The 133,356-nt window shown below is 53.8% G+C and overlaps 9 protein-coding genes across 17 annotated transcripts in view; 5 read left to right on the top strand and 4 right to left on the bottom strand.

Annotated features, from left to right (window-relative positions):
- Positions 1-12,825: 12,825 nt before the first annotated feature.
- Positions 12,826-15,712, bottom strand: LOC136563756 (signal-regulatory protein gamma-like). Its single transcript, XM_066561346.1, has 5 exons — positions 15,647-15,712; positions 14,404-14,763; positions 14,077-14,278; positions 13,660-13,699; positions 12,826-13,328 (listed from the first exon to the last, which is right to left on the bottom strand). The coding sequence occupies exons 1-5, from the start codon at positions 15,708-15,710 to the stop codon at positions 13,200-13,202; spliced, it is 795 nt and encodes a 264-aa protein (XP_066417443.1). The 5' UTR covers positions 15,711-15,712; the 3' UTR covers positions 12,826-13,199.
- A 17,702-nt stretch (positions 15,713-33,414) lies between these two features.
- On the top strand, positions 33,415-35,531 carry LOC136563754 (signal-regulatory protein beta-1-like). Its single transcript, XM_066561343.1, has 5 exons — positions 33,415-33,518; positions 33,841-34,200; positions 34,410-34,721; positions 34,847-35,182; positions 35,332-35,531. The coding sequence occupies exons 1-5, from the start codon at positions 33,452-33,454 to the stop codon at positions 35,529-35,531; spliced, it is 1,275 nt and encodes a 424-aa protein (XP_066417440.1). The 5' UTR covers positions 33,415-33,451.
- A 524-nt stretch (positions 35,532-36,055) lies between these two features.
- Positions 36,056-43,805, top strand: NSFL1C (NSFL1 cofactor). The gene is made up of 9 exons (XM_066561344.1): positions 36,056-36,181; positions 36,900-36,997; positions 37,373-37,447; positions 38,547-38,712; positions 39,039-39,131; positions 39,794-39,903; positions 40,330-40,467; positions 40,950-41,114; positions 42,038-43,805. Exons 1-9 carry the CDS (start codon positions 36,080-36,082, stop codon positions 42,198-42,200), a joined length of 1,110 nt encoding a protein of 369 aa, XP_066417441.1. The 5' UTR covers positions 36,056-36,079; the 3' UTR covers positions 42,201-43,805.
- A 14,616-nt stretch (positions 43,806-58,421) lies between these two features.
- On the top strand, positions 58,422-67,464 carry FKBP1A (FKBP prolyl isomerase 1A). The gene is made up of 5 exons (XM_066561339.1): positions 58,422-58,541; positions 58,648-58,695; positions 64,490-64,602; positions 65,305-65,457; positions 66,441-67,464. Exons 1-4 carry the CDS (start codon positions 58,505-58,507, stop codon positions 65,431-65,433), a joined length of 327 nt encoding a protein of 108 aa, XP_066417436.1. The 5' UTR covers positions 58,422-58,504; the 3' UTR covers positions 65,434-65,457; positions 66,441-67,464.
- A 2,907-nt stretch (positions 67,465-70,371) lies between these two features.
- Positions 70,372-72,354, top strand: SDCBP2 (syndecan binding protein 2). 4 transcript variants are annotated; one of them, XM_066561372.1, is made up of 8 exons: positions 70,372-70,425; positions 70,547-70,622; positions 70,858-70,961; positions 71,130-71,291; positions 71,546-71,721; positions 71,790-71,961; positions 72,071-72,162; positions 72,246-72,354. In XM_066561372.1, exons 1-8 carry the CDS (start codon positions 70,372-70,374, stop codon positions 72,298-72,300), a joined length of 891 nt encoding a protein of 296 aa, XP_066417469.1. In that variant the 3' UTR covers positions 72,301-72,354. The 4 variants fall into 4 exon arrangements, with proteins under 4 accessions (XP_066417469.1, XP_066417468.1, XP_066417467.1 ...); XM_066561371.1 differs by having other exon boundaries at positions 70,547-70,627; positions 70,827-70,961; XM_066561370.1 differs by having other exon boundaries at positions 70,529-70,622.
- A 195-nt stretch (positions 72,355-72,549) lies between these two features.
- On the bottom strand, positions 72,550-85,484 carry SNPH (syntaphilin). Of its 6 annotated transcripts, none has more exons than XM_066561366.1 (6): positions 85,353-85,484; positions 85,162-85,220; positions 78,307-78,694; positions 77,667-77,867; positions 75,987-76,136; positions 72,550-75,142 (listed from the first exon to the last, which is right to left on the bottom strand). In XM_066561366.1, exons 3-6 carry the CDS (start codon positions 78,609-78,611, stop codon positions 74,005-74,007), a joined length of 1,794 nt encoding a protein of 597 aa, XP_066417463.1. In that variant the 5' UTR covers positions 78,612-78,694; positions 85,162-85,220; positions 85,353-85,484; the 3' UTR covers positions 72,550-74,004. The 6 variants fall into 6 exon arrangements, with proteins under 6 accessions (XP_066417463.1, XP_066417462.1, XP_066417464.1 ...); XM_066561365.1 differs by having other exon boundaries at positions 78,618-78,694; positions 85,353-85,407; XM_066561367.1 differs by having other exon boundaries at positions 77,667-77,768; positions 78,618-78,694; positions 85,353-85,407.
- A 2,031-nt stretch (positions 85,485-87,515) lies between these two features.
- On the bottom strand, positions 87,516-104,749 carry RAD21L1 (RAD21 cohesin complex component like 1; the record flags this gene model as incomplete). Its single annotated transcript, XM_066561867.1, has 13 exons — positions 87,516-88,590; positions 89,367-89,444; positions 90,006-90,086; positions 90,785-90,924; positions 91,640-91,742; positions 92,585-92,814; positions 93,826-93,936; positions 94,923-95,024; positions 95,638-95,823; positions 96,187-96,293; positions 97,249-97,348; positions 98,818-98,947; positions 104,633-104,749. Coding segments are annotated over 13 exons (1,677 nt in total), but the record flags the coding sequence as incomplete, so codon positions are not given.
- Positions 104,750-109,263: 4,514 nt separating this feature from the next.
- PSMF1 (proteasome inhibitor subunit 1) lies at positions 109,264-115,998 on the bottom strand. Its single transcript, XM_066561396.1, has 7 exons — positions 115,843-115,998; positions 114,643-114,795; positions 114,023-114,105; positions 113,268-113,444; positions 112,438-112,491; positions 110,450-110,608; positions 109,264-110,331 (listed from the first exon to the last, which is right to left on the bottom strand). Exons 1-7 carry the CDS (start codon positions 115,969-115,971, stop codon positions 110,280-110,282), a joined length of 807 nt encoding a protein of 268 aa, XP_066417493.1. The 5' UTR covers positions 115,972-115,998; the 3' UTR covers positions 109,264-110,279.
- Positions 115,999-132,724: 16,726 nt separating this feature from the next.
- Positions 132,725-133,356, top strand: part of RSPO4 (R-spondin 4) — an 8,197-nt gene continuing 7,565 nt past the window's right edge. Inside the window, exon 1 of the mRNA XM_066561661.1 lies at positions 132,725-133,079. Within this exon, the coding sequence (XP_066417758.1) occupies positions 133,001-133,079 (79 nt within the window). The 5' untranslated portion in view covers positions 132,725-133,000. The remainder of the gene's footprint in view (positions 133,080-133,356) is intronic.

Here is a 133,356-nt window from a genome sequence, read left to right as displayed (position 1 = left end):
GGAGAAGTGAGAGCCTGAGGACAAGGCAGCTGTAGTGGTAGGCAGGGCTGAGGAAGAGGGTGTCGGGGTGTCATCATCCATGGGATTCGTGTCCCATGGATGCTGACACAAAGTCCTTCCCAGGGGAGTCACAAGGACACATTCTCCACTGCCTGCACCTGTCACACCTTCTCACACTGCCCAGGAGTGCTTCGGCCAGGCCAGGTACCTGGGATGCCAGGTGCAATGCTGGCAGCTCCCAGCACCACCCCACTGTCCCCTCTGCCCTGGCAGAGATGGGGCAGGCCCTGCAGAGCAGGAGCTCCCAGCCTAGCCAGCATCACCCCCAGCAGCACGGCTCACATCATCACTCTCCCACACTGGGCTGGGTCCCTGAGGACAGCACCGGGTGCCATCCTGGAGGACCCGCTGCCGGCTCCCCCTCCTCCCCTCCCTCTGCAGGCAGCCGCCAGGGCTGTCGGTTTTATTTAGAGCCTCGCACAAACACAGCCGAGATATCTGAAGTGACTTGGCACCGTCAATCTGCGCACGGCGTCCGCCCGCGCATCCCCGGCCCCGCCAGCCTCCCCCTCAGCCCCAGCTACGCCCATGGGGCACATCCAGCCTTAGTTTAGCACTGCTGGGACCGGGAACCACTCCCCAGGATTCTGCACCCACCTCCCTCTGCCATCCCCTGGCAGCTGGAGGCTGCACTCAAATGTTGTGGCCAGTTCTGCTCCCACTGGAAAAACTTCTGTGGCCAGCAGCACTGGTCCTGGAAAGCCCAGTGCAGCCATCATTTCCCTTCACAGAGCTGGCCAGAGTGGCCAACGAGGAGCAGGGGTCCAGGGGAGCCCTTGCATTTGGCCTTTTGTGCATAGCAATGATTTCTTTGTACAGGGATGGGACACAGGGACACATCACTACAAGAGGGACACAACACTTCCAGAGGAAGCAGAGGTGCTGAGCTCTGCTCTTTGGTGACCAATGATAAGACTCCAGGGAAGCTCTGCATGAAGCTCTGTCAGGGAAGTTTGAAGTTGGTATTAGGAAAAGGTTCTTCTACCACAGGGTGTTTGGGTACTGGAAGAGGGCACCAGTCACAGCCCCAAGCCTGCCAGAGCTCAAAAAGCATTTGAACAATGCTCTCAGGCACAGGGTGGTGTTCTTGGGGTGTCCTGTGCCAGGACAGGAGTTGGACTTGCTGATCCTTGTAGGTCACTTTCAGCTCTCGATATTCCATGGGATTAGCAGTGGTTTGTGGAAACCCTGCAGCTACACCACCGTGGGCAGTGCATCCCACCCAGCCCAAGTCCAGAAGCAGAGACCCTCAGGGCAAGTGGGTGCCCAGCAGGAGGGCAAATGCCAGGGGCACACTGCAGCCATTCACAGCCACCTTTCCTGGTTATTTTTACATGGAAGCACAGATCCTGGAGGCCTGGTTGGCTTCAGCCTGCCTTGGATGTTCTGCTCGGTGTGGAAGGTTCAGACAACCTGTTCTGAGGTGGTTTCAGAGCAGAGCCAGCCTGCACACAAGCAGCAGCCACCGCAGAGTGCTTGGGAAGGGAAGTTAGAGCTTAAAAAAAGCTCTGCAAGAGAAGGTACTGCACAGAGCAGATGGTGCGGCGCGAGCTTCCCGGGAAGAGCTGCTATTGCTCCCCATTAGGAAGCATATGGGCAGGCTCAGCTGCCTCCCCTCCTACCCATGGCCATTCCACTCTGCATCACAGGGGCCCTGCTCCAACACGAGAGGTTTGGAGGATTCACCCTGGCAGGGCAGCCCTCGCCCTGCACTGGGAACCAGGGGGAAGAGGAGCATTTGGCTCCTTGTGCGCCTGAGACAGAGGGACAAAGCAAAATTTTGGGACTGCAACTCTGCCATCATCATCATCCTTCTGTACAGAACACCCACGGTGAGCAGGAGGCTGCAGCACTGCTTGGCAGGGCGGGCAGCACTGCCAGGCTCTCTGTGCTGCCAGCGGGCACCCAGGCTGTGCTCGCTCTGCAGCATCTCCCTGCTTCAGCTCAAAACTCCTGCTCCGGCAGGGAGGATTCCAGAGACCCCAGAGGATTCCAGGATTCCAGCCAGGAATTCAGCTCTCCCTGGCTCCAGGAGCTGGGCAGCAGCCAGCATGGGGACAGGGCAGTGTTTCAGGAGAGCTTTTCAAGAATAAGTTGATTTTCACAGCTTTGAGGCACAGTGAGGAACTCACATCACGCTGCTATAGCACCTGTTTGGGGAAGGCACGAGCTCCGTGTGGCAGGGCTGGGCCAGGCTCAGCCAACCCTGTATGTTTGGGTGCTGGGCAGGCAAGGGTCTGCTCCCCTTCCTATTCCCAGTGAGAACCACAGGCTCAATGTCCTTTTTGCATTCCCAGCTGGGCAGCTCTGCAGGATCTGCTCCCTCCCCAGGAGAAGGTGGGGACCCATCCATACACAGGGACCCCCAGCCAGAGCAGCAGCACCCCATTTCTTGTCAGAGCCTAGCAACATGCAGTGGGAACAATTACAGCCTTGCCTGAGCCATCCCAGTGGAAAGTCCTGCAGCACTGGTTTTGCCCAGACTGTTCTTTCATGCCTTAATCAGCTCCCTGTCTGATCCTCTCCCAGCTCCCACTGCCCCCGGGAACAGCGGTGCCTCCCTCGGCTGGAGGGGATTCACAGGGGATGGAGCTGGGAGAGGTTCCAGTCCCTGCCCTGCAGGGCCAAACCTGGGCCTGCTAATGAATCACATTTCACTGATGGAGGTGGCTGCAGTCTTTCTCTGCCTGGGACTTTGTCCCTCCTGATCTCCACACCAGCAGTGGGATGGCACAGTGGGCAAAGTACCAAGAGCCTGAGTGGCCACGTCACACCTGGACACAGGACTTGTCCCAAAATGCTCAGTCCACCCTTCAAAAATCCAAACCAGCTTAGGGATACAGGAAAAAAAGCACCCATACTTTAGACATCAGCCTGGAAAATACCCCAAATTCAGCATCCAGTGGTGCTGCTTTGGGGCTGTGGGCACAGAGCCATGCCCAAGCACCAGCAAGCAGCCAGCACTTATGGGAGCCCTCCACAATAATGACTCAATGATCTTAGAGGTCTTGTCCAACCTCAAAGATTCCTTGATAAACCAAAAAACCCAGCGCCACAGGGACTCACCACCCTGGGGAAACTCAGAGCCAGCCTGGCCCAGTCCCAGCCACCAACCCCTCCCAGCCCAGCCCCTGAGAGGTGCTACTTTCACAGTTCACCACAACAAAACACCCTGTGGGACCACATCAGAGCACCAGGCCCACACAAGGTCTGTTCTGGCACCCACAAGACAGCGCAGCCTTCATACAGCTTCATGTTCCCCCCGTTCATCCTCCAGCTTCAAAAACAAATTCCAAGACCCCTCCAGCTTCAGATCCAGGTGGACACATCCTACATCCTGCCCCCACCCACACCTCTCAGGCTTCAGTCAGCACTCAGAGAGGGCTTTCAGCTGGGAGAGAAGCACAAATATCTCTTGAAGCGGGGAGCACCAATTACACTGCTGATATTTAGGGCTTCCAGCACAACAAATGGAGCTGCAGCTTCATTAGGTACCTTGCCAATTTAATCCAAGACATGCAGTACAGGGGAAGCTTAAATTAGTTTATCTCATGTTAACTTATAACAAGCAATATGTTAATGTGGGCATGGTTTTCATGGACTGTGACCGAGGGAAGGGGCACCCACAGCCCTCTAAAAGGGGATTTTAGAAGCAGGGGTATGTATCCTACCTGTCTCCTCATGCTCCTGTTATAACATCCACCACCATAAGCACCTGCAGCTGGGGAAGGGGTGCACCACATCACCCCCTTATATATGGGAGAGACCCTGGAGAGGGTGATGAGCAGCAGGGGCCTCGTTAAGGCTGTGATTGCCAGGAGAAGGGAGGGGTAGGCTGTGGAGGATGCGCTGTGAGCAGCCTGTGCATGGGTTTGCTCCTCACCTCTTGAGGGGGCTCATGAGAACTACCTGTAATTGTTTTAGTCAAGCTTTTATTGGGTGATTTAGGAGTTACAGCTGAGTTATTTCAGCTCTCTCAGGTCTTTGTTAGGGCCCTGCGGCACAGTTGGTGTGGGGGGATGTGTGGGGTGGAGGTGAGGTGCTCCCTGGCATGGGGCATTTTCTGAGGAGGCCCCTCTGTGCACATTGCCCAGACCCCCTGTTTCTGCCCCCTCCTTAGGGCTTCAAATCACAGCCCACTTAATTTTAGTGTCCCTCTGCCACTGAATTAATCCCCAGCACTGCCAGGATCAGCTGGTTCCCTCCAAGCCCCTGAAATGACTTTCAGGGAGGATGAGGGAGGGATAGAGCTCTGCCTGCCCAGCTGGGCTTTGCTGGGTTGGGGTGATGCTCCACGTGAGTGCCCCCATGGCACTCACACACTGTCACCCTGGGCTTCAGCAGTGGCAGCAGAACCCAGTGTCAGCCCACCCACCACCCTCAGAATGTCCACCATCTACCAAGCAAGCAGGAAAACCCACAGGCTCCAGCAGGGACCCTATCCACAGGGCAGCTGAGCCATCCTGGGGCTGGGCTGTGCTCCCAGGCTGCTGCTGGCAGGGGTGGCCCGTGGGATGCTGCAGAGCAGTGAATTGCCCGGGCTTCCTTAATGCGGCCCAGCACAATCACACTGCTCACACTCTGGGGGAATTCCTCACGGCTGTGTCAGAGCAGGAAAGGTGGTTTATATCCTGTGCCTGGCCTGGAAACGGCCCTGGCTGACCTGAAGTGAGGGGTTTTAGGGTAAAACTGCTGACAGGCTGGGAAAACACAGCGGCAGTGTGGGCTGGGAAGGACAGGGCTGGCAGTGCTGGCGCCTGTGCCCGCTGAGGTGCTGCGAGTCCTGGCAGGGCTGTGCTGACCTTTGCTGGCAAACAGGATCCTGCCCCTTGCCCCAGAGAAGGGTTTGCTCTCTGTGTGGGTCTCCAACACGTGCACAGCCCCGGGACTAAGCTGCACAGGAAGTGCTGCAGTGACCATCCCTGGAAGTGTTCCAAAAACATGTGGATGTGGCACCTGGGGACATGGTGGGCTTGGCAGTGCTGGGGGAATGGTTGGACTCCGTGATCTGAGGGGACTGTTCCAACCTTAACTGATGACAGGGACGGGCACAAGAGAGACCCCACTCAGGGCAGCTCAGCAGGGACACAGGGTGGCCCCAATCCTGCACCCTTAGTGCAATGGTTGCAAAACTGGGAGAGGTCTGTGCTGTCTGTACGGAGCATGACTGGGCTCACCCCAGCTCTGATGGGCTCTAGAGCCACAGGGAGCCTTGGTGCCCACCCTGGGACCCTGCCCCAACCCCAGGAGCAGAAATGCTGTGGAGGAGGAAGTGGAAGGGACAGGGGGGAGGGCAGGCAGGGTGCAGGCAGAGAGCTTCAGCCATGCAGGGACATTTCAGGGCTGGGTGTTAATCATTGATTGACTCCTGGGAGCTGTTTGGACTAAAGCCTCCCTCCCTGCTCTGGAGGGGGAAGTTCTGCACTGTGCTGGCTCCTGGGGATGTGGGGGCAGTGCCAGCACCCAGATGCCCCAGCACACAGCCAGCCCCACGGAGCGATGCTGGAGAAGACCTTGATCTCCCCTTGGTGGTACCAGCAGGACTGTGGTGGAGCCTGGCCGAGGGAAGAGAGATATCATCTCAGTTTCCAATGCCAGTTGTTGGGGTTTTTTTCTGCATCCTCTCCAAGTTCTTTGTTGATTGCAAATCGTTATCATGAAAGCGCATCCGAGGCTGCAGCAGCAGATAACGCTGGAGCTCAGAGAGGCTGCACTGCCTCAGAGTCCTGCGGCAGCTGCGGATGGAAATAAAACTGCTAACGTGGGGGATTGATCATGTTCAGCCAGCTCAGCCCATTGCTTCCTGCTTGGCAGAGCCCTTGCTGTGAAGTGCTAAAATCCAGGCTCAGAGGTGGGATTTGAGCCGTGGAACCTGGCGTGTGGGCATCACCCCAGGGATGCCCATGGAGGGCTGAGACACAGCACATTGGGGTAGGAGACCTGGTATGAACCTGTGCCACTCTTTACTGCAAAGGAAGGTGGTGTGTCCAGCAGTGGGGACTTTGTAGGGTCATTTGCTGGATCCGATGCCTCACAGTGGGAATGGCACGACTGCTGGGATGCAGGGGGGCTGCACCCCCTGAAACAGCCAGCGCTTGGGAGAGGATGCTGACCAGCCCTCAATGCCATCCCCAGCCCTCCTCCCAGGCTGTCCCTGTCTCACTGTCCCCATGTCATCCCCAAAGCAGCCCCAAGGCTCAGGAGCCACATTCCAGACCTGTTGGCTCTTTATTTTGGCCCCATTGAGACTCAGTGCTCTCAGCTCTGTGGGGCTTGGGTTATTCTGGCCCTGCTGCTGGAGGCTGGATGGAGAAAAATGCTTCTCCGTGGGGTTTCTTTTGGTCTGTCCTTTTTTTTTTAAGTTGAAAGCAACAAAAATCTGGGGGATTATTTCTGGTCATCAGGATCCACCACGCTCCCAGTGACTGCATCGCTCCAAGGGGCTGGCCCTGATAAGAAACTGCAAATCCGAGCTGCCAAGTGCTGCCATCCTGCTGGAGCCTTGGAGGGGGATCAGGGATTTAGAGGGTCTGTGTGATGTCTAACAGGTTTAGAAAATATTGCCTGGGATTATCCACTCGCGGCAGTGACCAGAGACCTCTGAGCCGCGGCGGACGCCGGCACCGGCTGATGTTTGCTGAGGGGGGTCCGGCGTGCTGAAATCTGATCTGAGTGTGCCCGTTCGCGTTCGTGGGCGCGCTCCCTCGTGTGCACACGCGTGGATGTGCAGGAGCAGCGGCTCTGGGGCGGGATGGAGCTGTGAAAGGGGCTGGTGCCCCCTGACACCGCGGGGCTGAGCCGTGTCCGAGCCCCGTGGCTGCCAGCCCCGTGCGGGGTCTGGGGTGCCAGAGGGGTGCTCCAGCCTTCGCCGTGCTGCAATCCTGTGAGGGCAGATCCTGACCGCCAGCGTTAATGATATCCACCCAATTAGCCCAGCCTAGCCCCAAGGATTAGCGGATGGAGCCATCATCCCAAGGCGTAAGCAGTTAACGCTGCTAATTAACAATCGCGTGAATCTCAGCCCAGCCACAAAGCGCAGCGGCCGCGGTAGCCGCGGGCAAGGGGCGATGCCCACCCAGCCGGGCTCCGGGAGACGGGAGCTGTTTACGGAGAATTTGCCGGGCTCGGGGATCCGTTATTTTTACGCGTTGCCATAGCTACTGATGCCATTATAAAATTAAGCCTGAACCATGTGGAAGAAATGGATCTGTCAGAAGGAATTATTTTCGGGAGCGCGCTGTGGGTCCGAGCCCAGCCGAGGGGTGATGGGGGTCCCCGCTGGAGGCAGCTGCCTCCTGCCCACGGGCACGTCCCTGGAACGAGGCGCCGGGCAGGCTGCGGAGCTCCGGGATCGCCGGGAGCCACCGGCGCCAGCACAGCCCCTCCGGGCTGGCAGCATCGCTGGGCACGTCCAGGGCGAACAAAAGCCCGCTGAGAGGGAGCTTTCAGGCCGTGCTGTGCTCCCTCCCGCAGCGCCTGCTTTCCCCCTTCTCCTGCCTCTCTCAATATTTTTCCCTTTCCCTGCACTTCTCTGCAGAGGGACACTCGTGCGGGCTCGGGGCAGCCAGCGCTGGGGACACGGCCAAGCACAGCCACGCTTTAACCTCGCTCAGTGCCGGGAGGGACTGGGAGCTCCAGGGACCCCACAGCATCCTGCCCTCGGCACAGGGAGCTCCAGGGACCCCACAGCATCCTGCCCTCGGCACAGGGAGCACCAGGGACCCCGCAGCATCCTGCCCTCGGCACAGGGAGCTCTACAAGGAGTTTCCCTACCCTGAGCTCTTCTCACTGGACAAAACCCCCTGGAGCATTCCCAGGAGAGTGCATGGCTCACTTCGGGTACAATCTGCATGGGGATGTTGGGAGGACCAGGACCCCACCAAGAGCTGATCCAGCATGAAGAGCACCAGGAACTCCAGCGCAGGCAGAGCCCCTCTCCCACCCACTCTGGGACCCTCCCTCGGGCACTGTTAGGACCCAGCCCTGCAGCTTGATCTGCCCCTCCCGTGCCGCCTCCAGAGGGTGATTGTCTTTGAGCAATGTCCCGTCCAACACTGAAAGCACAATGTGAGTCTTTCTGAAGCACTGGATGTTTCTGTTTGCCCCATGGCCCTGGAAACCCCTCTTTGATCACTGCCAGAGCCTTGGCCTCACGGTGTCCTGCAGTGCAGGACCACACGGGCCAAAGGAGCGTTGGGCACAAAGGATGTGCCTGACACTTTTCAATTTCATTGCCTATCCCCTCCTCTTGCAATTGAAGAGATGAGGAATGGTCCTAGGGCAGCCCCCCATCCACTCCACACCCCTTCACTCCAGGGATTTAATGAAAATTATTTCAGGTTGGCCAGAGAGGTTCCCAGTAGCAATAACTGCAATAGCACAACCTCCTACTGGGCACCAGAGAACCCACAGGGAAAAGCAGCATCCTCCAAACAACTTCAGCTCTTCTCAGCTAAAAGCCCTGGTCTGCCTGGGGGTCCCAGTTTGCTTCGTGGGCCTGGCTGGGCAGTGCCTGGGAGTCCATCTCCTCCCTGAACATCCCGAGTGTCCCAGTGCCACGGGGGGGCTGCCCTGTACCCCACCTGTCACTGGGGCTGTGCCTGGGGGCTGGAGATATCCCTGCTGTGCTGGCCAGAGCCCTCACTCTGTCAGGAGGGGACGAGGCTGGCAGTGAGGCTGTGGCACAGAAACTGTTCCTATGACAACCCCAAATCCCAGACCTGTTTATCCCCTTTGGTGAAAATCCACAACAACTGTGAAAACAGGGAATAAGACTCAATAGTAAGACCTGAAATAAATCAGAACCAGTGTAAAGCATGTCACCATTTTACTCTGGCTTTGTTCCTTTCCAAGGAAAAGCCTGAGAAACAGGGAGCTGCAAAGGGGTGAGCTAACAGATTTGGAATTGGAGGGAGGAGGTTCCAACTGTGCAGCGTCCCAGGACTTCTCCCTCCTGTTGTCTCTTCTGGCAGGGATCCGCCCAGGCCAGCCAGCAGGCACAAACAAGACCCATGAGGCATTTTTGGGGGACAATCAAAGTGTCTCTGACACTCTCTCACTCTCTCCAACCACCTCAAAGCACCCAGCTGCTCCTCCAGCTTCTGCTGGCACGCTGGCACAATGTCCCCATGGCTTTGCCTGGTCCTCTTGGTATCATGGGGTCCCTATGGCATCAGGAGGTCCCCAAACAATCACTGGATGCCTGTGGCACTGTGGGGGCACTGTGGAGTCCCTGTGGCATCAGATGCTCTTAGACCTGTGGCTGTTTGGGTGATGCTGACGTGCAAAGGGACTGGCCTGTCTCTCCCTGGTGGCTGGTGGGCACCACAGTCTCACAGTGGCAGGGACAGGGATGGGGGCAGGGATGGGGACAGAGCAGAGGGCACAAGGGTGTCTTGGGCAGAGACAGCCACAGACCAGGGCCTTGGCTGGAGCTGCTGCCCTGTCAGACACTGGAGGAGACCAGCTGGAGCGATGCCTGCTCCTGGAGACACAATATCCCCTGGGCACCCATCCCTGTGACACACAGTGCCTCTGTGGAGTGCCTCTGCTTCTCATCGCTGGGCCAGAGCACCTCAGGACAGGGCACAGGGCATTTATCCCCGTCTGTCCCTTTGTCCCCTTGCCCAGCCCTGGCACCAGCACAGCTCAGCATTGTCCCATTCCCCGTGGGTACAGCCAGCCCTCTCCTGTCCCCAAGACACAAAGGAGACACCTGCAGCCCCCATTTCAGCCAGCCCACGCACTGACACCATGCTCCTCCTCGGCGTGAGTTGGTCACTGCTCCCCTCCCCTGCGGCCCGGACCAGCCCCTCCCAGCAGCCGCTCCCCAGGCCAATTCCTCCCTGGCACTCTGCGCTGCCTGGTGGAGGCTCAGGCTCCCCTTGGCTCCGCACACAGCCCACGCTCCCCACTCTGGCTCCCTGGCACAGCGTGGAGCACCACGGCACACAGCATGGCACACAGCATGGTACAAACCGTGGCACACAGCATGGCACACAGCATGGCACACAGCATAGTACACACCACGGCACACATCATAGCACACACCATAGCACACAGCATGGCACACAGCATGGCACACAGCATGGCACACACAGTGGCACACAGCATGGCACACAGCATGGCACACACCATGGCACACACAGTGGCACACAGCATGGCACACAGCATGGCACACAGCATAGTACACACCATGGCACACATCATAGCACACACCATAGCACACAGCATGGCACACAGCATGGCACACAGCGTGACACAAACCGTGGCACACAGCATGGCACACACCATAGCACACAGCATGGCACACAGCATGGCACACATCATGGCACACAGCATGGCACACACAGTGGCACACAGCATGGCACACAGCATGGCACACACAGTGGCACACACCATGGCACACAGCATGGCACACACCATAGCACACATCACAGCACACAGCATGGCACACAGCATGTCACACAGCATGGCACAAACCGTGGCACACAGCATGGCACACACCATAGCACACACTGTGGCACACACCATGGCACACAGCATGGCACACACCATGGTACACACTACAACCTGGCAAGCCCTGCCAGCTCTCTCAGCTTGGCACCTGAAGGGGATGTTTCCTACCTCCCGGCATCAGGAGTGGGTCAGATGCAAGAGCAGCCCCTGAGCATCCCCTGGCTGCCCAGAAAGCCACCAGAGTGCAGCCCAGATCAGCCTCCCCAGCCTTTTTCCTTGGCCTTGCCATTGCACAAGGTCCTGGCACCGGGCTCACACACCATGATGAGGAACAGCCAAGGTAAACCTGGCATGGCACTGCCCCAGAGTATCCATGCACAGGGACACAGCCCAAAACCTGCTTGAAGCCAGCATGTCCTCTCCCCCTGGGACACCAACGCTGTCCCAGTACCCATCCAGGCACCACCTCTGCTCTGCCCCAAAGTCCCCAGCTGTGGCAGCAGGAGCCTGGTGGGTGCCAGCCTCTGCCCAGCACTGCCCTGTGCCTCCCCCAGCAATGGCAGCTCCCGGCCTCCCACACACACCCTTGCACCAAGCAGGTCACTTAGTGGGATGTGACAAACCAGCAGCACCAGGAAAGCAGCCTGGATGAGCAGTGAATCCATGACCGCAGCATTGCTTAGTGCTGCCCCCCGATCCAGGGTCTGCCCCCCTGATCCAGGCTCTGCTCCCCAGCACGCTCCTACCTTGTGTCCGTGCCCAGGGCTTGTTTGTGCTTTCACTGCCGGCACACCCCAGGCTGAAGGCTTAAAGGATTTTCCTTTAATAACCACTAAATCCCTCCCCTGGGCAGTAAGCTGCAGACCTGGGCCCATTCCTAGGTGCAGAGCATTCTGCCAGTGCTCTGCTCACTCCCTGCTTTGCATATGCTCCTATAGAACTGGATTTCCCCCCTGTCCTGATTCAGCCCTGTGCTTAAAAAGCCCTAAATCCCCTCGAATTTCATTTCCTCTGGTCCTCGAGGTCTATCCCCGGTTTCGGTCTCACCCACGTATTTTACATACTCGTGTTCACAGCCTTGACGTGAGATTTCTGCCAGTTTTGGTGCTGTCCCTCCTCAGAGCAACGCAAGCCCTGCTCAGAGCAGCCACTGCCTCAGCTGGGAAATGATCCAGGGCCTGGTCATGGCTCCACTGGGGAAATGATGCTGGGAGAGGCTTCATCCCAACACCCCAGCCCTCCCACTGAGGGAGCCAGTGCTGGATCCCTGACCTGGCAAACTCATCACCACCACCCTGCCTACAGGGTGCTGAGTGTCCCCTGAGAAAGGACTGACTCCAAACTGTCCCCACTTCACATCCCCAGAGCAGGTGACTCACATTCAGTCGTGCAAATCAGTTTCCGTAGTGGCTTTTCTCCCCACTGTGACAATTTTGTCCCCTCAAGGATCTCCCTGCCAGCCCTGTTCCCCTGGGTCACACTGTCTTGTTTCACTTCTCTTTTCTCATTTCACAGAAAAAAAGTAGATAAAGCTGAAAACTGGTGATTGTAACAGCTTTCAAGGTCACAGGCAGCGGTACTGGCAGCAGGTTCCTCTGCCTGGAAAGTCTGTTTTGGCCTCAGTTCCTCCTGCCAAGGAGGTGCATGCTGGGGCCACACGTGGTGGGAGCTCAGCTGCCACAGCTGGGACATCGTGGCTGTGGGGCTGTATGTGGTGACTGGTGTTGCTGGGGGCTGCAGCAGTGCCCAGTGTGGAGTGTGACCTGCAGCCTCCTGCCATGGCCACCTCGCCCCTCTGGCTTCCTGCCCCTGGCCTGCTTCCCCTGGAGGTGGGCACTGAACACGTGGGCACCAAGCAGGGAATGTGCACGGGGCAGATGTGCACTGGGCAGGTTCTGCATGGAGCAGATGTGCAGGAGCAGAGGATGTGCATGAAGCAGATGTGCACGGACTGCCTGGGACTGGAGCTGAAGATGTGCACGGACCAGGGGAAGGGGCAGAAGGGCCAACTGGTACCAGCTGCCCTGGCTTTAACAGCATCATGAGCCCCTTGAGGAGGGCAGAGGAAGGTGGGTGAAGGCTGGGCCTCAGCCTGGAGCAGCAGCACCAGGGGCTGTTCCTGAGAGCCTCCTGCTGCCTTGCCAGGAGATGCAGGTTTTGTGGGACTGGGCAGGTTCCTTGCCTGGGGCAGGTGGGAGTTGGGAGCTGACCAGGGGCTTGGCAGTAGCACAGGGGTGGCACACATCCCCCCCAGGACCCTGCAGGCACTACTGCTCTTGCTCTGAGCACAGCAGGACTGGACAGAAGGCTGTTTGGTGGCTTTAATGAGGCTGGTGAAAAGACAATACAAAGTATGGACCTGTGGGCCGGGAAAGGGCTGGTGGAGGCCCATGCTGGTGGACACAGGTGTATGTGAGGTCCTCCTGGTGTTATCAGCACAAAACATCTTGCACAAGGCAGAGGTGCTTGGCCTCGTGGTCTGATCCTGTGGTAGAGAAAGCCTCCAGGTGCTGGAAGAGCTCCCCTGAGATGCAAACATGGTGAGCATGAGCATGATCTCAGCCGAGCTGAGATCTGGGTGCGCCATGCAAACAGCTCCACTTCTTCTTTCTGGTGTCCTGCAGAAACGTCCCTTCTCCCACCCTGACACGTCCTGGCCGTGCAGGCAGCGGTGCCAGGTGTCACTTGGCAGCTACCCTGAGGCTGGCATAGTCGGTGGGGGCTGTGCCCGGGCTCCTGCCACGCCGTGGCGCCGGGGGCAGGGGCTGCAGGTCGGCGTAGTGGATGTTGTTCTCCTCCTTGCTGCTCTGCTGCAAAAGTGCACACAAATGGGGAATGCTGCCACAAGGAAAGTCTCGCAAAAATAACCCTAAATCAGAATGCTGAGAGTTGGAAGTGACCCACAAGGATCACCAAGACCACCGTGTGGCCCTGCACAGGACAACAGCAAGAACCAGGTACAAGCCAGGCTGGGGTTGCCACAGCTGCAGAGGTGGTGCCATGGTGTAGAGGGTGCAGGGACCACATTCAGGCAGCTGTTGCCCACCCGATGTCCCCCCTGCCCCCAGAGTCTTGCAGGACTCCTGCAAGCCAGGACACCAGCATGGGATGTGCTTCCCCATACTCACAGCTCACTCCTACCTGGCTGGGCAGGTGGGAGCTCTCTGCATCTAGGACTTCACTGTAAGAGGAAGGATAAGGATGGGCATCAGAACTAAAGGAAGCTGTGTCCTTTCCCCACCCAGCACAGCCCTCAATTCCCCTCCTGAATTTCAGTAGGATGTCCCTGTTGCAGGCAAACAGGGACAAAATGCTGACTGCATGTCTGGGCTGTGCTCAGACACACGGTGAGGGGCTGCAGGAGCTCCCTGGTACCGGGTGCTCCCTCCCATGAAGCTTTTGTGAAATAGAGAGAGACCCAACAGAACAGTGCACCTGTAAGCAAAGGACCTTTTCTGGGGTGAGTCACAGCTCCAGACAAGAAAGGAAGCCAAGATAAAGCAGGTGGATAAGGCAGTTTGCTCATTTAAGCGTGTAGAAGAGGTGCTGAGTACAAACCTGGGGGTGCCAGGGGTCCCTGCACAGCACTGCAGAGAGACAGATGAGAAGCTGCCCATGGCCACTGTCCTGGCTGGGCAGGGGCTGCCCACTCCACCTTGGCGCTTCCTCCTGTACATGCAAAGGGCCACGAAGAGGCTGAGGAGGAGGAGGAAGCAGAGTACTACAGCTGCAGCCACCATTCCAGGAACCAGGGCTGCCTCTGTGGAGACAGAGGCAGAGCAGGAGAGGGTGGTGGGTGTGGGGCAGAGCAGGACCTGGCCGTGGGCAGGGTGGGGGCTGTGGGACGGGCTCCCTGGGAGAAGTGTCCCGCTGGGCTGCACTCACCTTGCACAGACACCTCGGTGCCACTGCCACGCTTAAACAGCTCATCAACACCAGTGGTCCCCTTGACAAACTTCACACAGTAATAGGTGTCAACATCATCAGGCTGAACGTTCCTGATGCGGATGGTGAAGTCTGTGTCAGACTCATTCACTGCTCTCGTCACACGGGAGGAGGGATCCACATTACTCTGGTCATAGACAGTCTTGTTCCCACTGCCCCAGCCCTTCAGCCACATCACAGGACCTGGTCCAGCAATTCCAGACGTGATGCAGTTCAGGGTGAGCGTCTCCCCCACTGCCACTGACACCTTGGGCTGGGGCTGCTGCAGAGTGAAGCCCTGACCCGCCTGGGCATCCATACCTGGGCACAGAAACAGGAGGGTTCAGGGATGAGCGATGGGGCGAGGCAAGGGCACCCTCACAGGCAGAGAAGTCCCAGTATCCCCCAATTTGCAGCTGAGAGATATCCTGGGCTGTGGCAGAGACAACATGCAGGCACTGGGAGGGAGGAAACCCTTGAAAAACCGGTTCAAAATTAACAAGGGGCAAATCTGAAAAAAGAGCAGGCTGCCCAGGGCAGTGGTGCAGTCACCACCCCTGGAGGGATTTAAATGACATGTAGATGTGGCACTTGGTGACCTTGGCAGAGCTGGGTTAACGGTTGGACACGAGGATTTCAGAGGGCTTTTGCAACCCAAACAGTTCTGCGATTCCATGATTTGATAAACCTGCATCCTGTTCTGTCATTTGCAGGGAGCGCTGCAGCTGCCTGGGGGCCAGAGAGGTGCAGAGGGAGCCAAGGGGAACTCCTGGCAGGAAAAATTCCTGAGTGCTGTTAAACATTAACACCCTGGCTCTGCTCCACACCAGCCAGGATCACTCTGCGAGGAACTGGGGTTCACAGCCAGGAACCAGTGTTCCAGGAAGGGATGTGCAGCCCTGGAGCCCGGAACAGCCCCCCGACCCCCTCTTGTCCCAAAATCCCTCCTGCTCCCCAAAACCCCATCCGATCCCCAAACCTCTCCTGCCCACAGTCCCCACATGTGTGGCAGCGGCTCGGCAGGGCTCAACCCAGCTGTGCCCATCCCCGGGGCTGGGGGTGCTCTGCCAGCACGGTTTGGGCACGGTTTGACCCCAAAAGTGCTGGGGAAGGACCACCCTCCGCCCCGCCCGCTGTTTATCTTTGCCGCCCACTCGTGTTTATGGGGCAGGGGAGCTCCGGGGGGGCCCCACTTCCAACTCACCCTGGAGCCGCCGCTGGACGGGGCTTCGCTGCCCGGACAGGAGCGGAGCTGCTGCCGCGGCCATGGGTTCTGCCCAAACTTTGGGAAGGAAAAGGGGAAGCGGGACAGGAAATTGAGGCGAGCGGGTGGTTAACGCTTTGGTGTCTGCCCGGGGCGGGCGACAGCAGGCAGAGCAGCCGAGCATCACCCCCGGCGGGCATCACCCTGCCGGGACCCTCCAGACATCGCCCCCGGGCCACCCGGCACCGAGCGGCTGCTCCGGGCTCGGGACAGGGGGTGGCTTTGCATCCTCCCCGGTTCAGTGAGGGGCAGGAGCAGCGGGGCTTCGGGGTGTGGGACACTCGGTGTATCCCGGACACTGCTGTGCACCACCGACCCATGGGAGAGCCCATCCCGCACCCCGATCCTGCTGGGAAGGGCTGGGTGTCCCCTTGGCACCCCAGGCTGGCCGTGTGTGGGGGAGCCTGCTGGATTCGGGCTCCCTCTTGCTGCCTGTGCCCATGGCTGTGGCTGTGGCACACATCCGAGTGGAAAATGGGGTGGACATTGCCATTATGGACCAGCGTTGTGACAGGAGATGATGTAGGCCTTGAGAAGCAAATGGGACGTGATTGCATGGAGGAACTGGGCTGATGGTGGCTCTTTTCCTTCCCCTTTGCTGGGTAAGAGACCAGCACCCTGCTAAGATAAGCCCAGCCCAGCTGAGTCAGCTGAGCCCAGTGCAGCAGAGTCCAAGGGAGTCGAATCCAGCTGAGCAAAGCCTGGCAAGGTGTGGAATACCCATGGTTCTGGTGGCACAGGAACTGCCTCTCATGTGCCTGATGCTGCTCCAGCTCTGCAGAGAGCCGGGTAAGTGGGCCCTGCACAGCCCCATCACATTTCCACCTTTCCCACCCTGCAGGCCTGGCAGTGCTTCCCTGTGCCCATGGGTACCCAGGGATCTCCTCTCACTGCCTCCCTTCCAGCTTGCTTCTATCTCCAGATGAAATTCAGTTTACCCAGCAAGAGTCTGGGCTCTCCTCATCCTGCAGTCCCCAGCAGCCTGCGGGACAAGGGATGGGACTCTCTAAAGGAATCACCTTATTGAAACACTAAAAGTTCAGGTAAAAGAAAGCCCTCTCCTGATTCTTCCTAAAAATACGGGAGAAAAGCTATAGAAGATAATAATCCAAAAAGCTGGGATAAAGGGATTGGTCTATTTCCATTAAAAGAGGTTCCCATAGGAGGGGGTGGATCAGGGTTTGTAAATGCTCCTTTCACTTCATCTGAGGTCTGAAATTTTAAGAAATAAATAAAAGGGATATTTGGAGGATCCCATAGGCATAGCTGAACAATTAGACCAATTTTTAGGTCCAAACATTTATATTTGAGAAGAGATGCTGTCTGTAATGAAAATAATATTTTTCTCAGGAAGAAAGGCAATTAATCAGAGCAGCTGAAATAAAAGCTTAGGAAAAAAGATAATCCGTGGGGACCCCCAGAGAAGACAAAATGCCAACTGTACCTCCTGAGTGGGGTAAAAACAATGAGGAGGGGAGTAAACACATGAATAATTATCGTAATTACATACTCAAAGGAATAAATGAGACAGCATATCAAAGGCAAAATGCAAAAAAAAAAAAAAGGTTTTTAAGGGACAGCTTTTAGAGGGGAAAGAAGAAACTTCAATTAAATAGATAAACAAACTTAAGAGAAATAGGAAAATGGTCCTAAGTGGAAGATCTGAAAATCTTTAAAGAGATGGGCACAGAGGAGGAATAGAGAGGTCATAACCTGTAATTTTTTGGGGGGGACAAATACCATCTGGAGCCTGTGATAACTTTAAAAGCGGCTCCCCAAGAAGAAGAATTGGAATTTGTAATAGACACAGGGGCAGAGAGAACCTGCCTGTTATATGTTCCAAAAAGTTATAGTGTGAGCAAACATATAGTGAAAGTAACAGGGGCAAAAAGAGAAAGTTTTACATTTCTAGTCATTAAAGATGTAGTAATTGAGGGAAGAAACTAAAATTTGGATGGGAGATGTCTTATTGGTCCCAGGGGCAGGTAGCAATTTATTGAGAAGAGTCTTACAAGTGCAATTAAGAATAGGAGTTATATCAGAAAATGGGAAAATGAGAGCTAGAGTTTTAAAATTAGGCCAAGAGGATGAAGAAAAAAAAAACCAAAACAACAACAAAGAAGTTTGGGCTGGAGAAGGAAATAGGAGAGGATTAAATATCAACCCCATAAGAGTTACAATTGAGAGAGAAGATTGTCCCATGCATGTACGTCAGTATCCTGTATCTTTAGAAGGACAGGAAGGTTTGAAGCCAGTAATAGAAGGACTAATAAAGGATGGGGCATTAGAACCTTGTACGTGTCCTCATAATATCCCTATTCCCCCAGTAAAGTCTGATGGGAGTTATAGACTAGTACAAGATTTAAGGGAGGTTAATAAAAGAACTCAGACTCACTACCCAGTGGTAAAATATCTTAGACACTTAATAAATAAAAGTAGCTAGAAAACCAACCATGAGAAAATTTATTAATTCTCCCTCCCTCTTCCAAGAGAGAGATCAGAAAATTACCTAGATTATTGAAATATTATAGATTGAGGGGTATGCACAACTAGCAAAATTCATGTATGAAAAAAATTGACAGAAGGAGATGATATAAAACAGACCAAAGAAGATATTGTTAAATTAAAAGAGTTAGGTTAAAACTAGCCTAAGTACCAGCTTTAAGCTTACCTTTGTTAGAAAAATCCTTTATCATTTATACATAAATACAGAAAATGGAGTAGCTCATAAAATTTTAATTCAAGAGTAAGGAAGACTAAAAAAAATATCTAGTAGCTTATATATCAAAGATGTTAGACTCAGTAAGCCACAGCTAGCCAGTAGGTATTTAAGTTATAACAGCTACTGCAATCCTAGTAAAAGAAAGTTGTAAGCTTACTTTTGGAAGTAAATTACTTAGGTTCACCTCATACCGTCTGAGGTGTGTTGAATCAAAAAAAAAAAAAAAAAGACCAAAAAAACCAGGTAAGAAGAGAAGAAAGAGAGAAGTTGAAGTAGGGAGGTGGTTAGCAAACTCTGAGATGTTAGAATGTGAAGTGATGACATCTTGGTGCTAGAAGAGAGCAGAAGTGTGAATGCGGGTTTTTTGCATGTAAGGCTAAAACAATTAAATTCTGCCCAAAAAGTAAAAAGCAATAGATGTGATACATCTCGTGTTAAAATTGGTCTAGCTTTTCTTATTTAACTAACTGTAACTCACAAAAGGAAGAATTTGCCTCTGCAGCTATTAGCACAGCTGGATAGAAGAAGAAGAGGCTGCTGTGGAAAAAGCTTTTAGCTAAACCCAGAAAGTTTGGAAGAAAAGTGAATGGTAAAAGTTAATGCAGTATTATCTTTCTTTTATTACTATGCTATTATGAAGTCCTATCCAGGTACTACTGAAGCAACAATCAGAACCACGGAAAGAGGATGAATTCATGCCAGCAGAATCAAAGGACTTGTGAAGAAACCTGAGGAATGGGCTATCACATTTTAACCAGGTGATACCAAACTGACTTTCCAATGGGGACTGAGTGGTAATAGTTTGGAAAAAGCCAAATGATCCAAGAAATGTACAAAGAATAACACTGAATTAAGAAGTAAGACAACGCTTATACCACTGGTTTCGAGCACTGCCTGAATAAAACATCTCCTTAGGGGAGGAATACTCCAGATAGAAGGATCAAGACTGTTGTTGTGTTCTGATCTTAGCCTGAGAATTGTACAGGGGAGAAGGGGAATTACCATTTCCATCAGTAAACTTTATTTGATTCATTCCAATAGTGGACATGCTAGCTGGGTTATGAGTAAATGCTTAAATTGTGAGAATAATTAGTATTGTAGTTCACAAAATTTATGCTCTTATTGGAAAAAAGTGTTAAAGTAATAACTTAGCTTTGTGGATGGGAATTATTAGTGCCTGTTGAATGAGAGATACCTGAAGAACGGTAAGAGACCACAGTTAAAGGGTGTCAAAACCAATTTTTCTGGAAATTAGTTAAGAGAAAGTGACAAGGAAATAGAAATAGAAGACAATCTGCAAGACCAGATTTGCCTCTGTATTTTGCCACCAAGAAGATCAAACACACCTGATGTGAGTTGCAACCTCACAGGCCTGGGAGGTGGGAGTATGAGCCATACTGGACCTCTGTTATTCCTGTTTCTGGCACTCATTTGTTGTCTTTTCCCTTTCGGGATACCAGCAAGATCATGTCACAAATGCTACAGAAAGCATCACATGGAAAGAAACCAAAGTTCCTCTTTTATTACACACACCTATGTCAACAGCCACTGTTATAACCCATCCAAATTAAGAACCTGTAGGCAAAACGGAGTAAATTATTGGATTACAAGAAACTTAGGGAAAAGTGGTAATAGATTGGGAATTGAATGTCCAAAAAGAGAGAGATGGATTTGTTTTAAATTTAATCTTGAAGATACAGTTCAAGATTTGGTAAAAAAAATCAAATAGTAAACAAAAAGGTAAAACCAGCACAGCAATTTAACTCTGTATTGACCCCAAATTATCGATTGAGTCGTATTAGAAGACTCCAAGCAGTTATAGAAATGATAGCAAATGGAGCTGCCCAGGCATTAGAGTTAATATCAAGTCAGCTAAGCCAAACAAAACCTGTAGTGTATCAGAATAGGTTGGCTTTAGACTATTTATTGGCCAAATAAGGGGGTGTTTGTGGAAAGTTTAATATATCAGATTGTTGAAAATTGATGACCACAGAAAAGACATTCTAGGAAAAAACAAAAGAAATCAAAGAAGAAAAAAAAAATATATGCATATAATAACCCAGGTACCAGTCCAAAAATTCGAAAACAATGTTAAAACCTAGCTGGTAGGGTAATGTGTTAGAAGAAATTAAGATCTTTCATTTTATGTGCGACAGTCGCGCTTTACGGCACCTTTTACGACATTTTACGACAGTCGCGCTTTACGGCACCTTTTACGACAGTCGCGCTTTACGGCACCTTTTACGACAGTCGCGCTTTACGGCACCTTTTACGACACTTTACGACAGTCGCGCTTTACGGCAGTTTTGCGACAGTCGCGCTTTACGGCACCTTTTACGACAGTCGCGCTTTACGGCACATTTTACGACACTTTACGACAGTCGCGCTTTACGGCACCTTTTACGACAGTCGCGCTTTACGGCAGTTTTACGACAGTCGCGCTTTACGGCGCCTTTTACGACACTTTGCGACAGTCGCGCTTTACGGCACCTTTTACGACAGTCGCGCTTTACGGTAGTTTTACGACAGTCGCGCTTTACGGCACCTTTTACGACACTTTACGACAGTCGCGCTTTACGGCACCTTTTACGACAGTCGCGCTTTACGGCACCTTTTACGACACTTTACGACAGTCGCGCTTTACGGCACCTTTTACGACAGTCGCGCTTTACGGCAGCTTTTACGACACTTTACGACAGTCGCGCTTTACGGCACCTTTTACGACACTTTACGACAGTCGCGCTTTACGGCACCTTTTACGACAGTCGCGCTTTACGGCACCTTTTACGACACTTTACGACAGTCGCGCTTTACGGCAGTTTTACGACAGTCGCGCTTTACGGCAGTTTTACGACAGTCGCGCTTTACGGCACCTTTTACGACAGTCGCGCTTTACGGCACCTTTTACGACACTTTACGACAGTCGCGCTTTACGGCACCTTTTACGACAGTCGCGCTTTACGGCACCTTTTACGACACTTTACGACAGTCGCGCTTTACGGCACCTTTTACGACAGTCGCGCTTTACGGCAGCTTTTACGACACTTTACGACAGTCGCGCTTTACGGCACCTTTTACGACACTTTACGACAGTCGCGCTTTACGGCACCTTTTACGACAGTCGCGCTTTACGGCACCTTTTACGACACTTTACGACAGTCGCGCTTTACGGCACCTTTTACGACAGTCGCGCTTTACGGCAGTTTTACGACAGTCGCGCTTTACGGCACCTTTTACGACAGTCGCGCTTTACGGCAGTTTTACGACAGTCGCGCTTTACGGCACCTTTTACGACAGTCGCGCTTTACGGCACCTTTTACGACACTTTACGACAGTCGCGCTTTACGGCACCTTTTACGACAGTCGCGCTTTACGGCAGTTTTACGACAGTCGCGCTTTACGGCAGTTTTACGACAGTCGCGCTTTACGGCACCTTTTACGACAGTCGCGCTTTACGGCACCTTTTACGACACTTTACGACAGTCGCGCTTTACGGCACCTTTTACGACAGTCGCGCTTTACGGCACCTTTTACGACACTTTACGACAGTCGCGCTTTACGGCACCTTTTACGACAGTCGCGCTTTACGGCAGCTTTTACGACACTTTACGACAGTCGCGCTTTACGGCACCTTTTACGACACTTTACGACAGTCGCGCTTTACGGCACCTTTTACGACAGTCGCGCTTTACGGCACCTTTTACGACACTTTACGACAGTCGCGCTTTACGGCACCTTTTACGACAGTCGCGCTTTACGGCACCTTTTACGACACTTTACGACAGTCGCGCTTTACGGCACCTTTTACGACAGTCGCGCTTTATGGCAGTTTTACGACAGTCGCGCTTTACGGCGCATTTTACGACAGTCGCGCCTTACGGCAGTTTTACGACAGTCGCGCTTTACGGCACCTTTTACGACACTTTACGACAGTCGTGATTTACGGCACTAACTTTAATGGAACATTTATGGGTTTTATTTTGTTTTTTATTTATTTTTAATTAATTTTATTTTTTAAATTTTATTTTTATTTTAATTTTTATTTTTAATTTTTCTATTTTTAAAGCTTTTTATTTTATTTTTTAATTTTATTTTTTATTCTTTATTTTTAATTTTTCTATTTTTAAAGCTTTTGTTTTATTTTTTTTATTTTATTTTTTATTCTTTATTTTTAATTTTTCTATTTTTAAAGCTTTTATTTTATTTTTTTTATTTTATTTTTCATTCTTTATTTTTAATTTTTCTATTTTTAAAGCTTTTGTTTTATTTTTTTATTTTATTTTTTATTCTTTATTTTTAATTTTTCTATTTTTAAAGCTTTTATTTTATTTTTTTTATTTTTTATTCTTTATTTTTAATTTTTCTATTTTTAAAGCTTTTATTTTATTTTTTTTTTTATTTTTTATTTCATTTTTATTTTTAATTTTTCTATTTTTATAGCTTTTATTTTATTTTTTTATGTTTTATTTTTAATTTTTCTATTTTTAAACCTTTTTATTTTATTTTTTTAATTTTTTTAAAATTTTTCTTTTTAAAGCTTTTTTAAATTTTTTTAATTTTTCTATTTTTAAAGCTTTTATTTTATTTTTTTATGTTTTATTTTTAATTTTTCTATTTTTAAACCTTTTTATTTTTTTTTAATTTTTTTAAAATTTTTCTATTTTTAAATTTTTTTAAATTTTTTTAATTTTTCTATTTTTAAAGCTTTTATTTTATTTTTTATGTTTTATTTTTAATTTTTCTATTTTTAAACCTTTTTATTTTATTTTTTTAATTTTTTTAAAATTTTTCTATTTTTAAAGCTTTTTTAAATTTTTTTAATTTTTCTATTTTTAAAGCTTTTTATTTTATTTTTCTAAATTTTTTTTTACTTTTATTTTTAATTTTTCTATTTTTAAAGCTTTTTATTATATTTTTTCTAATTTTATTTGTTTTTTACTTTTTGTTTTTAATTTTTCTGTTTTTAAAGCATTTACTTTATTTTTTAATTTTATTTTTTATTTAATCTTTATTTTTAATTTTTCTTTTTTTAAAGCTTTTTAAAAATTTTTTTAATTTTATTTTTTATTTCATCTTTATTTTTAATTTTTCTATTTTTAAAGCTTTTATTTTATTTTTTTAATTTTATTTGTTTTTTAATTTTTATTTTTATTTTTCTATTTTTAAAGCATTTATTTTATTTTTTGATTTTATTTTTTATTTAGTTTTTAGTTTTTATTTTTCTATTTTTAAAGCTTTTTAAAATTTTTTAAATTTTATTTCATATTTAATTTTTAATTTTTCTATTTTTAAAGCTTTTTATTTTATTTTTTAATTTTATTTCTTCTTTAATTTTTAATTTTTCTATTTTTAAAGCTTTTTTTTATTTTATGTTTTATTTTTAATTTTTCTATTTTTCCATTTTAAAGCTTTTATTTTATTTTTAATTTTTTTTTAATTTAATTTTTATTTTTAATTTTTCTATTTTTAAAGCTTTTTATTTTATTTTTAAAATTTTATTTCTTATTTAATTATTAATTTTTTCTATTTTTAAAGCTTTTATTTTATTTTTTGATTTTATGGGTTTTTTAAAAATTTTTGTATTTTTAAAGTTTTTTTAAATTTTTTAAATTTTATTTTATTTCTTTCATTTTATTATTTTTAAAGCTTTTTATTTTATTTGGTGTTGCCCAGACCAACTCAAGCTGGTGATTGTGGTGGTGTTTGAGGGTCTTGCATTACGGCACTACCTTTTATGGAACTTTTACGGCACTTTACAATTTTTATTTTGTTTTTAATTTATTTTAAATTAATTTTCTTATTTTAATTTTATTTAATGTTTATTTTTAATTTTTCTATTTTTAAAGCATTTTATTACATTTTATTTGGTGCTGCCCAAACCTGCTGTAGTGCATTTTTATACTTTGTAATACTTTGAAGTAATTTTGTTTTGTATCCCCATATTTTTCCCAAGTTTATCCCAAACTATACTCGCCTCCTTTTACATGTGTTATCCCTCTCCTGGGATGAGATCATCCCCAAACCCCCACCCTGGCTCTCTGTCAATCACTCAGCCTCCCATCCCTCCATCCAGAAGTTTTGGTCCGAGTTGTCGAGTGATCAGCCAGAGGCCAGGAGTCAGCCCCCCAAGCCTTGCCCCATACGCTGTCCTATATGTCTATCCCCCAGCATCCATCCCTTAGGGTCACTTATTGGTTGGTAAGATGTTATCTACTTTCGGTTTCCACCTCCCTTTAAATGTGACCTTGGCACATCTCCCTGGGGCTCTCGGCAGGAGGCCCCTGAGGTGCAGGAGCTCCTTTGGGACTCCTAATAAAACCTTGGATTAACCCCTGCTAAGAGTCGGCCCTTTATCTTCTACCGCTGTCTCTGGTGTCTCTTTTGCTGCAAAGGTGCCCAGCCCAGGTGCCCTCAGTACCCTCGGGGCACAGAGAGTGTCTCCTGCCAGCCCAGGTGCCCTCAGTACCCTCGGGGCACACACAGAGAGTGTCTCCTGCCAGCCCAGGTGCCCTCAGTACCCTCGGGGCACACACAGAGAGTGTCTCCCTGCTGTCAGCCCAGGTGCCCTCAGCACCCTCGGGGCACACACAGAGAGTGTCTCCCCCCAGCCCAGGTGCTCTCAGTACCCTCGGGGCAGAGGGTGTCTCCCAGCCAGCCCAGGTGCCCTCAGCACCCTCGGGGCACACACAGAGAGTGTCTCCCCCCAGCCCAGGTGCCCTCAGCACCCTTGGGGCACAGAGAGTGTCTCCCCCCAGCCCAGGTGCCCTCAGCACCCTCGGGGCACACACAGAGAGTGTCTCCCCCCAGCCCAGGTGCCCTCAGCACCCTCGGGGCACAGAGAGTGTCTCCCCCCAGCACCCTCGGGGCACAGAGAGTGTCTCCCCGCTCTCGGCCGTGTCGGGGCTGCCCCCCGGTGTCTGCCGACTCGGGACCGGCCGAGGGTTCCTGAGAGGCTCGCACAAACCCGCTCGGCTGGTGATTGTGGTGGTGTTTGAGGGTCCCCAGGACAAAGGAAGAGACGAGAATCTTGACTCCACCTTTCAGAAGGCTGAAATATTATTTTATGATCTCTATTATATTAAAAGAAAATGAGATATTAGAACTATACTAAAAGATCAAGGAGACATCAGAAAGCTGGAAAGGAATGAATAATAAAAACCTGGGACTGCTCACAGCCCTGACACAGCTGGACCATGATTGGTCATCAAGTAGAAACAATGCACAGGAGACTAATCCAAGATGCCCCTGTTGCTAAACCATCTCCAGCCCACACTCCACAGCCAGCAGATTGTTATTGGTTCCATTTCTGTTCTGAGGCTTCTCAGGAGAAAAATCCCAGCAAAAGGATTTTCATCAAACACATCAGTGCCAGGTGATGGCACAGGCAGCATCGGCTGGCCGAGGTCACTGTGTCATCCCTGCCAGCCCATGTGTCACAGCAAGGAGGAGAGAGTTCACCCTGTGCTCACACAGCCCTGCCAAGGGACTGGCTGCCAAAACAGAGCTGTGCCATGCATGCCAGTGTCTGCATGGCAGAGAGAGGACATGAAAAGCCACTGAGGAAGTTGCCACCTCCTCCCTGAGCTCTGCCCTGCAGGCCGGGTCATGGGCAGCCACTTTGGGAAGGCTGCATTTGCTGCCCATCAGCTGCTCTGTGTCTGACAGGAATTGAAATAGCCCAGGTTTGGGTTGGTGCTGAGCAGTGAAGAGAAAGGGAGAAGGCTGTGCTGCAGGGCAGGTGGATCCAGGCAGAGCCAATTTGGGGAGCAGCCTTGTCTAACAGCATTTCATTTTCCAGTTCTACTACATTACATTTCATTTTGCACTTCTGCTAGAACTGCATGTCAACAGGTTTCAAATATCCTCAATCCCAGCAGCCTGCTTGAAAGTGCTGTGTCTTTATCAGACCATTGATGGTCCTTCTGAAATGTGAGTCTCACTGGCTGCATCCAAACCTTGTGCTTGAAGAGCATTCCTAATTAAAAAAGATTGGGCCTTTGGGGAAGAAGGGGCTGCAAAGCATTTCCTAAAGCATTTTCTACTCCAATTTCATTGTGAGGAAATGCACCTGAAGGATGATGCAGGGATTAGGATTGAGACAAAGATGAGCTTGGTGGGTCAATTTTACTTTGAGAGCTTGAGAAGCACAGGAAGCCCAAGTGATGATCCCAGAGGGTTGAAACACAGAGTTTTCACCCTCCCAGATATACAAGGGCCTTAACCTTAAAACCACTGCTCTCAGCACGGAGCTGTCTCAACGCTGCATTAATGTTTTCTCCTCTTTTTGCATGTGTAGAATTGAAATCCCTCTTGGGGAGGAAGCTTATTCCAAGTAAATTCCTAAACAATCAGCTGAAAAAAAAACTGAAATGTTCTTTCACTTGATTTGCTACTCCCTGCCAAATGCATGCGCATGCCAGGTCTTAAGCCCGGTACTGGAGCTGAGCCTTGAAGGAGGAATTGTCTATGCAAGGCTTCTCCTTCAGTTTTGGGATCCGGTGCTGATTGCAACCAGGTCTGGAGAGAGAAGTGATCATAAATACACCACTTTTCTGTGTGGCTCATGAAAAATGAAGAGCAGGTTTGGCCCAAGGCAGGTGTCGTGGTCAGTTCCTGTGTGATCTGCACAGAGTTTTTGGTCTCTGGGAACCTCTTGTGTGGGGCAGGAGTTCACGTTGCAGCATCTCCTGCTGGGCTTCACTCCCAGATCCTCCGGTAATGATATCTGAGGGTTATCTGGCTGCACTGGCCAAAGATGCTCTACTAAGACACCTTCTCCAATTCTTTCAGGTCCCATCAGTTTTCATAGCCTTGTATATTTTTAAATTCTTTGACATTTGAAACACTGTTCCCCTGCAAGGCTGTCTCCTAAATCCCAGCTTCTCAGAAGGCCCAAGGGGACAGGGTTGGCCAAGAGTGGAGCTGTTCTGGGTTTGTTGGTGGTGCCTTGTAGTGAACAGTGTGTTCAGAGCTGCTCTGCTGGTTCTGCCTATCACTTTGACAGGGAAGGAGTGTGCTGGGGTATGATAAATCACTAAATTGTCACTTCTAAAAGCTGCTTGCAATGAAAACATTGTGTATAAACCCTCCTAAATGGTGTTAAATTTGTCTGCTATATTTCTTCCCTCCCACCCCACCACTGCTGCTCTAAGTATGATCCCTTAGTAGCTCAGTCCTTCTTTGTGTTGTGTTTGACATATCCAAACACACAGAATGCACAATAGACAAATGACACAATACACACCAGGACTGCACAGCCCTGTGCACCTCAGCTCTGTCATCAAAAGTGAGGCTTTCCTTTCATGTGGCCTAAGGGGCCACTTCATGTACACCCCCATCCCCAAAGCGGACTCAAAAATCCCTCCCGGTGGGTCCCTACCCTGTGCCCCCTTTCATCCCCTCTGTGGGTTGTAGCCCTCTACTTGCCTCTCAGACATCTGGGGGTGCCGGTCCATGTCAGGTGCGAAAGAAAGCAGCCTCGACATCTGGGAAGTTCCTGCTGGCACTGCTCCTAAAAAAAACAAAACAAAACAAAACCAGAAATTGCAAATATGCTTTACCACCCCTAAACACAAAACCCAAAACCATGAACTTAAATACTCCCTGTATTCCTTGCTGCTTTCTTCACAGTGTCTTCAAGGCCTCTGTTGCTTGAGATGCCCAAAAACACCTGCTGAAAACAAGCTGAGATAAGCTGAAAGAGCCTCTTCACTGAAAGGAGAGCTCTTATCCCAGAGAGGAAATGAAGCCCCTCAGCAAAAGCTGGGGTTGATATACCCCTGATGGTGCCTGCCTCTCATTCCCATGATGCCCAGGAAAAAGGGGGGGGGGGGGGGGGGCAAATCCCACCGGGCATAAAAGCCCTCAGAGCAGCTGCAGCTGTTTGGCTCCTCTGACTCAAATTCAAGGGGAGTAAAGGGCTCGTTATAGAAGAAAACTCTTCAGAAAAATAACAGCGCTTTCTTTTTTGCCACAACTACTTGGATCAGAAGAACAGAAAACTGGTTAGACATAAAGCTTTGTGTTTAGGTAGCATAGCTAGATAAAATGGGTAATTTGCTGTTAACTTACATAATTATTCCTTGGTGATTACTAAGTAGTATAGCAGTAGTACATGCTGCCTGGCCTGCTCAGGTGCTGCCCCTAGGCAAGAGGGTTCTTCCCTTGGCATTTTCTCAAAGTCATGCTCCGTGCCCAGGTTGGCCTGGCTGCTCCCTAGTCCCTGCTGGATGCTCCAACCATAGCTCCTGGAGGGATACCTGGGATACCCCCGTTAGCCCTTCTGGACTAGCAGCTCCCTGTGCGTGTGTACCCAGGTAACCCTCTGAAAGCAGCTGGTCACACAGGGGGCTGCTAGACCTTGGAGTGGGGGATGAGGTGAAAAAAGGTCCTGTGGGGAGTTCCCTTCCCTACAGAGCCCTTCGGCTGCCCCTTAAACAATGGGGTGCCAGACTTGCCTTTCCTTCTACCCCAAAACTCATTAAAATTCTAAAAAATCTACCCCAAAAATACCTTAGAATTCCCTCAAAAGCCCTAAAGATACCCTACTCATAAAAAGTCCTAAAATTACCCTTAATAGTCCTTAAAAAGAAATCCCTAAAAATCCCTCATCTCCTGTCGAATGAGACATGGGGTTAGGAATTAACTTGGGTTAGAAATCAACTACAGATTTAGGTGGAATGTGCTGTTTTGAATTGTTTAACTTGTTTAGTCTGTTAAATTTGCTGTGTTCAAAAAAGCCTGTAGCTCTCAAAATTGACTCAAACGAGGTGAAAGGAATGTGAGCTTCCAAGCTAGAGGAAGATAAGAGGGGCCCCTTGGACCTCGAAAAAAGAAGCAAGCCAAAACTGAGGCTGCAGGAGACAACGGACAAACAGCGAGCTCTCTGCTCAAGGACTGATATGAACTAATTGTAATGCGATGAATATGCATGAGCCTATTGGGAAACTTAATGCATATGCAATAGGCAGGGGGACAAAGGGGAGTTTGGACTCTTGGATTGCACGAATGTTCTTTAAGGAGCTATCCTGCATGCGTCCGACGCTGAATAAAGATACATACCCTCTTCACGACTTTTACTAGCTGTGGAGTTTTTTCCGCAAATCACGCAGACCCTGTGGGAAACCTGAGTTATGTCACCGGGGCGGGGGGGAGCGCGGGGGCTGTGGGGATGATGGAGCGGGAGCTGCGGGCAGCACCCGCGGGCCGGGGGGCCCCGGGACAGGTGCGGCACCCTGCAGACTCTTCCCTTAAGGATCCAATGTTTATTTTGAACATTTATCCTGCAGCTGGATAGTTCAGGTAACAACCCCTCCGTTGCCTTGCACTGCCCTACCTGGCCTACCCCTCCATTTCATTTCCTTTCATTATCTTGGCTTCCACTGCCTCCCCTTGCCCTGCCTGGACCCCTTGCCTGCCCCTCCTTTTCCTCGTGTTGCCTTTACCAACCCTCCCTTCCGTCATCTTGCCTTGTTTAACCCTCCCTTGCATAGCGTTTCGTACCCTTCCTTTCTTTGCCTTACCTACCCCACGCTTGCCTTGCATTGTATTGCTGCCCTCTTGAATTGCCTCTCCCTCCTTTGCCTTTCCGCACCGACCAGCCCTTCCGTTCCCTTGCCTTGCCTACCCCTCCCTTGCCGTTGCCCCCATTTCGACACATGACTCGGGGGGCGCGGGCATTCTCGTCCCCTCCCTGTCCCTCCTCACTGTTCTCTCCCTCGTGTTTTTGCGTCGGGGGAGCGCTCCTGGCCTCCCGCTCCCTCGCTATGTTCGGAGTGGGCACCCCACCCTACAGCGCCCGCTCCTCCAGTCCCTCGCTCTGCGGACGGCGCTCTACTCCCCTCCCGCCCCCAACAGCTCTAAGCCAATCGGTTGCCAGGCACGCCAGGCCTCGGCCAATCAGAGCGCTTCATGCTTCGAGTCGCCTGTTGCCAGGCAGATCAGCAGAACGCAGCGCCCCGCACAGACCCGCTGTGTCTCGCAGGGCGGCGAGCCCAGCCCGGACCGCAGCCTCTCCGGGGAGGGCTCTGCGGAGCGGGGAAGTGCAAATCGGCCAGACCGCTATCTTCGGATGCTGTCCGAGGGCTGCGGCTGTGGCGGGTGCCGAGAGTGGCCGGTCAGGGTGGGGGCAAGGCTGGGCTTCGGGCGTCCAGAGGTTTAGGGGGTCCCAGGAAGAGTCGGGACTTGCGGGGTCAAAAGTACAAATTTTATTAGGAGGAGGTAAATGGGGCCCTCCCACAGTGCATTGACCCTGGCATCCGGGGGAGACCCAGGCATCTGGGGTGTTGAATGGGAGCACCCAGGGATCAGGTGGTCAGGTGTCAGGTGAGTTGGGATGGAGTCACGCAGGGTTCATGCAGAGTCAGATGGGGTTAGGTAGGGTCACAGGTGGGGTCATAGCCGGTGTCAAAGTGAGGCCGGGTTGGCAGGGGTGAGGCCGAGGTCAGGTGGGGTCAGTCAGGGGGTCACAGTCAGCCAGGTTCAGGCAGTGTCACACAGGGTCAGGTGAAGTCAGGTGTATTCAAGAAGGGTCAAGAAAACCTCAGCTGAGTCACAGTGTGTTCAGAAAAGTAATAAAGTGGTCAAGTGGAGTCAGGCCAGGGTCAGGGTAAGGCCGGGGGCTGGCAGGGCACCATACGCAGGCAAAAGGAGGGGCAGCGCAGCACCGTGCCCGGCGAGCCCTCAGCCCCGGCAGTCCCTCCGGGCCCGGCTCCAGACGGAATTCCCGCAGGATCAGCTCCAGGAACACGAAGAGCTCGGCCCGCGCCAGCCCCTCCCCCGGGCACGATCGCGCCCCGCAGCCGAACGGCAGCAGGGACAGCGAGGGGGCGCCCGGCGCCAGGAACCGCTCTGGGGGGCAGCGGGTCAGCTCCGAGGGGTGCGGGGGGACCCGCCGGCTTGGGGGGCTTGGGGGGTTCGGGGGGGACCCACAGGCTTGGGGGGAGCGGGCGCGATGGGGGGACCCAAGACTAAGGGGCGGACCTCCACAAGTTTGGACGGAGCCTGGGAGTTCCCCAGGTTGGACCTCGGGGTTCAGAATGGAGACATGGGGGTTTGGGGTGACCCAGGGGCTCAGAGGGAGCCTAAGACTCGGGGGAGACCCCAGGACAACAAAGGGGATTCACATGTTTGGAGAGAGTTCAGACACCTGAGGGGGGTCTCAGGGGTTTGGGGGGGGTAGAGGGGAGGAACAGGTTTTGGGGGGTACACAGGGGATGGGGGGGATGCAGTTCAGGGTGAGCGTCTCCCCCACTGCCACTGACACCTTGGGCTGGGGCTGCTGCAGAGTGAAGCCCTGACCTACCTGGGCATCCACACCTGGGCACAGAAACAGGAGGGTTCAGGGATGAGCGATGGGGCGAGGCAAGGGCACCCTCACAGGCAGAGAAGTCCCAGTATCCCCCAATTTGCAGCTGAGAGATATCCTGGGCTGTGGCAGAGACAACATGCAGGCACTGGGAGGGAGGAAACCCTTGAAAAACCGGTTTAAAATTAACAAGGGGCAAATCTGAAAAAAGAGCAGGCTGCCCAGGGCAGTGGTGCAGTCACCACCCCTGGAGGGATTTAAATGACATGTAGATGTGGCACTTGATGACCTTGGCAGAGCTGGGTTAACGGTTGGACACGAGGATTTCAGAGGGCTTTTGCAACCCAAACAGTTCTGCGATTCCATGATTTGATAAACCTGCATCCTGTTCTGTCATTTGCAGGGAGCGCTGCAGCTGCCTGGGGGCCAGAGAGGTGCAGAGGGAGCCAAGGGGAACTCCTGGCAGGAAAAATTCCTGAGTGCTGTTAAACATTAACACCCTGGCTCTGCTCCACACCAGCCAGGATCACTCTGCGAGGAACTGGGGTTCACAGCCAGGAACCAGTGTTCCAGGAAGGGATGTGCAGCCCTGGAGCCCGGAACAGCCCCCCGACCCCCTCTTGTCCCAAAATCCCTCCTGCTCCCCAAAACCCCATCCGATCCCCAAACCTCTCCTGCCCACAGTCCCCACATGTGTGGCAGCGGCTCGGCAGGGCTCAACCCAGCTGTGCCCATCCCCGGGGCTGGGGGTGCTCTGCCAGCACGGTTTGGGCACGGTTTGACCCCAAAAGTGCTGGGGAAGGACCACCCTCCGCCCCGCCCGCTGTTTATCTTTGCCGCCCACTCGTGTTTATGGGGCAGGGGAACTCCGGGGGGGCCCCACTTCCAACTCACCCTGGAGCCGCCGCTGGACGGGGCTTCGCTGCCCGGACAGGAGCGGAGCTGCTGCCGCGGCCATGGGTTCTGCCCAAACTTTGGGAAGGAAAAGGGGAAGCGGGACAGGAAATTGAGGCGAGCGGGTGGTTAACGCTTTGGTGTCTGCCCGGGGCGGGCGACAGCAGGCAGAGCAGCCGAGCATCACCCCCGGCGGGCATCACCCTGCCAGGATCCTCCGGGCATCACCCCCGGCGGGCATCACCCTGCCGGGACCGTCCGGACATCGCCCCCGGGCCACCCGGCACCGAGCGGCTGCTCCGGGCTCGGGACAGGGGGTGGCTTTGCGTCCTCCCCGGTTCAGTGAGGGGCAGGAGCAGCGGGGCTTCGGGATGTGGGACACTCGGTGTATCCCGGACACTGCTGTGCACCACCGACCCATGGGAGAGCCCATCCCGCACCCCGATCCTGCTGGGAAGGGCTGGGTGTCCCCTTGGCACCCCAGGCTGGCCGTGTGTGGGGGAGCCTACTGGATTCGGGCTCCCTCTTGCTGCCTGTGCCCATGGCTGTGGCTGTGGCACACATCCGAGTGGAAAATGGGGTGGACATTGCCATTATGGACCAGCGTTGTGACAGGAGATGATGTAGGCCTTGAGAAGCAAATGGGACGTGATTGCATGGAGGAACTGGGCTGATGGTGGCTCTTTTCCTTCCCCTTTGCTGGGTAAGAGACCAGCACCCTGCTAAGATAAGCCCAGCCCAGCTGAGTCAGCTGAGCCCAGTGCAGCAGAGTCCAAGGGAGCCGAATCCAGCTGAGCAAAGCCTGGCAAGGTGTGGAATACCCATGGTTCTGGTGGCACAGGAACTGCCTCTCATGTGCCTGATGCTGCTCCAGCTCTGCAGAGAGCCGGGTAAGTGGGCCCTGCACAGCCCCATCACATTTCCACCTTTCCCACCCTGCAGGCCTGGCAGTGCTTCCCTGTGCCCATGGGTACCCAGGGATCTCCTCTCACTGCCTCCCTTCCAGCTTGCTTCTATCTCCAGATGAAATTCAGTTTACCCAGCAAGAGTCTGGGCTCTCCTCATCCTGCAGTCCCCAGCAGCCTGCGGGACAAGGGACAGGAATGTCTCTCTGTCCCCTGCTCCAGGCTCAGGGGATCTGATGATGCCTTTTGCTGTTCCACGGCCCTGGGGCCCTTTGTCAATTCCAGAACTTTCTGTTTCTGTGACCAGGTGTGAGTGCCCAGGCAGGTCAGGGCTTCACTCTGCAGCAGCCCCAGCCCAAGGTGACGGTGACAGCGGGGGAGACGCTCACCCTGAACTGCATCACGTCTGGAATTGCTGGACCAGGTCCTGTGATGTGGCTGAAGGGCTGGGGCAGTGGGAACAAGACTGTCTATGACCCCTATAACAGGGATCCCTCCTCCCGTGTGACGGTGGCAGTGCCTGGGTCTGACACAGACTTCACCATCCGCATCAGCAATGTCCAGCCTGAGGACATGGGCACCTACTACTGTGTGAAGTTTGTCAAGGGGATGACTGGTGTTGATGAGCTGTTTAAGCGTGGCAGTGGCACTGAGGTGTCTGTGCAAGGTGAGTGGGGCTCCTGGAGCAGCTCCTGATGGGAACCACCCAGTGGGCTCTGCTCAGGTGGAGCAGGGATGGGGAAGGGGCTCAGGCTGGTCCAGGAGAGGATCCCATGGGCCATCCCCATGCCCTTGTGTGAGACTCTGCTCCAGGCAGGCCCAGGGCTGGGCAGGGGGCAGAGCCTGGGTCTGATGGCCCCGCGCTTGTCCCCACAGCCAAACCCAGCCCCCCGCTCGTGTCTGGGCCTGAGCAGAGAGCGAGGCCGGAGGAGTCGGTGCCTTTCACCTGCACGACTGGAGGGTTCCTTCCTGATAAGATTGAGGTGAAATGGTTCAAGAACAACAACCCCATGGCGGCTCAGCCACCCCAGGTCACTGAGTGGAAGATGAAAACCTACAACATGTCCAGCACAGTGAGGGTGACCCTGCAGAAGGACGATGTCCGCTCGCAGCTCACCTGTGAGGTGGCGCACTCCACGCTGCCGGTCCCGCTGCGAGGGAGCTTCCAGCTCAGCAGGGTCCTGCGAGGTGAGGGCTGGGGGCTCGCATGGGGGTCCTGCTCTGTGGGGCTGGGGTCCCTGGGAGGAGGACAGGGCGCCCTGTGGGCAGCAGAGCCAGGCACAGCAAACACCGAGCTCTGCCTCTCTTCCCAGTTCCCCCCAGCATCAAAGTGCACGCTGAGCCGGGCCCCGTTGAGGTGAACAAGACCGTGGCCTTCATCTGCCTCGTGAAGGAGTTTTACCCAGCTCAAGTGTCTGTTTCCTGGCTGGAGAATGGGATTGAGATAAAGGGGCAGAACCTCTCACGGCCACTGGAGCTGCCCCAGGGCTTGTTTGAGCTGAGAAGCCGAGTGGAGGTGCAAGCAACGGAGGAGAAAAACAGGTCCACGATCACCTGCGCGGTGGTGCACGATGCCCAGGCCCCTGCCAACTATTCAGCCATCCTGTGGATCTCCAACCCGGCCCAGGGTGGGTTCCAGATGGATAAAGGTGCGTCAGAGCTGCTGGGATGGGGTGCCTGACAGTCTGTTTGGTGTCACCCCCTGAGGAAGCTCGCAGTCCCAGGAAAGGCTCCCTGCAGGGGGTTGGGATGCCCCTCCCCGAGCCCTGGTCGCTCACATCCCCTCTCCCCTCTGCAGGTGCGAACTTTCTGTCCAGCCTTCTCCTCCTGTGGATGGGTGTCCTGCTGGAGAAGGGGATCCTCGGGGGGCTCCTCTTCTTCCTCTTCAAGCGCATGAAGAGAAAAGCATCGCAGATGTTGCCCTACCCTGCTCCACCTCAGTCCCCGGCTCCTGCAGCTGGGTCCAAGGGCTTGGCCACTGCCAGCAGTGATTTGTGAACCTGGAAATAAACGAGCCAGCATGCACAGGCTGCCGTGGGCTGCTCCGCGCCGCCAGTCCCGGCCCCGCCTGTGGCCATAAACCCGCCCTGCTCCGGGGCTTGGCACTGCCCATCCCGGGGCTCTGTGCTGCACACCGGGGCTCGCGGCTGCCCGTCCCAGAGCTCAGTGCTGCACACACGGTGCCCGGTGCTCGGTGCTGCCCGCTCTAGTGCTCAGTGCTGCCCATCCCAGAGCCAAGTGCTCGGGTCCCCCTGCCCGGTGCTCTGTACCCCATCTCCAGTGCCCGGTGCTCGGTACCCCATGTCCGGTGCCCTGTACCCTGTGCCCCGTGCCCGGTGCCCTGTGCCCTGTGCCCCGTGCCCGGTGCCCGGTGCTCGCTCCGGGGCCGGTTGCGGTGCAGTGCCACCTCCTGACCGGCAGGGGCCGCTGTTTGCGGGCCGGGCGCCTCGCGTCGCCCCGGGTGTTTCCGGCCGGGCGGGTTTGGCGGCGCACGCGGGGGCGGTGCGGGGCGGCCCGGCGGGGTTTGGGCGCTGCACCACGGCAAGATGGCCGACAGGGAGGAGGCGTTGAGGGAGTTCGTGGCCGTGACCGGCGCCGAGGAGGAGCGAGCGCGGTTCTTCCTCGAGTCCGCCGGCTGGGACCTCCAGGTACCTTTGCCGCTGCCCTCCGCCCTCCTCGGCCCGGCGCGGGGATCGGCGGGGCCGCGGCTCAGGAGGCCGTGGCGCTGACGGGGGGCAGCGCTGGGCCGGAGGTCGGTGTCCCGCAGGCTCAGGCCTCGCCCCCGTCCGTCGCCGTGCTCAGCCCTGGCGGCGGTGCCGTGGGCTGGCTGAGACTGAGGCCCCTCCTGGTTCTGTCGTTCACTTTGTAGCGCGAGGTGAGGGATGGTGGGCCCGGGGTTTGACGGGGTTCTGTAGGTTTTCGTGGAATGCGGGTGAGGCTGTCAGTGCTGAGCTGTTGGTGCTGTCAGCAAACAATCTGAAGGGGAGTCAGCCACCATTCTGACCTGCTCCTGTCCCTGCTCCTCCTCAAACTGGCTGTGTTAAATTCTGAGTCTGCTCATGATGGCACAAAAGCTGCTGTTTCACAGCACTAATTTTGGCATAACTCCCGTGTAAGTGCTGCAGAAGAAGGGCCCTGATATTCCCTGACAGGGAGGGTGACATCCCTGCAGCACTGAGTGTCCTGCCATGACACAGCCAAATAGCAAACCTGCTGAGGCCTCGTCTCTGCCAGGACCTGCAACAGGGGGAATGACATGAAGTGTCTTTAGTGTCATGTCTCTCAGGAGGTCCAGCGTGACAGATGCTTCAGCTGGGCTGTTTGTATGTGTTTTTCCTGAGGAGCTTTGGTGGTTTTCCTTTCCAGATTGCGCTTGCCAGTTTCTATGAGGATGGGGGTGACGAGGACATCCTGACCCTTCCCCAGCCCACGCCCAGCTCCATATCCAGAGGCACTGGAGCCAGGTGAGGAGGCAGCTTCAGCTCCATACTGGAAAGCTGCCAAAGCACACACACTCTCTAAAGCACTGTGTTAATTTTCAGGAGGAGTAGCTCTGTGTTTAGGTAGAATATTTTCTCATTTTGTGTGACACCTGAGCTGATCAAGCTGAGCATTTTACAAAACAAAAAAATGAATTTTACCTTACCAAATCCCTTTGCAGTAAAGGAATGCTGTCCAGTCCCAAAGAGGAGCTGCTGTCTTTGTCACTAAGGGAAAGTTCTCTCGGGTCAGGTGCTGGTGAACAGAGCCCACCTTGCAGAAGGAGCCTGTTGCAGTGTGGAATGTTCCAGCTGGGAATGTGTCTGGAGGCTGACATCCTTCTTGCTGGATTTTTGCAGTGACCACCGAGTAACCTCATTCAGAGACCTTGTGCATGCTCAGGAGGAGGACGATGAAGAGGAGGAGGGACAGCGGTGAGTTTGCAGCTGAAGACTCCAATGCTGGGTGTTTATCCCTTCTGGGAGGACTTGCTGCTTGTGTACAGCTTCTTTGAAAAAAACAGGTTTACATGGATATGAAGTTCCTGTTATGAAACATTTGAGGTTTGACAGGGCAGGTTTGTTGTCAGTGCAAAGCCTGGTGCTCAGCTGTGTAAGCACCAGCTCTCAGCACTCAGAGAAAGCCTAAAGTGGGATGTGGAAGGCCTGGTTTGAGAATGGAAAACAGCCCAGATCTTCATTTGTGTCCACAGGAAATGTGGGAATTATGCAGGGATTGGTTTTCTTACTGCTTGGGGTTTTGGGGGTTTATTTTGGTGGGGGTTTTGGTTTTGTGTTCTTTTTTTTAAGTGTTGCTTAAGGGTAAAGTAATGGAGTATGGAGTCAGAAATAAAAAAGTAGGGACCCTTTCCAGGGGGAACATGGAATATTAGTAGGAGAGTCTCCTACATTGTCAGCTCTAAGTAGTTAAATACCCTTAAGGTTGACAGGCAAGGTAAATGGAATGGAACTGATGTATCTGAAGGGGTGGCTCAGCCTGGATGGGCCATGGTCTGTAGGCAGCTGGGAGCTCACTCTGTGTGTTACAAGCCATCTGGAAGCTAATAAACCCAATCTTCCAGAAGTGCTTAATTGCACTTCACTGACTGTGCATCCATTGCTTCCAGTTGAGATCCATCCTTTGTGTGGCATCAACGTGTGCCTTCCCTCAGAATTCCAGCTGGATGTTGCTCTGGCAGGTCAGAGATTTGCTGGAAGCTTTGCTCAGCTGGGTAATCGAGCTGGTACTGGTGTTTAAAACTGGGCTTGTCCCTCTGGGCTGTTCCTCCTCCCAGCTCTGAGCATTGTTACCACTTTATTGCTATTGATCCATGGGTGATTTACAGGAATTGACATAAAAAGGAAGTCTTTGCAGCACAGGAGCTAGCTGAGCAAGCACATGGCTGGTGGTAGGCAGTGTTTGCAGATCCAGGGGGTTTCCCTGAGATGCACCAACAAGTGAGCCCTGATCCAGCCCGAGGCTCCTGCTGAGGCAGCAGGCAGGGCTGACCAGGAGCTGGGTGCTTTCTGTCAGGTTTTATGCCGGTGGCTCAGAGAGGAGTGGGCAGCAGATCGTGGGTCCTCCGAGGAAGAAGAGTCCCAACGAGCTGGTGGAGGATCTGTTCAAGGGAGCCAAGGAGCACGGCGCTGTGGCCGTCGATCGGACGGCCAAGAGTGGTGGCGAGACAAGCAAGCCAAAGGTGAGGAGGGAGGAGTTCTTCCTTCTGTTCCCTGGTTCAGTTAAGGTTCCACCTTGCCAGCTCTTTGGTACTGAGGAGTCCTGGAATTACCTCAGCAGCTAAGTCTGGACTCCTCTCTTAGTGCAGCTCCATTTTGTGTGTCACAGCAAGAAAAGCCGTTCTGTTGTGCCACATTTATTGACTTGCTGAAGCTGTCACTGCCTGCAGGGCAGGAGATGTTGCTGATGCCATGAAGTCCCTGTTCACCCACAGGGGTGGTGGGAACAGGGAAGCAGCTCTTTGGGTCTGTGTGGTTCTGTAACCCTGTGCCTGCTTCTCTCTCACAGCCTTTTGCAGGGGGAGGGTATCGCCTTGGGGCTACTCCAGAGGAGGAGTCAGCTTATGTGGCAGGAGAGAGGAGACCGAGCTCTTCTCAGGATGTGAGTATCTCTGCTTGGGTTTGTAGCTGTCACTCCAGGGATTTCTCTGCTCCAGCTACTGAGCTTGCCAGCCCCGAGAGATACAAAGCTTGATAGAAATTCACAAGGACAGAAATATGGTAAATCCTGCTTCCTGTGGGATTTCCAAGTAGAGAATAATAGATGATTAGGTCTTGGGTAAGCAGTTTTCTGGTGATCTTTTAATTAAGAATCTGAGCTTTTTTTAGAAGTGCAGATCAGGAAAAATAGTGTGCAAAGAGCATTGGGAAATCAACTCTGCTTTATCCATTATTATATACATCCAATATATATCCATAGATGGGAGCTGACAGCATCAGTTCAAGATTCCCTTGTGCTTGGTTTGTGACCAGACAAGGTCGTGGCTGTGGTGGGAGTCTGGTTTAGGCTCCTCACCCAGCACATTCCTACCTCTTCAGCCATATTGATCCAAAAGGGGACCATGGTGCCACCTTCTAGGAATTGACACCTGAGCATTACATAAAAGCCAGTGCTTTGGGTTTTTCCCTTAGCTCACAGAAACCTGCTGGAATGTTTTTGCACCTTGGAGCTCCTCTGCCCATCTGAAACTTTTCACTTTGCTTCAGTTTTTGTTGTCACCAAGAAGCTCAGTGAGGCTGATTGTTCTTTTGGGGCTGCTGCAGGTGCATGTTGTACTGAAGCTCTGGAAGAGTGGATTTAGTCTGGATAGTGGAGAGCTGAGGAGCTACCAGGATCCGTCCAATGCCCAGTTCCTCGATGATATTCGCAGAGGGTACGTAGTGAGAGGGGAGAAAAGGGACAGCTGTTCCCTGAAACACGAGTGTTTGTGGAATCCAGGCTTCTGAATCCATGGCACATTTCACCTGAGCTTTCTTGCAAGAAATTAGTTACTCTTAATATGGAACATTTGGTTCAGGTAAACAGGGAGTGGATTTGGTTTATGTGGGGCCTTGAGAGTTGAAGTAAACAAACATGTTGATATTTGTGTTGAGAATTTCTGATACATTGTGTCACGGCAGGTGAGGGCCTGGGATAAGTAAAATTTAATTTGTGTCTGTCAGTGGGGAGATGTGCATCTGCCCTGTCAGTTAAGAAAAGGCTCTCTGTGATTCCTGAAATTCCACAGATCTTGGGCTTTTTGTCCACACAGTCCTGCCTTGCTGCCTCAGGCAGCTGCCTTAGAACACTCTCTTTGCAGGGAAGTCCCAGCTGAGCTGCGCAGGTTAGCACGGGGCGGACAGGTGAACCTGGACATGGAAGATCACCGTGATGAGGAGTATGTGAAACCTAAAAGTGTCTTCAGAGCTTTTACTGGAGAAGGACAGAAGCTGGGCAGGTGAGAAAATGGTGACACTGGTCTACTACATGTAATGTGAGAGTCACTCAAGCCTTGCAAGGTGGAGCCTTCTGATTCATCCTTCTGAAATAAAGGCACTGGGTGCCTATGGGATGGGAGGTGTTCCTCTAAGGAAACAAGGCTCACTGACGTGTACTGTGAGGTGGCCCAGCCTCTCCCTGCCAGGAGCCAGATCCCTGGTTTGCAACCTGCATGGTGTGTTGCATTGGAGCAGTGTTTCCAATTCACACTTCCCCTGTTAGCTTGTGGATGTGAGGACGTGTGGCACCAAAGGGGATGGTAGAGTTGAACTTCTAGACAAGTTCCTGCTTGGCTGACTCCAGAATTCTGACTTGCAGCTTGCTTGTGGAGGAGCCCTGGTAGTTGGGCCTGGCAGACAGTGAACTTGCTGCCTGATCTGGTACCCTGTGGCCAGGTGAGTTTGGTTTCTAACAGCTCACCTTGCGTCTCCCTGTTGGCAGCACCGCGCCCCAGGTGATGGGCACCAGCTCTCCAGCCCAGCAGGCAGAGAACGAGGCCAAAGCCAGTTCTGCCATCGTGATCGATGAGTCAGAGCCCATCACCAACATCCAGATCCGGCTCGCGGACGGCGGGCGCCTGGTCCAGAAGTTCAACCACAGTCACAGGTACGAGCACAACAGGGAACACAAGCCAGGCGTAGATGGCCCTGCAAGGCAGGGAGCAAGTGCTAAAATCCTGGACAGCCTGCCAGAAGGAGCTCTGGGCATCCTTCTATACAAGTGAAAGGGAATAAAGTTGTGGTGTTTTTAAGACAGTTGCTAACTGTTGGGTAGGATTTACTTCCCAAATTGGGATAGATTATAGCCAGTGACATGAGACCTGGGAGCATAAGTGTTACCAGCAGAACTTTCCTTGATGTCACCTGTAAAAAACTGATTCTCTTCTAAAGGCTTTGGAAACTGGCAGATAATTAGGAACCTGGTTCAGTTACTCTGACTCAATTTAGTCTTTTCTATGAGGCTGTTCCCTGTGCTGAATGGAGCACCAAGGGATGCTCTTACCACAATTCTGTTCTTTAGACAAGCAAAGTTGACTTAGGTATGCCTCTGCTTCACTCAAAATCTCTAAATCCTTCTCACCTTCCTGATCTTGTAATTTATACTCATTCCTCCAGTTTCTATCAGGGTCAAGCTCAGGGCAAAATGTTACAAAAACCTCTGCCTGTGACTGAGTTCTGGAAATGGATCCTGTGTCACTGTGTGGCTGCTCACAGGAGCTGAAATCCTCTGGGTTCTGCTGTGTGTGACAAGCTCAGAAAGTGTCAGTTTGTTAATTGTTCATAGCAAAGGGTCTGGAGGCTTTCAGTTTCAGATAAACCCCTGACAACATAGAGATCACTGAGCTGAACCTGTAGCCCAGAAAGCAGCTGCTGCTATTTCACTAAACGGGAGCAGGTTGAATCAGAATAGCCTGGTGTGGCCTGTGGTGAGAGCCCTACAGATGCAGAGCTGCACACTGTGGGCAGAGCAGTCCCTTGTCCTGGCTGTGCAGTAACAGCATCACCCTTGTGTTTGATCCCTTTGCCCAGGATCCGTGACATCCGGCTCTTCATAGTGGATGCTCGGCCAGCCATGGCGGCCACCAGTTTCGTCCTCATGACCACCTTCCCCAATAAAGAGCTGACTGATGAGAACCAGACCCTGAAGGAAGCCAACCTGCTCAACGCTGTCATTGTCCAGAGGTTGACATAAAGGACCCCAGCTCTGGCCACACAACTGCGGCGTGCGGGGTCGTCTCCTCCCGTGCGTGCGCCGGCGCCGTGCCACGCAGGCCCACATCTGCTCCTAGCTCTGGGTTCTTAGGTCTTGGTTGGACTTTTTCTCTTTAGTTGCATTTCCCATGGGGTTTTTTTGTGATGATGATGATGATGATGATGATGATGATCAGTGGACTTTAAAATAAAGAAATGAAACTAATTTGTTTGGAAAGGAGCTGCAGCCTCTTGTGCCCCAGATTCCCCCAGGAGAGTTCAGTTATCTTGTGGATTGAGTTACTGTACTCAGAGAGGGGAGGAAGGCAAGGGGGAAGGGAACTTCAGGGAGCAGTTTCTGTCAGTGGACTGCTCACCACAGTCCTTTCTCTTCTCTCCAGGGACTGCTGTGAAGTACTCCCTTTATTTTCACACATTAAATATAAGTTATCTGAGAATGGGTGATCTGATTGTCATGATAATGGTTCCACTCCTGTAAAAGCATTGTGGGGGACGTCTTTGTGAAAGAGCTCAGTTTGGGGAAAACTCGACATATGTGAGGTGCAAGGTTTAACACTTCCCATGCTTTTCTGGAGAGAAATCCCTGACTTTCCTTCCTTCAGCAGAACTCTTGGGGCATTCATTGCAGTCCCCACCTGCTCTGCCTTCACTTTTTCTGACAGGCCAGACTGGCTGCAGGTTTAAATTGCTGTATTGCATTTCTCTGAGAAACTGCTGCTGACTTCTTCTTTCCAAGAAGGCACAAAGCTGAATCAGCTTGAAGTAACTGGAAGTAAAAGGCAAACCGAGTCTCTTACTGGAAAGCAAGTTCTCTCCTGAGGTGAATTATTGAGATGATTGCAACAGCTTGGGTGGGAAAACTCAAGGCTGTAGTACCCTTTGATGTATTTCCTCTCCTCTGCTGAGGACTAACATAGCTGAACTCTTGGAATTCTCCAGCGTTGATCTGTTCTGTTTGTGTTTTGGGCTCAGGTCTCCATCTCTTTCCCTCCTTTGAACAGTATCCAGTGGGTGAATTCCTGATGCCCAGACAGGAGGCACTGGTAAGGCTGGCATAGCTGTATGGAGTGTTGTGCCAGGGCACTTTGCACTGCCCCTCAGCTACTTCTGTCTTTGTTCTGGGCTTCTGAGCAGAGCCCAGGGCTGTGCTGAGTCGTGGGCTGCAGCCGCCGGCTCCTTGGGAGGGGGATCCTTGGGAAAGGCTGCACGGCTGCCCTGCTGAGGGCTGGGATGCTCCCTCCCCATCCTGCCTTAGGCACACCTGAGCCCCGCGGCCGTTGAGCTGTCACTCCCCCCCCTCAGCGCTTGGAAACTTCCAGGTCCTCCCCTTGGTGCGAGCAGAGGGAGCTCGGGAGCAGCCTGGGGAGGGCGGGCAGGTTGGGCAGGTTGGGCATGAGGAACTCGCTTGGCTGCCTGTAGAACACAAACCAGAGAGCAGCCCTCAGCAAGGGCATTTTTACAGCAGTTTCTCAACTGAGAGCTGAATTAACTCACAGTTTTCATTACTAAATGGACATAAGTGTGCGTAACAACCAATTTGTAAATTATTGTGAAAATTGTCATTAAAAGCCCACAAACAGGAAAACAGTGTTTGACCCTTTCTAATAACAGCTGCCATCTGTCTCAGATTTTGGATCATGCTCATTGAGGGTGTCTCTTCTTTGGGTTGCTCTGTGAGCAGACTTCCTTTGCTGAGCTGTCTTCTACTAAATGAGATTCAACCTCTCAGCAGCATTTTTAAAGATTATTTTTTGTGACAGGAGAGCCTGGGGTTCACCTGCCTGTGCATCACTTACTGGTGATGTGTGATAACCAGCAGGGAGAATTAAGAAAGGGAATTTCACTTGGAGTTAAATAGAGTCACAAGTGCCTTGTGGAGTTCTTGAATCCTGATCTTCACATGTGCCATTCTGGGGACTTGGGACAGCATCTTCCAGAGTGCTGGACAGGATGCACCCCTAGACCCAGAAATAAAGTTTATCTAACAGAAAGGGTGCAAGTTACTTGTCTCCTGCTTCTGCATTTGTTAGCCAGGGGCATTGGAGCACTGAGGTGCTGCCCAGCTGCTCTCTGGGGTCTTTGGATGAGCTGGCCACGTTGGTGCCCCCAAATTCAGGGAGTGTTGGCAGCCAAACATCAACTCCTCCAAGCTGCTGATCCCAAGGGTTTGCTGTGCAGACTCTGCTTACCGATGGGAACTTTCCCTTCCAGCTTTGCTGCCAGCTCTCTCTTTGCCGGTGGGAGGGAAAGGGGATAAACCCAGGGGCTCAGGGATTTTTCTCTGCCGGGAAGAGAGAATTTTCCCTGGAGCCGGAGGGTGGCAGTGCTGCAGAAAAGCCACTCCTCCTCGAAGGCTTCTTTGAGGAGCTCTGCCGACTCCTGCTGGGAGCTGCACCTTGTGCTGCGCTGTGTCCGTGAGCACCTCTGGGACACCGCTGCCAGCTCCTCCTGCCTCTGATTCTCTCCTTGGTTTTTGTAAGTAATAAACAGTGCTTGTCTCCTGGTGAGCAGGTCAGCTCTGCCCCACTGCCCGAGGGAGTGCTGAGGTGGGATCAGTGACCAATTTAGACCTGTCTTCTTCCAAACCTGACAAAAGAGCCTGTGGAACCAACTGGAAGTGACATACATGCAATGTCCTATATTAAACTGTTTCCTTCTGTGAGCTGGTGAAGTGTTTCACTATAAAAATAAAATAAGCTATAAAGCAAAAATGATAAGCTAATTAATGAGAAGGGTTAATACACCAGAACAGGAAAAAAAGAGAGAAGGAAAGAGACACCACACAGTCACATCCCTGGAAGATTTCAAGGTCAGGTTGGACAGGGCTTGAAGCAACCTGACCTAGTGGAAAGTGTCCCTGCCTGTGGCAGGGGGTTGGAACAAGATGAGCTTTAACATCCCTTCCAACCCAAACCACTCCTTGATTCCATTATTCTATTTGGTGGTGTGCCACTGCAATAGACAAATTCTTATTTCTGACACTCGTGTAACTTTCGATTATTAGTGAGTTTGACTTCCTCTCTAGTAAAATCTCTTGCCTTTGTCATTACATTTCTGTGTTCTAACAAAGTCATAGGCCAAGACTAGGCTTTTCCAAAACTGATATTTATGGTCACAAAAAAAGTCTTTTTTTTCTCCTTCTTTGCCTGAGAAGTGTTTCCCTGCAAAATTTTCCTTTTTTTTCTTCATTGATCATTCTCCCACAAGGAGGTTGTGCCTGTATTCCTGGCCTTTCACACCCCAGTGTTAAGCAGTGCTCCACATCTGACATGAAAACTCAACTTCTTTTCAACTTCTGGGTTAGATACAGCTCAATTTCAGGACTGTGTTGTTCCATCTGGAGCTGATGTCTTTTGCTGTATCCAACTGTTTTCTCCAAATGCTGCATTTTAACAGTTTTCCTCACTTGGGTAATTGTAGAACTTCCTGGGATTTTTTTTCCTTTGTATGCAGTTCTTTGTTTCCTCTTCTTTCCTTTCACATCCTCGTTGCTAAGGTTTAGATCCTGTGTTTTCTGATAGCATTTCACACCATTTCCTGGGAACTTTGCCTCCCCCTCTGTGCTGCTGCTTTTGCTGTAGGATGTTTCCTGGTCTGTGTTTCTTACATGCTCAGGGCCACGTAGTTTTTCAGTGATCCTCCTGTAGGAGTACCCATTTCTAGCTGTACCTTCAGCTGCCTTTTCAGGTAAAACAAAATTAATAACATGAAGCAACAAGTTTTGATTGGCTTGTTTTGGCCCCATACTTGATTAGTTCAGCTGGCAGATAAGTAGAAACAGCATAAAAGATATGGAGGAAAAGTCCCAGTGGGCACAGCAGCACTGCTAGAGGATGACTGGGAATTTAGGCCTTTTTTTTGTCTTGTTGCTTTTTGTTATAATCAGGTATATTCAATTTAGTCTTTGCTTCTCATTGTTGGACAACCCTCCATCCTTCCAGAAAGAAAAAGTGACCTTCTGCTTCTTGAACAGGTCTTCAGCTCCCTGTGTCTTGACTTAGAGGAGTGATTAAAAAGATGTCAGTTTGCTCCTGGGATGTTATCTAGAAGTTCAGTCAGGAGGTTTTCTTTTGAAAACAACTCTGCTTTACAGATCCTTTGTTACCAAGATAAAGGACCTTGAATTGAGATTTCTTCCAATCCTGTAGTTAGACTGGAAAATGTGCTCAGGGGATTGATGTCAGAGTCACATAAAACAAGATGCTGTGGGGTTCTTCAAAGCCCAGCACCACGAGGGGAGGAGCTGTGACACCTGTGTTAATCCTTGGGCAGGAGCTGCTGTCTGTGCAGGAGTTTGCTGTTCAAGGTACTTGCATGAAGGATTGCTGGGTTGTGAAAGGAAGAGGGCCAGCCCCTTACTGCTTGTGAATGGCTTTGTGGGTGAACCAGATAGAGACTGGTACTCTTAAATGAGAGATTTAATTAAGAATGAAGTTGCTTTACTTACAGAGTTGTGAGTTTCCATTGGTGCTTGTGTGGTAAATGTGGCATCCTCTAAGGCAGGGTGTCTGACAGCCACTCCAGGCAGGGCTGGGAGCTGGAGCCCACAGTTCTCAGCTCTGCCTGCTGCCAGGAGGGCTTTCCTGGCATCCCAGCTGCATCCCCATGAAAGAAAAGCCTGACAGCTCCTCTCATGCTGTCAGGAAATGGGAGCATGAGAGGAGCTGTCCCATGGAGACTCAGAGCAGACCTCTCCAAGCTGTGTGTTTCTGTGCCTGCAGGCACAGGTACACAAACACATCACTGCTCTGCCTGCTGTGAGGAGAATCACCCATGGCACACAGGCACCTGCAGAGCTGGGTCTCCTCACCCACATCCTTGTGAACGAGGTCCCACTGCCCTGCCACATTTATGGTGTGCTTTAGGCACTTTGATTTTACCTCAGGAAGGAAAAAAGACTAAAATTATTTGGTGTCTGCTGAGAGTTCAGCTGCAAGTCTGCTCCTCGCTCAGGTAAGTGGTGCAGGTGCTGTGCCACATGCCATGACCACACATGGCTGGCACAATGGCCCTGGGAGCTGGTGCAGTGTCACTGCAGGTCACCTGGGGACTTCCATGGCTTCCAGAGTGCTCAGTGGGCTCCTGGGGCAGCACTGATGGGCAGCTAAACAAACACACATCAGGGGAGCAGCTCACTGCAGGTGCAGGCCAGGTGATGGGGCTGCCAGAATCCTGCAGGATTCCACAGAAATGGGAGGTGAAATCCTTTCTAGTTACCTGAGAGCAGTTTTTCCCAACGAGTCCCATGTTTCCCAATTACACAGGTGTACAGAGAACAGTACAATACTAATGATGCCACGGGCCCCCATCTTTGGCAGTTGAACAGCTCCAGTGTCAAGCACCTCTCAATTTACTAATTTATCATTTTGTGACTTATTTACAACATTCCTAAACACTTATCTTATTTACTGTTCTGTGTTATCTGTCCTGAACCCATCAATCCCAGCCCTGGGAGTTCCTAAATAGATTCCAGATGTTCTTATTTACTCAGGTACATTTCATGACTCCTCCTTAAGTTGACTCTTTAATGGCTTATGGGGCCTATGGTGGCAGCAAGTTCTCTCCTGCCTCATCCATCTTGGTGGCTTTTAAGTCCTGGCTCCTGTTCCACCACGAGAAGGCAGCTGTGCTAAGGGGAACCCAAGAGCCACTGCTCTACAGCAGTGAAGGAGAGGTAAACCTTTGGAGGACTGGTTGGTGGAACACATCCAAATGCTGCCACTTGCTGCTGTGCCACAAAAAAAAAAAATCCCCATTTTCTGGCTTTAGGCTGTGTTTTACTTTATTTGTTTTCAGTGGGGCTTCCTTGCCTGAGCAGCCCATCTCTAGGTCACAGTGCCCTGAGAAAGCCTTGTTCAGCCAGTGTGGCTCGGGTGGAAGCTGTTGGTATCACACATTCCTGGGGCCTGGGCTGACTGGACAGGGATCTGATGGCTCTGCAGTGGAAAAGGGGGTTCTGGGGAAGTTCCTTTGCAGTCAGTAAATCTAACAGGGCTTTGTGTCTCAAGCTGCAGAGCTTCAGGTTTCTCTGAGCATTTTGCTGAATATCTGCCACAGAACATGAGGTGTAGCTGCTGTGTTCATGTGTATTTCCATTTTCTTTCAAAATATATTTTTAAGCAACTGATAGAAAAAGATCAGTTAGTGATGGAAGAGGCATCATCCTTTCATTCCAGCCCCTTGGTGAGGTTCCAGGCCTTGGCACAGAGTGTTACTGGAGAGCTCACTGCTTGCAGTGTCACCCAGTGTACAGCAGCAATCAACACCGGGACTGGTGCTTTTCACCAAAATCTGCCTTTTCAGCACCAAGCTGAGCCCTGCTGTCTCACAGAGGCGGGCTGAGAGCTCCCCATGCTGCTCTAGCAATCGTGACATCCTGTCGAGCTCCAGTGGGTGACGCTGCCTCCTGTGAGGCACTGAGGGCACGACAGAGGCTTTGGGAGGAGCTGAGCAGGGCAGGAATAAAGGTTCCCTGTGTTTGGGGATAATTGTGCACTGACTTAGCCAGGAAGCAAGAGCTACTCAGCTACTTGGAGAGGTAACTGCTGGTCAGCTCTTTGCTTTGTAGTCTGTGAGCAGCAAATGCAGCTCTGTGCACCTGGGGAGTAAATGAGTGCCAAAGAGGGAGAGGATTAAGTGCTGAGTACAATTTCCAAAGTACCTTGTGTCTGTCCAAATGTAATTGTGTGGTGTGTGGGTAGAAAATGGCCTTGGAAAAAAAATAAATCAAGAATTAATATTTCCTTTTGAGTTTCCCCTTTCCTCTTGAATGGGGAGAGATGTATTTTGCTTTCTTACAGAGATGTATGCCAAGATACACTGGTGGGAGATGGGGATTTGGATCCCACCGCACTGGCTGCGGTCCAGCGTGAGTGATATTTGTTATCTGGGATGTCAGTAAAACAGCAGTGAGGAGAGATGCCACTGACTCACTTGTACTGTGCCTTATTAACCAAGTTCTGAGTCAGCCTGTGAAATTCAGGTGGTTTAGATTAACCCTCACTGGACAAGGCAAGGCTGAGCTGAAGATGGCACATTGCAATGAACCTTGCAGGGAGGGTGCTCATTTCCCCCTGGATACAGGATGTGGTACAGAGACACTAACACAAATTTAATGCTTCCACTGGGAGCAAGGAGAGGGTTTTGCCCCTGTTCTTCTGCCTTGGCTGCTGCAGATAAGTCCAGTCTCAGGGTCTGAGTCAGGATCTGCTTTTAAAGAGCAGCCTGATGGGACAAGATGTGCCAAACAGACAATTAGCAGGCAGAGTGGTGGTGCCATCCCTCCCTGCCAGCCTTTTCCAGTGCCTTCTGTCCTCTGGAGCCAATTTCTCCCTGTGCTTTGCTGTGCCCAGCACTTGCAGCAGGGCTGGCTGTGAGCTGTGAGCACGGCTGCCTTGGGAACGCCGCTGCTCCCACACAGCCAGCGCCAAGGAACTGCGCTCCCACCGCTCCTTGTGCAGGAGCAATTTCTGCTTTGTGATGCTGAGACTGGTGGATGCTCTGGGCTACAAAAGGACTGTGAAAAGGAACTGGACTGCACCTTTCTTGTCACCAGGTTAAAACACTGCACTGCTAGGGGAGATCTCTTGGGAGCTCACAGGCTGAAGGAGGCTGGAAATTGCAGATCTTCCAATATAAAGGAAAAACGGAGCCATGTATCCACATGGATGTATCCACATGGATGTATCCACGCTTCCCATGCTCACTGACCTTGTCCTGGGACTTTGCACAAGGGCCTGGAGTGACAGGACAAGGGGTAACGGCTTCACACTGACAGAGGGCAGTCAGATAGGATATTAGGAAAAAATTCCTCCTTGTGAGGGTGGTGAGTCTCTGGCACAGGGTGCCCAGAGAAGCTGTGGCTGCCCCATCCCTGGAAGTGTCCAAGGCCAGGCTGGATGGGGCTTGGGAGCAACTTGGTCTAGTGGAAGGTGTCCCTGCCCATGGCAGGGTGTTGGAACAAAATGAGGTCTCTTCCAACCCAAAACATTCTGTAATTCTGTGAATAAGGGGTCCAAGCTGGGTTCCAGGTCTTCTTTGGGAGAGAGGGGCTTTTGTTGTGGAGTGACCTGTGGCAGGGACCTGCCTGCTCCCATTGCCCTCTCCCTGCCCATTGCTGCCACTCTGCCTGCCTGCCCTGGGTTTCACATGCTGGTTCTTTGCAGCTGCTGCAGGAGTGCTGGGCTGGCTCCAGCATGCTCCTGTGGTGCTCTGGAGCTCAGGCAAAGGCCTTCTTCCACACCTCCCTGAGATCACATTGTGGGAGCAGCCCGGGATGGGGAACAAATGCTGGACACAGCTTGACCTTTGAGGAGCAGTAGATTTCTCCACTTGGCTGCAGAAAGCCTGGGAACCACTGCCCCAAGTACGTGCTGCACTGTGAGCCCTGACAGGGCTCTGTGACCCTCTGTGGGCAGGGTCAGGCCACACTCTTCCTGCAGGGCAGGTAATTTCCCCCATATCAGCTCCCCCTGGAGCCTCACAGATGCTGTACCTTCACTTGTCAAATCCCCAACCAGCTCAGATCTGCATTTGCAGCAGCTACTTGATGTGCAAGGCAGAGTCTTCCTCACCCTGGCCAAGGAGGGCTCTGCCTCCCTGCCATGTGCAGGATGCAGCCATCCCACTTCTGGGCATTGTGAAAGTGCTGAGCTGCACAGCTCAGCCCAAGGAGCTCTCCCAGAGAGGAGAGTGGTCTGCAGAGAGGTAAGAGCAGTGTCCCTGGGTGCTGCTTTCTCACATGCAGAGGCGCATTTCACACGTGCAGCTCACCCTCTCGAGTGCGCTCGCCCACGCGGAGCCTGCCCAGCTCGAGCCGCAGGCTGTGGGGGTGGTTTGAAGTGTTTATGACTCAGGCTCGAGAACACATTGTTAAAGCAAAGCTCTGCGTTGTGGTGTTGTTGCTGACTTTCAAGTGAAATGGGCAGAGCCGTGCAGAGCGCTGTCCTACCTGCTGAGAGCATCAAGGGAACAAAAGCTACCACAAAACCGTGCAGCCCTGAGAAATGCCTTTGTAATTTTAGAAATACAACTGCTGTGGAAATAAGATGTTGTATGAGTAAGTGCTCCTTGGCGGTGCAAGCCTAATGCCTCAGCCTTCCCCGCGGGACAAGGCTTTTGAGATTGCATGCCTGCAGTTTGGAATACAAGGGACCTGACTCTCGCTGTGGGCTGTAAAAGGCAGAAAATAAACTGGGACCAAAAACTGAGAGGCAGGAACAGGCTGGCACAGGAAGGCTGACACTCTGCTCCCCTGGGTGTGCGGGGAGAAGCTGGGCCCTCCAGCCTGGTGGGCAGAGCAGCATCAGTGCTTTTTCCACGGCAGGGGCTGTGGAGGAGTTATTGCTAATTGCTGCGTGAGGGAAACTCATTCAGTGCCTTCTGGAATGCTGCTTTTTTTGGGATTGTGCCCCTGATTTTGTACACTGCTCCCTAGTACCATTACAATGAGGGTCTGTCATCCCTCAAGGATAGATGTTACTTTGACTGATGTTAATGGCACACCAAACTGGCCCCAGCCCAACAAGGCCAGTGAGCTGGCAGTTTGCCCCTTAACCTTAAAAGAGATGAGAGAAGTGGGAATTTGAGGCATTCCTTGACTCAGTTTCCTGGTTCTCCAGCTGTCCATGTGATGCTGCAGCCTGTCCTTCAGCCCAGCCTCTTGCACAGCCCTGTGCCCAGTGTTCATCCCTCCTCACTCTCTGCAGGGCTCTTCTGGAGGAGCTCACAGCCTTTTACAGCTCTCTCTGAACCAGGCCTGGTGCCTGAGATGGCTGTGTGCCCCACAGGGCAAGGAAGCCTTCTGTGTCCCTCAAAAGGTGCTGTGGATTTTCTGAGTGCAGGACAGAGCCCACCTGCTGCCCTGGAGCTGCTCAGGGATCAGGAAAGCTGAAACGTGGTGTGACCAAGAACCCGAGGTGCTCACGAGCCTGTCAGCCCTGAGCATCATCCAGGGTGGCCTGTGCTGAGAGGGGAGCTCAGCCCTGGTCTGCACTGTCCTGACAGAATGGCCTCAGGACAGGTCTGCTTGTAGGAGAGCGAGTGTCACCAAGGCCACACACTGCTCCAGCCGAGCCTGGATGAGCTGTCCACTCTCAATGTGGCCTTAGCCTGAATCCCACAGGATACTCCTGGTCTTGTTTGATGCTGAGGTGTATCACACTAGATAGCAAATTCAGTTTGGGGCTGGGGGGAAGTCAGTGCTGTAAGTTGCCTCTGGGAACTTGCCAGATACTTGAGGATCCATGTGGTGTTTACTGAAGTTAACCACATCCAAATAAAAGAGAGCTTTTGCCATCAGCCCTTTTCCTGCTTGCTGAAACATTCCTTGTGCTTCCCTTGCAGATCTGTAGAAATCCCCTGGGCTTTGGTCTTTGCAGTCTCTCTCCTCACTGCCTACATTACAGTCACTTTAAGCCTGATGCAATTTATACTTTTTAATGTTACAGAAGTTGAGGCACTGGATCGTGGTTCAATAGAACAGGAAAGGACAATGTCAGAGCTCAGCAGAGCACTGTGCCTCAATTAGATCAGTGTCTCATTTGTTAGCAGCCTCTCATCTCCTGCAAATATGCCTTGAGGAGAATCAGGGGAAACACCAGAGATGTGACCCTGTTGACAAGACAAGCCCAAGAGGAGCAAATGACACAGATGCTCACTGATCAGCTTTTGCCTTGGAGCTCTGGCTAGTGGAGGAGTGGGTGTGGGATCAGAGAAAGGCTTGGTTTGAAACAGACATTAATGCTTATCTCATTCCAACTGCTGCCACGGGCAGGGACACCTTCCATCAGACCAGACTGTGCCAAACCCCACCCAACCTGGCCTTGAAAAATTCCAGGGATGGGGCATCAACAACATCTCTGTGCCAGTGCCTCACCACCCTCCAACACTGAGTTGGAGCAGGAAAAGAGGCTGCCAGTGTGCCTGATTCCTTAAATTTGCTGTGCAAGAGACTCAGAAGGCTAAAGATTGTGGAACACCACTGAGCAGGACCTGGGGATCCAGGCTGGCCCAAGGGAGGGTTGTGTGTTGGAAGCCCTGCACGCTGACCAGCAAGATTCCAGCAGCTGGGGAAGTGCCCCACAGCACCTCAAGTGCCATGAGCAGCTTGTGTGTGGCTGTCAGGTGGAGCAATGTCCAGCCAAGGACAGGTATGCTTGTCCTGGGGGACCATGACATCACTTGGGGTTAGATCAGCCTCAGAGAGAAGCAGCAGCTGTAGTTTAGCTGTCAGCCAGAGGTGTATGTCATTTCTAAGGGGGGATTGTTCCCTGGAGTCTCAGCTGCAGGAGAAGCCAGGGCTGCTCTCTGCACAAAGGTTTGCTCTGTTGCTGGGCCATTCCCCACCAGATGACAGGCAATGCCCTGTGGTTTTTCTTCCTGCTGGAGGTTGTGCAGGTGAGTGTCCACACGAGATTGGGTTACCTGCAGAGGGGCTCAGCAGTCTGGGGCAAAGGTGGAGTTTGATAGGTAGCTGAAAGCCATCAGGAATGCATTCAAACTGGATCAGAATCACATGATTGTAAATATTGGTGGTGGAGATGTTTCTGGGCCATTTCAACACTTGGAGGGGTGTCCAGGGAAAGCAGATGAAACACTGACTGGAACAAGCTGCATCATGCTGCTGTTCACAGCCTTCCCCCAGGACTTCTTTCCCTTTCAAACTGTTGTTTCCCTTTCCCCCCTCCCAGCTGGAGCCATTCCACATCTCTTTGATCATTTTCCTTGGAAGACACTGGGGTGCAGTCTGCTACTGACTTCCTGGTCAGCAAGAGCCCAAGGAGAAAATACAGCAAAAAGCTGGTCCCATGGTGAATGTCCATGAAGATACCTCAGGAGGGTCTTTGCCGTGTTTAAATTCCTTGAGTGGTAGCACAGGGAGGCAGCTGGGACACTCCACTGGGAGCTGAAGTTTTTGAGGGATTCAGTGCTCTGAGAAGCCAGCATGGTGGGACATAGAGAGTCAATTGTGCCAGCAGCTCTTCTCCAGGCTCTAACTGGGGGCTGGAGGCATGCAGAGGGTCACTGCTGCCCCAGGGCTCTGCTTCAGGGCAAGGACTTGAAGCAGTTAAGCAAGAAAATAAGAGATGTTAGAAACTCGACATTAGGTTTTCTCTCAGATGTTACTGCTTCCTCTCACAGACCTTGATCTCACAGTATCTGGGCTGTGGTTTGGAGGTTGGGGAAGAGGCTGTACTGGGTAGCTCAGCTTGTGCAAGGAGCAGTGTGACCACCTTATCTGAGGGTCGCATCTGCCCAGCTCTGTGCTTCCTCCTCAGGGCTGCTCCAAGCTCTGTGCTGTCCAGGTCCATGCTACAGCATGGTGTGATCCCTACCCTGCCTCCCTGACATTCCTGTAGCACCTGTTCAGGTACAGCTCCTCCCAGACTGCAGGAGCATGGTGCCTGGGGCTGACTGTCTCACACACCATCCTGTGCTGCAAGGGATGGGGCACAGCCAGCTGGGGAGTCCCAGCCTCCCCGGGAAGGGACCTGGAACAGAGCCTGTGAGAGCTGCAGCTGGGTTCTGGGAGGGATGGATGCAGTTTGAAGCCATTGCCCATCGTCCTACCCCTGCCTGGCTTCTCACCAGGTTTCATGAGTGCTTGGGTTCCTGTTAACCCACGTCAGGTAGAGTGTGGCAGCTGGGAATAAACTCGGGCTAGAGAGGCTGAGCTCATCCAGACACGGATTTGCTGCTCTGTCAGGATGTGCTGCTGTGGGGGAAAGTCATTGCTTCCTGTTGCTCCCTGTTCCCTGTCCCAAAGGCCTGCTTTGTGTCCCAAACCCCTCCCTCTCCCAGCTGGAGGGGGTCCTGCTGCAGCCCCCATCCTGCCACCTCACCAGAGCTTCTTCCAGGGGTTGGCCTGGCAGGTCCTGACAGATCTGGGCAAGGCAGATCTATGGTTTCCTTTAGGCTGCAGTGCTGGGAGGAAGGGCCCCCACCAGCCCCAGAGCAGCACTGAGACATCAGGATGTGGAGGTGTCACTTAGCCTGTGGGAACACAAGCAACACAGAAGTTGGTTTTGAGAGGAAACTATTTTTGATCAGTTTTTAGGGAAAATACTGTTGAGATAGTGGACGTCTTTGTGCTCAGACTGCCCTTTCATGGGGAAAGGTTTAGAATTTCTTCGAACAAAGGTGAAGTTGAAGCCAGCAGTGGGTTAAAGCATGAGCAGAAACAACACCTGGCAGCAGGGGGGTGGGAGTCAGCTCTGTCCACCTGCCTGGGCCATGTCACCTGAGTCTCTTCTGGGAAAACAGGAGAGAATGGGCTGTACTGCCTCCGGTCAGCAGCTGGGAAGGGTTGGCAGCTTGTCCTGGGTTTTGACAGGTTGGGAGGTTATGGAAGAAGTGTCAAATGAATTTCAAGAAGGGCTGAACTTTTAAATCGTAGCCCATAGCTACATCTCCCACAGCAGCATCTTCAAGAGCTGCTGGCACCCCCACATCTCTCCTGGCAACAGTGAGGGGGCAGTGGGGGGAGAGGGGGGAAATCAGCCATCCTGGGGCTGTGCTGCTGGGCTGGGCTCAGCCTTGTGCACAGCCAGAGAGGGAGGCTGGTTATTTTTAGGGCTGGAGCTGGATCTGACCGTCGGGTGACCTTGCAGCTCTCCAGTCTGGTGCACACTGGCAGGATTTGAGCAAATTGCTCCCCAGTTGTGCGATGAATTAATGCAAAGCCTTAAGTCTCATGGTGCAGCACTGCAATCAGGGGGGTGATGGTGTTTGAGAGCAGTGTCAGGATGGTCACAGCAGCCCTGCTTCAAAACCATTTCTCTGATGCACAAAGAACCTCATTTTTTTTCCTTTATTGTTGTTTAGTTTTCTGGAGAGTGAAGGCTCTTCCTTGGCTCAACACCTGGCTCAGCCTGGTCAGGTGTTGGGATGCACTGCACTCTGCCACTGCCTCACTTCCAGTCTGGCTGCCTCTGGGTTTAGGAACAGTACAGGAGCAGGGTCAGTGCCCTGGTCCTGCTGGCCACACTATTGCTCATCCAGGTGCCATTGCCCTTCTTGTCCACCCTAGCATACACAAGCTCATGTTCAGCTGCTGCTGTTCAGCACCCTCAGATCTCTTCCCAGATTTCCAGCCACTTTGTCCCAAATCTGGAGCACTATGTGTGGTTGCTGTGACCTGAGGGCAGGACCTGGCACTTGTCCTTGTTGAATCTCATACCTTTGGCCTTGGACCATCGATTCAGCCTGCCCAGATCCATCTGTGGATCCATCCTTCCCTCCAGCAAATCCGCAGCTGCTGGTGTGTGTGGTGCCTGCCAGCCCACTGCTGCCTGGGGTGGTGTTTCTGTAGCTCAAATAATGTCCCTTTTATTTTTTACAGTATTAAATCTCAATGGTCACGCTTGTCCCTCTTTCTGACATTTCTGGCATTTCTGACTTTGTGAGTTCTGTCAGCGGCTGATCCTGAGGGCAGGGAATGATTGGGGCAGAATTCACTAGTTTTTAAGCCTTTGTGCTTTCTAAAGAGTTTAGGCACCAGAATGTGACCTGGACCGGTCCTGGGTCTGATCAGCTGGACCCTGAGCAGGGAGGGGCTGGTCAAACCTGGCTGAGCTCCTTGCCCCCATTGAAACACTGCTTGTTGCAGTGACCTTGCTGCTGGTAAGATGAGCAGGTTATGCCAGAGACTGAAAAAAACCCAAAACCGAACCAAAACACTCCACCCAGAGCAAGAGCTGTTGTGCCTGACGTGTGCAAGCATGCCTGTGCCAGGGAGGCAAGGGCTCCAGCATGGGCTTACATCCAGCAGCATTTTCCCCTTTCAGGTCCTTGTTTATCACTAGTTCTTGTAGAGAGAGCAGGCCCAGCTCTCGGCAAAGACAGCATTACTAAGTAGGGATGAGAACATGCCCCTTTTTATACCCTGGTTTTTTCACCTTGACTCACAGCCTCACATATCTGCCCTCCTGATGTGGAAAGTCAGGGACCACTGGCACTTTCAGTGTGTTGGAGCTTTAATGTAAAACATAATGCTATGGCATCAAACAAGAAAAAAACCCCACCCTTGGTATTTCAGTATTTAAAAGATACAAGCAAGGGACACAAGCAATTACAACTTGCTTCATGCTATTATCTGTTATTTTAAGAGCCTCCTCCTCTTGTGTCCCATTTTAATGCACTTGCTGAGAATCCTGGCTTTTTATTAGTCTCTTGGCTGTCCTTGGAAATTCTCTGTTCCCTTGTGGAGGCTCAAGTTCACCTCCTTGAAGTAAAGAAATAGGACACTTTGAGGCAAAAATCCTGTGCCTGGAGTGATTCTTTTTTTGACCAAAATAGTTGCTGCTGTACCAGAAAAAAAGTCCTTTTGAGTGTGGGATTGTTCAAACCTGCATATCTTCTGCTGAGCCTGTCCCAGCAATGCGGGGCCAGCACTGACCTCCATCTGCACAGTGGGGAGCAGCATTAATCACAGAATCATTATGTTTGGAAAAGATATTTAAGGTCATCAGGTCCCAGCATGACCAAGGCCAACACTAAACCATGTCCCCAGGTGCCACATCCACACGTCTTTTAAATTCCTTCAGGGATGGCGACTCCACTGCCCTGCACAGCCTGTGCCAGTGTCTGATCATCCTTTTCAACAAATTTTCCTCAATATCCAATCTAAACCTCCTCTGGCACAACTTGAGCCATTTTTTCTTGTTGTGTCCCTTGTCCCTAGGAGCAGAGCCTGACCCCCACCTGGCTGCAGGATGAGAGGACATGGTTTTGAGATGCACCAGGGGAGGTTTACGTTGGACATTAGGTGACATTCCTTCACAAGAAGGGTGATCGGACTTTGGAATGGGCTACCCAGACAGGTGATGGAGTCACCGTCCCTGGAGGTGTTTAAGGAAAGGCTGGACATGGCGCTCAGTGCCCTGCTGTAGCTGACATGGTGGTGTTGGGTCAGAGGCTGAACTCGCAGATCTCAGAGGCCATTTCCAACCTCACTCATTCTGTGGTGGGCAGGCACCCCGGGGCTGTGCAGGCTGGAAATGCCGATACGGGGGCGAAGCGCGCGGGGCGCCGCGCCCCGAGGGTCCCTCATGGCCGGGCCCGCGTTCCCCTGGCAACCGCGCGGTGCCGAGATGGCGGCGGGGCGGGGGGGCGGAAGATGGCGGCGGCCAGGGCGGCACCGCCGGGCGGGATCTGTGGAAGGCCGGGCGGGATCTATGGAAGTGACGGGCGGGCTCTATGGCGGTGACCGCCGCGGCTGCGCACACGCGGCCCCTCCTCCGTCGGGCTGCGGGCGCTGCGGGTGCGAGCGGCACCGGCACCGGCATGGGCGTGCATGTGGAGACCATCGCCCCCGGCGACGGTGAGCCACGGCGAGCCCGCTCCCCCCCACCCCTTCTCCCTGCCCTCCCCGCGGCTCCCGGTGCGGGTCCCGGTGCCGCGGGGTGATGGCGCGTGTCTCTCTGCAGGGCGGACGTTCCCCAAGCGCGGCCAGACCTGCGTGGTGCACTACACGGGTGAGTGCGGGGCGAGCCCGGGAGCGGAGGGGCGGGAGGGTCGGACCGGCCCGGACACCGGCGGAGCGGGGCCGGCCAGCCCCCCCGCCCTCGGCTGCCTGCAGGGACCCCGGGCGCGGCGGCTCGGATGGGCCGCGGCGCTCCGTGGGGAGGAGGGGGGTCCGGGCCGCCTCGGGGGCCTTTCCCGGGGGGCGCGGATGAGCCCCCGGGCGGGGGATGGAGGTCTTGTCGGTGCCCCGTGGCCGTGGGGAGGCCCCCTTGTCCCCGTCTTTCCCGCAGCCTTTTCAATGGAGGGGCCTTTCCCACACGTATCCAGCCTTCTTTCGGGGGTGCACCGGGGAACGACCCAGAGGGGACCCGGGGCGCAGGCAGGGGCACCCTGGGTGGAGTCCCGGGGGTCCCAGGGCAGCCGGGACCCGTGGGCTGTGGGGCGGCCGGGCCCGGAGCCCTTATGGGCTCCACGAAGCCCTTATGGGCTCCCCGGGAGCTTTGGGGTTTGCTTCTTCAGAGCGGGGTCCCTGCTGCCACAGCTCCCTGCAGGAGTGCAGTCCCCCGCCCCAGTCCTGCTCCAGTCCCTTAGCCATTGTGGGGTGACACCAGGGCTACCTGTGGGGCCACCTCAGACCTGCATCCTTGGGTTTTTTGGGGGACCCCTGTGCGGGTAATCAGGGCGCTGTTGAGTGGTCGGGGTAGTGCTTTGATGAGGGGCTGCCCCAAAGCCAGCGAGGGTCATGTCCTCCAGCAGTCTTCTGCAAGCTGGGTGGGGAAAGAAACCAATCTTAGGACCCCAAAAATGCTTTGGGGATCACGCTGGGGGCTCTTGTCCCCCTGGGTTACCTTTTGTACAGCGTTGGCTCAACGGCATGGTGAAAACGAGTTAATGACTCATTTGTGACTGTTTTTGCTAATAACCAATTCCCCTTCCCGCCCCAGCGTTTTCCGCCTCCCCTTACTCCCCTTGGGGGGCTGGGGTTGCTCCTCTCTGCAGAACGGGGCCCGGCCTGCTGGGAGGGCTCGGCGGGCATCCAGCCCATCTGCTGCTCCTCCATCTCCCCCGTCCTTCCCGTTCCCTCGTCAGCAGGGAGAGGAAGCAGCTTGGTCTGCCCGGCCGCCCGTTTCCTCCGCCGGTGGAAGAACAAAGAGAGGCTGGCAGGCAGTCAAGTGGCTCCCGGTGGGCCAGTCCTGCTGCCTGCCAGCCCTTCCGACTCCCAACCCTCCAGCTCTCTGTGCCGGCTCTCCCCTCCTGCGGCGCTGCTGGAGCTTGGCTGCTCTCCCCAGCCCTGTCCCCTACCCCGGCAGAGCTGTTTGAGGGTCACTAGCATCCTGTCCCCACGTCATGGTTCTTCAGGCAAAGTGCTACGTGGTGACTTGCTCACAACGAACCCTCCCCAGCAGCAGTGATGTGCTGCGCCTGGGAGACGTTCTCTAATTTCCTTTATTTTGTTTTTTTGTTATTATTGTCTCCATTTGTCCTTTATCCCCACTCCCGTTCCATCTGCAGGCAGCTCCTGCCCCCCCGCCTGGGCAGGCAGCAGGAATCAAACACCTCCAGGCCCTGATGCCATTTCCCTGCGTCGGCAGCGCAGTTCCTGCAGCTGGCTCTGCCAGAGACGGGAGCGGGGCTTGGCTCTCGGGAAACCTTGCAAACCTTTGATTCCTGGCCCGGTTGCAGCACTCCTGATCCCAGAGCAGCATCAGGGATGGTGGCAGAGTGCAGTGCTGGAGGTGCTGAGCTCCAGGACTCCTTCCAGAGCCTGCCTTGGCTCCATCCCCAGCTGCCCTTTGCTCCAGTGCTGGGGAGATCCAGCCTGTGGTGTGCAGGAGGCAGCTCTCCCTGTGCTGGGTTATGGATGCACCGTGGTTTGGGTAAAAACCATTTGGGGGAAAAAAAAACGGTGATCCAAGGGTGAGGGACTGTGGGGATCCAGCTTGGTCAGCCAGCAGCTGGTGCTGCTTCTGCCTGTGCCCAGGCTCCTGCTCCATGGGACATGGTCCTGCTAAGAGCAACCCAGAATGGACAGACAGCCCTGGTGCAGGAGAGCAGTGCAGAGGAAAGAGGTGGAGAGAGCAGCAACCTCCTTGGAGATGCCAGTTGCTTATGCTGGGGTTGCAGAGATGGAAATGTATGGGGAGAGCTGGTGAAATTGAACTTGTTCCCCCTCCTTCCTTCCAGGTTTTGGGTCTTTTTGTGGAGAGCCTTTGATGTGAAATCTGCTACGTAGGGCTCTTAAAGGGACTAAATCAAGTTCCCTGATGCACCCAGTGTGTTCAGCACACTTTGCTTGCAGCAACTGGCATGGAATGGAAGGGAGTGTGGGAGTGAATCAGTGCGGAGACGATGTGGATTGGGGGCCAACAGAGCTAAGCCCCCCTGAGTCAGAGCAGGGAGCAGAGTGGGGCTGCTGTGCAGCTGGGGGTCCTGCAGTGCTGCTGCCAGGGGAGACTGGCTGTGTGGGGAGGCTGTGGGCACCCCCTGTGCTTCAGGAGGGGAAGTGGGGGGCTGTAGTCATTCTGGGGAGTGCCAGGACAGGAACAAGTCTGACATAGAATGGCCAAACTGCTTTGCCTGAGTGGCAAAGCACACTCAGCATGTGGGGTTTCTGAGGGAGTTGAGCTTGGAGCAGAGACAGATACTGGAGGAACCTGCCTTTCTCCAGCAGGGTAGCACTGAGGGGACCACTGTCCTCCCTGCCTGTGCATAGTCCCTGGGGCAGTGGTGCTCCCCTGGCTGCTCTGGGTGCTGCCCTCGATGCTCTCCTGCTGCTCAGCAAACATCCTGTGGTCAGGAGGTGTTTCCCCCCAAGGCCTGCGACTGCCGGTCCATGGGTTGCGGCAACTCTGGGAGCTCAGTGCCGTCTCCTGCAGCCTCTTCCCTGCCTGTGCTGGGGTCCTCTGTCCTGCCAGGCCTCAAGAATGGTGGGCAGAGCCCTCTCCCCACCCAGCTGTGGGTGATAATGGGGTGGGCTTCAGTGATGGGGAGTGCTGGTGGAGACAGGATTGAACCTCATCCAGGCATCCCTGCCCTGAGCGGGGGTTTGGAGCATGCTGGGTATTCCAGGGCTTCTGGGAAGGGTTTTCCATCCTGTCCCAGGTGGAGCAGAGGTGCCTGCCCCACTGCTCTGGTCTCTTCCTGCCTCTCCTTGGGAGGCTGGCTCTGTGCCGGAGCCCCTGGGCAATGGCCGTGCCAGGGATCAGCACCGAGGAGGGGATGGAGGGGGTGCGGGTGGGGCTCCCCCGGCAGAACCCGACCCGGCAGGTTTGTCCCAGGGCTGGCTGTGCCTGCTCCAGCACCGCTCCCGGCCGCCTCTGCCCGCCCAGGGGGGCCCGGAGCCAAGTCGCACATTGCAGCCGGCGTCTCCCAGCTCCTGCCTGCCAAGTGTGGCAGAGACCTGGCAGGGCCACGCTGCCCCACTGGGGCTGGGGCTGTGCTCCAGAGCCCCCACTCCATCCCATGGCTGAGCTGTAGGGCTCTCTGTTTTTCCTCGCTGTGATTCCCTGAGACCCTTTGGGGTCTGTATAGACCAGCTGGGATCTCTGGGGCTCAAATTTTTCTGGGTGGGAGCCAGGGCAAGTGGGTCTCTATAATCCACTTGTATGAGCTCTGCCCTTCTTGCAGGACCGGGGGTGACAAGCACGGAGCCCTCTCAGGGGTTTGGATAAGCTGGCATGTGCCAAGGGCTGTCTGCTGCTCCTGGGCTCTGCTGGGGTAGCTGCTTTTGCCAGAGGATGCTTTTCCTCCATAATAGCTTTAAGATCTCGTTATCTCCTTGCTCAGGGATGGCAGGGATGAGGAAATGGTTGCTCATACTTGTCCAGGGCTGGAGAAGTCTCCCAGGAGGCTTGTGGGCAGATGAAGTGCCTGAGATGAGGATGCAGTCTCTGAAGAATTGGAGCCTCTTTGTTTTCCCCTCTGGCATGGTGGGGGAGCATGGCCAGGCTCCCACATATGACCTTCTCCATCCTGGTTCAGGAGAGCTGAGTGATCGATCCCTCAGGCTGCTGCAACCAAGCATAGTCCACCATTCCCTCTCTTCTGCAGCCAGGGAGCTGCCAGCTCTGAAACACTTCCTGAGGCTGGATTGGGACAGGTGAGCTTGGCAGTGGAGTCGGGCAGTGCCATCCACTCCTGTGCAAGGTTGGCAGCATCTCCTGCACTGCTGCTGATGCCTCTGGACATCGAACGGGATGCACCTTCTGCAGGCTGCAGATGCCCTGGGAGCATCCCAGTAGTCCCTGCTTGCTGCGACAAGCAGGGGCTTGTGCTGTGTGGCCCCTGGGGTTTTTCCTTGGTGGATGTGCAGGGAGAAGGGTGGCACAGAGCTGTCCTCTCTGTCCCTCCTCAGCCTCCTCGGCCCAGTGCTGCACTGGAGGGCTCGGAGTCGGGGTCAGCTGGGGCCGCAGGCAGGCAGCGCTGCTGGTGCCAGCCAGCATGGGCTGCCCTGTCCCTGCTGCCAGGCGGGAGCGAGGAGCGGTGCCAGGCGGGCTGGAAGCAGGTTCAGCAACAAGAGGTTTATCCTGGAAGGAGGAAATGAGAGAACTCCAGATTTGCTATTCCAAAGTCCAGGGCTGCAGCGTGACTGGCTGAGCTGATGCTCGACAGACTGGACAAGGGATTTTTGCTGTCCATTAAATTAAAAACTTAATTCTGCTCCCTGAGAGGAGCCTGCAGGTCTTTGTGCTTGTTGCCCCTGCAAAAGTGATGTATTTTTTCCCATTCCCTTCTTTCCATACAACATTGCCCCTCACTGTGGCTGCTGGTCCCTGTGTGCTATTCCCTCTGGTCACTGTGCAAGCAGGGGCTGAGCTCCCCCATCCCATCTTTTTCACAGACACATTTTCCCTTGCACACATGCCCTGGCAAAAGGAAGTCAATCTGCCCCATGCCATCCCGAGGAACTTTGGTTTTTCAAGACTGTAGAGCAGTTTTCAGTCAGGATAACTGGATTTTCAGGCTGTTTTGGGAAGTGAAGTGTTGAAGGGAGCTTAATTGTGCTCTTATCACACAGGGTTTATTGTACAGGGCACTGGCTGTGTTAATGTAGAGCTGGAGCTGCCTTACAGGAGTTGACTGGTGGAGTTACTGCTCCTATAAGGCAGCGCCAGCTCCAAGATTCCCCAAGAAGGTCAGGCAGGGAGCAAGGGAGGGGAGGAAATTCCTCCTTAGCTCATGTTGGGGAGTTATATTTAGCTCTGGGGATATCAGCCTGGCTCAGCCTGTGCTGGGGAATGAGGGCTGCCCCAGGCACATGCATCCAGCACTTGGTGCTGCCTCTCCCCATCGACATTCCTGGGTCCAGGAGGGTTTGGTTTAGATCAGCTGGGCCCAGGCAGGGCTGGAGGCCAATGACAGCCTCCAGATGGGGCACTGGAGTGTCATCAGTGTTTTGGGTGCCTGAAGATAGAAGCCTGGTGAGTGAAAGGTGTGTTTGCTGGTGGGATGGGAAGTACAAGGTTGGATCCTGCTGTCTGATGATAAATGACTGTTGGTGGTGCTGCAAGGTTGGCAAGATTTTCTTCCCCCATCCGTCTGCTCCCCTGTCAGTCCTTGGTCCTGGCCAGAGGAGCACTTGGTGAAACAGTTAAGTAGTGTCATCCTTCCCTGCCCCAGGATGGGTGATGCCACAGGGGTTTCCCCTCCTGTACAGGTGTTTCCCAGGGAAAAGGAGGACAAGCTGAGACATATCTTTGACTCAGAGCCATGTGCCTGTCACCTGCTCGGGCTGCCAGGTCACAGCATCTCGCGCTGGCGTGCGTGGCTCTGTCCCTGTATCACCATCTCCCTCTGTCTCCCCAGGTATGCTGGAGGATGGGAAGAAGTTTGATTCCTCCCGCGACAGGAACAAGCCGTTCAAGTTTGTGATGGGCAAGCAGGAGGTGATCCGTGGCTGGGAGGAAGGAGTCGCTCAGGTGCCTGGAGCTCCTCTGCCTCGCGCTCCCCGTGCCGGGCTGCGCCGCGCCGGGAGCTGCAGCGTGGGCAGCAATCAGTGTGCATGCAGCTCATTCCCTCTTTTATTATTTCTTTATTTTATTCCCCTGTTCCACCCCCTCAGCGCTGGGAGGTGTGGGTGTGAATATCACCTTCTGCATTGCCACCTGCCAGCTGGCAGGAATGGAGCCGGGCCAGGCCCCAGCAACACCTACGGCACGTCGGTGACTCAGCGGTGACATTTCTGCTCTGGAGGAGCACGGCGGCAGCGCTCAGGCCTCCCGGGCTCCAGAGCCCACGCACAGGGAGGGCTGGTGGGCACAGCACAGCTCCAGGCTGTGATCCCACGCTGTGGGCACAGCACAGCTTCAGCTTCTGCCCGTGTGACACTGCTCGCTCTGTGCCGTGCTGGCAGCACAAAAGCAAGGGTGCTGGTGGCTGGAGGGAATGGCCTGGCATTCCCTGCCTGTCCTCCTGTGAAGGACATCTCAAGCCCTGCTCCTTTTCCAGCCCATGCTGCCTGCCTTTTCCCTCTGACATTCTTCCTGTTCCTCTGCTTTGAGTCTGTACTCTTGCCCAGTGTAGGGAAAGCCGTGGGGACAGGTGTGTTTGTCCCTCCTCTGTCACTCACCTGGCAGTTGTGCCCATCTCCTGATGTCCCTGTGTTTCTGTCCCTGCCCCAGATGAGCGTTGGTCAGCGGGCAAAGATGACCATCTCCCCAGACTACGCCTACGGCTCTACTGGCCACCCAGGGATCATCCCACCAAACGCCACTCTAATTTTTGACGTGGAGCTCATGAAATTGGAATGACCCATCCCAGCACCCTGTCCTCGGGTAAGGAGGGGCAACTTGTGTCAGGGACTGTGTGGGTTGAGGACAGCTCAAGGCCCCTGTGTTTGATCTTGGGACAGTGTGGGGAGGTGGGATGGAGGCAAGGGGGGAGTGGGATTAAGTGGGGAATATAAGGACAGGGCAGGTCTCTGGCTGTGGATAGAAGTTGCTCTTGGGAGTCTGGTGAGCTGGGGTTCAGATCACTGCAGTGCTACATGCAATGTTCCCAGCCTGGCAGAGCAGGTTCACAATAGTTCTTTGTGTCTTGGGTTCTGAGTGTTGTTGCATCAAGGGGGCTCAGCTGCCACACCCCCTCCTGCCTCTCATGCTGCCAGGACATGGGGCTGATGGTGTGGGCAGGAGGCAGTGACTATGACCCAAGGGTTGGAGCACTTCTGCTATGGAGACAGGCTGAGAGCTGGAGTTGCTCAGCCTGGAGAAGAGAATGCTCTGGGGAAACCTTGGAGCACCTTCCAGAGCCTGAAGAGGCTCCAGAAGAGCTGGAGAGGGACTTTGCACAAGGGCCTGAAGTGACAGGGCAAGGAAGAACAGCTTCACCCTGACAGAGGGCAAGGTTACATCAGATATTAGGGAGAAATTCTTCCCTGTGTGGCTGGAGGAGCCCTGGCACTGGCTGTCCAGAGAAATTACAGCTGCTTCATCCCTGGAAGTGTCCAAGGCCAGGTTGGATGAGGCTTGGAGCAACTAGTGCACAGTGTGCCTACCTGTGCCAGGAGGCTGAAACAAGATGGGTCTTTAAGGTTCCTTCCAACCCAGCCCATTCTGTGATTCTGTGGGGCTCTGCCCTGGGGCGTGGGGTCCCCACGGGCTGGGCAGGGTTGGGGCTGTGCTCCCCCCTGCGATCAAGGCTTGACTGCTGCTCTGAGGGCCCAGTGTGGTTTGTGTGGAGGCTGCTGTGCCCTGGGCACATTCCCTCCTTGTCCAGCAGGCAGCTCTGTCACACTGCCTCTCCTCTCTCCACACAGGTTTGGCACATGGAGGAATCCAGAATCTCAGCTTCAAGAAGAGTGCACATGACTTTGTACGGAGCTTTTCCTGATAGTCCACTACACTCATTGTATAACCTTACACCTTGATTGAATGCCTTTGGTCACTAAGCTTTGCGTCTGACTCTTCCTCCTTGTATCGTGTTTTTATGTCTTTTTAAACTATACACCGTAAACCTCAACTCTTTTTGGGTCAAGTTCTTAATCTTATTTTTGTTCCAGGTGTAGACTACGTTTTCCCAGTAGCACGCAGATGGGCTGACCTTAGATAGGAGTCACTTGAACAAAAGGAATCCTGTTAGTTACTTGTTTTGGTGCAGATTTATGGTGTTTCCAAACCAGAAATTGCTGCTGCTGCAAAAGCCATAGCAGAGTGAGGTTGTTGAGGCTGAAGGGATGCAGAGAGCAAGGTAGCACTAGGATTGTTTATAGGAATTCTGCCTGGAGAGGGACAGCAAGGGAGCCTGGCCTTTCCCTGCTCCCTGGGGAGCATCACTGCAGGCTTTGCTCTGGGAAAGGAGGGCTGCCCTGCCCCTGCTTCACCCTGCCATCTCATGGTGGGCCTGCCTTCCCCTCCAGACCACTTTTGGATTTAAGGAGTTGGGTTTCCACCAGAGCTCCACCACACCCTGAAAATCCCGTAGCATGGAGCTTTCTTTAAAGAAAAAGGAAAACTGGACAAAGGGAAGGTGCTGTCTGCAGGGGAGGTGGCGGGGGCTCAACTCAACAAAAACGCCTCTGTCCTCCTTCTTCCCCATGGAAAGGAACCATCAGCCCCCCGTTGTCCCTGCTCTGAGCACACCTGCCCATTCTCTCCTGCCACCTGATGCTGGTCATCGCTGCTTGCCTGGTCTCACAGGACGCATAGCTGTCCCCTGTGCCCCTCCCTCTGCCCTGCCCAGTCCCTTGGTAACAGAAATTCCCACCAGTCACTTCCTTCTCCGCCGCACAAAGGTATCCAGTTTATTATCGCAATAAAAACGCTTTATGCTGGCTTTTCTCAGCCCTGTGTCTGGAGGTTCTTCCCTCGCTCGTCTGTCGCTCAGCACAGCAGGGGCTGGGCTGGGCTCAGGGGTGCTGTGTGGGGTGCTCTGAGTGCTGTTCTGGGCTCGTGGGGTGCTGTGCCAGGCTCATGGGGTGCTTTGGGTGCTGTGCCAGAGTCACAGGGTGCAGTGCCAGGCTCATGGGGTGCTTTGGGTGCTGTGCCGGGCTCATGGGGTGCTTTGGGTGCTGTGCCAGCGTCACAGGGTGCTGTGCCAGGCTCATGGGGTGCTTTGGGTGCTGTGCCAGAGTCACAGGGTGCAGTGCCAGGCTCATGGGGTGCTTTGGGTGCTGTGCCAGGGTCGCAGGGTGCAGTACCAGGCTCATGGGGTGCTGAGGGTTGTGCTGCTGTGCCTTAGTGTGAGGCTCAGGTGCTGGGGAGCACAATAGGGTGCCTGGGGCTCCTGTGCTCTGTGGGGAGGTGATGGTGGCCTGCTGGAATTTGCATAATTAATTGCCTCACCATAACCTGTTAAGCATTGCCCTTACAGCCTCATGCCCTTGTGGCTGTGACTCAGCCTGGACTGGAAGCATGAAGGATAGATGGGTGCATGTTCCCATGGTCCTTGCAGCTCCAGGGAAGCCTTTCCTTGCACCTTTCTGGATTTATTTCAGTCGTTTTTGAAAGCTGCACATGGCACATGGGGCACAGCACATCACCTGCTTTGGGTTTTGCTGCTGTAGCTGTGGGTGTTGTGTGTGTAGGACCTGCTCAGGCACCAGTGCCTTGTTCCTCTGCTGACAACCTTTGATCAGTGTGCCACAACTGATAACACAGCCACGATCAATAACACAGCCTGTCCCAGCTGCCAAGCAGAGTTTGTGTGTAATGGGTCCTGGAGGGAGCAGTGGCCCTGGGCAGGAGCAGCTCAGCCATTGGGATGCATCCAGGAGCACCAGTGCCTGCACAGGGCCCTGCAGGAATTAGCACTGCCCTTAACTGTGGCTCAGTTAAGCAGAACAGGAGCGTGGGGGCACCAGCACCCTGCTCTGTCCTTTGCTGTGGCCGTTTCTGGGTGGAAGCTTGAGGCCAGTTTGTGTGAAGCTTGAGGCCAGTGTCTCTTCCTGCAAAGCTTTTTGCTTTAATTATTAACCAGTGCCAGGCAGTGCCATGGCTTCTGGCTGGGGCTAAGCCAGGGCAGGAGGGAGATTGAGGGAAGCCCCCTGGCCTTGGGCCCTCAGCCCCTGCACAGCTCCTGAAGCATCCATGAGTGCAGGTGGGGTGTGAGTCCTTACAGCTGTGGTTTTGTGGGGATGAGGGTTTAGGAAATGAACAGACTCCAGGAAACAATCCTCTCTGTCTGTGTAGGACTCTCTCTGCTTCTGGCACTCAGGCTGTTCTTGTCCTGGGCTGGTCAAGGCAGCTGGGCACCATCCAGCTAAAAATAACAGCAGTAAATAAAACACTTCCTCCTGGCCTGGCACGCTGGAGCGGAGGCACAGGGAGCTGGGACAGGCCTGGCTGTGGCTCCACAGTGGGACTGGCCCCGTGCCAGGGAGCTCTGGGCTGGTGCCACCAGGTCCAGGCCTGCCTGAGTGCCCTCAGCACCCCCTGCCCGGCCTCTGGGCACCCTCAATGCCGACAGCAGAATGTCACTGCTGGAGGGCTGGATCCCCAGGTGACATGGTGATGGCCCACGGCAGCAGGATGCCATGGCCCCCCCATGCTGAGCTTGGCGCTGGCTCAGTTTCTCCACCTGCAGCATGGGACTCCCACAGCTGGCACGTGTCCCAGGTGACGTGGGGATGGGTGTGGGACACGGGATCCCGGTCACGGCCGCGTCAGCCCCACGCGCCAGGGCAGAGAGGTGTCAGCAGGAGGCACCGCCCACACAGGGGATCGCAGAGGGGACCCCCCTCACCCCCCAGCAGGGCCTGGGGAGCCCAGGAAGGACAAAGGGGGGGGGGTGGAGCTGGGGGGCCAAGCCACGTGCTGGGGGTGGCAGGAGAGGTGATGCAGTGGGGCCAGGGGGGCACCATGGGGGGGGTACAGTCCCATCCCTACTCCCCCAGGATGCCCGAACATACAGAAAGCCATCCCTGTCCCTAATCCAATCCCTGTCCCAGCCCTGCAGTGCCACGGCTCTGTGCATTGTTGCCTTCATCTTCCTCTTCCTCTTCCTCACCTGTGCCCTACCTAGCGGGGGTGCAATCAGCTGAGCTTGTCTGGCCCCTCCCAGGGCTGGGCCTGGCTATAAAACCCAGGGGCCAGGCAGAGGGTGTCACAAGGATCTGGGAGCTGTTGGCAGGTGAGTCCAGGGGTGCTAGGGTTGGACTTGGGGGTCTTGTCTGTTGGATGCTGCTGCTATCCCTGGGCTGCAGGTGGGATCTTGCCTGGTTCCCACAGGGCTCAGAGCTGGGTCTGGATTTGGCCCTACACAATGAGTTTTGGATTATGCTTTTTGGGGCACAAGATGCCATAGAGTAGGTTTGGGGGACACAGCCTTGGGCACAACATGAAATGCAGAGGGGGCTGCTGGTGTGTACGAGGGCTGTTCCCATGGGACATCTCACTGCTGTGTCTGGGTAATGCTGGAATGGCCCCACTGGCCAGCTGGACATGGGGACCAGAGGGGTCTGATGAGGGGCAAAGGAGCCATTCCCATGGAAAATCCCCCTCCTCTGTCTGGGTGGTGTTGGGATGGCTCTGTGGGGCAGGTGGACGTGGGGAGCAGGACCTGCCCAGCACACAGCCATCCGTGTCCCAGCCACCAGGAAGTGATGGTGACCCTGGTGACATAGCCTTGAGTCACACTGGAGACACCAGGTGACAGCCCATCTCCGGTACACGGGCTGGGAGGGATGCTTGGAGAGAGGCAGCCCAGTCCTTGAACCACCTCATCCCTGTCCCCAGACAGCAGCAGCAGCGATGGCAACACTCTACCCCTCCCTGGAGGACATGAAGGGCCACCAGGTCCTGCAGGTCAGTGCCAGCTCAGCAGTGTTACAGGGGGTGAGCAGAGCCCCATGGGTCCCTGTGGGGTCTCGCCTCAGAGGGTGCCCAGGGTGGGGGGCACAGCATTGAGCACGCTGTCTCTTGGCAGGCACAGGCAGCAGCTGGGGTGAGGACCCCTGCCACCACAGTGGCCACAGAGAAGCCAAAGCTCACCTCGGGCACTGGTAAGGTGGGACATGATCAGCTCCCCCTGTGCAGGGGCTCTCTGGGTGAGCAATGATGCTCAGTTTTTGGGGGGCTCAGCTGAGATCCCCCCACAACTCAGTGCATGGGTTGGGGATGGGATTTTGGGGTCTCTTTTTGCTGGCCCATTGTCTGAGGGGGCTCCTGGGATGGAGGGGGCATTGGCTGTGGGTTGGGGGCCCCAGGAGCTGAGACCACCCTCGGTATGTCCCTCAGAGCCTCCTGTGCTGTACCCCAACCTGGCCGAGCTGGAGAACTACATGGGGCTGGCACTCTCCAGCGAGGAGATCCAGAAGAACCTGGGCACGGAGGACAGCACCGTAGGTGTCTGGGCTGGCAGCTCCCTGCCCCTCGTGGCTCCCCGTGCCTGAACGGGGCTCCCTCTGCTTTCTCATCCTGCCCGAGAAAGGGATGCAGCACTCCCAAGGGCTGAGGTGCACAGGGCCCTGTGTCCCCCCTGTCCCCACTGACCCGCAGCTCCCCCGCAGGCACTGACCCCCGCCGGGCCCTCCCCAGGCCAGCTGGTGGCTCCCCTGAGCGGGAACAGCGCGGGGCTGCGGCGGGCAGAGATCAAACCGGGCGTGCGGGAGATCCACCTGTGCAAGGACGAGCGGGGCAAGACGGGGCTGCAGCTGAAGAACGTCGACCAGGTGAGGGGCTGGGCTGGCATGGGGCTGTGTCATGGCACAGGACTGTCATGGCATGATGTGACATGGCATAAGCATGACAGTAGAGCGCAGCATGACGTGGCAGCGTTATCACAACACAGCAGCGTGGGGCGTTAAATGTCACAGCGTGCCACAGCACAGCAGGGTGCAGATGGCACGGCATGGCATACCATGGTGCACGGCACGGCCACTGGTGCCTGTGCCAGCCCTGTGCCACCACTCCACTGCGTCCCCAGGGCATCTTCGTGCAGCTGGTGAAGGCCAACTCGCCAGCAGCGCTGGTGGGGCTGCGCTTCGGGGACCAGGTGCTGCAGATCGACGGCAAGAACTGCGCGGGCTGGAGCAGTGACAAGGCACAGCGCGCCCTGAAGAAGGCCAACCCTGAAAAAATCGTCATGGTGGTGAGGGACAGGTGAGTGCCTGGTGGCACCGGTGGGGGTGGCAGTGCCGGTGGCAGCACTGATGGTGCTCCCCCCACAGGCCTTTCCAGCGCACCGTGACCGTGCACAAGGACAGCACCGGCCACGTCGGCATCGTGGTGAAGAAGGGGAAGATTGTGTCGCTGGCCAAGGACAGCTCGGCCGCCCGCAACGGGCTCCTCACCCACCACTGCATCTGCGAGGTGAACGGCCAGAACGTCATCGGCATGAAGGTAGGGCTGTGCCCTGGGGGTGCAGGATGTGGCCAGAGAATCCAGGAGGGAGGGGGATACTGAGCAAAGCTGGGCACCCCATGGACCTCCCCCTCTCTCTCTCCTGCAGGATAAGCAGCTCATGGAGGTGCTGGCAGGGGCTGGGAACGTGGTGACACTGACCATCATCCCCACTGTGATCTATGAGCACATGGTCAAACGGTGAGAACGTGGGGCTGCAGGGACCCCCACACCCCACAGGGACCCCCGGGCTCCCCCCACTGACCTCTCTTCCCTCTGCTCAGGCTCTCATCAGGGCTGGTGAAGTCATCCATGGACCACTCCATCCCTGACCTGTGACACCATTGCTGCTGTTCTGGAGCTGATGCTGGAAGCCCAGGGCCTGCTGAGCGGATCCCACAGCACCTCCAAAGGAGCTATTCTAGCACAAAACTCCTTATCCCATCAGAGTCTGGTGGCTGCTGGGTGGTTCCTCCTCTCCTCAGCAAGGATGGGGCAGATGTCCTGTACCAGGGTCCCACTGTCACCATGTCCCTGCTTGGGCCACCCCCTCAGGGCAGATGCCAAGGGTTGGCTCCAGCCGAAGCAGACACAGACCCAGTGACATTTATTACATCCACCACAGACAGCGAGTACAGGACAGGGGAAACAAGAAGAGGGGGGTTACAGCTTTTTCAGTTCTGTATTTAAAAAATATATTATATAGATTTGTCTTTCAAATATAGTCGTTACATTTATTTCTTGGCAAAGCTTTGGATAGCCTAACAGACGTGTACACAGATCCACAAATACATTGCACGAGAGGCGAATATCCCAGCTCCACTTACATCTGCCCTGGACACTGCTGCTCCCCAGATCCTTCCCCCAGCACCTGGTGCTGTGCTGGTGGCAGAGCTGCTGTCCCCACTGCCCCCCAGCACAGGCAGAGCTGGCAGAAGGGGGATGCAGGGAAGTGTGGGGCACACAGGATGTGGCATGTGCCCCTCTGGGGACCGCTGGACGCCGGCGTGTGGAGCGTCACCGGCTGCCAGGGCACCTGGCCAGTGGCACCCGTGGGTGGGGGAGCGGGACTGGGTCGGGGTTGGGGGGAAACACTGTTAGTTCAAGTCACGAAGAAACCACAGACATTCGTGGGGTGGGGGTGCGGCACGCCCGGGGGAGCCCCAAGTCCCGCGCCCCAACAGCCCCGCTGAGCAATCCTTGCTGTCTTTGTGTTTCAACAACAACAACAAAAAAGGCATTTTTCCGGAGGTCGCCAGCAAAGCGGGGGTTTGGGCGGGCCGGGGCGGCAAAGGGCTTGGCTCTGCCTGCACGGCACTGCCCGCACCCCAGCAAAGGCATCCGAGCTCCAGCAGGTGCTGGGATCACCAGCATCGCGGCGGGCAGAACTGCAGGAGCCCCCGGTCCCGCTGCCCGGCAGCCAGAGTCCCAAGAGCCGGGCTTCAGTCTGTACCCAAAAAAAAGTGAATATAGTGCAAAGCAAAGGGAGGGAGAGCCCACGGCTTCCTCGGAGGGCTCCGTGCGTGATCTGCAGCCCAGTTCCATCCCAGTGTGGAGAGGCATCTCCTAGGGAATGGGGGGCTGGCCCGATCCGCTCCGGAGCTGATCCCTGTGTGTGGTCAGGAACCCCCCATCCCCCTGCCCACAGACAGACACCGCACCTGGAGCCAGGAGCCGCTGCATCCCCAGCGCTCCACGCTGCCAGCGGCTCCTCGCCATCACCCGCCCGTGGCACGGCTGGCCCCGGGGATAACCCGGCGACAAACAAAAAGCAAGTGCGATGGAGGGAGAGCCCCCCTGGCGGGTGCAGCCCCACGGCGCCCCGCAGCCAGAGGCACAGGCAGGGGTGTCCATCGGCGGGGGCTGACGCTGGGTGCCCCTCTTCCAACAACGGTTCTTTCCCTCCTCCAGGAGCTGGGGGGGGAGGCAGCACACCTCGATGCACCCACAGACCCCTCGGCCCCTTCCCACCCGCCAGTGCCACGCCGGGGCTTTACAATCAGCAGTCGGGTCCGTGGGGGCGGGTGGAGGGCGCCGGAGGGGTCAGGGCTGGGCAGCGCCTCCGGGGCCGGGGCTGGCGACGGGGCGACAGCCCATCCTGCGGATGGAGTGCAGGGCGACGGTGCAGCAGCCCCGCAGCAGCGAGCTGATGTTGTAGATGGGCTGGCCCTGCCGCCGCTGCGAGCGGCACAGCCAGGCCACCGTGGGCACCGCCGGCACCACCACCGCCAGCAGATCCACGATGAAGTGGCGGCTCCAGTAGCTCTTGGAAGGGTTGGTCTCGCAGCCGGTCACCTCCATCAGCTCCTCCTCCGCCACGCAGGCGATGGCCACCGAGGGGCTGGCGCTGGGGGGCTGCCGCACCGCCGGGTTGCAGGGGACACCCCCCTCGGCACTGGCAGCCGCCGTCGCGGCGTCGGGCTCGGCCACCATCAGGTCCGTGGTCCCGGTGGGGTTGGCGAGCTCGGGGACGGGCATCGTGTCTTCCATTTCAGAGACCCAGGCGGAGGTGGGGCTGCCCAAGCTGCAAGCCTGGGACTTCATCACCTTCTCTAGGATGGTGTCCAGGTCGGGCTGGCAGGGCACGAAGTCCGTCTGGATGGCCCGCTCCTGCATGCAGCTGGCCTGCACCCCTGCCTCCACGCTGCTCCGCAGTCCCAGCACCTTCTCGTAGGTGTTGCTGGGGGGCAGGCGGGTGCCGGGCTCGCCCCCCACCTCCAGCGGGTCCGTGTGGCCCGGAGCCTCCTCCATCCCCACGAAGCCACTGTCGGCACCCTCGTCCAGCGAGATGGTCTGCGAGCCGCCCACGTTGCGGTCCCCGGCTCCCTGGTCGCTCAGCTTGGTGTAGGTGGAGCTGCGGGTGAGGGATCGCGCCGGGGACCCCCCGGCCGACTCGCCGGCGCCCTCCTCCTTCAGCGCCCCGTTCTGTGCCACCTCCATGCTGTGCAGCAGCGTCTCCAGCTTCTTGTTCTGGATGTTAATGTCCACAAAATACTTCTGGAGGCCTTTGTCCTTCTCCAGTAGGTTGTTCTTCACTGTGTCGATGACCTGCTTCAGCTGCTTGATCTCCTTGCGAGCCTCTTTGAGCGCCAGCTGGGCCTCCACGCGGTGGCACTCCTCCTCGATCCAGTCCTCCTGCATCCGTGACAGCTGCGTCTTCAGGTCCTCGATCTCAGCATCCCTGCGGAGACGGGAGGGCACCACCGCGGCGCTGAGGGGGCTGCGGGGACAGCCCTGCCCTCTGTGCCCAGCGCTGGGCTGCAACCAGATCACCCAGTGACACTCCCAACTGGGAACAAGGGATGGATCCAGTGGTTTAGGGACCCTCAGGAGTGATGCTTAGGGACCCTCAGGAGTGACACATTTAGGGATCCCAAGGATGGATGCTTAGGGACCCTTAGGAGTGATACTCAGGGACCCCAAGGATGGATGCTTAGGGACCCTCAGGAATGATACTCAGGGACTTTTATGATTTATGCTCGGGAACCCTCAGGACTGATGCTCAGGGCCCCCTGGCAGCACTGTTTGGAGCAGTGGGAGCTCAGGGATCCCTGCAAGTGATGCTCAGCCTTCTCCCTGAGAGGCTGCAGTGCCCAGGTCCCCTGAGGGCTGCGTGGGGGTGGGCAGGTGCCCCGGGCAGGCGCGTGGCAGCTGGCACGGCAGCGGGGCCGTGCCTAAGCCTGAGAGGAGCAGATGGGGATTAGCCACCCTCTGACGCTGAAATTCAGCAAAAGCATGGCAGGGACTTAGGATGAGGGGAGAAGGCAGCCACTGCAGGTGGGACATGGGGCTCCCACATCTGCAGCTCCCAGGTGGGACAGGAAGCAGTGCCAGATCCCACATGCCAGCAGTGCCAGATCCCAGGTGCCAGCAATGCTGTGGTACAGCTGTGCCCTTGGTCCCTGGGCACGAGCACGAGGACAAGGTGCCATGCTGGGAACTGAGAACCTAGAAGGAGCAGTCCCAGACAGGAGCTTCCACAGTGGGTGGCAATGGCTGGTGCTGGCACCCTTCCCACGGCTCACCTGTCCTGCAGCCGCTCCTGTGTGTCCTTCAGGCGAGCCTTCAGGTGCCGGATGCAGACCTCCTTCTGCTGCAGGGGCGTCAGGTACTGCTCCGGCGTCGGGGGCTTTATCCCATGGTTGTCACTGCACAGGTTGTACTTGGACGAGCGCCTGCAGGGACACAGATGTCACCCACTGCCAGTGCCAGGGTCAGCACAGGCTTGACCCAGGTGTTCTAAGGCCTGCTCTTGGGGTGCAGCCCCATAATACACCCCAAAGGAGCTCTGAGAGAGGGAGGGACAGGGTGGGTGCATGAGGGTGCTGTGCCCTGGTGAGAGGGGCAGGGTGGGTGTCTTGTGTGCTGTGCCTCTGGCAGGACAGACTGGGTGGGTGTCTTCAGTGCTGTGCTGTGCCCTGGCAGGAGGGTGGGTGCAGCTCCTGGACACACCAGTGCTGCTGTCAGGTGCTGAGTGCTCTGTGGTGCTGGGGACTTCGCTGGGCCATGAGCAAAACCAGGGCCACCAAGGTCTCTGTGTGCCCAGAGAGACCTTCCTGTAAACAACTGATGTGGATGGAGACCCCAGGGTGGGATGGGCCCCACCAGAGATGGAGGCACAAGATGGGGAATGGAAAGGTTTGGGATGGAGTCGGTCTGGAGATAGTGGCTGTCCTGCCCATGGGGAGCAAGCCAGGAAATCCAGCATCTGCTCTGGGCTGGGCCAGCAGCAGTCTGGACCCTCCTTATGCCACCATTGGCACTGGGGGAGATGAAGTGACATCTCTGGGCCAAAGCCTGGGACAGTGCAGAGAACAGGGGCTGGCCAGGGCTCCATGGCCAAGCTGGGAGGCACGTGGAGAGGTGGGAGCTGCATGAGTGGCTCTGGCATGGCAGTGGGGGGACCAAACTCCCTATGAATGGAAAGGAGGCGTCCCAAAGCACCCCTGCATGATGTCCATCAGCCCAGCAGCCTTTAGCCATGTCCAGAAGCATTGTGTGAGAAGCATCCATGCCTTGGAATGCCCCATGGCAGCGGGAGGGCCACTGCCCCTGGCTGCAGCACGCATGGGACCTGCTCACCATGTCACACTCGGGCCCCTCAGATCCTCCCAGAATGATTCCACCTCTGGGAGCTGGCAGGGGGCAGGCAGGTGATGAGCAGGGCACCACGGGCTGCTGTGCCTGCAGGGCTGGGGCTGGTGCTCAGTGCTGGCTGCTTGTGCCCCGAACACACCCGGAGCTCCCTGCTGAGAAGCCAGGGGGCCACCAGCTCTTGCCAAACCTTTGCCGGGCAACACAAGGGGATGGAAGCGAAGCTCTTGCCCTCGTGCCTTTAGCCTGGAAGGATCCGGGTGCTCCTTGGAAGGTGGGAGTGGCGGGAGGGAGCGTGCAGCGTGCAAGCCACAGCCACAGCAGGACGGAGGGAAGAGGACGGGGGATCCCTGGGTGGCAGGCGGGGGGACAGGGAGGGAGACGACACAACAACGGCGGCGGAGAGGTTTGGAGGAGGAGGGTGGTGAGGGTCTGTGGAGACACCAGCAGCTCCGGCAGCTCCGGCTCCCCCGGCCACCAAGCGCACAGCCTCGCTGCAGCGGCCCCTGCGCTCCTGTCCCCGCTGGCACCGGCACCGGCAGCACGGGGGGACTGCTCCCCCTGCCCGGGGGCACCCAGCAGCCACCCTGGGGCCACGGGCGATGGGTTACCTTGGGGTGGGGCTGCTGTCGCTGCCCTTGCAGGAGCCAGAATTGCTGCTGCTGCTCAGCGAGGAGGTGCCGTAGGTGTCCCTCCCGGGGGGCGAGGGGCGCCTGGAGGCAGGGAGAAGAGGCTGTGTCTCAGGCCGAGTGGCTGAGGGCGCTGAAGACTTAAAGAAGGAGGCAAAGCCACTCCGTCCATAAACCCCGCGACTGCCAACCACCACACCGAGAACACACAAGACAAAAGGACAAAACAAACAGCAGGGATCAAAATCGCACGGACATGGCGACGGGCACAAAGGCAGGGCTGGGGGGGATGTCCTCCACCCACTCCCCCTTCCCTGGCCTGGCAGCCCATGGATGCTGGCACAGCATCCTCGCACCCTGAGGATCTTGGGAGCCCCTGGGATCCCCTTGGAAGCCCCATAAGAGTCCCCTGGGAGCAGGTCCCAGCATAGCTCCAGCCACACTTGCCAGAGCATCACCTAGACGTGGGCAGCTCTGCCTGCTCTCCCTGCCCACGCTGAGCCTGCACCTCCATAAGGGCAGTCCAGGTCATGGAGACATTGGCAGGGGAACAAAAGCTTTTTCCCTCTTTTTCTCTCTTTACCACTCAGCTCAAGGAGACATTTTCCAAGGGCTAACATACCTCCCAGTTTCATTGCCCCAACCCAGTGCTCTCCACCACTGCCTGCCTTCGCCTGGACGGACGGAGGGGTCGGTCCTGGCTGTGGCACAGACGGACAGAGGGACAGGGCGTGCAGCACTCGGGGAGCTGCATGCACGGACAGGGAAGTGCTGTGCAGCGGGCAGTGCCATGCAAACCCCCGAAAGCTGGGTTGGGGGCTGGTGCTGCGAAGTGGCAGCTGGTGGTGGAGGTGTGGGGATCGTGGGGAGCGTCTCATCCCGGCTGCAGGCGCTGGAGTCCAGTCCCGAGGCCAGAGGCTGAAGCATATTCACCTTCGTGATCCCGTGGACGCGCGTCTGCTCCCCGGCACGGACATGGCCACAGTGCCACGGCTCCTGGGCACAGGGAACTGCAGGCAAAGGCAACAGAGAGAGCAGGTGAAGGCAGGAAAGTGGCCCTGATGAGATGGGGCCCCTGTGGGGTGAGCCCTGGCACCAGGGCATCAGTACAGTCCCCAGGGCCACCAGTACAGGGACACGTGAGGACAGCATGCCCTGAACATCAGGGCTGGGCTTCCCACTTGTCTCCCGTAGCCCAGAAATGCCAGAATGCTGCATGCCTGTGGTCCCACCGGGATCCTGTGGGCACAGGGCAAGGGTGTTCTTAATTTAAAAGGCAGATCAGAAGCAGAGCAGAAGCCTGCCCATGGTCTGGAGCCCCTTTCCCATCATGGGACAAACTTCCCCCTGCTCCCAGATCCCCATCCCTGTCAGGAAGCGGGGCAATGCCACAGGGACACAGAGTGCCTGCAGTGGGGGCATTACTGGGGGCAGAGATGGTACCAGGGCTCTGACCCAGCCATGGAGCTCCCCGGGCAGGCAGCTCTCCCTGCAGTGGGCTGGGTGCCTGCTTTTCCTTAATTAAGTGCAAATCCCCCATTCAGCAGTGAAATCAGGTGAGGAAGAACAGATCCCTGCATGATGAGGCAGCAGCTGCTAATCCCTAGGGAAACACAGAGCCTCCTTTCCTGTAAATAAATAGGCCAGATCCAGAGGCTTGCAGCACCTCGGGCACACGCAGGACGTGAGGGAATGAGGGAAGCATCTGCTCAGCACCCACATCCTGCTGAGCACCCCATGGCACTGCTGGGATTCCCACTGTGCTCCCAGACTGCCAGAGACTGATGGGGATGGGGGCAGCACGGGGGCCCCCCCAGACTTATTCCCAATGCCAGCATTTATCTCAGATTTTGGCAGAGCAGTGCAGGAGATGGGACCTGCCAACAGACAATCGATGGGTGACAGGAAACACTCCATGCTGCTGGCCCTGCTCCAGGGGAGTGTGAGGGGTGGGACAACAGGGGAGGCAGCACAGGAAGGGGGGCACATCCAGCTCACCCTAGTGCAGCCTTCCACATCTGCAACCCCAGGTGATTTTTCTGTTTTTTTCCAGGATACCTCAAGACCCACCCTGGCCAGCTCAGGTCCCTCCTCTGTCCAGGATTTGCTGCTCCCTGATCCCCAAACGAGGGCACCAAAAATCCCAGAGCACTGGTGCTGTGAAGTCCCAAGTCCCAGCAGGCACAGTGCCCCATGCAGAGGGGTGCCAGCACCCCTGGGACACTGCAAGAAGGATTTGGGGATCCTGCTGCTCCCACCTGGGATGGATATGCCTGGAGATGACCTGGGCTGGGAAAGGCAGTGTTCTGTCCTGCTGGATCACTGCTCCCAAGTGGGCAGCAAGCTCTGCTACTGCAGCAGCGTGAATCAGCATCCACCAAGAGCTGTGCATGGCCTCAGGCTGGCAGGAGCATCCTCCAGGATTCTCTGTCACCCTCCAGCAGCACAGCTCTCCAGCAGGGATTTAGGGAGATTTGAGAGGGTTGATTCCTCACCCTCTCCCTGCAGTCCAGTGGTATCTGGTATAATCCCAGGGGTGCCCATCATCAGCTCAGCTGGACCTGGATCTTCCCCACTCATGTCAAGGTCACCCTCATGGCACACTGCTCTGTGCAGGGGTCCCTCTGTGCCCCACTGACATCAGCAAGTGCCAGCACTGCAGATGGCACATGTGTGACCAGCAAATGGGGCTCCTGAGAGCACCCCACACCACACCCCAGGCACCTGCTGCCAGCACAACAGCCTGGAATGGCTCTGTGGGGACACCTGGATTTGGCCTCATGTCTGAGGACCTCATTTCCTCCTCTTCCCACTGCTGCAGACTTGCCTGGTGCCCACACCAAGGCTTGATGCCTCCCACAGCACCCAGGTTGTCTGGAATTTAATCTGTGATAATAAATTGTCATTATTCCCAAAGGATCAATGGGCCACTTCACCACTTCAGTCTCCCCAGGAGCCTTACTGTGCCCAGAGGCTGCCCAGGACAGGCAGGGTGGGCAGATTCAGCACCAAAGCTGAACACACACCTTCCCATCTGGTATGTGGCTACTATAGGCAGAGGAAATTACAGATCTGCACTCAGAATAACCCCCTCAGATGGACCAGGATGAGTAGTTGCAGCACCAATGCAGCCCCACCAGGAAAGCAAGGGTAAATCCAGGATTAACCCTGGTCTTGGGTGGCATCCCTGCCCATAGCAGGGGGTTAAAAAGACAGAATGGTTTGGGTTGGAAGGGACCCGAAGGATCATCTCATTCCAACCCTCTGCCATGGGCAGGGAAATCTTCCACTATCCCAGGATGCCCCAAGCCCTGTCAACCTGGCCTTGAACATTTCCAAGGGTGGGGCATCCACTGCTTCTCTGGGCAACCTGTGCCAGGGCCTCACCACCCTCACAAGGAATAATTTTTTCCAAATATCCCATCTGACTGCCCTCTAGCAGTGGGAAGCCATTCCCTTGTCCTGCCACTCCATGTCCTTGTCCAAAGTCTCTTTGCAGTTCTCTTGGAACCCCTTTAGGCAGTGGAAGAGGCTCTTAAGGTCTCATCAGAGCTCCACCAGCTCTCCCAGCCTGTCTCCACAGCAGGGGTGGTCAGGGCAATTCATGGACCAAGACCAAGGTGACTTGGGGGCACTGGATTGTCTCCATTCTGGGGGAGCAGTAGGGCCCTGCTCAGCACAGCACCCCTGTGTCTGCCCTTCCTGCCTGGGAATGCCAGCATGGGCCAGGGTCCAACACTCCAGCTTACACCAAACCCAGAGGCTGTCCTGCAAACCACCTGCCTGTGCTCCAGCACCCTGCAAATCCCCTAAAATGCAGCTTGAGGGCTGGGCAGGGTGGGCACTGCCCACTGCAAAGACCAGTGTGCTGCTGGTGCTGCTGACAGCAACACTCCCTGTGAGGCTCCAGGACGTGTGGAGCAGAAGGGCAGAGCTTTTACAAACAACAGCACAAACCAGGGTTTGTTCCATGCAGTGGAATCAGCCTGGAGAATTCCTGATAAGTAAAAGCAATGGGCCTTGATAAGGAAACAGCTGGAGCTACAGCATGAGAAAGAGGATCCCCCACAGAGGGCTGGGATGCAGAATCAGGACAAGTCCCCCACACTGCAACTGTCCTGGGGGGGTGACACTCATCTTCTGGTGGGTCCCCAGCTCCTGCTGAGCTACTGATCACACTGTGACAGTGATGGATGGCAGAGCAGGCACAGAGTGGGGGCTCACCCTGGTGCCCCACAGGAAGATTTCCCCAGGCTCAGCTGGAACACTGCCCCACAGAGATGCTTCTTTGCCCCAAATCCTGACACTTCCCCACTCCTTGCTGGATCCCCTGGCTGTGCCAGTGATGGACAAACCAGGCTGGGCAGGTATGGCCCTTCCTAGATGCTTCTCACATGGGAAACAGGGACACAAGACCCCTGGAGAGACCCTCATCACTGGCTCAGTGAAGCCTCTGATGGTTCCTCAGCTTGTTCCTCTGAGGGTTTCATGGCTGCAGGCTCAAGAGTTTGCTCCCATCAGCCCCCAAAGCTCAGCTTCTGTGGGATTCAGAGGGATCCAGCTGCTGCCAGCTCACCCCATGCCCACAGGGAACAGAGAGGTGTGACAGCCTGCAGCTCACTGCCAGTGTCAACCCTCAGCACAACACTGCTGTGCCAGCAGCTGCCACATTTCCCTGGATTTCTCGCTCACTGCTTCCTTTGTCGAGGCTCCCATCATGCTGCCTGCTGCTGGATTCCTGTGTTTCCCTTGGCACATCCTGTGTGAGGAATCTTTTGCAATGGTGGCACTGAGCCCGAGCGTCTGAGAGCAGCTTCACCCACTGCAGAGACCTGGGAGAGAACCGTGGTGTCCCCATGGGTCCCCTGGGACATCTTCAGCCTCCCAGGATGAGCAAGATTAAAAGCAGAGGGAACATGGAGAGGGAAACCACAGCTTTGTTTTTCCAGGGGACAAAAAGGGCTCCCAAGCACCCACCCTGCCTTCCTGACACCGGCTCTGCTTTTCTACGCTCTAAAAATAAGCAAAGTGCTGGATGTGGCCAACAAGAAGCAGGTGATGTGGGGCAGAGCCCTTGCTCCTGGACAGTGGCAATGCCAGGGCTGCTTGCACTGGAAAAGGGACTGGGATACAGATGGGTTGCAATGGGCAAGAGCAGGATCCAGCAGCCAGGGCTGGCAGAAGTCCTGGTGCAGGAGGGGGTCAGCACTGGGGCCACCACCTGGGCAGCTGGGGGCAAACATCCATGACTGTGTCCTCTTCCTGCCATGGGGGATTTTTGGGATACAGGGATTGCTTTGCTTTTGCTCCAAGAAGATTACAAGGATGTGGCAATATCTCCAGAGGCTGGGAGCCTCTGCTCTGGTGTAGATGGGTTCATCCCAAAACTTCACCTGGGTCCCAGGCAGAGGGAGATCATGGAATCACAGACCCATTTAGGTAGGAAAATACCTTTAATACCTTCAAATCCAACTGCTAACCCAGCACTGCCCAAGCCACTGCTAAATCCAGCTCAGAGCAGAGACAAACCCCATGGGGTGTTTATGCAACAGCACCAGAAAAATCAATGTTGCTAAGAGTGGCTGTATCCCATTCCAAAAGGCAGGAGCATCTCCTTTTATTCTCCTGTTTGTTGTAAAATGCTGACTCGACATCCAGAGATTACAGGAAAACAGACACCATTTGGAAAGCTCGGGTTATGCAGCTCATCACTTTTCCAGCTGACCTGGCTGCAACTCCAAATGGGGAGGTGGCAATTCCCAGCTCTCATTAGCTAAAATAAGGTGCTTGACCAGAGGGCAAAGGCTGGGCTCTCCCTGGGGACTCTGGAGCCAAAGGGAAATGGGAAAAGAGCTCCATGGCAAGTGCTGTAGCAGCACGAGAGCAGGAGTGGGACACCAGGATGCAGACCCCGTGCTCTCACCCCAGGCCAGGAAGGTCAGCAGGATGGGATGGAGGTGACATCCCACCGCACAGCCCATCCTGCAGAGGTGCTCTGGCAGGAGCCGAGCCGAGCTGTGTGAAGCACAAGGAACAGCCCACTCCTTTGAGGTACAAAGGCAAAAACCTGGAAGACAAACCCAGCTTCCAGTGCAACAGCTCCGCCTCCCCTCCGAGCCTCGGCGGAAGCAGGTCTCCCCTAACCACCATCCATCCACCTTGAGCGAGGGCTGGGAATGACGGCGGTGCCGGGGGATTAGCCCTGCTCTCCACACGGCTGGAATGGCCTACTTTAACCACACACCACATCTCCTGCCTGCCGCAGCACCTCTGAGATGGGAGCACGGGCACTGCCCCTCTGACCCCCACCCTGGGACCCCCCAGACACCAGGATTTGCATCTTCTGGCACACGGTCATAGCACAACGTGCCTGTTGCCCAGAAAGGGTGGGAACACGGATTTTATAAGCAGAACAGGCACCCAGCAGTGGGTTCTGTGTGACAGCCACAGCTCTGACCTTGTGGGGAGGAGAGAACAGAACACCCGGCTCACCAACCCGCTGGGGTGTTCCTGTGTCCCTTGGAGATGGAGCATGAAGCCATTAAATAATAAAATGTCAACTGCAGAGCAGCCCCAGCTCCTGCAACACGCCATGGTGCCGGAGACACTTAGGGATGCTGCACAAGCAGCAGACATGGGGTTGGTGCTTGAAGGGAGAGTCTGGTGCATGAGATGTGGGTTTGGGGTGTGCAGGGATGGTCTGGTGCACGTGATGTGGGTCTGGTCCATGTGACATGGGGTTGGTGGATGCAGGGAGGGTCTGGTACATGAGATGTGGGTCTGGGGTGTGCAGTGAGGGTCTGGTGCTTGCAGGGAGGGTCTGATGCGTGTGACAAGGAGCTGGTGCAATGAGATGTGGGTCTGGTGTGAGATGTGGGTCTGGGGTGTGCAGTGAGGGACTGGGGCATGCAGGGAGGGTCTGGTGCAGGTAATGTGGGTCTGGGGTGTGCAGGAAGGGTCTGGTGCACGTGAAGTGGGTCAGGTGCATGAGATGTGGGTCTGGCGAGCGCAGTGCAGGTTTGGTGAGTGCAACGCATGGCTGGTGCTGCTGTGTGGGTCTAGTGCATGTCACACCGCTCCAGGGCTGTGCAGCAGGACCGGTGGGTGTGGTGGGGGTCCAGGTGGGTTTGCAGTGCGGGTCAGGGTACATAAGAGATGGGTCTGGCAAGTCAGACATGGGCGCAGTGCGTGCCTCGGGGGTCCAGCGCACGCCGTGGGCTCTGGTGCAGCAGCACGGCTCTGCTGTGTGCCGCGGGGGTCTGGCACACGCAATGCGGGTGTGCTGCGGGCCCGATGCGTGACCCGCCCGAGCACCCTGTGCCCCGGGAACCCCCCCCGCTCCCGCCCCCCGATGCGGAGCGGCGCTGGCAGACCCGGTTGCGCCCCCCGCCTCCCCCCAGCCCGGACTGCAGCCAGAAAGGGATGAGTCACGGCGGCCCCGCACCGCGCCCCCCGCACCGCGCCCCGCACCGCTCACCTGCGCGGGGCCCCGCCGATGTCGGGGGCGGCAGCGCCGGGGTGGGGGGGCTCAGCGACCTGCCGGGGAAGGGAGAGAGCGGACGGTGAGCGGCGGCGGCGGCGCGGGGCCCGGTGGGGTGCCCGGTGCGGTGCCCGGTGCGGTGCCCCCCGCCCCACCCCGCGCCCCGCGTCCTCCCCCGCCTCCATCACCTGCGCCGGCCTCCATGGGTGCGGCGGGGCGGCCGGGAGCGCTGGAGGGATGAGGGAGGGATGAGGGAGGGATGGAGGAGGGAGGGATGGCGAAGGGAGGGAGGGAAGGATGGATGGAAAAGGGAGGGAGGGAGGGATGAGCCGTGCAGCTGCGTAATTTGCTCCCTCCTCTGCGATCTTAAAGCGACGGCGCCGCGGGTGCCTCCCCCCGCCCTCCCCCCCCCGCCGGGTTTCCCCCCGTTTCTATGGCAACTCCCCTCTGCCGGAGCGGCGCAGCCACCTCAAAACAAGAAACCAGCCGGGTTTTGGGGTCCCTCCCTGTCTGCGAAACCCCGCGGGCCGGGTGTGCCCTGTGCCCGGTGGCCTTGGGCTCCTCGCCCCGCGTAACCCCGGAGGAGGAGGAGGAGGAAGGGAAAGGGTGGGAGCCGGGGCGGCCCCGCGCTGCAACCAGCCAGCCGGCCCTTGGCGTCCCCCCAGTGTTGTAGTTTTCATTTTAAGCAGTACAGCTCCGAGGAGATCCCTACCTCTAATTAGTGACGCAGTTTCATACAGTAAAGTCATTAAAAAACCGGAATTCTGTGCCCCATTTCAATCCCTCTGGGTCGGCCCTAATCGCCGGGGCTGGGGTGGAGAAGCAGCAGCAGCCACCCCGAGCTGCTCTCCCAGGCTGTGGCTGGCGTCCGGGAGGCTTTGGGAGATGAGGCTGACGGCTGGCACGGCACGGCACGGCACGTCCCGTTCTCCAGCACAGCCCGGTTACTCATGGCACTTCCCACAGCTTCCTGCTGTAACTGTCAAGATCAACCTTCCCAAATTATTTGCGGAGGAAACGTCTCGGGAGCCCCCGCGCCGCATCCCGCAGCCTGCGCGGGGAGCAGCAGGGCACCGGCTCCTGGGCAGCTCCGTGCCCGCGGCCAGGAGCGCCCAGGGTCGGCTGCGGACACCCCCGTGGGGACCAGGAGCGTCAGAGATGCACATGTGCCTGTGCTATAAACATCCAGCCTGGGTAGATCCACATACGCATTTATGGAGGGAAATGTTAATGCGGGAAATATTCACAGCCAGAGTAGAACCTGCGCCCAGTTTGGGTCTGGACCCCGGGCCCATTGTGCTTCCCAGACATTCCCAGCTCCCTTTGTCACGCCCCCATGGTTATTCCAGAGTTTTGACAAACCTGTTTGGTAAATACATGTCAGTCTTTCTTCCAGCACTATTTCCTGCATGATTTGTATCTCATTTATCCCAGCACACAGACTGTTTTCAGTGTGTATATATATCCCCTGCCTCCCATTTATTCCTGCCCGCCTCCAGCTGCCTTTTGTTTCCCTCTTTCCCGGTGAATCCAACGCACAGCCTCTCTCCTTGAAAGGAAAATTAATGAGTTATCACAGCTGCTGCCACTGGAGCAGCTCTGACCATGTGGCACAGGCAGCAGCTCTGCTGTGAGATGCAGAGTCATTCCTGATGGCTTTTGGGAAAGAAAAATGGTTTCTCCTTCCCTCTGCAGTCTGCAGTGCTTGGTCTCCCAGGATACTCTGACCTGAAGAGTGGGAGCACCACTCCAGGGAGATTGGGCCTGCTGCAGGGAAAGAGGGAGAGGTTTTCACCAAACCCAAACCCTTTTCCCAGGTGAGCACCTGGCTCTGGAAGTGCCAGGCCTGCCGTAAGGAAAAGATGAGCTGCCCTTGGTTCCAGCCTTGGCCCGAGCCTTGCTCCTAATTCCCACCCAAAAATAGTGTTTCTTTTGTAGAAAACAGAGAGGATTTTACCATACAGGGATGCTTTTCCCTTCCTTACATCCAGAAAATGGACCCCTCAGAGAACAGCAGCACAGGCCCAATACTTATTTAATGAAATATTCCTGTCCAGAAAGGACTCTCAGCTGGAACACCCCCACAGCCAATGGCCACCCCATGCCCCACACTGGGGCTTCACCTCTTTTAAAGCCTTTTTACTCCTTAAACAGACCCTGAAAACCAAACCACCCCAAATCCTGTGGGACAGGAACCACACACATTAGTGGGCACAGACAAACAGTGCCACTGGAAGTTGGGTGACAGGAGCACCCATCCTTTCCCATTTAAAGTAAAATCACCAAGTCCCTCACTCTGAGATGAACCCATAGGATTTGATCCTTCAGAAGAAATAACAACAAGCAAAGGAAACATTTTCTGATATTTATTGATTCCACACAAAGGAACAGTGATGTCCCCACAGCACCAAAGCAGCTGAGTGGGGCACAACCATTCCTCCTCCAGGTGGGAGGCAGCTGGAAACCAAGAGCTTCAGAAAATAACAGTAAAAGGGATAAAATTTATCCTAAATTAGATAAAAATGCAAAGAATTAATAATATTTCAGTTAACATCCATTTTTAAATAGATCTACATATGAATAAATGTGTTAATAAGTTAAAAAGCTCTGTGAAATCTGAAAATGCAGGATTTCTAAGAAATAGAATTTCTTGCTGCAGCTTCTGGACTCTTCTAGGGCCAGTGTAATCTCTGTCTGCCTGAAGACACAAAAGCAACACTGGAGACAGTACCCTGCTAGATCTTAAAATATGAAATAGTGAACATTCGTTGACAGGAAAAATTTTAAATAATCTAAATTTTTTTGCTACAGAGAGTAAACAGATAACTCTTACTGATGGTATTAGAGCCTTGTCAAAAATAATTTAAGCTCCAAAGGTAGTCTTTGAGAAAGGTTTTGAAGGACTTTCATAAAATTCCTTTGAGGATTTTTATAAAATTCCTTTGAGGACTTTTATAAAATCCTCCACAATGTAAATCTCTTATGTAGAATATATATTTTAGTGATATTTTATTAACATATTGTATAACTATCATAAAACTCATCATGTAACTATAAATATTAATAATAAACCCTGTAGTGATCACCTGGGGCAGGACCCCTGCACCAGCCATGACTGGGTGGTACAGAGGACAGGGAGCTCTGCTCATCTCCCACAGCTTGACAAGACATTCCATCCTTTTTCCAGGAAAACTATTTGCTGGAAAATGCAACCCAAGCTGTATTTTGATCAGTTTATCTGATCTTGTCAAACATGGGCCCAGCAGTGGCTGTGAGGTCAGCAAAGGGCTTGGGCTGCTGCAGCTCGAGGACCTGCTGCTTCCTCAGCACCAGAAAGATGTAAAATGTGGCTGCAGCTTCTTTCCGGGTGTTTCTCTGGCAGAGCTCCCGGAAACTGAAGGAACACATGCCCGATCTCTTCAGTTGCTGTGTGAGGGAAATGAGAAATCAGTCAGGTCAGCTTCTCCACCTGTAAAACTGGAGCCCATGGAGTCCCAACAGAGAGCACTGCACAGAGGGAATATCTCTGCCTGAATGCCTCACATAGGATCCCATCTCCCTAGAATCATGGAAGCACACACTGGTTTGGGTTGGAAGGGACCTTAAACACCATCTCACTCCCCCACCCTGGATACCTCCCACTAGACAAGGTTGTTCCAAGCCCCATTTAACCTGGCCATGAATACTTCCAGAGATGGGGAGCCCACAACCTCTCTGGCTATCTCCCATCTGTGTTTAAAGAAGTGATTCTTGACATTTTAATGCCATAATAGTGTTGGTACTTATGTGTGTTACCAAAATCTACAATTCCACAGAATTCCATTACACTAGTGGAGTGCTTCCATCATGCTTTGTGATTGCTAACGATAAATATAATTGAGCAGTTCTTTGGGCTCAGTTATCTCTTGTTTTTTAAAGGCTGTACCTAGGTGTAAATATTTATTTACTATTTGCACAGACTTTTGAAATATATTACAAAAAAAGAGCCTTCAGAAAATTCTAGTAATTCCAGCAGCTGTGCAAAGGAACACCACACATCAAGCACCTAGAATCCTGATTTTCCACAGAAATACCAAAAAAGTGCATGCTGCACATGAGAAGGGGAGACACAATGGACAGTAGAAGGAAGAGCTTTTCTAACATGGTCCAGCTGAAATCAACACCAGGTTTTGGTATCTAATAACAAAATCCCGTACTGGTACCTGTAAAGTTTTTTGTAACCGAAGACTTCTTTTGCCCCATCTTATTTCTTCATTGTCTTTCCCAGTCGTTGTTTGCTCCTTGAGAGGAAGTAAACAGAAAGTTGGTAAGGGTTTGTAAAAAGTCACACACCACGAGAAAAAGGACAAGAGTTCCAGGCTGGCTAAAAATCCAGATGGAGCTGGATATCTGGATGGCCAAACTCAAGGAATCTGGAGCCTCTGACACCTCTGTGCTCACACAAGGCTGTGTGAAACAAAGGAAAGAATGGGACCTGTGTGCTTTGTGCTCAGAGATAGCTCAGGTGCAACATGGACAAGGTCCCAGTGAGGCAGCTCCACAGCCAGGTACTGCTCTGTGGGACTGGGATTCTGACACTATTTGTACTGACAGGGGCTTAAAGAGATATAAGAGATATTCAAATATTTGGCTTGGGATTTTGGGTTTAACCTCTGAAGCCTGCAGCTGACTGCCCTGGTTTCAGAGTACCTGAACATCCTCAGAGCTAGCAAGGCTGAAATTATTTCCTGCTCACAGGAAGCAAAACTCCCTGTAAGTTCATGATGCTATTTTTTTTTTTTTTTTTAAGAAACAGGGTTATCTCCTGAAACAAGCCAGGGCCATCAGCCTAGGACACACACCTCTGGCACCTCCACCTGCTGTGCTTCAACCTCCTGGCCCAGGGAATTTTTTGAGCTCTCGGAGAAAGCTGCTCCATCCTCCTGTGAACATGAAGAAGACAATCACTAGGCCTGGCCATTTATGCACACAGTGCAGTTCTCTTTACACAGTTCTTCTCAAAGAATTTATTGTAATGAAGTTTTTCAAAATAAGTTAATAAGCTGCTACTTCTACCATGTCTTCCCTGATACAGGGAAGGACCTTGCTGTAGGATTTATCTACAGATGAAACTAAACCTATGGGCAGAGTTCAGGCATGGAGCACACATTTTCTGCTGCCATTAGCTCCAATTTCATCACTTTTCGGCATTAATGAGCATCATATTCTCTAAAGAACGCCCTTTAGCAGAAGTGAAGATGGAAGAGATATTTCTTAGGTATTTCCTCAATATTGCCTTAATATGACACCCAAAATGTAAATTTTCTGCTTTATAAAGATTATATTTGTCTCTTCAGTACAATATTTCATATTTAATATTAAGCTCTCATGTATACTTAGTGATTAAACTGTAACCTACGCTGATTAATAAACATTTTAATTAATCATTCATTCATTCATTGTGGGAGTTCACCAAATTATAAAGAAACTTTCATCACACAAGCTACTTAATGCTCTCTTGACTGTTTTTAGCATCCTCTCCAAACATTAGTAATTTCTTAACATGTTTTAAATGGAAACTTAGCAAAAAGTGGAACCAATAGGCACACTTAGGTCTCTAAAACTGAGGAAAACTGCTCACTATAATTTCACCACAGTTCTCATTGGTTTCATTTCTGTCATTCTGTGATGTCAACATAAAGGAATCATATCTAATTTTTCTCCCAGTCTCGGAATGAGCTGGCTCCTGCAGGTAACTTGGCTCTTCTACTGGCAGCATCTCTGTATTAATAGAAAACCAAGGTTGAAGAGGAAATTACTGTGAACCACCATCCTTAAAAAAACCCACTGAAAACCAAAAATCACACAGAAGTTCACAGTCTTTGAGAGGAAGAGCCAGAATAAGCAAATATTGAAGAAACATCATTCCCAACAGAATCATGGAAGAAGAACCTTCTAAGGCAGGTTTTCCTTTTCTGAAAGTTGACCTTTATGGACTCACAGGAGGTGGGTTTGTTAATTAATTTTTGAGACAGGTTAGGTTCCCAGCAGAGGAAAGGAATGAAAGTGGATACATCCTTCTCAGAAGATCTAAAATGGAACACTTCTTCTTGCCTGATATTAACCAAACACATCTTCCAGATACAAGTAGAACTTTTTACATTAATTTGGAATTTTGGAGAGAAGTTTGATTAAGCTTAGGATAAGTGGGAAGCTAATTTTTTTCAATTATATTGGAAAAAAACCCACAAGCAACATTACCCAAATCTGTAGTTTCAGAGATAATTAGAGAAACCAAATATGAAACAAAAAATATCTTCTTATGCCACAAGGAAGAAAAAACTTGGATTTCATTTAATTTCTAAGAAACAAAAGAACAGCAAAGTAGTAATTTGTGTAATAGTGCACAACAACACCTCTTGTGTCTCTCAAACATTATGTAGAATAGAAAATACTCTCTAACACCTAATTCTGCACAACAGAATTAAAATATTACCTGTAGTGTCTTGCTCTTTTCTCATTTCTTTCATTTCAGACATCCTCCGTATTCCATTTGCTCTCATCTTAAATCTGTCAGTCTTTAAGCATTTTTCAAAGAACTGAAAATAATTATTTTTTTGTTTGCTTTCAGAATATCATGTCAGATTATTTACAAACATCAACACAAAATATGAATATGAGCTGTATGTTAATGACTGCAACCCAGAATTTCAGTATTTGAATTAGGTCACGCTGAAAATCTGCAATTTTTTTTTGTTTGTTTTTAAGCAATAGCTTTCTGCAGCTCTGACATGAATTCCATGAAAAAAAAAAAAAAACATCTTAGGAGCAGCTTGAATCATTTTTCTTGAAGCCAGCCAGTAGGGAAGGATGAAAGAAAGAAACATCTGCAGTTTTCATCTTCTTAAAGAGCAAGTTGTAATTCTGCAGCTGGACTCTAAGTGGTGAAGCTGCACTGCTGCAGTGAACCCTTCCAAATCCATCAGCAATATTCTACTACTAATGTCTGATGTACCTTTAAATAAATATAAACAAAAAATATCTCAAATTGATTACAAAGAGGAAATAAACCAGGAAAGAATACAACAAAGGAGAAAACATAAAAGAAATAGACAGAAAAGTAAAAAGTTGTGTCTCAGTACAAGTTCAGTCAGGCACCAGTGTGTGAAATGAAACATCAGCTCTCACGTTCCTTTTGTAGTTTTTCACTTGTTGGAGTGCAGAAGGTTAAGGCTGTGACCCCACAGATGATGAAACAGTGGTGAGTGTGCAAACCATCAGGTGTCTGCTGACCTGTACTGCACAGCAATGCTCAGGGCACACCTGCAGCCAGCTCCAACTTCAGATCAGAGTCTGCAAAACTCTCTCAGTCAGATCCCAGCTCTGCAACAATGCTGGATTCTGCACAGTGGCACAGACCCCACAAGGAACTGATGTTTACCTTTTGCAGCTGAGCATGAATCATAGGCTGTGAAGAATGGGACAGGAGTTTATCCACACCTCCCCACTCCTTCCACATCATCGTTTTCTTGGTAGGGGGAGCGAGGTCCAGCGTGGCCAGGAGGTCAGTGGAGTTGGAGAGCTGCTTGTAAATGGTTTGGCAGCTCAGGTTCTTCTCCACATCCACCAGCAGCTTCCTCTTTCTTTGTTTTTTCTTCCTCTGGGTGACACCTACATAAAGCAAGTATTAATAACAAGTCTTAAGGTCTATTCCTAGGACATTAAGCACACAAAAAAAGCCCCGTGAATCAACCTGGCTGCCGACCTTCTGAACACTGCCTAGACTTGGAAATCAAAATATATGTGCACAGGCCGTTCCTTCAAAAGTTTCTATGAAGTTTTCACTCTTTGGACTCTTTTATTGGAAATTCCCTTATGTTTAATTTTGGAAGACAAATGACTCTTTTTATAAAGAGCTGGGTACAGGACAACATAATGAAAAGACACGATAGAGCAACAAGACTGAATAAGCTGTCTTTAATCCATCAGGAAGTTAAATGCTCCAGGAACTGCTGATGCACTCAAGAGGTTTCATTACCTCATAATTAATATCTGTATTTGTCAGTTTAATCCTTTAGCAATTTAATCAAGATGTAAACACAAAAGAAAGGCAACGATTACTTATATAGTCATAACTTCCTGGATATTATTTGGGCAGGCCAGAAAATTCCATTATTGTAAATATTGCTCTCAACATGAGCTTGCTTATTCATAAACAACCACCTATGTGATAGGGGACATTTAGATTTCCTCTGCAGAGGAAATGTAATACTTTTCACCTTGGATCCTGTTAAAAGTTCACAAACCAATGTTTTCCAAAGGCTTGAAAGTTTTAGAATTGTGATTTTAAATATAAAAGTCATTGATGTGTGACTGGCAATTACAGTTTTTCAGGTGAATCTTCAGTACCACCCCCAAGGCCAAGCTTGCAATGCTACCAGAGCTGAAGAGCAACAAAACTTGACTTGGTACATGGAAGAAACTGCAAGCACAAAATTGGGCAGTTGAGATAAATAACCTGACACTGGATTTGTATAATATTTACTGTAAAAATGAACTCTGACAGTAGGAGCAGAGGAAATCTAAAGTGGGAATAATCTATATTGCAAATATTTTCACTACTAAGAAGCAAACCAAATCTAGTTAATGCAAACATTTATCAGAAACGGATCAACTTCTGACCTGTATCATCAACTGGCTCAAGCACAAATCCTTCTTCCTGGAACAAAAGGATTGTATCACTCATTGTTTGATTTCCATCCTTAACAATGGTGTCTGCACAGTTGGACTCAACTGCAAGAAAACCCAGCAAATAACCCAAATTAAAAAAAAAAAAAGAAAAATTACAATATGGACTAATTTCTCAATCACATGACAGAGAATGCTACCGGACAAAACCAGCGAGAAATAGGAAACTGTGGTTTTGTTTATAATCTCACTTATGTTCACCAGTTCCTTCTCATAGTCTCAATACTCTACACTTCCCTTCACTGATCCCAGAATGACCAGGCCAGAGCAGAGACAGATCTGGAGAAACCCCACACAAAGGGTTCAGGGGCAAAGGTGTTTAGTTTCAATCCCTATCTATTTCCAGTTTCAGACAAGTGCATGGCAGTGGAGACATCTCTGTCAACAGAAAAGGAGCAAGCAGCACCAGCAATAGAGCAAGGAGAGGCAAGAGCCACTTTATCCCTTTAAAGTTGTTCCAGAATTCTCTGTTTTAAACTAACACTCTGATAGGGGAGTAAGGATTTAAGATAGCAAAAATTTCTCAGAAATAGTTATCAAAGCTTAATTTCTTTCATCAACATCAAACCAAAAGAAGATTAACAGCACCTTTATGAGCTACTTAAGTGTCATTTGTTGCAGAAATATGAAGCCAGAAATAGAAACACAGAATTGTTTCTGTTGGAAAAGACCTCTTAAGCTCTCACTAGGAAAGTTCACTGTTACAGGACAGCCTTATTTGGGTTTCTTTCCCCCTCGAAAGGGACATCATGCTGTGAGCAGCAGGGTGGACCAACAGCATATCCAACAGGATGTCACATGAAGGTGTTTCTAAGCAAGGTGTTTCTAAGTTACAAATTTGGAATCCCTAAATCAAATAAAATTATCCTAAAATGGTGGATGAAGCAGTTTAGGGAAAAAAAAAAAAAGGCAAAATAAATGAAGAAAGGAAAAAGGCAAAGGATACTACAAAAAGCTGAATGTGAGTGACATTAGGCATTAACACAGGAACAGAGGGTTTATGTGAGATGGAGCAGACACTGCAAACTCACTGGCTGTGCTGTTCTCTGGCAGATCTTGTGACAAAGGACATGCTTCCTCCACATCAAGAATGTCTTTATCTAGGACATTTTGCTCATCTCTCAACAAGATTTCTTAAATACAAAGCACATAGTTTAAATCATTCTAAGCCTTAGTAGTCATGAAATAGTCTGATACAGCCCAATGTTAGTCAAGGTTAATACTCTGCAAAGAAAGCAAGCTCAGCTTCTGCAGATGGCTGGCAGTGGTGTGGCTGTCTGCAGCAGCACACAAAGGAGGGGATTAGTCCCAGGTTTGAGATTTCCACCCTTCTTTTTTTTTAATATGGCTTAATAGTGTTAACAGGTATCAATCTGTAAGGTTTACATAAATGCTCTAAGCCATAATGATCCAGAAACTACTTTGCTGCCTTTGTTATTACAACAGTAAGGATAAAAACACTGCACTATTTCACCTTCAAAAACAAAATTAACTGTTAAACATTAAGCATAAATGTAATGCCTTTAATTCTAAAATAATAAAATACAGCCTTTAAACCAATTTGATTTGGCAGTGTCTAAGTGATCATAGACTTAGTGACAGGTAGTAAAAATATATGTATGAAAACAACAACTAACATAGAATTTATGTTTGACAACAATCGCTTTGCTGCTGTCTTGACTGTTTTCCTGTAAGAATAAAAATATTTGGAAAGGAACCAATTCTCTTTGCTGTGGCAAACCCTACCAATCATATCTGCAGCATCCTCCTCATCCCCAAAATGGTCATCCTGGAAGCAGTAAACATCTTCGTGCAGCACAGATTTGTCTCCGCTGGTGCTGGCTGAGTTGGGATCGGCCATCAGATTGTTACTGCTCGTCAGGACACTGCCCTCAAAGAAGCTCTGTCTCCTCAGGGCTTCTGCTTCTTCATCTGAGGGAACACACAATTCCTGATCCCTCATCTGTGTGAGTTTTGTAAACTCAGATGTATCAGTTTCCTAATTTTTCAAGTAATTTTTAAAAGGTTGCAAGACATCCCATACCTCAAATGGAATAAAGAATAAACAATGTTATCTAATTTAGTAAAAGCAGGAAATGTTTGGTTTGGTCCTCAGTGTCTGACACCAGATTATATTGCTTACACAAAATTTTAATCCTAAAACAGCATAATAGGCCAATCAGCAAATGCATGAAACAAATGGACCTCTAATCACAGCTTTTTCACACATGGAAAGAGCTCACATAAAACACACTTCCCCTTATGAAATTCTTCCACTTTCTCAACTACTCTCACCAAAGTTTCTATCACAGAGAAGTATACTGCTTTCATAATCCTCTGTAAGTGTGATTTCTTCAGCTCTGCTCTGATTCAAGGTAAAATGTTCAGCAACATCAATGGCCCTGATGAAAAAAATATTATAAAAATATAGAGTGAACTGAAACACATTGAGCATTCAGCTGGAATGTGAAAACTTGTTTCTACACAGCCTTCAATCCTGGCATTTTATCACAAGCCCCCACATTTGTCCACTCCCTTTGGCCTGTAAACTTGGGCTTTTGTGATTTTGTTCCCAAGCCCTGATACCTACCAGACCCTTGTCAGAAGGCAACTAATTAGTGAAACATCTTTTAAATCAAATTACACAACTCTTGGGCAGGTGGAAAAGGCACCTTTACAGAGTCAGCACACTGAGGCACTTGAATAAAGTGTATTATATTGCAGCTGTACTTACAAAATAATAAACCCTTACTGATCCCATCAAACCATATTTATGAGGAGGTACAGAGCAACCCTCAGTGGAAATCTCTTGTCCTGGACCTTTGGGGCATCAGAGCCATCAGAAACATGACTTAGCCTCCTGGTTTTTATCAGTTTTCTACATTAGTGCTGCTTTGTGTCAAAAAAGCATAAGAAATATGCTGGCTTTTTCTCAGGAGCCAGGCTGACTATTGCTGATAAAACACCCCGGCCCCAGAGAGCAGTGGAGCAGAAACAAAATGAAGCTACCCAGTGGAACAGTGCAACACTGTGGTTACTGGCCACATCTTTCAGGATTATTACTAATTTTTATCTCTTCTCATGGGGTTCAGAAAGCTGTTTGCATCCTTCACTCAGACAATTTAAAATCCTGAAGTCTAAGTTCAAGACATTATTCCATTGTGAAGGTCTGTTGATTTAGAGGATTGAGGAAAACTACCAAAGCACAATGCCTGTGGCTGTAGAACTCAAAATTTAGGAGAATTCAGTTACTAAATCAAAACAATCCAATCTGAGTCTCAATCAGATAACAGCAAGTGTATAGCTTTTACTTCTGAAAATTCTAAAAGAATGAATAAATACTATGGAAGCATTTACTTTACATCTGGTAGTGGTGCTTCAAAATCATGAAATTCTTCAGGTAATGTAATGGACTGATAAGCAGCCTCAAAGTTCTCTTCTGGAAGGTCAAGAAGCCCTGAAATAAGCAGACAACATAACAAAATAAGTATCAATAAAATAAAAGTAGTGTTCTCTCCCAGGTAGGTATAATAAGCCCATAAACCTGTCAGGAGGGACTGCTGCCATTCTAAATTACAGAATGGTAAAGTTTAGGCACCCAAAACTGGAATTTCAGTTTCCATGTCCTTAAGATGATCTATTTTTTACAGACAGATACAAAAGAGTCTGCTGCAACAGGGCTTGAAATATGCAAGTACTTGTGTTGGTGAGCAGCTGCTTTAAGTCCCTGGAAGGTTCTCCCAGCTGATGTCTAGCCCAGTGTCTTTCACAGCACTGCAAATGAACCACTGTGTTTTCCTTTCCTCTGCTCTGTCTCCATAACACTGTTCTCCAGCATCAAATAATTATGTACTCAGACTACCAATTACTTGGAAATCCTGGAAAAATTCACATGAAGAGGGATTTCTCAAGGTCATCCAACCCACCCTTTTACCCAGAACAGGGTTAATTTCAAAGTCAGATCACTTGTGTCTATTTCTGTTGATGCAAATTTCACAGCATCCCTGAACAGCCTCTTTCAGCATTTTACCACTTCTGCTGAGATTTTTCTCCCCCTTTCTATCTAGGTAAAGTCTCTGTTGCAGCAGTGGTGACTGTTGTGTGCTCTTGAGCTCACTGAGTGTGGTGCTCTCCAAGTTGCTATAGGATCTATCTCCAAAATAGCCACCAGTTGTGGCTGGCATATTTCAGTTGCATATTAAGGGAAAATTTCTTCCCTAAAAGGGTTTTCAAGCCCTGGCACAGGCTGCCCAGGGTAATGCTGGAGTCACCATCCCTGGAGGGATTTGAAAGACATGTGGTATTTGGGGACATGGCTTAGTGGTGGCCTTGGCAGTGCTGGGTGAACAGTTGGACTGGGTTTTTTTTCCAGCCTAAATGGTTCTGTGATTCTATAATTCTGTGATCATATCCTTGAGAACAATGCAGAGTAATTATTGACTATTTTGCAAACAGACCAGGTCACAAAGCACATTAAAACTGGCAGTAGACACTGGTGTTCTCAGGCTTTTTTTTTTAGACAACAGTGCCTCCCATTTATTGCCTAAGTATGACAAATACAGAGCCTGTTGGAAAAGGCTCCAGTCATCTCAGCTCCCTTCTCCCTGTCTACATGGCTAGAGCTCAAAACACACTGTCAGGTCTGGCACTGACACTGTTAGACATGTTGTTGGTGTCATCAGAAATTAAAATTAATTATCTAGTAATGGAGGCTGAACTCAAGCATCTCCTTGTAAGCCCACTTAAGATACTGCTTCTGTTAAGGGAGTCAAAGACCTGAAATGGCACTAAATTAAGCCAGACCAGCAGTAGATGCTAGTATGTTCAGTTGCCTTTGGGGTCAGTAATGTGTATTTAACAGAAAATTAATTTGTAAAACGAGAGCTGTACAGGACACAGATGAAAAATGCTGAATTTTGTGTATACCTGGACGAAAGGCTGTCTTCATTTTGGTCAGAGCTTCATTGCAGTCTGCCAAGAGGTACTTTACTTTCCTGTTGTAAATCCGCACCACCCCCAGGAGTAAGTGTCCAGAGGTTCGCAGAGCTATAGCAAACTGTGAGGATTTAAATTTAAAACAAAAGTTGTTCAGGAGTTAGTATTTTTGGCAAAAACGTTAAAATATTACACAGAAGTAACAGAGTTCTCTACAAGAGACCAACACCTCCTCCCCAGGACTCTGTGGGAGATCCCTCCTCATGCCACAGCCTACCTTTGGGGAGAGGATTTTTTTGACAGTGGTCTCTAAATTGCACTCAAAGATGTGTGCCTTGGTCAGCTTCTTCTCCCAGTGGGCAGCCAGCCAGATTTTGGCCAGCGGCCCCCGCTTGTTGATGAGCAAATGGACGTAGAACATGGTGCCTGGCCAAAGGTCTCAGGGCAGCCCTGACAAAATTCCCTGAGCTCTTCCCCTTGCAAAAGGAGATGGGTCCTGGGGTCTGGCCCCAAGTGGGATTAGGGATTTAATGGAATCTGAGGGGATGGGGGACCAGTCAGGTGCTGTGGGGAAGGGGGAATTTAGTGGGATCTGAGGGGATGGGGGGACACAACCAGGTACTGAAGGGGACAAGCGGATTTACGGGATCAGAGGGGACAGGGTACCCAGGCAGATATTGAAGGGATGTGAGGATTTAGTGGGGTCCAGAAGGGCTGGGATCACCCAGCTGGGTGCTGAGGGAGTGGGAGAACCCTGAGAGCACTGAGGGAATGAAAGGATTTAGCAGGACCCTCAGAGGGAGGGCAGGGGGGATTTGGCGGGATCCTTAGAGGATGGGTCAGGGTGGATTTAGTGCTGCCTGAGGGGACAGGGGGAGCCAGCCAGGCCCTGAGGATTTAGCAGGACCTAAAGGGATGGGGTGACCAAGACGTTGAGGGGACAGGGGGCCTGAGCAATGCCAGGCGGGGACGTATTGGACTTAGCGGGATCCTGAGGGATGGATGGGCACAGCCGGCCGCTGAGGAGCCCTGCGGGGATGAGGAGCCCGGGGGTCGAGGGGGATCCACAGGCGCTGAGGGGGCTCGGCAGGGCGGGCGGACCCTCCTCAGGCCTCAGCCGCGGCTCGGCCGAGGGCGGGAAGGCGCCGCGGGGGGGTCCCAGAGCGGGCCCGCCCTCAGAGCCCCTGCAGGGCCCGTGTCCATTCGGCACGGCGCCGCACAGCCACGGAGCCCTCCGCAGGGACCTGCCGCTGTCAATGGCCCCCTCCTTCTGGGGCTCGCCAGCAGGAGCCACGCGTGCTCCGGAACACATTGTCGCACCCCTCATTTTGGGCTCATCAGAGTGGAGAGCGAGCTCACTCTCCTCTCCATGTCTTCCCCTCCCCTTCTCCTGCCAATCCCTGCCACCCTTGACGTTCTAAGTGCCCTTTTGCAGACACCGCCCCATCTCTTTCTCTGCAGGTGAGCAGCTCCTGCGTGGCTCCAGACACGTCTGATAAAAGTCCCCTGGTGAAAGAAATTAGCAGAAGAAAACAAAAAAAAGCCAAACAAAAAACAACAGAGCCTCGGGTCGGACCTCTGTGCGGGGGGGGAAAGGCAAAAGGTGCACAGCCATCCATTTGTGTCAGCTCCAGCCACCCCTGAGAGAAGACAGCATGTTTGCACACTTAGGTGTCACCAGCCAGGAAAAAAATAGATTTTCACCCTCTGCTTCATGCTTTCCTTGCTTTGTATTCAGGCAGAACAAGCGAGGCTCCCGTTGCTCCCAGGCACAGCCCGGAGCATCAGCTGTTGCCATATCACAAGGCACCTGAGGTTTTCCCTGTCTCCCTGGTGTTAGCTGAAGATAATGAGATCTTAATTATCACCAGGAAAGTGCTGAGCCTCATCCCAGTGCGGCTCTGCATCTGGTCATAGTGACAAGCAGGGCTCCATCCCTCCAGCTGCCTTTGGGCTGGGGCTCAGATGTTTGGGGAAGGAGAGGGATTTTTTGCTATAAATCATCCTTGGAGTGGTGTATCCCAATGGGGACTTGCAGGAACCTCCCACGAGCCCAAGGGCAGGTATCCACTACCTATCCAGGGCACCAAACCTGTCTGAGAACTCCATGCCCTGCAAGAGGGGAACCACCCTCATTGATGCCCACTGTGCAGCTCCAGCACCAAGGCTCATGTCCAGCCCTGCCGACCTTGCTGGTGGCAGCAGCTCCCAGGAGCAGATTGCTGGATCAGAACCCCCCCCTCATCCCTGGGGAGCCCTGGGATGTTATGTCTGGGGTACACAGGGACTGGCGGTGACAGGCAGGGAGGCTGTGATGTGCTGGGCATCTCTGGTCCTCCCAAATTGCTGGATCTCACAGTGATGTAGAGCCAGCTCCTGAATTGCCTGGCTGCTTTTTCCCTGACCTCTGAGTCACCTTGAGCTGTGCTGGCTGCAAGTCCTCGCTCTGCCATGGGATGCTGTGAATGCTAAGGAGGCAGGAATGAAACTTCACCTCGGTGGTGAGGCTGGATAGGGGTCAGCGCTGCCAGTGGGCACCAGACAGCTGTGCACTCCCCAAAATTGGGCTGTGCTGCACAGGGCTGTATTAGGGAATAGAACCAGGTCCTGTCTAGCTCCATCACATTCCTGCTCCTGCTGTCCTCTTCTGCCTGCCTGAGGCTCCCATTTGCTGTCCTGAGAGCAATGTTCAATCATTTTGTCTGAGGAGTTACATGTTCCCATCCCTGGTTCCCCGTCTGGCTCCTTCACCCTGTTCCATCTCCCAGACTGCTTCCCTCCCTCCTCTTTCCTTTTCTTTCCAAGTCGTCTGTCTCTCTCCTCCAGCACTCCTGCAGTTTCATTGTGAATTTTGGCAGTGCTCCCTCTGACCTTGGCTGTCTCCCTCCTCTCTTTGCTCCTGCACTGGCAGCATAGATCTTGGCTGTCTCAGTCTCTCCTCCCCTTCTCTTAGTGCCAGCACCTTGGGGATGGCGTGGCCTTTGCCAGTCCCCATCCTCAGGATCAGGAAGGATTTTGGGCTACCCTGAGGCCCCTTCAAAGGCCTGGGGTCCCCTCCAGCTCCCATCCAGCAATGGCATTGGGATCCTGGGGTAGCACAGTGCAAGCAGCAATGCCTGCAGGACACATCCCTCCACCTCATCCCTCACAGGTGGCCCCTCGAGCATTGCTGTGGGATTGGAGTGCAGGAGCAGCCCCTGGGCAGCATGGAGCCCTGACCCCATGGCAGGCTCAGCCCTGTCCTTGTATGAAGGCAGGTGGGAGCCACAGCAGGAGTGCCTCTGCTTCTGCCTCACAAATCCCCATCCTGGCCAGGCTCCTGGCCTTGGCATCCCTGGGTGCACGGGCAGCCCCAGGGCTTGGGTGCTCCAGAACAGAGGGCTTGACCACAGCTCTGCTCAGGAGCAAACTGGTGGCAGTTCTGTCTTCCCAGGGAATTTGGCGATGGTGAGGCAGCAGATCTGCTCCTGCCCATCTGTTCACAGAGATATGCCTGCCTGCTCCAAATCCATCTTTTCTTGCTGATTTGGGACAATCTGTGTCCCATGACCTACTTGTCTCCAAGCATCTCCTGCCTTCCTGTGGAGTGGGTTGGTACTAAAGACTCTCTAAATGTAGTTAACGTGTCAGGATGCACTTACATTTATTTTTAATTCTGCTTCTTTCTCGGCCCACTTCTGGCTACATCTCTGAGGACACTGTGCTGGGAAGCCTCTGTGTTTCACAGAGTCACAAAGTCACAGATTGGTTTGGGTTGGAAGTCACCTTAGAGATCATCTCATTCCAAGCCCCCTGCCATGGCAGCTCCATGCCCCTGCTGCAGCTCAGAGACTGAGAGGTGCCATGTGTTGGTCTAGAGAGTTCCAGTCAGCATCATGGATAGACACTGTGCCTGGATAGGTGCTGAGCCTGGATGGTGTTGCACCTGTCCAGCCCTCAGAAAACACAAATGCACCTCTTTATTTGTGTGGCATGCTCTAAAACTCTCTGACCATTTTTTATCCATTTTAGCTGTATCTGGCAGAGACTTCAAAGAAAATTCCTGCCCTGTCATGACACAGGTGGCAAGAAATTCCCATCTGACATCACACAGAGCAGTGCCCAGACACTATGGATAACACAGAGCCCAGTGTAGCTGCAGAGGAACACACTGTGTGTGGGGACAGGGTTCAGGACATGATGGGGACAGGTTGCAGGGCACAAGCATCATCCCTGCAGCCCCAGCACTGAGCTCACCCAGCACCTGCATCACTAGGTGTGCTTGTGGAGATGCTGGAAGCATGTGAAGGTGTTGAAGGGAATGGCAAAGTGATGGACAAACCTTCCCAGCAGCTGTCAGTAGCCCACCAGCTATTGCTTGGGATTTATATCCACATCTCCAGGCACTGCTCCAAATGTGGAAATAGACCACGTCATATTAACAAATGAGGGAAAGCGTGTGGCTGCCAGCAGGTCACTGCTGGGGCACGTGCCTGGCTCTGGTGCCAGGTCAGGGAGAAGAAGAGTGCAGGCACTGACATGAATGCTCTGGGGAAAATGGAATAAATAACGTGTGTGTGTGTGTGTGTGTGTGTGTGTGTGTGTATGTTTGTGTGTGTTTTTGTGTGTAGGGGGGGCATTAAGCCCAGTGGGACTGTGGTGGGACCGCAGGGGTCAAGAACTCCTCTGTCCCAGGCTGGGGCATATCATACCTGGCCCAAACCCAGGTCAACACCCACTTTTCCTGAGAATTTGGGGATAGTCTGACAACGTCCATATGGGACCTCTCCCTGCTGTCTCTGGGGCTGGGGATGCTCATGCTGCAAGCCCAGTGTCCCAAGCCCTGCTCCACCTCATGTCCCACAGGGGACTGCTTGTTGTGGAGGGCACGTCCTCCAGGCAGACCCCACACAAAACCCACCGTGCTGCTCTGTGCTCTCCAAAACCCCTCCCCACGCAGCCCTCCGGGGTGCCCACGGAGGGTCCCGGCGCTGCCGAGGGGGTGCACAGAGGGTCCCTGTCGCACAGGGTACGTGCACGGCAGGTGCCGGTGTGCACCCGGGCGTGTGCATGCGAGTGCATGTGTGTGCCCCCCGTACGTGTGTGTGTGTGCGTGTGCGTGCGGCGGCCGTGCGCGACCGCAGCTCGGGGCACCCACCGCCCGCCCCGCGGCGGCACCGGCACCTGCCCGGGGAGCCGGGGAGGCGGCGGGGGTAGGCAGCCCGACGCGGGGGACCGGGAGGGGAAGCGGGGCAGCTCGGTGCGGGCATCGGCGGGGAGGGCAGACCGAGCGGAGAAGCGGGAGCGGAGCCCGGTGCGCGGAGCGGGGCCACAGCCCAGTGCGGGAGCGGGGAACGGGAGGGCAGACTCCGGCAGGAGAAGAGGGTCCCGTGAGGGGCAATTTAGTGGGGTCACAGGGACACAGGTCCCCACAGGGGGTTTCAGACGGATTCGGGAAGGTGAGTCGCGCGGTGGGAGCCTGGTGTGGGAAGGGGGAGAGCCAGGTGGGACGACCCGGTCCGGAGAGGCAGGTGAGGGTTCAGGGAAGGAGAGCAGCCCGGTCTGGGGGTCGGTTCCGGGGAAGGGAGACAGTCCGGGCGAGGTCTCCGCTGCGAAGGTTGCCCGGTTCGGCTGAGAGGGATCCCAGGAGGAGGAGCAGCCCGGTTCGGAGACCTGCGGGGTGGGGCTGGTAGCCCGGACTGGGGAAGAGACTCCGGGGAGGGGAAGCATCCCGCCCTCGGGGTTCGGCTCTGCTTTGGGGAAGCATCCCGGTTCGGGGACCCGTCTCCGACCCAGAGGAGCATCCCGTCCCGCTTCGACCGCTCACCTTCGGCCGCGCAGGCCGGCGGCGGTTCCATGGCGTCCCCGCGGGCGGCGGAGCTGCGGAGCCCGGACGAGGCGGCGACGGCGGGTGCGGGGGCCGGTGCGGGCTCGGGGGGGCCGGTACCGGCGGGCCCGGGGCTGGCTCTGGCGCTGGGCTGTGCTCTGGGCGGCGCGGCGCTGGTGGTGCTGGCGGGGGCCGTTCCGCGGGCGGCGCGGCCCGACCCCGCCGTGCCGGCGCGGCAGATGGAGCGGCTGGAGGCTCGGGCAGCCCGGCTCCGCGCCCGCCTCGACCGCTGCACCGTGGCCGGGCTGGCGCTGCTGGCCCTGGGCGGGCTCCTGCTCGCCGCCCTGCTGCTGGCCGCCGCCGCCGCCCGCCGCCGCGCCCGGGCCGCCCGCCGCACCGGTGGCACCTATGGCTCGGTGCGGCTGCGGCTGCGGAGGGTGTCAGCTGAAGGGACGCGGGCGCTGCTCGAGAGCCAGCTGAGCCCCCCACCCCAGCCCCCCGAGGGGCCCGGCTCCTAGCTGTGCGCACCCCAGGGACACCCCGCCACTGGCAGAAAGGGGGTCCCCCTGCTGCACTCCAACACCGATACCATTGGGTGAAACTTTGCCTACACCAGCCTTCAGCCACCATTCTCACCTCCTTGAACCCTTCTTGAATGGTGCTCCGGCCCAACAACACCGGACGATTGAGGCTTTGGGGTATTCCACCAGACTGCATGGCCCTGGCCGGGTTGTTCCCCGCCACCAGCACTGGGACAGCATGGCCTTGGGACCTCCTGTTGCCTCCCCAGCACCTTCCTGGATGGGATCCTGCCACCAGCATCATGGCAGGGGCACAACCAAGGCAGCCATGGGATTTCTGTGCCATGGTCGGTTGCAGCCTGGGCTGGATGTGAGGCTGAGCTCCTTCCCACAGCCAGGACCTGACTGCTCTTCCCTACAGACCTGTTTTTGCCATCAGTGACCATTTTTAGCAATAGTTTCCTGTAAAACTCTAGCACAGCGCTGGTGCTTGCACTGCTCCAGGCAGAAGAGGAGGCAGCAAGCATGCCCACCACCTGTGGGGCGGGGTCCAGCCCCCTGCCACCCCCCAGCCCTCACAGCCCACCAGCTCCATTCCGCACAGCAGGATGAGGGCCAGGACACGCCTGCACCGTGCCAAGCATCCCACTACCACCAGCAGCCCCGGAATGGCCTCTTCCAAACCCATGGTGCTCTGTACAGAAGAGAGTGGATGATTCTCAGTGCCTCGAGGTGACGTGGTGTGTCCCACACTGGCCTGGCAGTGCTGCTGCTGGGGTGTCCCCAGGCTGGCCTTTCTGCTGATTCAAGGCCATTGTCTGTGGTGTGAAGGCAAAATTGCATCTCGGGAATTAAACGTGAAGCGTCATTAAAGCACAATGTTCTGTGGAAAGAGAAATGGGTATGAGCAGTGTGCTGGGAAAGGGAAATAATTATCCCACTGGAAAATGCAGACCCACAAAAGGTGCTGTTTATCATGAACTGCCACCAGTTTTCAATCTATCTCATAAGCTACCCACTTCAGACATTCTCAGGCAGGGACAAGTACCTCCAGACAGCCTGACACAAAGAAAAGTGATTTTTACATCTGGTTGTCTGGGTTGGGTTTTATTCCAGGGCTTCCAGTGTCTCCTTGTATGCTGGGAATGGTGTCCTCTGCCCTGTGTTTCCATAAATGCTTCACAGATGATTCTTCCTGCTGCTGTGAAGTGCCACATGCCTCTCTCCCTGTCACCATATCACCAGCCACGCTCTGTATTTATTGTAGGATCCCAGGGAACAACTTTGAATCACCTCACACCTGCAATCCTGGCACCCAGGCACCTTTCCCTGGGATGAAACCACACTTGGAGCGAAATGGGTGGCTGTGCCCCACTGTCCCCAGACAAACACTGCCTGTACCCAACAGCCTTGGGACAAATGGCTTTAATCAGAGCCTGAGGGGCCAAATGAAGGGTCCAAGGAGAACACGGAGGGGCAAATGTCATTGTGGCTGTCACTGGGGGGCTCTAGGGTGGAGGAGGGGGTGATGCTGTGGGAAGGAGGGAAGAGAGGGGAGGAAAGGGAAGAAGAGAAAAAGGGGAGAAAGGGGGAGCTCTGAGTCTTCCCAAGCAAGGCTCTGCCCTGAGAAGGCAGATGTCCCTCCTGCAACTCAGCACTGGCCCTGCATTTCTGGATTAGTAAAATAAACCCATTAGATGAAGAAATCAACCTCATCCCTGTTTTGTTGCTTTAAATAAGATGGAAGGGGTGTTTTCAGGATGAAAAGCTGAGCCTGGTGAAGGTTACAGCTGTTAAGCACCTGCTGTATGTGAGCACAAGAAATACTTCCATGGATTAGGCCATGAGGCTGTTCAAGAAACTGCAGGAAGGGGCTGTTATTGCTTTGTCAGCACGTTGCTGGACTGTGCCTTGAGTCCTGCAGGACTGGGGGGAAGCCTCTACATGGAGAGAGATATATTTACAATGAACAAACTGTGAAGGAACAGCACAATTAAAGAAGATTCCCCACTGAGACCTCCAGGGTTGGGATGTGATCTCGTACACAACCTCCCCTCGGCTGAGGTGTAGGGTGGCTGTGGCAGAGAGACATGGAGCTGTCTGACCTGGCTGTCCCTTCATCACTCTGGCAGGCACTGGGAAAGAGGCACTAGCATGTGGTGCTTAATGTGCAGGGGAGTAGTAGGAAGCAATCCAAAATATTTCAAAGTGCTGAGAAAAATCTGGCTGGGAAAGGCTGATTCTGTGCAGCCTGAGTGGAAAGAGGGTCAATGGCTCTCCAGTCCCCCAGTGCTGGTGTTTTGGGGGTGTCTTTCTTTGTGCCAGGAGTGAGCAAAGCAAGCAGGGGAGGGCCCAGAGTGCCTTTCCCAGTTCCATATAACGGGGGCTGCTTTGTTTTCCTGCTGGGCCACACACACGGCTTCCCTGTACCCAGGATCCAAGGGATGTAGCACCGGCTGCGGGGTAATTAGCAACGCCGGGGGTTCTGCCATCCCATCGGGAGCATGCAGGCAGGTGCTGTGGGCTGGGTGGGCTGGCAGATGGCCTGAAGGACTCTCTGGGGATCCTGAGCCATTACCAATAATCCAGTGCCTCTCTTCAAACGTGTAGTGGAAGTACTGCTGCTGGAGGAGGGAGGCTGAGCCTGTGCCAAGACCGCACACCCAGCCCCAGCCACTCCTCACAGCCTCCCCATAAAAATTAACGCGGGGTGTGTTACTGTGCTCCCGTGCATGTTAATGTCGCTTAGGGCACAAACAGCAGTGATGGGGACAGGGACACATGGCTGAAGGGAGACCTGGCCCTTGCAGCCACTGTGGAGCAAACCCACAATGGGGGCGGCTGTCCCCCAGCCATTCTCAGGGAGTGGGGTTTGTGCTGGCCACAAGCCCTACAGATGGAATAAGGAATGTGCTTGGGATCACTGGTCCTCAGGAGCCACCTCTGCCATGCTCCAGCTCCTTTGGTGGCACCCAAGCCAGCTGTGGGGATGGTCTCCTGTTCCCACAGTCCTGTGACAGGGAGAGGAGGATCCTTGCCTCGCTTTACCCATCCTTTCTGGAGAGTGGATGGCACAGCCCAGGGAGCCCAGAGGCTCAGGCAAAGGCCTGCAGCAGACACTTGTCCCCTTTGGAACCCACTCCCCTCCTCTGCCACCTGTTTCCCAGCTGCACAACACCACGGACCCGCCAGGGCCGGGCGCTGCAGACAAAAGCCGGTTCCTCGCTCTGCCGCAGCCTCTCCCCGCGCTGACTCGCTTTAATTGGCCCCATCAAAGCCGGCTGCGCCTCTCCCTCCTGGTAGGTCGCAGAACATGATTAATTCAGGAACAGAAAACAGCCGCCCCCTGCAGAGAGGGCCTCTCGATGAGGCCAAAGCTGCTTCCTGTCCCTCATCCAGTCTTTCAACCCCAGCAGCAAGTTGGGAGCTTCTTTCTCCTGGAAGGAAGCTATGGATAGAGGGGACAAGCAAGAGTAATGGCCTCACCCAGCCTGGGTCTCTCTCCATCCCTCCCATGCTGCTCTGGTCATGGGCATTGCCCACAGCCCACCCGTGGGTCTGCAGTTGCGACTTCCCCCAAAAAACCTCTGGGTTGTGCAGTGGGTCTGGGCTCAGAACCAGCCCCTCCACGAATGGGGGTCCATGCATGAGCCCTGGGGAGATGCAGGAGTTGCTCTGACTCCTCCCAGCACCAGATTTCTCCAGCTGGTCTTCCCTGCTCCCACATGTGCAGGGCCCAGGGTGGCACACACCATAACACAGCTTTATTAACTGCATTTGTAGGCAAAGAGGTTTTAAAAGGAAAAAGCCTTTTGGGAAAAGAGATAGATGGGGGGATCCCTTCCCCCTTTATATTTCTGCCAACGCAGCTGCGTGCAGTGTTCCAACAGCACTCAATGCCCTGGAGAGGCAATTACTGCAGGAGCAGGGCTGGGCTGCTCTCCACTTCATTTTCCTAATACAGTTGCATCCTCTTGGAAAAGCGCTGCTGCTCAGGGGAAGGTACAAAGCGGGTTCCCAACATGAATCCTCTGCCTCGGGAAGGGCTCTGGGGCTTCCTTTGCACAGTAGGGAACAGAGGGGCCACCCCAGTATGCACCAGCACAACACTGTTGTCAGGTTTTTATTTCAGTCTTATGAAAATTCTTCCAAGAGATCAAACATGAGAAGAAAAACAGTTTGAGCCCCTGACAGGAGAGATGAGCTGCAGGCCCAAATCAACTGAGCTGGGGAATCTGTAGGGAAGGGAGGCTTCTAGAATGCTCAGGAGCCTAAGCCAAGCAGATTTCACCTATCCACCCCAAGCCAGGCAGAGCCACACGCAGCAAGACTGGCAGTAGGAAAACATGTTTGAGGAACCTCTTTTGCACAGCTCCCTCCCTCTTACTCCAGATCCATGCAGTGCCCAGTGGGCACCCCTCACCACACTGCCTGCAAGGCTTCACAGACACCCCAGGAATGAAAACCACCATGGCTTCAGGGAAGAGAGGGGGCAAGGTGAGCCAGGAATTCAATCTATGTCTCTTCTCATACACATCAAAGGCTTTTCTGGTGCTGTTCTTCAAAGCCAGCAGGCACAGCCATAATCCCAGCTGCTGCTGGGGGTCTGCTCGTGGAGACCCTGTGGGTTGGACTTTCCAGCCCTTCAGTCAGTGCCTTGCTCAGATACAGAGTGAGAACCCCACTCTGTGGGGAGCCTACTTCAGCTGTCCCCTGCAGGAGTTTGCTGTGGTTTCCTGCAGAGGAGCAGCAAGGAGCCAGCTCCCTTCTTCTCACACCCACCACTTGTGGGACCCCAGCAGCAAGTTCTGCCACCCCAGAGATATAGAGAAATCCCACAGCACCCAGGCTGTTCCCAGAGAGCCACACCAAACATTCCCACCTTGCTGGGTGCAAACAGCCAGGCACCCTCAGAGGAGCAGAGAAAGAAATGACCTACTACTGCCTCCTCTTCCATTCTGCAAACAGGGAAGCCTTTATAGCTGATGAGACACAAGGCAATGTGGCCCAAAATGGAGAAAAGGAAAATGCTGCTGGAAAGATCACATCCATCAAACGAGGAGTGAAGAGGCAAAGTGCCCCTGCTTCCCAGAAAACTTGTGCATAAGCAGCCACGTGGTGACTCCTCACATGAACATGTCATCGTAGCCTGGAGGAGGAAGGTGGTCAGGATCCGGCCTGGAAAGAAATTCAGAGCAAACAGAAGTGAGAGCTCAGGCCTGCAGCAACAGGGATGCACTGGGATCCAGTGGCAGGCTGGGAGCAGGCTGGAACACCAGCATGGCCAAGGACCTACCCGGATCGCCCAACTCCTATGGGGCTAAAGGGGTCAAATCTGGCGCCTGGTGGAACAGCTCCTGGGGGAAGCCCGCCTGGGATGCCTGAGGATGGGTCAATGCCAGGATGCGGGATGCCAGAGCGGAGAGGATCCACAATCATTCCCCCACCCCGACCTCTGGAGAGAGAAAAGGCAGAGAATGAGATGAGATGAGACTGGCACTGGAGAGAACTGAAGAAATGCTGAGCATGGGAACATGGGGTTAACTGACACATGGCATGTGGGAAGGAAAGCTCCCAAGACCAGCCAGTGAGGCATCCCATGGCAGGAAGACAGAGAGCCCTACAGAGGATCCCAGAATTGTTTGAGTAGGAGGGGACCTCAAAGCTCATTTCATTCCAACCCCCAGCCACAGGCAGGGATATCTTCCACTAGACCAAGTTGTTCCAGGCCCCATCCAATCTTGAACACTTCCAGTGATGGGGCAGCCACAGCTTCTCTGGACAACAAGGGCTGGGGTCTCATCATCCTTAAAGGGAAGAATTTCTTGCCAAAATCCAATCTGACTTGGCCTGCTCTCAGTGGGAACCATTCCCCTTTGTTCTGTCACTTCAGGTCCTTGTCTAAAATCCCTCTACAGCTCTCTTGGAGCCCCTCTGGGCACTGCAAGGGGCTCTAAGGTGTCCCTGAAGCCTTCTCTTCTCCAGGCTGAACAGTCTCAGCTCTCTCAGCCTATCTCCACAGCAGAGGTGCTGGCTGTTCCCTCAAGAAGCACCAGACCTGCTTGCCCTCTCTGCAGACCCACGTTCCATCCATGCTTCCCCCCTGCCCTGCTCGGTGTTGCAAGAGCCAGCTGGCTTCCCACAAGCCTTTCCAGAGAACTGCCTGGAAGTCATTTTCTGGCCACGGCGGCTCCTCGGAGCTGCCCCACGCTGCGAGTGCCATTCCTCATGGTCGGCTTTGTGCAAATGCGGCTGGAGCCTCTGGACACCGCTGCCATCGTACAAGTCATTAACAACCGTGCTAATGAGTTCCATTAGGCTAGAACAGCTGCCCAAAGTGCCCCAGGACAGCCAGGTCCCATGAGCATATTCCTAGGAGTCTGGGTCTCCAGTCCCGGCACTGGCAGGTGTCAGCACACAAATCTGCTTCCATTTACCATCTTTTTTTGTCATTTACAGAGAAATCTCTGATGAAGCGCTGGAGGCAGCAAGAGAAACAGGGACACCCTTCCCCCCAGAATGAATCCCCTCTCCTTCCAGTCCCCCCAGCTCCAGGCCTCTCTTTCCAGCTGAGCAGGAACATTTTTAGCTGTCCCTTTTCTAGCCAAACCCATGGAGAAACAAGTCTTGCAAGAGGGGAAAAAATGCCATCCCCACAGGAGAGTGGTTCCAAAGAGGAGTCTCCTCTGGGCTGCAGGACACTCCACGACGACACCACAAGCTGGTTATTGTCTGACTGTGTGCTTTTAACTAGAGTGGAAGATGACAGGTTCTGCTTGCCTCACCAAACCAAATATCAAGGATATATCTGTGAAGCTCAGTCTCCCAGACAGCCCAGCCTCTGCCCAGGCTTTCTCCAAGTGCTTCAGACAGCCGGGAGGCTTGAAACAGGACTTGAGAATCTGTGAACTCGGCTTTCAGCCTCCCCTTCTGCAGACTGCTGGGCTGGAGACACAGCAGCTGGTAACGGTTTAAATTAGAGGCTTACATTCACTTAACGATGTATTCAGCTTTGATTTACTGCAGGAATTACTGTGTGTTAAATGAATACAAGCTGATTATTAAACAGACACAGATTGCAACCTATCATCTATGCAAGAGATGGGATCTTATTACGATATTAGAACCATATTGAGCTTTAGCAACTGTCAATTGGTCCCTCACAATTTGCACTGAGCAACTGCCCCCACTCAGAGACAGTTGGCTGGATACTGTTTTGGTGGTCTCCAACTACCCCACATCCCCCAAAGGCAGAGCAGGGTGTGCTTCAAGAGCCATACTCACCTAAAAGGGTCCAGGTCTTCTCCACCAACAGCAAAGGGACTCAAGGGGGAAGGCCTGAAACATAAGACACAGAAAAATGTTCAAGAAGAGCAGAGAAGCTGCACGTATCTGTGCCCATTGGTGCTCTCCCATGGCAAACAGTGCAGCACCTGGAGGGCCCTGGGATCTGTGGGACCCTGCACGAGGGGGCTGCCATTGGGAGCATTTCCTGCTCCAGGGATGAGGACACTGACATGTGTGGCAGCAGCTTGTTGAGATAAAGGGAGCCCTGTTGTTCCCTCTGCTGCTCCCACTGCTTGGAGCAGGAGCTGCCCATGTATATCAGGAGTTTCCCTCTCAGGGGATCCCTAAGCAGTGCTGGGCTAGGCCAGGCTCTCCAGCATGTCCCAGCCAGAGACACAATCCCACTTCTAGGAGTGTGGGGACACTGGTGCTGGGTGCACCTCTGATGTCCCTCCCAAAAGCTGCTCAGCCACACAATGGCACTGTCCTTCCCACTGGTGTCCTTACTCTGCCAGCCCTGATGGTCCCTCAGCCAACAGGAGCAGGGCCACTGTCCTTCACCCCACACCTCACCTCCCAGCCCCAGTCCCTGCCTGTTCCCTCCTGGGTCTGTCAGTCCAGCACACAGCTCCAGAACAGCCCATCCCTCTCCAACAACCAAATCAAACCCAAGTGTCCAGATTGATCCAGCTGGGAAAGGTCTGGATCCTTTTCACTCCCCATCCCACACGTGTGAGATGGGGACCTGATGTGTAGTTTGGGGAGCAGTGCCAGGACCACATCCCCTCTAAGAGGGGGCTCTCAGCAGCCACACACTCTTTCCTCACCTGTGTGGGGCCCTTGCGCCCATTGGCTGCCGGGGAGGGAGCCGGAGCGGGTTCTCATCCCAGGGCACATCCTCTTTGGACTCAGGCTCCTTTCTGCCCTTTCCTGCAGGGGGCCCGAGGGGAGTAATGATGCCTGAAGTGATTCTTGTCTTCAGCTCCTCGGTGTTCTTGTACACCCTGCAGCAAGGAGAGGGAAGGCGGTGGGGTGGGGTGGCCATGGCACCAGGACACAGGGTGCTGGACAATCTGCAACAGGCATGAGGAGGGGACAGACAAACCCAAACTGTCCCTGGCATAAAACGTGTCCCCCACTGGCAGCACAGAGGGGACAGGAAGGGGTAACAGCACACAAGGACACCAAACCCCATTTCAGTGCCAGCCAGCCACTCCCTTCTGCTCCAACCCAACCAGTCTGCACTGGAGGAAAGCACATGACACTGTGGATGTGGCTGAAGCTGTCACATTCCTGGGCAGTGTCCACCCAGCACAGTGCTCTGGAAATAAATGTGCTGGCCTGGCCTGTTCCCCAGTGGGGTGGCCTTCCCCTGGGCTCCAACCCATGATCCCACTGTCCTCTATATCTCTTGTGCCAGTGCAGAGGAAGGCAGGGAACAGAGTTCTGGTTGCATTTCAGGGCTGGCCTGGTTTTGAACTGGGGAGTAAGTCCTCCAGCTCCTCCCAGTCTGATTTCTGCCCCCTTCTCCATGCCAGCAGGAAATTTGCTCCTGCAGAAAATACCAGGAAACTGAAATTACTTGTGGAAATCGTCCAGGTGCTCTGGGTTGATGTAGTCAGCCACTGCCAAGGTCACATCTGCGACCTTCTGAGATCTGCGATTCTGGAAAAACACAGGTAAAGCAGAGTGAGCAGCCTGGCAGAGCTGGGAATGAGGAACTGAGAAGCTACAACAACAGCCCTAGGCTTGGGATACGAGGAATGGGGGTCCACCTGCTTCCCACCATATCCCTGTGCTGTGCCTGAATCCCCAGGAGCAAACCCTAGTGTACAGCAAGATTTTCATTGCTCCCTCTCCCCAGTTCCGGCTGCAAAGGGTGGAACACTGAGCAAAGCCACCTGGAGCAGGTGCTTGTTGGGGGCTGCAGAGAAGTCCTGAGCTGGGAAAGGGACAGAAGCAGGGCAGCTCCTGTGTTGGACTGTTCAAGGCCAACTGTTCCACTGCCTTGACACAGCCAGGGTTTGACCAGCTTCATGCTGGGCCACATCTGACACAAAAACACCCCCTGGGTCTGCCCTATCCCGAGGGACAAACACCACTTTCCAGGCAGAACAAGCAAAAGCCAACATTTAAGAAACTGCCCTGGTGTTCTTTTCAGCCAAAGGACTTCAAACCCACAGGGGCCACGTATGTGCTCACCATGACATTGAGGATCATACTGTCCTCCACCATGATGGCCTTCAGCAGCAGCTCATAGGCATCATCCATGGACTTGTAGCGCAGTGTATACACCTCCTTGTTGGCTTCCCAGCCAGCAGGCAACAGCTCTGACTTCCTTTCATCAGGACCTGGCTGCAATGGAACAGATGGGCTGCTGAGACCCTGCCCAGGAGCCCAGCATGACCTCCTAGGGCTGGGGTTCTTGTCTTGGCTGCACAGGGAGATACAGGCGGGAAGTGAGGTCTCTGAGAGGGGATTTCTCAATGCTTTCCAGGTTTTGACAGGACAAACAGGGATTTTCTAAAGGCTAGCCCTGCCTGCTTGCCAGCCTCCCACAGCATCCCTGTGCTGGAAGAGAAGGACATGACCAGCAGGAGGAAGTCACAAATACCCACACAGGAGAAAATGTTCTTCCCTGTCAGACACCTTTCACCTCCCCAGCATGATATAGAGCTGTCTGGGGCATGGGGGAAGGCTGTCATTATGACTGTCCCAGCCCCACATCAGTGTTTCTTGGGGGGCCCTGCCCTACACAGTCCCCTCCTATGGTACTGGGGAGAGTCCTCTGCTGTGACAGTGCCCTGCACTCCCCATTACCCTCTAACACCACATCAGGCACTGACCCAACACCCATCAGGATCCCAATTCACTAGATCCCCATCTTAGCACTGGGTCCAGCACTGCCCCACCCTCTGATATTGCCCCAGTACATTTCCTCCTCAGCACTGGACTAGACACCTCCCTTTTCTTACAGACTTCTGCCTCACCACCAAGCTCCACTGAGCTCCACTCGCTTCCCGGAGTTATACTGATTGCATCAGGATCTCCTGTCCTGCGACATCCCTCAGACCACCCCCAGCATCAGGACCCTCGGTGCTCCCAGCACCGGGATCATCTCAGCACCGCCACTATCCCAAGAGCGGGGCTCCCCTATAGCACCAGGACCCCCCAACACCGGGACACCCCCAGCCCCGCAGCCCTCCACAGCAATACTGAGGCCCCTCGGCCCCCGCACTGGCCCGGGTGCCCCCAACACCGCCAGCGCCGCCCAGTTCCCCTGGCCCAGGCAGCGGTCGCCCGGCTCGACCGCGCGGCGCCGGCGAGCGGCGCTAGGAAAGGCCGAGGCTTCACCGCGGCCTACTAGGCCCCTGCGGCGGCGCACCGCAGCCCGGGCCGTACCTGGTCGCCGGCACCCAGGCAGCGGTAGCCGTGCCGAATCAGCTCCCAGTGGATGCCGCAGACCAGAGCGTCCTGCGGACGGGAGATGGCGGGCCTTGCCCAGGCGTACAGCGGCTCCAAACCGACCATGGCTGCGGCGGCCGGGGCGGAGGCGGGCCTGCACCGCCCCTCGCTAGAGGGCTCCCGTCTGCTGCGCTGGGTCCGAGTCGCCGCCTGGGGCCGCGGGGCTGTTGCCTGTGCTGTTGTGCTCGGCACTGCTGAGGCTCTTCGAGTTCTGGGGTCGGTTTTGGGCCCCCCAGGACAAGAAGGACATTGAGGGGTTGGAGCAGAGAAAGGAACAGAGCTGGGGAAGGGTCTGGAGCACCAGGAGCACATGGGGATCTGGGGGGACTCAACCTGGAGAAAGGGAGGCTCAGGAGGGACCTTGTCTCTACAGCTCCCTGACAGGAGGGAGCAGCCAAGTGGGGGTCAGGCTCTGCTCCCAGGGAACAGGGACACGACAAGAGGAAACGGCCTCACGTTGTACGAGCGGAGGTTTACTTTGGATATTAGGGAAAATTTCTTTGCCAGAAGGGTTAGTGATGGCTTGGTTGTGCTAGGGCAATAGCTGGACTCAGTGATCTAACTGGGCTTTTCTAACCTAAAAGATTCCATGATCCTGTGAAGGGTGTCTGCCCAACACCATCCAGCAACCTCCCGGTTAGTCACTCTGAGCCTACTTCCCTGCTCCTGGCTCTTTCTTGTCATCAGAAAAGCATTTGAGTCCATGCTGGGTCTGCTTGTGCTGCCATAGCAAGCCTTGATGCTGACACCAAAGGGATCAAAGCACCAAACGGCCATTGATGGGTTTATTTCATCCCTTCCATAACTCCTTGTCTGGGTCACAGTGCTTATAACACCTAAATTCTATTAAAATTGCCATTGAAAGGCATTCAGGGGCTTTTTTTTCCTTGCCCCTGGGCCAGAGCCAGTGTCCTCAGTGTGGCTGGCAGGAGGCTGGGCCTCGGGACAAAGCCAGGGAACACCATCATCTGCTGCTTTCCTAATCTGAGCTTCAGGTCCTTGGGGGATGCTCATCTTGACTTCATTATGCGTCAATTAATTAACTCGCACTGCTCGCTCTTTCCATTTCCCTCTCAAGAAGTCATTGAGGCTGAACAACCGACCACAGCCCAGCAGGTCCCATGGGAATCACTACCAGGAGACACCACACCTCCTGCCATACTTTGTCACTCCTTTCTTCAGGGAAGACAGCTGGACTCATCAGGAAAGTTGCTGTGGATTTTCCACAGGGCCAGGATTTCAGCACAGGAGCTCCATGAGAGAGGCATTGGATGGGGATGAGTTGGGAACAGCAGGAAATGCCTCAGCCGGAGCTTCTCCATCGCTCAAATGTGATTCAGAGCAGCAGCAGCAGCATTTCCACCCCATGGCTCGGCTCACTCCTGGGCAGCAGCCGCGGTTTCAGGCTTTGATGACATCCACATTTCACTTTCCCAGCACAGCCCAGCCCTGGGTGGGCCAGGAGCTACCAGTGACTCCATTTAAGTGCCCAGTTCTGAGGCAGAGTTTGAAATCACAGGTCTCCCTTCAGAAACCTGATCTGGAACCCTGTATCCCACTGCTGCTATTGGACTCCCTCTGCGTTCCTGCAGAGCTGCTGCACAGGTTCCTGCAGGTGCAGGAGCACAGGGTATTTAGGATTGGTGTCTCAGCAGGATCACACCAAAGCTCTGCTGAGTGCTTGCCAAGCTTTCCATTTCCCATCCAAACTTCTGCTATCCCTGTTCACCCCCCATCCACCCCCCCACCCCCCCACCCCTCACTACCTGCTCCCATCCAGCCCTCAGTTTGTCCTCCTGTGGCCTCACCTCCATGTTCATCCTTGATTTATTTTCCCACACTGTGTTGTGTCAGCTGCCCCAGACCACTCTTGGAAAGTGACTTTTGGTGCCAAGTCTCCCTCAGCCTGATCAGCCTCTCCATGGGCACAGCAGTGAGGAAAGTAGGATGGCTCCATGCATCCCCTCACCACAGGACCCTCCTGGGAGCCAGAGCCCTGCCATACCTGAGCTGTGGCCCTGGGGCTGACTGCCACTACATCAAAGCTGTTATTCCAGCACTCATGGTGCCATGCTGGCCCACATTGCCTGACTCCCCGTTGTCTCCTTCCTCTGCTCCCGTGCTTCACTCACGCCATGGCTCAGTGATGATGAAAACCACTGGCCACATGAAAGCAGCCCCCTAATGTGAGTTAGGGGCCTGCAAACTGCGTGGGAGGTACGGAGAGCCCGGCCCCGGCTGGAATCAACAGCCAAGTCACTGAGGAGGTGATGAGGATTGCAGAGCTGGCAGAGTTGTGCTGCAAGGCGAGTGTGTCAGGGCAGCTGCTGGGCACGCTGGTGCCATTGTCAGAGCAGCTGTATCCTTTTGTGAGTGCTGGAGCCTAGCTGGGAGCAGGAGCAATGCTGTGAGAGCTGAGCAAAGCCCTCAGAGCAGCCAGTGCCCCGATGCCTCGCACGTGTTCATGACGATTCACACCCACCTCTTGCACCAAGGAAGCTGCCCCTGGCCATTTTCCTCCCTCTTTCTGCCAGGTACATGATCTATGGAGATCTGCTCCCTGACAGAGCATGGCTAGGGGTGATGTCCCAAGGGAGGCAGTAGCTGGAGCTATCCCAGCTGGATGGCAGTGCTTGGAGCAGGTAAAAGGCTACATCAGCCGGGGTCACCTCCGTCACACAAACCGCAGTCTCCCCTGACCTTCATACTTTCCCACTGCCTCACTGCTCCCATTGCATGCGCCCACTGTGGTGTCGTAACGAGCAGAAGAGGAAACAGATTTCCCAACCGCCCGCCCCGCTGGCAGCCCATGAGCCCTCTGTGCTGGGAATGGCAGCCAGCATGGCCAGGGCAGCTGGCTCACCCCTGTGCTGTGCTCTTTGTGCTGGGTATGACCCAGAGTCTCACAGGAGAAGGCAGAGAGGGGCCATGGAGAGTCCCTAACTGATGTTCAGGTGTTGCAGACTGCTGTTTCCCTCGAGGTCAGCTTCTTGCTGCTCCTCTCCCATAGATGGAAAAGCCCCCCATGCATCACTCAGGGTGATGGATGGCACTGCCATGTTTTCTATCAGAATCCCTGTCCTGCTCCATGCAGGCAGCAGTTTCCTAGCACTCAGTGGGAGGGAAAGATTGGATCCCCTGCTGCATAGCAGGGAGAGCCAGCAGCACTGGAGTAGCTCCTCCACAATCTGCTCAGTGCCTCAGGGCTTACTGGCTCAGAAGGAGGCACCTGATTGTGACTGAAATTACCAGTGCCGAGGGACGTGCACCGGGGCAGGGGTTCCTGGAACGGGCTTTTCCCCTCACTGCCATCATTGCCTTGAGATGGGAGGTAGTCATTCCATGAAGATTTGGCCTCCCCTTCATTTCCCCTAAATTCAATTCCAGGGAAAGATGACACTGAGGCAGGAGAAAGGGGTTTTTTTCTCCGGGGAAGAAATGCAAACCACATGCAGGCAGGCTCGGGCAGAAGGAGGGACTGGGGCTGCGAGAGCCGGCGCTCAGCAGCGAGGCCGAGCTAAAGTCAGTCAGTGCTTCAGGACTCTAAACACGCCTGAGTGCTGCGCTTCGAGCAGGCGTGATCCCTGTCAGAGAGAGGCTGCCAGTAGGGTTTGAAAATAATTAGGAAACCCAGAGCCCCTGTGCTTCCCAGAAAAGCCTGTTAGTTCTGCGGTGGAAACCTTGCTTGCAGGGAGTGCATCGCACAAACAGAGTCATGACTCATCAACTGGATGGAGCTAAACTCCATTTTTCGAAGGTCAACATGCTCAAATCCTAATGAGCTTTACCCTTGTAGGGCTCCTATGCTCCTGTTGTTGACCTGAATTCCAGGGATGCCCAGCACACCTGAGAGTAATAGAGGATGGTTTCAGGGGATGTATTTCTTCCGGACATCCAGAGACACCAAGAGCTTCCAAGAGGGCAGTGATGATGGGGAAACTGAGGCACAGAGGGTTCAGACCACCAGCCCACTGACTCCAGCCAGAGCCTGCACCCCACCAGCCCCATCCCTGCAGCTTGGGTGGACACTGCCAGCCCCTGCTCTTGGGGGATCTCAGCTGTGAATCTGAGCGGTCCAGGACAGCCTTGGAGGAACAAAACAAGACAATCAATCACCCTTGCTTCATCCCGCCCCAGTCTGCATTGTGCGGAGCCTGAGGGACTCCACATCAAAGCAGGAGCAGCTGGCTGCCGGGGTGTCCCAAGCTGGCTGTCGGGGTGTCCCAGCCCCAGACGGGCAGCGCCCTGCCCATGGGCTGCCTGTCTGCACTGCCCACACGGGCTTGGCCTCTGCTCACTGCCTGAGCCCCAGCAGCAAAGCCGGGATGCAGCGCTGCTCCCTGCTCCGAGTGTGCCGAGGGAGATGTCCGAGGTCACAGCAGCTGCAGAGAGCACCAAAGGTGGGGGTGCATGGATGCGGGGACACCACTGTAGCATTCCAGGGCTGGCAGCACCTTCCCTCTGCAGGGGCGAGCAGGAGGTGGCATTTCATATGGGGGAAGAGCCAGTCCCATGCCAAGCTTATCCTGGAGCTGCGGGAAGGCTGCAGAGCAAAGGCTGCTCCTGCCGCGCAGCTCCCGCTGTCCTCACAAGACCCTTTCCTCTGCAGTTCCTTCCATGCCACACGGCAGGCACTTCCCCAGGGCTGTAGCCCCAGCGCTGCTGCAGACAGTACATTAATTTTTGGATGCCTTTTGCAGCTCCCCAGCATTTCTCCCCATTCCAGGCACGCACGGCTGGGATGAGGCAATGTTCTTGGGGAGTATTGGCTTCCCGGCTGGTGGGGAGTATTCCTTGATGAAACTGGTCCAAGATGCTGCCCAGTGGGGCTGGGGATGGTGAGGGGGTGCAAGGGGTCCAGTCGTAGTGGGCTGGGCTGCACCATGGTAAACCAGCAGCCCTGACCATCTGGGATGGGGCATCTGGGCAAGGGAGAACACTTGGATCCCCCTGGAGCAGTGCTATGTGTGGATGCAGCAGTGGAGCAGCAATTTGGGTATAACACTCCAGATATCCCCTATTTTCCCTCTGGCAAAGGGCAGAGTGGCTCTGCCCTGTGACCACAGCATGGGACAGAGCAAGGAGGACACGTCTCTGGCAGCCTGCAGGACACACGTGCCCGTGGTGGGTAACAATTGACATTTTTTCCAGTTCGTTAATTAAAACACGGAACAAAAGTCACTAAAGTGTGAGGCTGGGTGTTTACAGGGAAAATTCCTCTTCAGGTGCCAGGTTTATTAATAGAAGAGGAAAAAAACAAGGGGGAGAAGCAGGGCCACAGCTGGACAAGGAACATCTGGGTAGGATATGCTTTTTGGGGGTGGATGGTGTTGGGGGTGTGTGTGTGTGTGGGATGGGGGTGTGAGGATGGGGGTGCAGTAAGCACCCGTGTCCCCCCACCACCAAGCCCCCAGGATGCTGAGTGGCCATGGGGAAGCCATGCTGTGGGCATTGCTGTGAGGCAGGAGGTTCCCGGCTCACCCTGTGGGACCCTGGCAGAGCTGATTCAGATCCTTTGAAGTTTTCCCCATTAACTGCCACAAACTAGTCAGAATCCAGGCTGATGAAGCAGGACATGCTGTCAGCATTGCCACCAGAGCTGGAGCTGCTGGGACACAAGAAAGACATGCTCAGCCAGGGTTCATAATGTGAAGTTTGGGGCAGCAAAACTCCCCTGGCTCCTTCAAGCTGCCCTAAGAGTGCAGGGACTCCCAGCAGTGTTGGGGGTGGCAGAGCTGTGCCCCCCAGACCCACATGCCACCCACCTCTGCCAAGTGCCTGCACACAGGCTGGCATTTGCACTTCCATATGTGACACATTAGGATTTGTTTAGAAGCCCTTTATTGTCATATTTTGTTCTTTATTTCCTACAAATTCAATTTGCTGAGGGATGTGTGTGGATTGTGAAATTATTTTGAGAATAGTTCCTCTGGGTTTTTTAATTTCCTTTGTATTAAATTTTACAGTGTTTAAAAGGCTATGAAAAAATTTATGTTACCAAAAAAAACCAAACCAAAACAAAACAAAAAACAAAAAACAAAAAACAAAAACCAAAAACAAAAACAAAAACAAAACAAAAAAAACCAACAAAAAAAAAAAAACCAGGAGGGCAAAATTCCAGGGACAAAAGGAGAAGAGCCCAAGATGGGGATGAGCTGTGGGAGTGTGGGAGGGTGCTGGGAGCAGCCACTGCTGCCTCTGTCATGGCAGGCACCGGGGATGGTCTGGCACTGATGCCCCCTCGTGCTCCCACTTCATCCTGGATGGAAAACCAGGCTGGGAGAGTGGCAGCCACTGCCTCAGAACGGGTGCCTGAGTGGGACCTGCCATTTGCTGAGGCCTGGATGATTGTGGTTTTTGCCACCACTCAGCCTTTCCCTTTCCTTTGCTCTCCATATGGGAGCAGGACACGGATGCTTTGCACAAGGCTGTGGGGCTCCGCTGAGCCCCTGCCTGCCTTTCCAACCCCTCACAGTCATTTGGTGCAGACATAAAAGCCCACAGCCACTCCCAGCAAGAAATTCCTGACAAGAAAATCTTTGAATTATTCCCAAGCTGTGACTGTGGAAAGCCAGGCTGCCCTCCATGAAGGGCTGCACAGCTTGGAGGCATTAGGGACCCCTTTCGCTGATGGGGCAATGGCCAGTCGGGAGCCACCCTCCTGCCCTCTGTCCCCTATGCTGGATGTTTCCAGCTTCTTCAAATCACAGACACATTTTTCATCTCTTTATTTCTACCATTGTCATTGTCATTGTTCTAGGCTGGTGCAAATTGGGAACTGGCCGTGCACTGACACTGCTGCTCCCTTCGCCCGCAGCCGCTCTTGTCCCCAGAACCAGCAGGAGGGCCCATTCCAGGGATGGAGATGGTACTGCATCCTGCTGCCAGTTCCCCAGGGGCTTTTGCACCTTGGTCCATGTCCCTGCCTGGCACAGGACCCCTGGCATGCTGCATCCTGCCTCTCTCCAACATCACTTCCCCTTTGCAGCCTGCCCGAGGGGTGGTTGGTGGAGGATGCAGGGGCTGTGCCAGTGTCTGGTGAAGGTCTGGCTGAGACCCCCCAGTGTTTTGAGAGCTTCTGGGGCCTCAGCAGCACTGAGGAGGGGGCTGGAGGCTTTGGGAATGATAGAATCATCCAGTTCCAACTCTCTTGCCATGGGAAGGAACACTGTCCACCAGACCATTCTACCTGACCCTGAACACATCCAGGGACTGGGAAACTCAAACCCAGCAGCATCTCCAGCCACAAGGGACCAGGGACAAGGACTCCCCCTTGCAGCACCAGGGTGCCCAACCCTTACCACAGCTATGCAGGGATCTGTAGGGTGGTTGGTGCCTCTCAGCACCAGGCAAGAGAGATGATGTGGAAAATAATTATGCAACAGGATTTATCCATTATTAATATGGAAATAGAAGAATTCAATGATGTATAACTTTGATTGAGAGCAAGATGCCAGGGCTACAGAGTTGTCCAGTGCAGTAGGATGTGCCAGACAAGCAGCAGTGCTGACTGTCTGGGAAGAATGACAGGATGTTTGAATAAGCTGAGAACAGAACAGCCCTGCAGGGCTGTGGGGAGGCAGGGATGCAGGGATATGGGCAGAGAGGGATGTATGGATGCAGGAATGTGGGGATTTGGGGGAAGCAGACATGCAGGGTGTCGTGGTTTGAGAGGAAGTGAGTTTTTTTGGGATCAAACCATGACACAGGGACTCAGAGATGGAAGGATGCAGAGATTCAGGCTTATGGGGATGAAGGGATGAAGGGATGCAAGTCCTGATCTCATGATCCCTCTGCCCATCACATCCCTCTGCCCATGCAGATCCTGATCCTCTTCCTAACCCCAGGGTGCTGAGGCCTTCTCAGATCAGCCTCACTCTGCTCATCTGACCCCTCCAGGCAACTTGGCAAAACGATGGAGGAGGATTGCTGAGCAGATCCCAGCTTTTGATCTGGGAAAAGAGAGGCCACACCAAGCACTTTCTGAAATTCCTTCCTGGGATTTCTTGGAAGCTTTGGCTGGGCGCCGCTGCTGGTTTGCTGAGACATTCAGACCCTGGCAGCGCTGGAGCTTGAGCCGGGCCTTGCCACGCCATCCTGCCTCTTCCCAGCACCCAGGGTTGGGGAGCTGCAGCCTTGGCAAGAGCTCCCTGCTCCGGCCTGTGCCCCAGTGCAGGGGTCTGGGTGTGGATTCTCCATGCCAGCCACCTCCTGGCTCCTCTTTGCCCCTAGAGTCACGAGGTGGTGACTTTTCCAGGCCACCGGCATTGCTTTCCCTGCCACATAATGGCAAATTCCTTTCACAAGAACAGGAAATATGAATTCTCCTCTTCTCTTTGTTTTTTCAGGAGAAAAGAAATGTAAAAAAAAAAGTAATCTAATCAAATGCTGTTTGTTTGTGGTCTCAGCGACCTCCAGTTGTTTGGTTGAGGCTCAGTGAGATGCCATTGGGATGGCCAAGGACAGGGACACTCCAAACCTGCTGCAAGCCCAGGTGCTCCCAGCCCTGCCCTTGTTGGCAGAGCTGGGGCTCATCCCCATGTGGGGATAGACAGACATCCCTATCCCAGTGGCTCCACTGGAACTGGGAGCACTGGAGCCAGAACTGGTTTGGCTGATGGAACCTTGCTGGCCCTGCTTCTGTCAGGCTGGCCGGGAGAGTGTGGGAGCACAGGGATTGTTGTGTGGTGTTCCAGGAGGGCTCAAATTAACAAACCAGCCTTGTTAAACAGCTCAAAACATCAGTACCCTTTAATTATCCCCCTTTCCTAAGGGAGGAGGCATTTTGCACCTGGGGAGGCCATGCCACACATCACTCTTTCACCACAGTATGATGAGATTTTTCCTCAGTGCTGATGTCTGGAAGCAGCCCTGCTCCAGGCCCACAGTGGGAAAGCACTGCTATGCCAGGACCCCGGAAATCCCCATCCATGGAAAGCACTGCTGTGATCCTTGCAGGACCCCTGTTCCTGCACAGGAATATCTCTCCTCCAGCAAAGAACTGATGCAGGTTTATTCCCTGTCTCCAGGGAACTCTGAGCAGCATCAGTTCCCTCGGGACTGGAATCACCCTTTGCACCCCAGAGCACCCCTAGGCCAGGGCTGGGACCTCAGCAGGAGGGATCCTCTGCCTGCAGGAAGGTGCTGGAACCTCCCTACTGCAATGGATGGCCGGGTTGATTCTGTTGGGAGCCTCCCAGAGAGACAGGGAAGAGGGGGAATGGATGGAAAGAGATGAGGGCACCAGGTCATGATATGTCTCCATGTTGTGGTTGCCTCAGAGCTGAGAGAGAGCTCTGCCCTGTGGTGGGGAGCCATGAACCCCCAAAATGCCGTGGGAAGGAGAGGAGGCAGCTGAGAGCGCCTGGAGTGCGTGCGGGGTGCGGAGGAGGCTGGGGATATTTGGAAATGTTCTTTTTCTGCTTTCATAGTGTGACATGCATTTTTTACTTCATTTAATCTTTTTTGCTCAAATTCCCAAGTGAAGAATTCTTTCCATGAGCCAGAGCCTGCTGCCACGGCTTTGCGCCCAGCCATGGCACTGGGGACCAGTTGGAGACCATGTCCCTGTATCCCTCCTCCAACTGCAGCAGAAGTGGGCATGGGATGCTCAGAAGTGGGCATGAGGCTCAGGGCACCCAACTGGCACCTCTGCATCACTGCTTCAGCTCCTCTGTCCCACCATAACCTCATTTTCTCCCCACTCCTGCAATTTGGTGCTTTCTGGGGTGATGAACCTTCTCTGTGTGCTTCGAGTGGGAGCTGCCCACAACCCATTTTAAACAGCTCAGGCTTTGTCTTTAGTCCAGCTCCTGAAAATTGAATTTGTTTGTGGCATAAACAGGATATAAAAGACTGAAAAAATAAAAAGAGGGGAACATTTTTCTCCATGTCTTTTCCTTCAACCTCTGAGGACCATATCTGCTGACACTCCTGAGTGTTAGTCAAACTTCTGATGACAAAGAGGCCCTGGGGACCTGCTCTGTCCAGCATCCCAGGATACTCCTGATCCTGTATTTTTTAATACAAAGGTCACCATTTCTGCTCTTTTCCTTTTTTTTTCCCTGGTATTCTCCAAACTAATGGTGGTTTATGGTGCTCTTTGACGTCAGCCACAAATGGGGCTGCCAGGTGGTAATAATTTTCCTGAATGTCGGCTAAATACAATTATCACTCCATTTTCACTTCAGAAATATTAAAGTTTGTGTTTCTCCTGTTATTAATTTTGAAAAAAAGCCTTTATAAGTCACCATGGCACACGGCCGCCGGCCCTGGGGTGCTGGCAGCCACAGCGGGGCTGGTGACCAAAGTCCAGGCTGGCCCTGCTGTTCCACGTTCCTGGATTGTTCTGGAGGGGAGGGATGGGAGGGAGTGCCCTAGAGACCCAGGGAAGAGCCAGGAGTTGGGATGTCAGCAGGACTGAGGATGGATCCTGAGGCTGGGAAGGTGAGGAGGTACCCATGTCCCTGTGGAAGACCCAAATTCCATTTCCTGTGGACCATGAACTTAAATTGGGTGTTTCCCAACCCCGTGCCAGCACAGCAGGGTCCATCAAAGGACAAAGCTCCTAGACACGCTGTTTCCTCCTGGCTTGGTGTCCAAAGCATGAGCACATCCCTGCAGCTTTGGCCAGGGCAGGCGGGAGCTGAGGAGCCGCTGGCTTTTGTCACGGAATGATCACATCCTGCTGCCAAGAAGGGTCCATGAGGGTTGGGATGCTGCAAAAGTCCACGTTCAGCTGCAACCAGAGGATCCAGGGCAGTTCACAGAGCTGAGACACTGGGGTTGGATTATCAGCAAAATGGCTTAAAAGTAAACTTTGAGACAGAGCCTTTGGTGGCCGAGTCCCAGCTGAGTGATCCAGCACCAACATCAGGCTCTCAGCCCTGGCACAAGCTGAGGTGCAGGTGCAGCCACATATCCCAAGTTTTGCTTCCCTGAGGGCACACAGATGGGCACCTTGCTTGCCTTCCACTGCCCAGGGTCACCTCAGCCTCTCACCATGTCCCCTGAGTGGGAGCACATGCTCTGGGAGCTGCAGCTGTGGCAGGGCATGGGCAGGTCATGGGCAGGGCTGGCCTTGGGCACCAGAGCCACGACTGCAGTGGCTGCTTCCACAGCCCTCCCTGGGCTCTGTGGCTGCAGGGGGGAATTTCCCCATCCCCAACCAGCAGCCTGCTCAAAGCCTTTGTCTTCTGCTGAATTCCAGCTGGTGAGAGTCATCCACCAGAGTCAGAGGATTTACCCTCCTGGGGAATGATGTGCAAGAGGGAACCATGTAGTCACATTAAAATTATTTGAAAAAGAATGGGACTTCTGAGAGCTGTCTCACGTGGAGCCAGGAACATCCATCTGACTGATGCTTCCATCTGTCTTTCTCAATAGTTTCCTTAAATAGTCCAAATATTAAAAAAAAAAATCTATTGGAATTTGGCATATATGGTTCTTAGGAGAATAGAAGAGGGCCAGATACTAAAATACCGCTGCCTCACTCCCTTCCAGTAACAAACACATGATTTTCATTGCAGAGAAGGCAGAGGCACATCTGGCCCAGAGGAGGATGCTCCATGGCCTCTGATGCTTTGGCTTTGCTGGGAGAGCAGGCTTTGCCCAGGCTGAGGGTCCTGATGAGCACAGTGGCAGCACCCAACTCATCTGGGGAATTCCAGCTCCCTGCAGCAAAGGAATCTGCAGTCCAGCTGCCCCAAACCCCAGGCTCCCTGTCCTACACTGCAAGTCCCTTCTCCTGCCCTTCCTTGGAGAAACCTTCCCTGAGCCCCATTGTGCACAGCCAGAGGAGTGGCTGCAATGGTGGGAAGAGATTCTGGAGCCCTTTTCACACCATGTCGCAGTTCCTCGAAGACCTTGCCTGATGTTGCTCTTACTATCACCTCCTGCCAGCTTTTCCCTGGAACCCTGCAGTGCCCACAAATGGGAATTGGTTTATGGCCTGGCTCAATGTTGGTGACTCCTCACCACCATTTGCTCATTTCATCCCTTCAACTCTGCTCAAGGAGCAATGACAGATTTTCAGTGACAGAGTTTCAGTGGCTCACGTGGGATGGAGATTGATGTTGGTTTCAAGGATGGTACTTGGGCAAGTGCTTTCCACAGGGATGCTGGGGGCCTTTCCCTGCCCCAACATCACCGACTGCTGGGGCAGAGTTGGATAAAACCAACAACCCCAAGCCTTCACGTTCACCTCCTCCTTTCACCTTCTCCAGTGAATACCGAGATCCCAATTCAACAGTTCATGCAGCGAGCAAGCACACCCTCCATCCTCCCAAGCTTCTCCACATCCCACCATCCTTACCTGGCTACCTGAGCACACTGCCCCAACACCATGTCTCCTTGGGATAACCACCAGCCCCGTGGAGTGGAGATCCCGGTGCGGGGACACCGTCCTTCCCCACGCCCGTTGGTGCTGCCGGAGCTGAGCCCGCCCCGCGCCAGCCGCGGGTGTTCTCCCCGCTCTGACAGCTGGACGGAAATTGGAAGGCGACGCTGACATGTGTCAACAATAACCAGTGAACAAGCGCCGGAGGCGGCGGCGGCGGCTGTCCCCACCACCTCGAGCAGGCTGGCCACTCTTGGCTGAAATCACGGCACGTTGCGGCTGGAAGCAGGAGTATTGTTTCAATTATTTCCATTATATAAAGTCAGGCCACTTAATATATTCTGCCTCAAAGGGGCTCAAGTAAAGAGATAAAATAAACACTGGAAATCTGCTCTGCTGACATGGACAAGGAATTCAGTTTCCACACCAAGCCTTCCCTCCCATCTCACTGCTCGTCTTCCCTTTCCTCCCGGCTCTCTCTCCTACTCTTGCTGCCCCTTGGCCTTCAGTGCCACTCGATGCCAATTCCCTCTTTGGGCCTTGCTCCTGTTTTGGCAGCTGGAGCCCTTGAAGTCTGTGCAGCTATGCTGGCATCCAGGACTGGAGCAAGCCAGAGGAGCCAAGAAGAGAGATGGAGCTCCAGAGCTTGCTCTGGGATGGAGGACGTGGTTTATGGCAAATCTTAAGCCTCTTGGGATGCCACATTCCCTGAGAACAGCAGGAATGGCAGGTGGCAAAAATCCAGGAATGGCAGAAGTGTGGCATGAGGAAGAGGAGGAGAAGGAGAAAAAGGAGAAGGAAAAGGAGGAAGAGGAGGAGGAGGAGGAGGGAAGAGCAAATGTGCCATGAGCGAGCTGCAGGCTGCACTTGGCAATGTCAGCACTAAAATCAGGCACCTTCATGCCTTCCTTCTCATCTGGGAGAGCTGATGGCACCCCAGCATTGAGGGACCTCACTGGCTGTGTGCTGGCATGGGAGGTGGTGAATTGGGCTGCCAGGAGAGTGGAGCTGCTCCCATCAGCTCTGACCAGACAGGAGCTGCTTCCCATTAATGCTTCCCACGGCATCAGCCTTCCCAGAGCACTCCTCCTTTGCAGGGCTGTGCTAGTCCAGGTATTCCCAACGTGCTGGCATGTGGGAAGGAGCTCGTACTTGGCCTTTCTCAGCACATTTCCCTGCTCGGAGCTCCACTTCTCCTGGAGTCATGGGCAGTGCCACCCCCAGGGACCGGGTGATGGAGGGAGCAGTGTCACGGGATGCCAGCGAGGGCTGTGGTGCAGCATGAGGTGGAGCTGGCTTTTCTTCAGAGCAGGGAAAGGGCCTCTGCCGAACTGGCGCGAGAGCAGCTGTGACTTTCCATTCCTGTGGGAAGTGGGCTGCCACCGTCCAAGCATCTGGGCTTGTTATGATGGGAGAGGAATGCCAAGTATTTTTCTTCCTTATCCGCTACCATCCGCTCAAACCCTCCCCTGATCAAACCCACATTCATCGCCTGGGATGCACTGGGGAAGAGCCCTCGCAGCCCTGGTGGCTGCTGGGAGCTCATGGCACCTGTGGAGCGAAGCCCGCCCTCATCCAGGGGCTCCCTCCACCCCCCTGCCCCTTCCCGTCTCCGGCTGCTAGCCAGCTCCAGACCTTTATTTTTCACTTTATTGCCTTTGCTAGGAGCATCCCTGCACCTGCACCTCTTTGCCTGCATCTCTGCACCTGCATCCCTGTGCCACCACCTCTGTGACTGCATCCCTGCTGACCTGTGGGCCCGGCGGGACCACACTGTCCCCTCCAGAGCCCTGAGCATCCCGAAAGCAGCCACTGGGATGGTGCCACGGGCGTGTGCCCTGGGGCGCCTGCCGTGCCGGGAAGCAGGCGGTGCAGCTTTGGAAGGTCACCAAGATTTTTCCGAAGATGAAAGTGTGCTCAAGTGTCAAACAAACTTTCCAAATTATCTTTCTGGACACTTTCTCCCTTCTGCTTTGGAAGACGGAGGAGGAACATTTCATTCCCTCTGTGCTGGCGTGGAGCGGGGCTGCGTGAGGAGCCGGGAGCTGCCGGCGGCACCCGCGGCTCAGCCTCGCTTCTCCCCGGCATCACCCCTGAGTCACCGCGGGTGCTGCCCCGGCATCATCAGCTGGGCTTGCCCCTCCCCGCAGCCCCCTAACCCCCCCCAGCACAACCCAGAGGGTTGCCAGGTGCCCAGTTAAACAGCAGACACCACCTCTCCTCCTGCCGACAGCAGGATTTGTCATAAATAGACAAATTAAAGGAAACGCGTGGATTTCTCTGCTCTCTCAGGGATAACTGGCACACAGCAGCAGGGGCATGGGCACTGCCACCCTTGGAAAATCCCCCGTGATCCCACACAGCTGGGGATGGGCTGAGCAATGGCCACGTGGTGCCCACAGGATCCAGCACTAATGAGAGCTGTCTAATTAGTGCATCCTCCTGTGACGGGTCACCCTGGCAAGGCTTGTGCCACATCCTCTCACCCGTGCCAGCAGCCAGGGAGCGTGACCTGGAATGAGGTGCTTCCCTGGCCCTTGCCCAGTGTTTGCCTTCCAGGTCTGGACAAGGAAATTCCCTATGGGCTCCAGGGCAGCTGTGCTGGCACCCAACAGGAACTGTGGAAGCTCCTTGCCCTGTGGCATCCACGTCTCATCCCAGTCACTGCCATCCACACCGATGCAGCTGCCTGCAGCCAGGGCTTGGCGACACTCAGGTATCCCCAATGCCATTGCCATGTCCCTATTCTTCTGTGCTGGGATGGCAGCAGCATCCCCATGTCCACACAGGCCCCAGCCCTTGCAAACTCCTGATGGTGATGCCATGCTGCAGGTTTGGTTGCTTATGGAAATTTCATCTGAGCCAGATGCTGCAATTTATGCATTTTATGTGTAATTTTTCAATTTATTTCATAATTAGGAAAAAAAACCAAAAACAACAAAACAAAAACCTGAAGTGATCCCAACCATTATTCCTCCTGGTTTCCTCAGTTATTACTCCTGGTTTCCTACAGTGAGGCCAAAGGGGTCTGAAATGGCTCCTTTGTTGTCTGATCATTAACCCTTCAGGAATGAAATGCAGCAGTGCTGGATGGGAGGGGTGGGAGAGAGGTTCAGGGGGGGCTGGGGGAGAGAAGCGAAACAGGAGGGAGAAATTGGAGGGTAGAGAGAAGATTAACCCCAATGTACTGTCCCAGGTATGGCTGGACACCCCAGGACACAGATGGACACATCCACTGCAGCCCTGTGGGTGGTCCCCTCTGGTGCAATGAGTTTGGTGGCTCTCAGCACCCCCAGGCCAGGCAATGCACACCCAGAGCATCCCAGGCAATGCAGGCCCAGAGCATTCCCGGTGGAGAGGAGCCCTGCAGCTCTCTGGCATGTGGGATGAGCAGGTGGATGATGATCTGCCCCAGGGTGCTCAGGGGGTTCCTGTGTGCCCAGAAAGTCTCTCTATGCCCCCTCTGGGGGGAGGAGAGGGGCACCATGTGCTGGTTTGCACGTGGTGATGACAGGAGTGAATGTGCTGTCGCTGGGGCTGTCACTGGTGGCCAGTGGCCTTGGAGCCCTGGCTGGGAGGTCACCAGGCTGTTCCAGGGGACAGCTCCTGGCACAGGGTTGGAATGATGGCACGAGCACGTGGGGTTCCCACGATGGGGACCTGTGCCTGTAGGGTCACCTGGGTACCTGGCGAGTGAGGTGTCCCCCTCCTGTCCTGCACCACACTTCAAGCACAGCCCCTAGGGTGGGTTTTGGGGAGCACAGCGTGCAACAAGGGGTGTGGACAGCCGCATGAGAGCCCAAAACAGCGCAGTGAGCTCGTCTTGGCTTGGAACAGCTCGGCACAGCTCGGCTCGGCTCAGCTTCGCTCCCGCAGCTCGGAGGGAGGTGAGTTAAGAAGCGCTCGGAAAATCAGAGTCAGCTGCGATCCTGGGGACAGCCGGGGCAGACCCGCAGCCGCCGCCGGAGCTGCCGGAGACCCACCACGGCTCCCGGCGACCGGGGGCTCAGCCCTGCCCGGGGGGGGCTGTCCCTGGAACCCCCAGCCCTGCAGGGGCTCGGAGCGGGGGGATGAGCCGGGGGGCTGAGCCGGGGGGCTGAGGTGGGGGGGATGAGCCGGGGGGGGCTGAGTTGAGGGGGCTGAGCTGAGGGGGCTGAGTTGAGGGGGCTGAGCTGAGGGGGCTGAGTTGAGGGGGCTGAGCCGTGGGGGGCTGAGCCGGGGGGGCCGGCGCAGGCAGCGTCACCCTCCTGGCTCCACCCCCCCAAAATCGCAGGGGGCTCCGCTGTGACCCCGGCGCTGGGATGGCAGCGGGACAGACGGACCGCGGCGGGACGGCGGGACGGTTCCCAGCCGAGGTGGTGGCTGGAGTGCTCCGGGGGGATCCAGCCAGGGCGTTTGCCAGTCGCTTTGTTGCTGCTGGGGGATTTTTTACTTTTTTTTTTAGGATTATTATTATTTTGAAAGGGAGGGTGAGGAGAGGGGGCTGACACTGACTATAAAGGCAGAGCTCCCTGGAGCAGCCAGCACTTCCCCGTCACCATGAGCACTCCTCGGGCCTGACAGCCCCAGCCTGCCCCACTGTCGCCGGCTCAAGCTGCCCTGGAGTGTGGCTGTGTGTCCGAAGCTCGGGTTGGGATGGTGTGAGCCCGGAGCCGCTCGTCGCCCTCCCACCACCCCTCACCGGCTCTGGCAGGAGCCGAGCCCTCCAGCCGCTTGGATGATTTGATTCCTCCCCTGTCCGACACCACTCCTGCCCAGATGCAGTGGATAATATTCATGTTGCTGTTATTCATCAGCTCCATGGAAATGCTCACGCAGAACCGGTGGAAGAAGCAAGGTACGGTGTGCGCAGCGCGCTCGTCCTGCTCGGCTCCTGCGGGGTGGCTTTGGGGCACCAGGCTGCCTGTCCTGCCAGGAAGGAGTCGTGAACCAGGGCTGGAGGTGCCAGCCACCAGCACACCCCCAACCCCTCACCTTGAGCCCTCTGGGGACCCTCTGTGCTCCCCTCTGGGTGTATGGCACGGGGCTGGCTTGGCAGTGTAGGAAGATGCAGAGTGCAGCCCCATAGCCCTGCCTGCCCGGTGCCAGCCCTGCCTTTGGGGACAAGGGACACT

This window comes from Molothrus aeneus, chromosome 17 (assembly GCF_037042795.1).
Source record: "Molothrus aeneus isolate 106 chromosome 17, BPBGC_Maene_1.0, whole genome shotgun sequence".
NCBI classification, from domain to species: domain Eukaryota; kingdom Metazoa; phylum Chordata; class Aves; order Passeriformes; family Icteridae; genus Molothrus; species Molothrus aeneus.
The sequence above is the reverse complement of the archived record's forward strand: the minus strand, read 5'-3'. Positions and strand labels throughout refer to the sequence as shown.

Coding starts and splice junctions, on each gene's coding strand:
- LOC136563756 (XM_066561346.1), bottom strand. CDS start 15,710: ATGGCCGCGGCAGCAGCTCCGCTCCTGTCCGGGCAGCGAAGCCCCGTC. Junction 13,700..14,076: donor GGGACCCCTGGCACCCCCAG/GTTTGTACTCAG, acceptor TTCCTCTTACAG/TGAAGTCCTAGATGCAGAGA. Junction 13,329..13,659: donor GCTCCCACCTGCCCAGCCAG/GTAGGAGTGAGC, acceptor GCACTTTTGCAG/CAGAGCAGCAAGGAGGAGAA.
- LOC136563754 (XM_066561343.1), top strand. CDS start 33,452: ATGGTTCTGGTGGCACAGGAACTGCCTCTCATGTGCCTGATGCTGCTC. Junction 33,519..33,840: donor CCAGCTCTGCAGAGAGCCGG/GTAAGTGGGCCC, acceptor TTCTGTGACCAG/GTGTGAGTGCCCAGGCAGGT. Junction 35,183..35,331: donor TGGGTTCCAGATGGATAAAG/GTGCGTCAGAGC, acceptor TCCCCTCTGCAG/GTGCGAACTTTCTGTCCAGC.
- NSFL1C (XM_066561344.1), top strand. CDS start 36,080: ATGGCCGACAGGGAGGAGGCGTTGAGGGAGTTCGTGGCCGTGACCGGC. Junction 38,713..39,038: donor GCGAGACAAGCAAGCCAAAG/GTGAGGAGGGAG, acceptor TCTCTCTCACAG/CCTTTTGCAGGGGGAGGGTA. Junction 40,468..40,949: donor GAAGGACAGAAGCTGGGCAG/GTGAGAAAATGG, acceptor CCCTGTTGGCAG/CACCGCGCCCCAGGTGATGG.
- FKBP1A (XM_066561339.1), top strand. CDS start 58,505: ATGGGCGTGCATGTGGAGACCATCGCCCCCGGCGACG. Junction 58,542..58,647: donor GACCATCGCCCCCGGCGACG/GTGAGCCACGGC, acceptor GTCTCTCTGCAG/GGCGGACGTTCCCCAAGCGC. Junction 58,696..64,489: donor CTGCGTGGTGCACTACACGG/GTGAGTGCGGGG, acceptor CTGTCTCCCCAG/GTATGCTGGAGGATGGGAAG.
- SDCBP2 (XM_066561371.1), top strand. CDS start 70,372: ATGGCAACACTCTACCCCTCCCTGGAGGACATGAAGGGCCACCAGGTC. Junction 70,426..70,546: donor AGGGCCACCAGGTCCTGCAG/GTCAGTGCCAGC, acceptor GTCTCTTGGCAG/GCACAGGCAGCAGCTGGGGT. Junction 72,163..72,245: donor TATGAGCACATGGTCAAACG/GTGAGAACGTGG, acceptor CCCTCTGCTCAG/GCTCTCATCAGGGCTGGTGA.
- SNPH (XM_066561366.1), bottom strand. CDS start 78,611: ATGCTTCAGCCTCTGGCCTCGGGACTGGACTCCAGCGCCTGCAGCCGG. Junction 77,868..78,306: donor TGGGGCAATGAAACTGGGAG/GTATGTTAGCCC, acceptor GGTGGTTGGCAG/TCGCGGGGTTTATGGACGGA. Junction 75,143..75,986: donor CAGGAGCGGCTGCAGGACAG/GTGAGCCGTGGG, acceptor CCGTCTCCGCAG/GGATGCTGAGATCGAGGACC.
- PSMF1 (XM_066561396.1), bottom strand. CDS start 115,971: ATGGTCGGTTTGGAGCCGCTGTACGCCTGGGCAAGGCCCGCCATCTCC. Junction 114,106..114,642: donor GTATGATCCTCAATGTCATG/GTGAGCACATAC, acceptor GTGTTTTTCCAG/AATCGCAGATCTCAGAAGGT. Junction 110,609..112,437: donor GAAGACCTGGACCCTTTTAG/GTGAGTATGGCT, acceptor TTCTCTCTCCAG/AGGTCGGGGTGGGGGAATGA.